This window comes from Salvia hispanica, chromosome 5 (assembly GCF_029641045.1).
Source record: "Salvia hispanica isolate PSC_SH4W2 chromosome 5, Shi_PSC_v1, whole genome shotgun sequence".
Taxonomy (NCBI): domain Eukaryota; kingdom Viridiplantae; phylum Streptophyta; class Magnoliopsida; order Lamiales; family Lamiaceae; genus Salvia; species Salvia hispanica.
The window spans coordinates 6,354,156-6,498,334 of NC_142696.1; the positions used below are offsets into that span (position 1 = coordinate 6,354,156).

Here is a 144,179-nt window from a genome sequence, read left to right on the forward strand (position 1 = left end):
GTAAAAGTGGTTCAAACTAAAGTTGATTTTGACGTTTACTTCTTCACCAAGTATTAACAGAATTCAGATAAACACAAACACCATGACTGAACTTCAGATTCACAAATTCAAACTCAAGATCCATTGATTAAAATGTTTAACTTAAATAAAACGGTAAACTGCAACTTTTACTTCTACTGACTGACATGCAAGGTGGTAATCACGGCGCAGAAAAGAACTCATGCACGAAAACTTGACTAACTTAGCTACAACTTCAAATCAACAACTCCCGATAAGAAAACACTTAGAAATTGAAAGCAATAACTAAATCTAACTTCCCTAGGCAGAATGAAGCAAACTCTAACCAAACTGACATGCGAAATAGAAACTTCATAATGTAAAAGCTGGAAATTAACAAGGTACTTCAAAAGAGCAACAGCGATGAGTGTTTGCAGAATAACTAACGATGAAAACAAGTAAACCTTCACTAAGAAAGCGATTAAGATTGTTTTTGCCACTCCGGGCGATGATACTACTATACTACTACGACGACTGGCTGGAAAGGCGGACTGATGACTTCTCCGGCAGACTCTTGGACGTCAAGTGACCATGGCTGTGGCGAGGAACGAGAGGTAGGATAATGCTGAAGGATTGATTTTCTAGAGGAAATTCTACTAAGTATGACTGTCGAGCTTGGCTTACTCCGCGAACTCCTTTTCTCTCTCCAAATGGCTTCTTTTATAGGGAGGCTTGCCCTTGCTTTTAGGGTAGACTTCTCCCGCATTTTGACCTTTTTACCCTTGTAAAATAATCATCCCAGCTATCCTCCTTCTCCATCTCGAGCCTTTTCTCTGGCATGCATTCTGGTCAGTATCGCACCCTTCTAGTGCCCTTTTCACTTGCGTCACACGAATCGTCACCTACTGACTTGGATCCTTCAATCCTGCACACTTAAGCAACTGTTTTGCAGATAATACATGTATTTCACGACATACTGACCATTAACCAAGGCTTAGAATACGACTTATCAACGACCCCATCTCCTCGTCTTTCTTCTCGTCGCCTAGGGGCGAAGGAATCGAAGTAAGCATCTCTTCGGCCTCTCTTATGATCCTTCGAGGGGCCGAACGCGCATCCTAAGGGTCCTTCTACGGGGAACGTGAGCAACGTGCGGTTCCTCGTCATCGCGATACTTCATCTGACGTGCTGCACCTGGCGAGTACCTTTGCGTTGGCGGATGGAGTGGAGGTCCGTCAACGGCGGCAGACATGGCCGGAAGTAAGACTCCTATTAGGCCGACGAAGTCTCCTCGAGGCGTGTATTTGGGCGGGCTAAACCAAGTGTAGGATACTGAGGCTTGAGCGGTCCACTCGCTCCAAGGGGAAGGTAGTATATGGATAAGTCGCATGATTCCCTCGTGATGGGTAGTTCCGTACGCGTAAGCGTCCAGCCAATGACCATAGAAATCGGTGACGAAGTTCAAGAGGAACTGGTTTTCGTCCCATTCCAGCTCCCTTTAGCGTTCTACCGGAAAGTTCCTATTCTTGGCGTAGCGGTGACGCATAAGAGCGTGATAGGGTTGAACCATCTACAAAAAGGGGAAAAGGAACAAGTCAGCACCGTCACAAAAGGTGGAAAGAATAGAAAGTGTGTGATCTCAAATGGTGCTGCGAAGGTGTATAAAAGTCAAAAGGTGATGGTTCAAAGGTAGCGTCGCGTCCGAGGTTCTCGTCCTTAAGATAACTATTCGTGCGTTTTCCATTTGCGTTTCATCCGATCCCCATATACACTAACGGCCTTATACTAGTCATTCCACGTTTCTATTGTTGGTACAAGCGCTGTGATAGTATATCTAGAGCATGCTAGGTTCAAAAGTCCAAGTCTAGGCATCGCAACATTTCAACATAATCTCATGCAATCACATTCGCATTTCAAAGTTTTCACAAGTTCTCATACAACATTCAACAATTCAAGAAGCATCGCTTCACATTCATAACATTTCCAAGCTCCTAAGAGTCATCATTTAAGAAGCATCGCTTCACAAGCACAGCAATGTTCTCCGCTCATGGCATGATTTCTATGTTCTCAATCAAATGACATTTTCCACAAAAATTTCCAAGAGCATAAAACTTCAATCATAGAAATATTTGGTACCTCTTTCTTCGTGGTTGAACGAGACGAGTCGCGGTGTTGAGCCTTTCGCATTTAGTTCGTTTACAAAAAGATTATAAGGACAACCTAAAGTTTGAAAAGACTCTTGGGTCCAGAGCGGAAAGAAACTGGGGCTCTTATACCAACTGTAACAGCCCGCCCTCCTAGGGTACAATAAATGCGACTCCAAAGAAGTAAACATAGGCTAGGGTTTCATTCAAAGAGTGTTGACCAAAAGACTAGAAAGAAGTATCAGAGTATGTAAAGCAATAACTTAACCTAGGAATATGAAAGAAGAAGGAAGGTGTCACAAAATAACGATTAAAACATCTGAAGATTATTACGAAATATCCAAAACAAAATCACAAGAAAAGGGCTAAGGTCTCAAACCGAAGGCAAGATGTCAATATTCCAAAACAAATTCATAAGTGTATCAAAATTCAGCGGAAGACGACCAAGAGAAAGAATAGCTATGTATGAAGGCACAACTATACTTGAAGTTCATAACCACCATTCTTAATTAATTAACAAGCTCAACACCCGCCACCACTCGCCATCGTTCAACCTGCACATAAGGAAAACACATGCAGGGCTGAGTATTTTGAAATACTCAGTGAGCTCATTGCCAAAACATTTTATAAGTTATGCCACCCTTACCAAGTGAACTCGAGTTTTAAGCAGTTATAAAAGAAATATCACGAGTATCACAAAATATATTTTCATAGACTGGCCAGTCAAAATAATCCCCCATTGTCTCATCAAAATAACAATCACAAACAACCCATGGTGCGACAAAAGTGTGGCCACACTTTTCGCCCACGAGACCGGCCGACTAGCAAGGACGGCTCCCGATCCCATCCTGTACATAGCCTGGTAGGGCTTGCGGCCCATACTCAGACCCGAATTATTTAGCTATCAAATACCCACTACCCTTATAACACCAAACAACATTTTGATATTAAACCACCCTTATAACACCAAACAACATTTTGATAAAATAATAGAGAGTTTTTAGAGTAAAGCCCACCTCGACTGCTTAGTTTTCAAGTAGTTTCGCTTTTCCGATATCCGGCTTCGCAACCAAAGGTTCACCTTTTAATCACATAGGCACATATACAAATTAGGTTCAATACTACTCTTACTCATGCATGTCTCTAAACTCCTTTTTCCTTTTACATTGATTTATCTTATCATTACTAATTAATCAAGATCATGTTTATCTTACACGATTATTTAGCCATCAAATACCCACTACACAAACACACACATACACGACACACACACACATACACGCACACCACGCACGCACTCACGCCACACACATACTCACGCCACACACACACATGAACATATCCCCACATCCCTTTTATCCCACTTTCACTCAACCAAGATGCATGAGGGTTCAAGAAGACCGATAAATCGGTTAGAAAGAAGAAAAAGAAGAAGTAGAAGAAGAATAAGAAGAACTCATAGACAAAATACCTTTTTAGAGAAAAACAATCGGTAGAAACAAAGTAGAGACTTGGTTCTTCAAGAATCTTGCGTTCAAACTCTAAATTCTTCTCAAAGGATGACAAAATATTGGTGTGTGGAAGAAGAAAATTTGAGAGAGTGAGGAATGGTGGGGGCCGAAAATTTGGGGTCTAGGGTTGGGGTTTTCTCTTATTTATAGTACTCAACAAGATCTTTAGGTAATTAGAATAGAATATTTGGTAAGATTTTATTCTACACAATAAATAAAATAATATTGTAAAGAAGGGAAGAAGAATTAACAAAAATAGATCCTAGGGCAAATCTCCCTAGTTTTCGAAAATTAGGCTCTCCAATTAGCCATGGTTTTGTTTTGGTATAATTTACGGAGTAGAATAAAATATCACGGAGTAAAATAAAAATAAGGATTCTCCCAACTTGGGATGGAAATAGGCGTCCCTATGCCTATTTAAATAAGACATGAATTTTTAAATATTGCCTAGAATAAGGTAAGGCAAGATTTCTTGAAGTATGGAAAGATTTGGTAGAATAATTAAATTCTAGGTATGGAAGGAAATCAAATAAGGGATTAACTAAAATAAAATAATTCCTTCCTTCCCACAATAGGTGATTTTCAAAAATCACCAAGAACAAAGGGGCTCGATTTTTCTCTCTTCAAAAGGAAATATTTGGGTCTTGGATTTAATTTGGATAAATATCCCAAGAATTAAATTAAATCCGAAAAAAAATAGAATTTCTTCTTCAAAATTTCAAGGGGGTCGAAAATCTCAAGAATTAGGGTGACAAATATTCATGGAAATTTTCTCTAATATTCTCACTCACCCTTAGACAATTAATTTACCACATAAATTTCATAATTTAATTGATCACATGCCACATCATAAAATCAATAAGTTTGACTTTTCAAACTTTCAACGCAAACCCTAGACTCAAATTGGCCATAGCATCACATGCAATAAATGCATTCACGACTCCACGTCATCAACAATTAATTCTAGGGCTCTCTAATTAGGGTTCTAAATTCCGAGATGTTACAGCATTGCTGTAGAGGTCGCAGTGGAGAACTGAGAGCCGATTCTAGATTCCCGGATTGCGGCACACTGGCCCTGCGGACGTGGGCGCCGAGAGAGTCTGGAGGGGGCTCCTCTTCCGAAGCATCATCGTCCAGGTCGAAGGCGCGTGAGTCACTGCAACTGCTGTAGTTGCCGGCGACGCCCAGTCTAGTCCGCTTCGGCGCAGAGACAGGATCTTTGTCGATGAGGACCCTGAATTTCGGGCAGTCACGCAGAACGAGGTATTCGTCCCAGTAGGTAAACTTTGGCCACGATTCACTATTGAACAACTGATACGACAATGCTCGTACGTCGGCTTCGGTGCGGCCGCTCTCAGCAAGGCGGAGTTGGGTCTCGTATATGCCACTGAACCTCTTCAACGCTTTAGTAATCCTTCCGAACTTCTTCCGGACCTGGCTAGCTGTACGCTCGACGCTCCATCTGGTTTGAATTCGTTGTACACATCGAGAACGCGATTCCAAAAGCAAACGTCGGTCTGATCCGTACCGACTATAGAATCGGTCGTGACCGCATACCAGGCTCTGGCTACAGCAATGGATTCTTCATTGCTATAGTAGGTCGACCGCCGGCTTCGACCGCCACCGCCACCGCCATCGCCATCGCCGCCGCTGCCACCATCACCGCCGCCTCGTCCGCCGCCTCGCCGACCACTTCGGCCGCCACCTCCTCCGGTGCCTTGCTCTCCTCGGCGGCCGGCGCTTCGACCACCGCCGCCGCTTCGCCCCCCACCATTTCTGCCATTTCGCCCACCTCCGCCACCGTTTCGCCCCCCTACGCCTTGATTTCACCCGCGGCCGCCTTGAGTACCGGACACCGGGGTGTCTGGTGGTGTTCCCATCAACTGTTCCCACGTGAATCTATCAGATTCAGATAGAGAGGATTGGGTGTTTTGGATCTGGGAGGATTGGAATTGCTGAGAAGGGTTGTTGATCGCGTCCATATTGGGTCGGTAGTCGCCGAACCCTGATTGGGGACGACCCACGTTCCTCTGCGGCTGAGAGGAGGACTGACCCCGGAGTTGGGGTGTCTGTTGCCACGGCGGCGGCGATTGTGGACTCCACAGGTTCGTTGGAGGGGGGTTCGGACTCGATCTCCACAGTTGGGAAGACGAAAATGCGCCAAATCCCGATTCTCCATAGCCGGGAGAATCATCTCCACCTAGCATTTTGTAGACTTTGAAAATGGTAGATAGTGAAATTTTTAGGGTTTAGATTTGAGGAAGATAAAAAAAATGGAATGAATATAGTATTTATAAATATAAATTTTGAATTTTTTTTAAAAAAAAAAAATGAAAACCGGTGGGCAGGGCCGCAGCTCTCGCCCCTTGCAGTGGCGGGCCGAGCCGCCTGCCCAAGAGCCTCGGCCTGGCCGAGCGCTCGGCTCTCTCTCGTCCACCCCCCCGAGCCGCGGGCTGCCCAAGCCCGGGCCGAGAGCCGCGGCTCCCCCACTGTGGACGCTCTAATATGCTGTGGACCATTATGTGAGCACTCTATAAGCGACTCTAAAGATGATGAGGTGGTAGCGAATGATCATGTTACAACTTCAAATACCATTGACGTATCATTCAAATATTTGGATTCTACATGGAGTATCTTTTTGAAACATTGACTTCTTCTTATAATTTATAGTCGAACAATTCATCATTAAATTTTATATCTTGCAAATTAGGAAATTTTAACACCAATTATTTGTTGCAAATTCGATTAGCCCGAAACCCGAATGTTCAGGGTTAGGTTTGAAAACTTTTAACTCGATAAAATTCCATTCCGATTAGCTTACAACCCAATAGGAGTTGGCCGGAAACCTGCTGAGCTGACTCGATTGGCATTCTAACTCAATATAGTGTTGCTATATTCAGAGACGAAGCCAGAAATTATATACTGGGGGGTCCAAAGTTTGGGTTTTAATGTCGGCATCGTCGAAAAGTTTTGTAGCATGAGCAAAGGGGAATTGCAAAAATATAGCAGTAGATGAATAATGAGAGGAAAAAAATAGAAAATGCATAATAGAAACTAGAAATATATATGTCTATTATCATTAGAAAATAAGATGCAAGTAATTATAATATAAGACTAAAAGTCATATATATAAAAATAAAACAGCAGTGGGAGTAAAACTATTAGACATAAAAACTGTAAGAAAATAAAATAAGGAATTCTTTTTTGATTTATAGGCCGAAGGATTTGAACTTGGAAACTTAGAAATCTAAGAAAATACGTAAAAGTGTAAGAATAAAAAATAATTTGTAGGTTGAATAAATTGAACTGTGGGAACTTAAAATAAACTCTTGGACATAAAAGAGTAAGAAAACAAAGCAAGAAAAAAAAAATGATTTTTAGGCTAAGGGGAGTTGAACTTGGGATTTGGGAGCATAAAAATGTAAGAAAACTAAACAAAGGTTTAAAAAATAATAGACGAAAACTAAACAAAGGATTAAAAAAGAATAGACTGAGGGCTGTAGGATTCGAACTCGGGTAAACAAGGCCACTGGTGACTTTCCTGGGTGTTTGGTTAGCTACCACGCTTGGGTTGAGATTTTACCTAGACAGGAAATAAGGTAGTACCCTACTGACTAGTAGGCGGGAAAATAACAGACATGTGGGAGTGTTCGTGAAAATAGGGGACAAGGTGTATCAGAGACATATGGAAAGTAGACAGTTACTAAAAGAGGAAAGTTAGACAACAAGGTGTATCTGATGGCTGGGGTTTTCTGACAGATCTGGGCAGTACCTCTGAAAAGTAGGGAACAAAAGTAAAAAGTAACTTAAAAGTAAAAGTGGTTCAAACTAAAGTTGATTTTGACGTTTTCTTCTTCACCAAGTATTAACAGAATTCAGATAAACACAAACACCATGACTGAACTTCAGATTCACAAATTCAAACTCAAGATCCATCGATTAAAATGTTTAACTTAAATTAAACGGTAAACTGCAACTTTTACTTCTACTGACTGACATGCAAGGTGGTAATCACGGCGCAGAAAAGAACTCATGCACGAAAACTTGACTAACTTAGCTACAACTTCAAATCAACAACTCCCGATAAGAAAACACTTAGAAATTGAAAGCAATAACTAAATCTAACTTCCCTAGGCAGAATGAAGCAAACTCAAACCAAAGTGACATGCGAAATAGAAACTTCATAATGTAAAAGCTGTAAATTAACAAGGTACTTCAAAAGAGCAACAGCGATGAGTGTTTGCAGGATAACTAACGATGAAAACAAGTAAACTTTAACTAAGAAAGCGATTAAGATTGTTTTTGCCACTCCGGGCGATGATACTACTATACTACTACGACGACTGGCTGGAAAGGCGGACTGATGACTTCTCCGGCAGACTCTTGGACGTCAAGTGACCATGGCTGTGGCGAGTAACGAGAGGTGGGATAATGCTGAAGGATTGATTTTCTAGAGGAAATTCTACTAAGTATGACTGTCGAGCTTGGCTTACTCCGCGAACTCCTTCTCTCTCTCCAAATGGCTTCTTTTATAGGGAGGCTTGCCCTTGCTTTTAGGGTAGACTTCTCCCGCATTTTGACCTTTTTACCCTTGTAAAATAATCATCCCAGCTATCCTCCTTCTCCATCTCGAGCCTTTTCTCTGGCATGCATTCTGGTCAGTATCGCACCCTTCTAGTGCCCTTTTCACTTGCGTCACACGAATCGTCACCTACTGACTTGGATCCTTCAATCCTGCACACTTAAGCAACTGTTTTGCAGATAATACATGTATTTCACGACATACTGACCATTAACCAAGGCTTAGAATACGACTTATCAACGACCCCATCTCCTCGTCTTTCTTCTCGTCGCCTAGGGGCGAAGGAATCGAAGTAAGCATCTCTTCGGCCTCTCTTATGATCCTTCGAGGGGCCGAACGCGCATCCTAAGGGTCCTTCTACGGGGAACGTGAGCAACGTGCGGTTCCTCGTCATCGCGATACTTCATCTGACGTGCTGCACCTGGCGAGTACCTTTGCGTTGGCGGATGGAGTGGAGGTCCGTCAACGGCGGCAGACATGGCCGGAAGTAAGACTCCTATTAGGCCGACGAAGTCTCCTCGAGGCGTGTATTTGGGCGGGCTAAACCAAGTGTAGGATACTGAGGCTTGAGCGGTCCACTCGCTCCAAGGGGAAGGTAGTATATGGATAAGTCGCATGATTCCCTCGTGATGGGTAGTTCCGTACGCGTAAGCGTCCAGCCAATGACCATAGAAATCGGTGACGAAGTTCAAGAGGAACTGGTTTTCGTCCCATTCCAGCTCCCTTTAGCGTTCTACCGGAAAGTTCCTATTCTTGGCGTAGCGGTGACGCATAAGAGCGTGATAGGGTTGAACCATCTACAAAAAGGGGAAAAGGAACAAGTCAGCACCGTCACAAAAGGTGGAAAGAATAGAAAGTGTGTGATCTCAAATGGTGCTGCGAAGGTGTATAAAAGTCAAAAGGTGATGGTTCAAAGGTAGCGTCGCGTCCGAGGTTCTCGTCCTTAAGATAACTATTCGTGCGTTTTCCATTTGCGTTTCATCCGATCCCCATATACACTAACGGCCTTATACTAGTCATTCCACGTTTCTATTGTTGGTACAAGCGCTGTGATAGTATATCTAGAGCATGCTAGGTTCAAAAGTCCAAGTCTAGGCATCGCAACATTTCAACATAATCTCATGCAATCACATTCGCATTTCAAAGTTTTCACAAGTTCTCATACAACATTCAACAATTCAAGAAGCATCGCTTCACATTCATAACATTTCCAAGCTCCTAAGAGTCATCATTTAAGAAGCATCGCTTCACAAGCACAGCAATGTTCTCCGCTCATGGCATGATTTCTATGTTCTCAATCAAATGACATTTTCCACAAAAATTTCCAAGAGCATAAAACTTCAATCATAGAAATATTTGGTACCTCTTTCTTCGTGGTTGAACGAGACGAGTCGCGGTGTTGAGCCTTTCGCATTTAGTTCGTTTACAAAAAGATTATAAGGACAACCTAAAGTTTGAAAAGACTCTTGGGTCCAGAGCGGAAAGAAACTGGGGCTCTTATACCAACTGTAACAGCCCGCCCTCCTAGGGTACAATAAATGCGGCGGCTGCTACCCAAACAGACTCCAAAGAAGTAAACATAGGCTAGGGTTTCATTCAAAGAGTGTTGACCAAAAGACTAGAAAGAAGTATCAGAGTATGTAAAGCAATAACTTAACCTAGGAATATGAAAGAAGAAGGAAGGTGTCACAAAATAACGATTAAAACATCTGAAGATTATTACGAAATATCCAAAACAAAATCACAAGAAAAGGGCTAAGGTCTCAAACCGAAGGCAAGATGTCAATATTCCAAAACAAATTCATAAGTGTATCAAAATTCAGCGGAAGACGACCAAGAGAAAGAATAGCTATGTATGAAGGCACAACTATACTTGAAGTTCATAACCACCATTCTTAATTAATTAACAAGCTCAACACCCGCCACCACTCGCCATCGTTCAACCTGCACATAAGGAAAACACATGCAGGGCTGAGTATTTTGAAATACTCAGTGAGCTCATTGCCAAAACGTTTTATAAGTTATGCCACCCTTACCAAGTGAACTCGAGTTTTAAGCAGTTATAAAAGAAATATCACGAGTATCACAAAATATATTTTCATAGACTGGCCAGTCAAAATAATCCCCCATTGTCTCATCAAAATAACAATCACAAACATTCCATGGTGCGACGAAAGTGTGGCCACACTTTTCGCCCACGAGACCGGCCGACTAGCAAGGACGGCTCCCGATCCCATCGTGTACACAGCCTGGTAGGGCTTGCGGCCCATACTCAGACCCGAATTATTTAGCTATCAAATACCCACTACCCTTATAACACCAAACAACATTTTGATAAAATAATAGAGAGTTTTTAGAGTAAAGCCCACCTCGACTGCTTAGTTTTCAAGTAGTTTCGCTTTTCCGATATCCTGCTTCGCAACCAAAGGTTCACCTTTTAATCACATAGGCACATATACAAATTAGGTTCAATACTACTCTTACTCATGCATGTCTCTAAACTCCTTTTTCCTTTTCCATTGATTTATCTTATCATTACTAATTAATCAAGATCATGTTTATCTTACACGATTATTTAGCCATCAAATACCCACTACACAAACACACACATACACGACACACACACATACACGCACACCACGCACGCACTCACGCCACACACATACTCACGCCACACACATACTCACGCCACACACACACATGAACATATCCCCACATCCCTTTTATCCCACTTTCACTCAACCAAGATGCATGAGGGTTCAAGAAGACCGATAAATCGGTTAGAAAGAAGAAAAAGAAGAAGTAGAAGAAGAATAAGAAGAACTCATAGACAAAATACCTTTTTAGAGAAAAACAATCGGTAGAAACAAAGTAGAGACTTGGTTCTTCAAGAATCTTGGCGTTCAAACTCTAAATTCTTCTCAAAGGATGACAAAATATTGGTGTGTGGAAGAAGAAAATTTGAGAGAGTGAGGAATGGTGGGGGCCGAAAATTTGGGGTCTAGGGTTGGGGTTTTCTCTTATTTATAGTGCTCAACAAGATCTTTAGGTAATTAGAATAGAATATTTGGTAAGATTTTATTCTACACAATAAATAAAATAATATTGTGAAGAAGGGAAGAAGAATTAACAAAAATAGATCCTAGGGCAAATCTCCCTAGTTTTCGAAAATTAGGCTCTCCAATTAGCCATGGTTTTGTTTTGGTATAATTTACGGAGTAGAATAAAATATCACGGAGTAAAATAAAAATAAGGATTCTCCCAACTTGGGATGGAAATAGGCGTCCCTATGCCTATTTAAATAAGGCATGAATTTTTAAATATTGCCTAGAATAAGGTAAGGCAAGATTTCTTGAAGTATGGAAAGATTTGGTAGAATAATTAAATTCTAGGTATGGAAGGAAATCAAATAAGGGATTAACTAAAATAAAATAATTCCTTCCTTCCCACAATAGGTGATTTTCAAAAATCACCAAGAACAAAGGGGCTCGATTTTTCTCTCTTCAAAAGGAAATATTTGGGTCTTGGATTTAATTTGGATAAATATCCCAAGAATTAAATTAAATCCGAAAAAAAAAATAGAATTTCTTCTTCAAAATTTCAAGGGGGTCGAAAATCTCATGAATTAGGGTGACAAATATTCATGGAAATTTTCTCTAATATTCTCACTCACCCTTAGACAATTAATTTACCACATAAATTTCATAATTTAATAGATCACATGCCACATCATAAAATCAATAAGTTTGACTTTTCAAACTTTCAACGCAAACCCTAGACTCAAATTGGCCATAGCATCACATGCAATAAATGCATTCACGACTCCACGTCATCAACAATTAATTCTAGGGCTCTCTAATTAGGGTTCTAAATTCCGAGATGTTACAGCATTGCTATAGAGGTCGCAGTGGAGAACTGAGAGCCGGTTCTAGATTCCCGGATTGCGGCACGCTGGCCCTGCGGACGTGGGCGCCGAGAGAGTCTGGAGGGGGGCTCCTCTTCCGAAGCATCATCGTCCAGGTCGAAGGCGCGTGAGTCACTGCAACAGCTGTAGTTGCCAGCGACGCCCAGTCTAGTCCGCTTCGGCGCAGAGACAGGATCTTTGTCGATGAGGACCCTGAATTTCGGGCAGTCACGCAGAACGAGGTATTCGTCCCAGTAGGTAAACTTCGGCCACGATTCACTATTGAACAACTGATACGACAACACTCGTACGTCGGCTTCGGTGCGGCCGCTCTCAGCAAGGCGGAGTTGGGTCTCGTATATGCCACTGAACCTCTTCAACGCTTTAGTAATCCTTTCGAACTTCTTCCGGACCTGGCTAGCTGTACGCTCGACGCTCCATCTGGTTTGAATTCGTTGTACACATCGAGAACGCGATTCCAAAAGCAAACATCGGTCTGATCCGTACCGACTATAGAATCGGTCGTGACCGCATACCAGGCTCTGGCTACAGCAATGGATTCTTCATTGCTATAGTAGGTCGACCGCCGGCTTCGACCGCCACCGCCACCGCCATCGCCATCGCCGCCGCTGCCACCATCACCGCCGCCTCGTCCGCCGCCTCGCCGACCACTTCGGCCGCCACCTCCTCCGGTGCTTTGCTCTCCTCGGTGGCCGGCGCTTCGACCACCGCCGCCGCTTCGCACCCCACCATTTCCGCCATTTCGCCCACCTCCGCCGCCGTTTCGCCCCCCTACGCCTTGATTTCGCCCGCGGCCGCCTTGAGTACCGGACACCGGGGTGTCTGGTGGTGTTCCCATCAACTGTTCCCACGTGAATCTATCAGATTCAGATAGAGGGGATTGGGTGTTTTGGATCTGGGAGGATTGGAATTGCTGAGAAGGGTTGTTGATCGCGTCCATATTGGGTCGGTAGTCGCCGAACCCTGATTGGGGACGACCCACGTTCGTCTGCTGCTGAGAGGAGGACTGACCCCGGAGTTGGGGTGTCTGTTGCCACGGCGGCGGCGATTGTGGACTCCACAGGTTCGTTGGAGGGGGGGTCGGACTCGATCTCCACAGTTGGGAAGACGAAAATGCGCCAAATCCTGATTCTCCATAGCCGGGAGAATCATCTCCACCTTGCATTTTGTAGACTTTGAAAATGGTAGATAGTGAAATTTTTAGGGTTTAGAATTGAGGAAGATAAAAAAAATGGAATGAATATAGTATTTATAAATATAATTTTTGAATTTTTTAAAAAAAAAAAAAAAATGAAAACCGGTGGGCAGGGCCGCGGCTCTCGGCCCTTGCAGTGGCGGGCCGAGCCGCCTGCCCAAGAGCCTCGGCCTGGCCGAGCGCTCGGCTCTCTCTCGTCCACCCCCCCGAGCCGCGGGCATGCCTCGCCTCAGTAGTGGGGGGCCGCGGGCTGCCCAAGCCCGGGCCGAGAGCCGCGGCTCCCCCACTGTGGACGCTCTAATATGCTGTGGACCATTATGTGAGCACTCTATAGGCGACTCTAAAGATGATGAGGTGGCAGCGAATGATCATGTTACAACTTCAAATACCATTGACGTATCATTCAAATATTTGGATTCTACATGGAGTATGTTTTTGAAACATTGACTTCTTCTTATAATTTATAGTCGAACAATTCATCATTAAATTTTATATCTTGCAAATTAGGAAATTTTAACACCAATTATTTGTTGCAAATTCGATTAGCCCGAAACCCGAATGTTCAGGGTTAGGTTTGAAAACTTTTAACTCGATAAAATTCCATTCCGATTAGCTTACAACCCAATAGGAGTTGGCCCGAAACCTGCTGAGCTGACTCGATTGGCATTCTAACTCAATATAGTGTTGCTATATTCAGAGACGAAGCCAGAAATTATATACTGGGGGGTCCAAAGTTTGGGTTTTGGTGTTGGCATCGTCGAAAAGTTTTGTAGCATGAGCAAAGGGGAATTGCAAAAATATAGCAGTAGATGAATAATGAGAGGAAAAAAATAGAAAATGCATAATAGAAACTAGAAATATATATGTCTATTATCATTAGAAAATAAGATGCAAGTAATTATAATATAAGACTAAAAGTCATATATATAAAAATAAAACAGCAGTGGGAGTAAAACTATTAGACATAAAAACTGTAAGAAAATAAAATAAGGAATTCTTTTTTGATTTATAGGCCGAAGGATTTGAACTTGGAAACTTAGAAATCTAAGAAAATACGTAAAAGTGTAAGAATAAAAAATAATTTGTAGGTTGAATAAATTGAACTGTGGGAACTTAAAATAAACTCTTGGACATAAAAGAGTAAGAAAACAAAGCAAGAAAAAAAATGATTTTTAGGCTAAGGGGAGTTGAACTTGGGATTTGGGAGCATAAAAATGTACGAAAACTAAACAAAGGATTAAAAAAGAATAGACGAAAACTAAACAAAGGATTAAAAAAGAATAGACTGAGGGCTATAGGATTCGAACTCGGGTAAACAAGGCCACTGATCTGTACTGAAAACCAACTTCGCTACTCACAAACTTTGGCTTAATCATAGCATATATATATTAATAACTAGCTGGGGGGGCACCCAGACCCCATAGTGGCTTCGTCACTGGCTATATTAGACCTGTTTTGTTGATTTCGAATGCATGCTATTAATTATTATCAGAAACCAATATTTTAAATTATGATAATATTCTGATATACTACTGAATATAGACATCAAACATTATTTAAAGTTCCATAGTTGGACATTTTGTATTATTTGTACTAAGATATCGCAAAGTTAGTACTGCTATGTATAGTTTATATTGTTGATTATTTGATTACATTGGTTGCGCAATTCCTGATACTCGAATTCCTTGTACAACCAAAAATTAACATCGACGAAAATAAAAGAACGGCGTCGTTTATGAGCACAACATGGTGCTGCTGTGTCTCCTCAGCACGCCGTGGATTTGAATGCATATTGGCTATAGTAACCAATAGCAAAGAATTAAAAATAAAATAGAAATAGGATTTCCACGTGGGATGGTGTATGAAAATGATGAATCTGCAGCAAAAATGAATAAAAAAATGGCAAGGAGGTCAATTGCTGGTCATTAGACAGAGTAACAGGTGAGATTTGTGTGTAAATCACACACACCAAACCGTATGTTACGGTTAATCACATACAAACAAAAACCCGCAAATCCACACAAATTCAAATCTAGTTTTTTAATCGTACTTGAGATTCAAAACGCAGGGAAGAAGCATCCATGCTTCTTCTTCTCTCTCCTCTCTGCAAATTTGTGCTAAACTCTACTGTCATTTTGTATTAACCTTGAGATCTTCACCATTTTATGAGAAGCTGCCTCTCACTTTCTCACTTCCACTATATAATCTCCACCGACTGCATTCAATTTAAACGCCTGCAGCTTTTAATCAATGCGCTCTGATTAATCAATTTCTGCCTGCCAATTTCTCTCGATATCAGCTTTTTTTTGCAATGGATAGACGATTGATCAAGCCGATTAGGGCGCCGTTGCTGCTGAAGGATCATCTGCTCGATGACATGAGCTCCTGCTCATCCAACGGCTTCAAATCATTCCCCCGCCGCCAATGCTGCACCGCCGTCCGATTGCTCGACAACACGCGCAGCCAAAAAGCTTTCGTGAAGCCGCCCGCTCTCTCGGCTCTCCAGAGCGTCATCGCCGCCGTGAAACGCCTCGCGAAGTCGTCGGAGAAGAAGAAGAAGGTGAAATCGAATTTTTTGCCTCGGAGTTTCTCCAAGAGGCTATTTAGAAGAGGCGGTTTCTGGAGGAGGCAGGCCGAGCCGGAGGAGATCCTACAGTGGAAATCGTTCGATCAGCTGATGAAGGAGGACGACGTCCAGCCGCCGTCCGATCGCTCCAACAGCTCGATCACGACGACGAATGATAGCAGCGATTTCACGGCGACGGAAGGCGGTAACTCTTCTTCAGAAGTAGGAGTAATTTTAAATTTACCACCTCAGCACGAAAACGACGTCGTTGTGGGAGCAGAGTCAACTACCTGCAGCGGTGAAAGCTCAGATACCAACTCTTCAACACAATCAAAGGTTAGAGTTTTTCAATAATTTGCTTAAATTCATTAAATTTTCTAATCAATTGGTTTTGGAATACTACTTACCTATCTTAAAAATTTGAATTTAAGAAAAGAATATAAAAATAATTGCATATTTGAAATGGTAGATTAGAACTTTCGGTAACGTGAGATATGAGATGGAATTAATACAGCTGGAGGAACACGTGTGTATACTTGTTTTACCATTCTATATTTTTTATTGATATTTATGATATGTACACAAAAATAAATTAAAAACTTGGCTACTTGGCCTTTTAAATAATTTACTTGTCTGTCCATTTTAAAAATAATGACACTAACAAGAAAATGACAAAACAATAAAATATTTACTCAATCTGGACTTGGGGCTACTTATTTTGTTTTTGTGACTACTAAACTAACAGTCATTATTTAAATTTGCTTTTACTATTTTTTTGTTTGACCGCTTTAGTATTGTTAATTATTTTCATTCGGGCTTCGCAAGAAAATAAAATAAGTCTGCTCAATATACAATTGCGACAACCGTTAAACCTTGTAGGAGTATTATTTTTTAAGAGAAGCAACCTATTGCGAAATCGTTGAATTGAACATGATTTCAACAAGAATAATAAACTATAAGTACTTAATTAATTATTGACTTAATTTTAGCTGGTTACGTAGATCAAACTTGCGCTCAATAACCGGATTTTACTTTCCAAAAAAAATTAAACATGCCTAATTAAGCTCCTAATTAAGAGTACTCATCATTGGTCACTAGTCACTAGTCACTACGATCGTTTAGATCTAATTTTCTTCACATTAGCTTGTCTCTAATGAGAAAGACTAATACAGTTTCATTTTCGTCGAGTATATAACGTCATAGATTAATTTGTTTTTTCTAACTCCAAAACAGTACGAATGAAATTGAATTTTTATCGACACCCTATCATTGAATTAGATTATACTTTCCCTTCTTTATATGGTAGTAAACCATACCTCTAAGGCTCTACTGATGAGTGTTAAAATAAATACAGTAGTAGAAAACTCAATCATTTATCTTGGTTAGGTGGGCTTTGATGCAGTCTTATAGCCATTAAATTTGTTGTTTTTTTTTTAATAATATTCCATCTCTCGGTCCTATAAATATTGACCATTTTTTCTATTACGGTATGTCCCATAAAAATAGTTCACTTCTATTTTTAGCAACTGTTTTCTCTAATGAAGTGAGTTTAATTTTCCACTAACAATACTTCAATAACTTTTTCTTTTGATCTATTTCATACTTTAACAATTGTATATTAAAACTTTTACCATCACAAAATTATCTATTTTTATGGAATATAGAGAGTATACTATATTTATGCCCAACATACTTTTAAAAACATTTTTAAATGGGATGTGAAGATTAATGTTATGAATGATAATCTACAAGTAGTACTTCTCAACTGCCGTCAGGTATTAATAAAATACTTTTGGAGAAATTTCAATTTTACGTTTATTAATACAATTTCAGTAGGCGTATGGAGTATATAATAAAATGAATTTTGGTAGTAAAGAAACAAAACCAGAGTGTAAATTGTTTTTGTTCCAATAGTTTTTAATTCGAGAAGGTTATAGTATCATATTTATAGAACTAGGGGAGGCCCCTAAAAGAGTATAGCGAACTTGAAACGAAATAAGAAAAGTTGGGTGTAAAAGTTTCCCTTTTGAATAATTTGGCTTACTATGCGACATTATTGCTCTGAAATGAAACTTCCCATTCCACAAAATTGCCCTTTGAAGGGGTGGGTCTTTGTTGGATTGGACATACATTTTGTCTCATCAACATCAAACTCCAACATTGCGTTTTATGTAGGGAATCAAGTTTGAGCAATGTCCATCACAATGATGGATTCAATAATTATGCAATCTTGACTTATGTAATTAATGAACTATTGTAATAAATGAATCTTTTAGTAGAGGTTATATAGTTTTTGGTTTATTTTCTTTGGTATTTAGTGTTAACTACGTGTGATGTGTACATGAACTATAGAAACAATGGACAAGTGATCAAGAGAAGGAGCAGTTTAGTCCAGTGTCTGTACTGGACTGTCCATTTGATGAAGATGATGAAGTCTCTTCGCCTTTCCAACATAGACTCGCTCTTATGGAAGGTGATTTATCCTTTTTTTATACGTCGACTTTAAATTTATATATCGTGTTAAGGTTGTGTGATATGTTTGGCACATATGGATTCATCTCATGTGGTATGTCTGAGTTTGATGTCTACTTAATTAATTGCTATTATATGATACTCGATCCGAAACGATGGCTTGTCATGTCAGACTTTGATGTTAGGTGTGAAAATGTCATCTTGAATTCTTGATACATAATTTTGAAATTGAAGATTGAGACAATCCAATTAATATTTATGATATATAGATGGAATATGTGACATGGCCATGTATACATAATACAATGTACTTGCAAATACCACAAGAAGGTGTGATATCATTGTAGGTATTGTTAAGAGATTGATGAAAACCTTGATCTTTCATTGTATAGGAACTAGGAAGAAACTTCTCAAGAAGATTCAGAGATTCGAGTGCCTAGCAAAGCTCGAGCCAGTGAACCTAACTAGACGATTTGCATCACAAACGGAATCAGATAATGAATCCTTGAGTTCCCCTCTCCCACATTCCTCCACCTCCTCGGACGAAGAAGAAGAAGAGGAAGACATAGAAGAAGAGGACAAGGCAATAGAATTGCTTGGTCAAGTGAAGGCCATCATGCCATCTTATGGCCTCAAAACCAAGGCAGATAAGTTGATCCTAGATTTTTTTAGAGAAAAACTAGGATGTGAATCCTTATTTCATGATGCGTTAGTAGAGATAGCTCGGGATTGGATGAATGGACACAACCCCCTCGGGTTGTTCATGGAATGGGAGGTGGAGAAGAACAGACCAGCTTATCTTGAAAATATGGAAAATGTTGGAGAATGGAAAAGATTGGATCAAGAAAATGGGGAGGTGGTTTCGGAGTTGGAAATTGAGGTATATGATGCCCTATTGAACGAGATGTTGTTAGACATCATAAGTTAGAAATCAAATAAACCTTAGCTAGAGATGAAATTATGTGGCTTCTTTCTCGTGTTCCTTTGTAGGAGGAAAATATAGTGGGTTTGAGAATTTTTGTTTGATGTTTGGGTAGAGAACTAGGAGTACTACTTTATCCATTTTTTTTCTCAGGCCCATGACTATAATGACTAGTTTTTCAACCTCTTGTTGACAGGAAATTTAGTGAGTTAATTACATGTTTATTTCTTTAGTATTCAGTATCGATTTAAATTACTTGTATTGCTCTTCATCTTTGGCCTTGGTTTAATTAATGTTTTTCTTGTTGTTAATTTAGTTCAATAAGTGCTTCATTTTAGGAGACAATTACGAAAGGAGTCTCACCCCTCTCTCACACACACACGCGCACACACGTAGAATTAGATGATAGTAGTAGTATAAAAGAATTCTTTTTTCACAACTTATATTCGCTCCATTTCTTCATAATTGAAATTTTTTTTCTTTTTACGTTGAATTTAAGAAATGGATGTTTAATGGATAAGTTAAAAATAGATAAAGTAAAAGAAAGAAAAAATAAGAGAATAACATACAGAGAGAATAAAGTAATAAAGAGACTGATAAAGAAAATAAAAGGTAAGTTAATTATTACTCCCTCCAAAAAAGTACTACGAACTATTGACTATTTTCTGTTTATGAACTATTTTCTTTTTAGTACGTCCCTGAAATATATAAAGTGTCTAATTCTGGAGTATGAACTGTTGAGCTCAAGGGCGAAGATAATGAACACGATCGATGGATGTCAAAGCAATACAAAATACAATTGAAGTAAGACTAGGGGATTCACGTGGTTCGGCCTTAAAAAGCCTTCGTCCACGGAGGAACAAGATTCAAACTTTTTATTTACACATAAAGAACAAGAAAACAAGATACAATTCGCTCACACTCAAGCTCTAGCTCTCGGTTACAATGAACTCTCAAAATTTAATGAAGATAGAACCTCTCAAAGATAGCGTGTGTGTTTTGAAGTGAACTAACGAACTCTATTAGTTGATTCATGTATGTATTTAGATCATCCACAATGGGGCGCCCTATAGCCCGCCCTATAGGGCATCCTATCCTCCATCACATCAGCATTTTATCCTCCTACCCTTCCACCTGCAGTGGGATGTCCTATAGTCCGCCCTATAGCATTTTATTTATTTGAATAAATAAACATTACAAAATTTGAATAAAAAACTTCATTCCATTGAAAGTTCATAGAGTATAGTACGAAATAAAAAAACCTACAAATTCAACGGTCGTGGCAGTTCCAAATTTCTTCAACCATGTCGGACATGAGCCGAGTATGGTCTTGTTGGTTGCGCATGGAGGCCTGTCTAGCAGAACCTCATTGTAGCCCGCCGGTAATCCTCGAACGTGGGATGGAGTCGCCCTGCTGGAGCTAGATCCAGCTTCATCATCACCCCAATCGGTGACTCTTCCACCTTCGTGTTCGACGATCATGTTATGCAAGATGATGCGCACATACATGACATCGGCGATGACGTCCTTGTACCAGAACCGCGCCGGACCCTTCACTATAGCCCACCGCGATTGGAGCACACCAAATGTCCGCTCCACATCCTTCCGCACAACCTCCTGCTTTTGCGCGAATAAAACTCTCCTCTCACCGATTGGGCAGGTAATCGTCTTCAAAAAAACAGGCCACCTCGGGTATATGCCATCGGCCAAGTAGTACCACATATGATGTTGGCGTCCGTTTGCAGTGAACTCGATGGCCGGGCCATTGCCATTTCATTGCTCGGTGAAGAGATATGAGGAGTTCAGGACACTGATGTTGTTGTTCGACCCCGCCACACCGAAGTAAGCATGCCAAATCTAGAGCCGGTTGTCAGCGATGGCTTCAGGATCATCGTCGGGTAACTGCCCTTGTACCCACTAGTAAATTGACCTCTCCACGCCGTCAGGCAATTCATCCACTTCTAGTGCATACAATCTATGCTCTATAACATTCCAGAAAATTCGTACGCCGTCTCGTGCATCTTCATCAGGGCCTGGCAATCGTCAGTAGTCGGCCTTTGCAAATATGTGTCGTTGTAAGTCTCCACAACTCCCCTACAAAATTTCTTCAGGCACTCGTGGCCAGTTGTCTCCCCGACGTGAAGGTAGTCGTCGAGCATGTCCGCCTTGGTGTCGTAGGCCAACTGCCGGAGCGAAACAGTGCACTTTTGCAACGGCATAAGTCTGGGTCTGCCGATGTCATCTTCCCGATACTGGAAGTAAGGATCACGTGCCTCCAACGTGTGGACAATGCTGAGAAAAAGATCGCCTTATCCTAAACTGGCGATGAAAAACCGTCGGGGCCCACCATGGTTCCTCCGCAAAATAGTCTGTGAACAGACGTTGGTGAGCTAGGTCGTGCTCGCGGCGGACAAACGTTCCGACGGCGAATCGGCCTCTTGTTCTGCTCCGCTTGGACCTGCTCTGCCGCTTCACGCTCGCGCTCCATTTCGGCCAAGCATTCCGCCGCAGCCTCATGAACGCAATCGAACAAGGCCCGAGTAATGCCCTCCAAGGTACACCAATCGTCGTCAGATCTCATTTTTTTAGTGAAAAAAATAGAATGAAAAGTGAGGTATATATAGAGAAAAGAAATTAAAAAAATAAAAAAAATAGAAAACGCGTTCTATTGTCGGCGGTATCGTCCGCGTGACCCGCTATGTGGCGGACGATATCGCGGACGATGTGTGTCGAGAGGCCTATCGTCCGCAGACGATGCATCGGGCATCATCCACATGGCTAAAGTGGTGGAGATAGCACGCCTGATGCATCGGACAGACTATCGTCCGCCCCACTATGAATGCTCTTATACCCCTTCAGTCTCGGTGCATGTGTTCACTTGAGCTCACCCGCTCTAACCGTCACCTTCCCTTTGCTATTTAGTCCTTTCAACTCTTGTTAATTGCATCCATCTCCACATGAACTTTAGCCAAACATTATATACCAGATCAATTTATGATATTCTTCCATTACATCTTCAATAGTGTTTCATTATGTAGTTTACATTTAGTCATTATACTTTTTAGATGGGAACTGCTATGATTTTTATTAGTAGTAGTTTATTTACGTAGTGCTAGAGGATAGTGAGATCTACAAAATATCAAATTGTTAATTTTAATGGTATAAGGTGTAAATAAAATAATATGAAAGATAGAAGAATGATATGCTACGTATCTTATATGAGTTCTTTATGTGAGCACCACTCTCGTTTGACGCAATATTTAACGTTGTTCGTTTTGATTTATATATTTATATAAACACACTTACATGAATTTTGTTGACCTATTTAATTGGGAAAACAAAATTTACTGCAACTCCACATTGGATTGCCAGTGAAACGGAGCGGATCGCCTAATCTATTTTTCCTACACCATTCCTAATCCACACCCACAACTTAATAAAAATGTAGACTAAACTCCATAGTCCAAGCTGTGATCTCTATATTATTCGTATTTTTTCTTTCAAAACTTTTACCTCCCAACAAGAAGAAAGACCAAAATTTTTATTATTTCATATATAATTATAATTACTTAATTAAAATTATTTATATAAAAAGTTACATAACTAATTTCATTAATTTGTTAATTCAATAAATTCATTAAAATTGTTAATTCAATAAATTCATTAAAATTTTAAATGCAATAAATTTAATAAATTGTTATCCTCACATCAAATATTTATGCTAATTGAATGCATATGCTGATAGTAAATAAGAAAGTTTTTAAAAAATGGAAAATAAGGCAAAATGATACTATTAATGGGCAGATTGATTTGCCATCTAAGGTCAAGACTCAAGACTGAATTATCCGCCATATGTTGTTTATTGAGGTAGTTGTATGCATTAATTGATACTGTATCCTTCCCATCCGGTCCCCAAATTATCCTTAATATGTCTCACATTTGACATGTCTCGGTTTAAAAATTAATTGATTTTACGAAGGAAAATTTATTAGAATAAATAATTTTATAGATCGTGTCGGTCTAATTAAAAAAGTTTGAAAAAATTAGAATGAAAAGTGAGGTGTATATAGATAAAAGAAATATAAAAAATAAATATAAATAAAAAAATAGAAAATGCGTTCTATCGTCCGCGGTATCGTCCGCGTGACCCGTAATGAGGCAGACGATACCGTGGACGATGCGTGTAGAGAGGCCTATCGTCCGCATGGCTACAGTGGCGGACGATAGTACGCCCGATGCATCGGGCAGACTATCGTCCGCCCCGCTGTGGATGCTCTTATACCCCTTCAACCTCGGCGCATGTGGCGCATGTGTTCACTTGAGCTCACCCGCTCTAACTGCCACCTTCTCTTCGCTATTTAGTCCCTTCAACTCTTGTTAATTGCATCCATCTCCAATATGAACTTTCGCCAAACATTATATACCAGATCAATTTATGATATTCCTCCATTACATCTTTAATACTGTTTCATTATGTAGTTTACATTTAGTCATTATACTTTTTAGATGTGAACTACTATGATTTTTGTTAGTAGTGTTTATTTATGTAGTGCTAGATGATAGTGAGATCTACAAAATATCATATTGTTAATTCTAATGGTATAAGGTGTATATAAAATGATATGAAAGATAGAAGAATGATATGCTACATATCTTATATGAGCTCCTTATGTGAGCACAAATTATTAGTTTTAGTTCAGTCTTTTTGCAATGAAGCAAGGATCGAACTCGGGTCACCTGCATTGACTTTCCGGAATACTTACCACTATACTACAACAACTTCATGTTGACAATGTTTAAATATAATTAGATATAGTAACAATCAAATTCCTTGAGATTTTTTTATTAACAATTAAATTCCTCAAGGGTTCAGAAAACGTATTTTAATACTATTACTACTACTACTACATATTTGGAAAAAGAACAACATTGTTTCAACTTAACATTATTCGTTTTGTAAAAACCCGCATAATGATTGCTAATCTTAGAAGCCAGCAACATGTTTTCTGTGTTTGTCAATCTTTAAAATTTCTGGACTGTTACAATATTACATAGATACATGACCATTATTTAATAAAGGCAAATAATCATGCATTCTAACGTGAGAAAATACAATGATGATAACACTAGGGTGCATCTAAATAAAATAATGATACGATCATAAACAATCTATTTCTTTTTTTTTTTCCATTATAAGAAGTGCTGATTTGGGTTACATGAAATGAGATGTGATCCAGTTCAAATAAAATTGAAATGAGATCCAACAAAATGGGTGCATTGCTGGACATGTATACATCTTGTTTTAATAAATAATAACATAATTAAATCTAGATCATAATTATAAACATTCATCATCAATCGAACATCACGTTAATTTATTAATTTACTCGCGACTCGCGTACTTGTTAATACGTTTCTAAGTTTCAATGCATCTTGTTACGTATTGATTAAAATATTATGTACAATATATGCAAGAAAATATTGCTATGGACGTGCGATTGAGCTACTACTGTGCATTTTAATTTATATGCACTGTTGAAACAAGTAAACATTAAATTAACGAGCTTAATTCTTAGCATGTGCAACAAAGCAAAAATTAAATAAACAAGTGAAATTATTTTATTTGTGATTGCATCTTAAATATTTGGAAGAAAATAAAGGTCCACATGGGAAGATTAAAAGAGTTTATATTATCAATTTATCATTTGCAACAAATTAAAGCAACTTTATATATGTTGAGCAAATGTCAACATGGTGACAAGAAAATGTCGCATATAATGTCATTATTTAAATTAAAGACTTGTTAGAGGCATGTCACGATTTGAATTTGCTGCGGCAAGATCTAAATATAAAATGAAAAGATTTAATTAATACTAGTAAGTAAAAATTAACGCGCTATAACTGAATTTTGATTTTATTAATAAGCAAATCTATCTGTAAATGACTTCATCTTTCATTATCTTTTACTATAATGTCGATAGCAATAACTAAGTTAATTTTTTAAACAGATAACCCCCAATTACAATTTGTTACATCAAATTCTAGAAATGAAAAGATTAATGCCTGAAAGTGATATTAACACTTTCATGAATTGAGCTGAATCAGTCTGTTGAGAAGTCAGGGTTTTACTTGTCTTATAATAAAATTGTGGTTGCAATTCATTTTCAAATACTATAAATATAAATATATGATAAAAGTTGTGGTTATTATCAAGTTTTGATCATCTCAAACATCAAGGAGGTCACTTCCACAAAGTCGCTATATATGTAGTCCATTGTAAGACATTTGTTGGACCCACGGCTCATTTTCATGATAAATTGCAGTTTTTACTCTTAATCTCTGCATCTTGAAAATTAGTAGTAGATCGAAAGTAGTGTAATCTTTAAATTTCTCTATTTTCAAAATATATTTTACTTACTTGAATGCCCGAAAATTTGTTTTCACATATAGAGGGAACTAAATATATATAGTTATTTGACAACGAAATGCAGCTCGGCTGTAGTATTAACATAATTTTCCTTTTGAACGATGTTAAAAGTTAAAACTACTGTACTAAGAATACTGAAAAAGTTACTCCTTCAATCCTTTATAATTTGTCACCATTTGATCCGACACGAGTTTTAAGAAATATAATAGAAAGTGAGTTGAAAAAGTTAATGATATGTTGATCCTACTTTTATGCTTCTTCCGTCCCACTTTAGGAGTCCCGGTTTACTACTTTTGGATGTCCCGGTTGGAATATTCCATAAAAATGGTAATAAGTCCTACATTCCATTAACTTTTTTCCACTCACATTTTATTATAAAATTAAGTATATAAAAGTATGACCCACATTCCATTGTCTTTTTTCACCAACTTTCCTTTATAGTATTTCTTAAAACCCGTGTCGAACTCAAATGAGACTCCTAAAGTGAGATGGAGGGAGTATTTTATAATAAAATGTGAGTGAGAATGAGTTAGTGGAATGTAGGGTTTACTACCAAAAATGATACAAATGAAAGATAGACAAATTTTAAGTACAAATAAAAATTGAAATTAGTGATAAATTTTCAGGGATGGATGGATTACTGTGTAAAAAAAAATCTTTTGAAGAACGATTATTAATTGACAGCTGTAGCAAAATAAACGACCTTACATTGGCGACCAATTGATTAGGCATTTGAGTGAGTTTTAATCTCTTGTTTTATGAGTTCAATCCACATCAAAATTATACTTTAACACGACATAAGATTGAGTACTAGTATACGATATAATATAAAAATATACAGTAGTTTATAATGTAAGTCTTCTTGTTACACTACATATATACGAAATGAAGTAGGCACACATACTTTTAAGTCTTTGAAAAGATCGTTAACATTATCTTAGAAAAAAAAAATACTTCGAAGAAAAAGAAATGGAGGACGCACTATACATGATAAATAAATATTCACGTACACGATCTGTAAAATTATTTATTCTAATAAATTTTTCTTCGTAAAATCAATCAATTTTTAAAACTGTGACATGTCAAATGTAAGACATATTAAGGATAATTTAGGGACCGGATGGGATGGAGCATCAGTTAATGCATACAACAACTACAATAGTCTTGACTTTAGATGGCAAATCAATCTGCCCATTAATATCATTTTGCCTCATTTTCCATTTTTTAAAAACTCTCATTTTCTATCAGCATGTGCATTCAATTAGCATGTGATGTGAGGATAACAATTTCATTAAATTTATTGCATTTAAAATTTTAATGAATTTATTGAATTAACAATTTTAATGAAATTAGTCATGTAACTTTTTATATAAATAACTTTTTATAATTATATATGAAATAATGAAATTTTGGTCTTTCTTGGTGGGAGGTAAAATTTTTGAAAGAAAAAATACGAATAATATAGAGATCAGAGGTTGGACTATGGAGTTTAGTCTACGTTTTTAATTCTTATCCAATATTTGCTACCTCTTCATCTCTGTGAAACGGTGGCAATCCAATGAGGAGTTGCAGTAAATATTCTTTTCCCAATTAAATAGAAGGTCAACAAAATTCATATATTTATATAAATACATGTATGTTTAGTTGGGCACAATCATTCTCATAGTCGGCAGTGAAGCTGAGAAAACGTAGTTTGCTTCTGCTTCAAAGTCAGATTCCGTTTGTGAGTGAGTGTTCGCTGCTGTCTTACTTTCTGAAGATTTGATTTCCTTTAATTTTTGTATATAATGGCATGATATTCCCAGATTGTGCATTTGATGCTGCTCAATGTTCATCACTAATTAATAATTATCATGTATCAATTTCAGGAGAACAAATTGAAGAACGCGTAGTTGCTCTGTGACATTCTCTCAAGTGAGTTCTAATGTTTATTGCTTAGATTATGTGAAATGGATGATGCTTTCATTTCAAAAAAAAGTTACCAACCAGAATTAGCATAAATGTATTGCAAATTCATACCTGAATATTGCGATGTTGCAGAGGGAAATGGTTGAATTTGGGAAGAAGTTGAAGGAAAGACAAATTGAAGAATGGAGAGGGTATGTGTCTGATTCAATTCAGATTCAGTCTTCTCTCAAAAGTTAATAATTATTGGTTTACTGAAGTGGTAGAAACCCTTACAATAACTGATAACTTTACCTTAGATGTACACTATAGCTGTCTAAGTTAGTGAACATAATTATTTCTATCATTACCTTCACATATCTTTACTTGAAAGGATTTACTTTTTGTGGAATTTAGATATTACATCAACTACAAATTAATGAAGAAAAAAGTAAAGCAGTACGCAAATCAAATTGAAGCCGGGGCACTGGAACGGCGCCATGTTCTCAAGGATTTCTCCAGAATGCTGGATAATCAGGTAAGTAGTAAATATTTGACTGTTCGTCAAACTCTTTTCGCTTTTAAATGTATATATATATGTATTCTGTCAACATGGTATGAGCTAGATAATGTAAATTGAAATGATACCAGTTTCTAGACAGAAGTATTGGATCATAATGCAAATACAATATTTCTGATAAGGTTAAAATGAAAATCTACAGTTACATGGAAATGATTATGGTTTATTTTTATATGAATCCCACATACAGTTTATGTGTTTTCTGAAATACTGAATACGAGTAATCTATCTCTCTCAAATTCCATCTTTGTTTTTGCTGTAGGTTTATTGTCATCTCTAATAACTTCAGATCTAATAAAGTAAAGAATTTTAACAAATATGTTGGAGTAGAGGACTTCTGACACTTTGTTTGTAGACATTTGTATTCTTATGAATGGTTATTTTCATGCTCACCACAGTAAGCTTAAGATTTCACAACTTCTTTAGCAATGTAGTTTATATATTGCCTCTCTGTCACTGCAGATAGAAAAAATTGTTCTCTTTATGCTGGAACAACAAGGCCTACTCGCTAGCAGGATTGCCCAGCTGAATGAACAACAAGAGGCTCTTCTAGAACAACCTGACATATCAAAAATATCTGAGCTACGAGAAGCTTACAGGGAAGTTGGAAAGGATCTCCTAAAGCTCCTTCTTTTTGTTGAAATGAATGCCATTGGTCTGAGGAAGATCCTTAAGAAGTTTGATAAGCGATTTGGTTACAAATTCACAGACTACTACGTCAAAACTCGTGCTAATCATCCTTATTCCCAGCTTCAGCAAGTATTCAAGCATGTGGTAAGATTAAATGGAAATGGATCTCATTGCTTCTGTTTTCTTGCCCTTTTTTAATGTACCTAGATAATCTGAAAATATTTGTTTTCTCTGCTTTACTGAAGCTATCACAACATCAATAATGAGGCCTACTAATGATGCCAAAACTAAGAAAAATGTAATTTAAACATAACATGATCAGCATTGCTGTTGACTGTAGGGTTTGGGTGCCGTGGTTGGAGCTATATCTCGCAATCTTGCTGATCTTCAGGACCGCCAGGGAAGCTACTTATCGATTTATGATCAGCCTGCACTCCCACTCCAGGTATACATGTGTTGTTATTCTTAATAGTTTTCTTTGTTTTTGTGATATATTACTGCTTGAAAAATTTTTCTTTATGATTTTTATGGTTCGGCAGGAGCCTGTTGTTGACTCACTACAATCAGCTGTTGACAGATTAACCCATTCAACAAATTTCCTTGAGTTTTTGGGCCAACATGCACTTATCATGCATGACGAGTTGCCTTCTGTTGTAGAAGAGCATATTGACAATCAGAGATACCATTTCATGTCACTAATTCTGAACTTGGCAAACACCTTTCTTTATATGGTCAACACATATATTATTGTTCCCACCGCAGATGACTACTCTACGAGCCTTGGTGCAGCTCCAACAGTCTGTGGTATCGTAATTGGGGCAATGGCAGTTGCACAGATATTTTCTTCTGTGTACTTCAGTGCTTGGTCTAACAAGTCATACTTCAGACCTTTGGTCTTTAGCAGCATAGTTCTCCTTATTGGAAACGCTATGTATGCATTGGCTTATGACTCCAAGTCATTAACGCTACTTTTGCTTGGTCGTGTATTTTGCGGGTAGGTAACTGATTGGTATCCCTGTGTCTCTGTGTCTATTCTTATTTTACTATTTATTGATCGGTCTCCTTGCATACTTGTATGGTTTATGTATATAGAGCATTTGCATGCTAGCATGCCTGTGTGGTTTGTTTAATATCTCTTTCCTTTTATTTTTATAATGAGTTAATTGCTGAATGTTTATTGCCTACATCTTAGGTGCTTTTTCTATATCTTGATAAGTGCTGCTGATTCCTAGTCAAAGTCCAAAATCATATAGATTAAGGAATAGATTTTTTTTCCAGATGAGGGACAATAATGCTGTGTGAAAAACGAAGGAATTTAAAATTGAAGGATTTGAAGGAAATAGATTTCAAGTCTGTCCTTATAGTGGATTCCCCCCCCCCCCCCCCAACACACACACACAATAGGCAAAAGATCATTCAAGTCAAGAGGGTGAATTTCATATTCATATGAAATTATGAATTAAATAGCCTGTTGATTTGTAATGGATCATCAAATCCTTCAACCTAAAACAACCTAAGGACAATTTGTGGGAAACTGATTGATGTGTTCCCTAGCTTAAAATCTAATGTTTGTCCTACTACTTGGTCAGCAGACTTCAGCGTTCTCTTTACTAACTTTCTTAACCGGGCCTAAAAGAAAATCCATATTCAAGTGAAGATCTGATACACATTGAATGATAATATACACATGAGATTTTCTGTCTTAAAGCTGGCACTTACATTTGCATTCTGAATGATGTGTACTTAATCTCGAAGTAATTGACATTGATGGGATTAATGATTTGATGGTTCCCCTTGTTTTCCGCATAATTGCAGTTTGGGTTCTGCAAGAGCAGTTAATCGGCGTTATATTAGTGATTGTGTGCCACTTAAAATCCGGATGCAGGCTTCTGCTGGTTTTGTTAGTGCAAGTGCTTTGGGAATGGCATGCGGCCCTGCATTTGCAGGGCTACTTCAAACTAATTTCAGGATCTTCAATATCACATTTAATCAAGTCACTCTACCTGGCTGGGTAATGACTATCGCGTGGGCGTGCTATTTAGTATTGTTGTGGATCTCATTCGTAGAACCTGCTTGTGAGGTTGAAGTCGACGATGCCCCAGAGAAATCTAGTGCTGGTATGTACATTGCAATTTAGTGCTTTTGATATGGAGAGAAAAGCTTCGATTCACATTTAATGAAATAACAAGGAGACCATGAATGAACATGAACCTTTTTGATAAAATAACTGAAAGAACAATGAAAGAAACAGGTGAAAGCCTTCCTCTTGCGAGGCCTCGGAAAGACTTCCGCCACAAATTAATCCCGTTCATGCCTCTCCTATGCATCCATAGGGGGGTATTTATACAACTTGCAAGACTCCTAATTGAAATAGACTTGGAAAGGTAGACTCCTGTAGAACAAAGCCTTGGCTGATGCTGATCTAAGCAATTCCGTTAAGTTGAAGATCTGCCCTTATTTTTTCATCTAGCATTTATGATTCTTAACTTAGCTGTTTGTCCTGGCTTCATGTGTTGGCCTGCTCACAAGCAGACTGAGTTGCAAATACGGAAAGACACTTAAAATTGATAATCCATTTGTTTGTGACAGCACAAAATGATAAGCTAGAGAAGGGACTTGCACAACCATTACTTATGTCAACAGAACATGAGCAAGATGATGATGGGGATCAAGAATGTGATGCTAGTGAAGAGGCTCCAGAGGAATCACGTGAACCAGCCAACTCGCTAGCAGCAGCCTATAGGCTACTCACACCATCTGTAAAGGTAATAATAACACAAACACTTGTGGACTTATGTTTGTTTGAGCTGTTAGACTTACCTATTTCTGCATAATATTCTCAGAAAAAAGACCTGCAATTTGTTCCCTTTTGGTTTTTAACTAGTGCATCTATGTCATATTAATGATTCTTTTGGACACTTGTCTCATAAAATTTAATGTTTTACATCCTTCCAGAACACATTATATATTAGCAATCTTGTATCACATCATAGAACACCATCAAAGTTGATTAATGGGGGTACAATCAATCTCATAGGCATCATAATAGTTCTTGGCTTTTTTTTCTTGTTGAGGTAATGTATGAAAAAATGCAGCTGGAATACTGCTGCATTGATACATTCAAATTCATTTGATTAGGATGCAGTTATAGGGTAAAATTATGCCTCTTCATCTCCAATGCTGCACTCCATTTCTGGCTCGAACTCCACATTAAACTACTCTATTGAATCTAACTTTGACTGAGATGCTTTTCTCAATTAATTTTGGTGAGTGACCTTGTATGTCCATATTGTTGGATGAGGACTTCTAATAGTTCCCCTTGATTGTTGTACTAGAAATGGAGCAAACTTATGAACGGGGCATATTAAGATTTTTGCAACACTACCAAAGTACTTTTTGTATGTTTCAGATTATTTCAGTGATTCGTGATCATATAACTTGGAACTTTATGCATTTATGCAATAACCAATTTTTGGTCCTTCTGATGTTTCAAAAGCTCTTTTATTTGCTGGTCATGTTGAGTAGTAAAACTCTTGTTTATATACCTGGTAAAAGTTTATATTCTCTATGCTATTTGCAGGTTCAGTTGTTGATATACTTCATGCTCAAATACGCAATGGAGATCCTCCTTTCAGAATCAAGTGTAATCTCATCATACTATTTTGGTTGGACAACTAGCGAAGTGTCTATCTTTCTTGCCAGCCTTGGCCTTACGGTTCTTCCTATAAACATTGTTGTTGGAAGTTACATAAGCAATATGTATGAGGACAGGTATTTTCTTATCTCTAATATCAATGGAACGTCTAAAGCAAGTGTGCACTACATAGTACATACGTGTTTGACAGCACAATCTCATTTTTATGCGAGTACTTGTGATCTTGAGCCAAACGTGCTAATATTTATTCCGATCGATCTCTTGGCAGGCAAATATTACTGGCATCTGAAATTGTGGTCTTTCTGGGTATACTTTTTAGTTTCCAGTTTATTGTCCCATATTCCGTGCCACAATATGTCTGTTCAGGGCTCATCATGTTTGTAGCTGCTGAAGTACTGGAAGGTAATATCTCATTAAACATGACAAATAGCATAACCGAAATATATCCAAGAATGTTGTTGATGATATGTTGTGGGATCATTACAGGCGTCAATCTGTCGCTGCTCTCCAGAGTAATGTCGTCCAGGCTTTCTCGTGGAACATACAATGGTGGACTTCTGTCGACAGAAGCTGGGACGTTTGCTCGTGTGATTGCAGATGCAACAATCACCATAGGTGGTTATTTCGGGGAGAGTAACCTCTTAAATCTCACCCTCATTCCCTCTCTGGTGATTTGCATAGGTTCCATTGTAGCTACATGCTGTACCTACAATTCTCTTTACTAAACTCATTTTGGGTATCGTAACCATGCCTTCGAGTTGAGGTCTAGTTCATTCATTTTTTATTGGTTATGGTGTGTATATCCAAATTTTTGGATCTTTGATTGCTTAAATAAATGTGTATATTATGAGGAAATTCTTCGTTTTCCTTAAAATGTGAGCATTTTATCTTATCTATATGCTACTGTTGTTGATTCAGCTGAAGGCTTTGTTTTTGTTGTTTTTGTCTATGAACATACACAAAAATTTTAAATAAGAAAGAAGTAATATCCAGCTTTTGATTTCTTTATCTACTATCCTCCGTCACAAGGAAGATGACCCCTTCCTTAGGCGGCATGAGAATTTATGCAACTTTATTTTGTGTGTGAGATGGAGAGAGTAAAGTAAGAGAGAGAATAAAGTAAAGAGAAATGTGTTTCTATTTTAGTAATGATTGAGACAACCAAAAAGAAAAGTAGGTCATCTTCAATGGATCAAAGGGAGTAACAGTTAGTTGACATGTGACAAATGTTTATATTAGTTTATTAATAAAAGGTTTAAGTAGTGGTGAAGTTTAAACCTTTTAATTTATTTTTAATTTAAGGAATTAGATTTTCTTAATCATGATAGTTACCGTATTATATGTTACTCTCTCCGTCCCCCATTAGGAGTAGCACTTTGACCGGACACGGGTTTTAAGAAATGTAAAGATAAGTTGGTGAAAAAGTTAGTGGAATGTGGGAACCACTTTTTTATATTGGTTTTATAATAAAATGTGAGTAAAATGAGTTAGTGGAATGTGGGACCTACTTACCATTTATGGTAAAAGTGAAGTGCTACTCTTAATTGAGGACGGACCAAAATGGAAATTAGTAACTCTTTCGGAAACGGAGGGAGTACTCATTTTGTCCCATAAGATTATTCACTTTTTTTTTAATCTGTCTCCCAAAAATATGCATTTTCTAAATTTGGAAACTCTTTTATAGAGGTGTGATCAGTTCTACATTAATAATACTTTAGTTATTTACTTTTTCTTTCTACTTCTCTCTTACCTTATCAATTGTGTATTACAACTCATGCCCAACCAAAAATGCATATTCATGAATGACAGAATGAGTATATAGTATTCTTAATTTAAGGGGTTTCTCAATCTCAGATTTTTTTTTTCATTTCAAAATTGCGATTCAAACCTACATGAGATATTTGCCTCATGCATTACCACTCCCCAGCCAACTACCACACATGTTAGGTCCCTTTTTGTAATGAAGAAATGGAATGTGGATAGAAATGAATGAAAATAAAAGGATTAAATTATAAATTTTTATATTTTTCTATGTATTTTCATTTCATTTTCTGATTCTATCATACTTACTAAATAAATACTAATTAAAATAAAATTATGAATCACAATTCAATCCATCATATAAGTATGAGCTTATAACCAGGGACGGATCTGACATGTATCAAGAAGACATGTATCAAGAAGGGGCAAATGCCCCTCCATTTTTCTCACGTATATATAATTTATGTACTATAAATATTTTTATATTGAATTTCTCACTAATTGCACCATCTAAAACCTTTGAATTTTTCCCACGTATACTTTTGCCCCTCTCGATATAAATTCCTGGCTTCGTCCATGCTTATAACGTAAGTTAAGGAAACTAAGCCCAGCCCCTACTTTGGTTTATGCAATCAATGAGAACTTTAACTTAAAACTAACTGTGTGAAAATTATAGATATCAACCCAGGAAACTGTGTATCATGTGGGGACTTTATTACAAACGATACAAACTAAAAAATAATTGACTTATGTACCATCATTAATTTTCTAGGTCCCCTATCTAAAATTCGGCTAACGTACAAAATTTAAAAGGAAAAGGTCTATTTCTTGGCCACCACACCACAGATAAGCGCCGGCCACATCACAATTTCCATTTGTTTATTTGTTTCTTAGCCCTTTTTCCCATTCAACAAAAGAATTGATGCCAATCAACTTTTTGCTTAACACCATTTGTTAATGGACTATACGAAGTCATCGGTCATATTAATGTTTTAATTTATTTTTGGACAAATAAAAAAAGGCCATGAAGAATTTTTTGGTCAAAGACTACTTTGTAACAAGATTAATAGTAGTAAATGTGTGCCATTTGACACATTAGAAACTAAACATTGTAATTAATGAAAGACTTGGTCAAGCATAGATAGCTCTCATGATCAAGAGACAACCTGGCCATTCATTTTCAGCAAATTGAAATTAGAGTGAAGAGAGATAGGATGAAAACAAGGCAACTCAAAACTCACAAATGCAATCACCAAATTGCATTAAAGAGGCCTCAAAGGCCTGCTTTAGCACCTGCTGCTCCAATCCCCTTCCCTCCGCGGCCTCGGCCACCCCTGGCCGCGACTTCGTGTCCGCAATCCTCTCCACCCTCCATCCACACACAAGTTTCACCAATCACGAGTCACTCCCCTCGTTGCGGGAGCTCCTCTCGAACCTCAGAGACGCCGTCCCCAACTACTTCAACACTGTCCTCGCTGACAGCGTCAGAGCTCAGGAATACAACCACTTCCTTCTCTCCAACCACGTCTGCCTCGACTACCATGGCCACGGCCTATTCTCCTACGTCTACGCCCAAAACCGGTATGCAGACGAGAGGTTCTTTGACTTTTCCCACAGCTCAACCAACTTCACCTCCTACCTCCTCTACGGCGCCGAGGAGGCCGAATTCCACGCCTCCGCGAAGCGGAGAATCTTGAAATACATGAACCTTTCCGAGGAAGACTACTCGCTAGTCTTCACGGCCAATCAGTCGTCCGCATTCAGCCTCCTCGCAAACTCCTACCCCTTCCACTCCCACCAGAGCCTCGTCACAGTCTATGACCATGACAATGAGGCTCTGGAGGTGATGATACAGGCCGCCAGAAAACGCGGCGCACGGCCCCAGTCCGCCGCGTTTTCCTGGCCTGGCCTCAGAGTCAATTCCAGGAAACTGAGGAAAATTTTACTGAACAAAAAACGCGGACTGTTCGTGTTCCCACTCCAATCGAAAATGAGCGGAGCTCGATACTCGTATCAGTGGATGAATATGGCGAGAGAGAAAGGATGGCACGTGCTGCTGGATGCATCCGCTTTAGCACCAAAGGAAATGGAGACATTAGGCCTCTCTCTCTTCCACCCCGATTTCCTCATCTCTTCATTCTTCAACATTTTCGGCCGAAACCCCTCCGGATTCTGTTGCCTCTTCGTCAAGAAATCCAATGTCCCAATTCTCACTCAATCGTCGACCAACATGGGAATCATCAACCTCGTACCACCCACCCAATCGTCTTCTTCCAGCTCAGAAGAGCGCGGGAGGGCGCAATTGTTGTCCGAGATAGTGGAATTGGATCGTGATAACGCGATCGAGTTTCGCGGCCTGGATAATGCGGACGCATTGGGCCTGATTCTGATCAGCAGCAGGCTGAGGTACCTGGTGAACTGGCTAGTGAACGCGCTGATGAGTCTCCGGCATCCGAACGCGGGGAACGGGGTGCAGCTGGTGACGGTGTACGGGCCGAGGATCAGGCTGGACCGAGGGCCGGCGGTCGCGTTCAATGTGTGCGATTGGAAGGGGGAGAGAGTGGAGCCGCTTTTGGTGCAGAAGTTGGCTTGTCGGAGCAACATCTGTGTCAGCATTGGGATGTTGAAAAACGTGTGTTTTGAGGGAAGTTTGGGAGTGGTATCGGCTTCACTAGGGATGTTAACCAATTTCGAAGATGTGTACAGATTGTGGGCATTTGTTGCGAGGTTTTTGGATGCTGATTTTGTGGAGAAGGAGAAATGGCGTTACACTGCGCTTAATCAGACAACTGTTGAGGTTTAGCGGTTATGCTACATCCTTAGTTTCCCACACAAGTTGATAATTCTTACTCCATTTCATTGCAAGAAAAATTGAATCAAATACATTTTTTTGTGTAAGGATGACATTGACAATGATAAAAAGTAGGAATGGTTTTCATAGTGGATTTATTTATAAATGCAAAGTGGCGGATCCAGGATTCATAAACGGAGGGGGCGAAATATATATTAGTAGGTTGGTTTAGGCGAAAATGATAATTTTTGTCGATTTTCGGGGCGACGTCAGGACAAACGGAGGGGACGGACATGGTAATTTTACGTCCGGATAAGAGGAAATTAGTCGCACGAAGGGGGCGACCGCCCCCTCCTGTCCCCATAAACATATTACGTAGATATAGAGTGGACTTTTATATTTATTTTCAGGTGGAAAAAGAAAAGATTTTATTATTATTATGATACGATACTTACGTAGATGTAAAATTTGTTATTCAAACGAAGGCTTAAAATCAACCAATTAGTGGCTGACGAGAGAGCAAGTGTATAGTACCGTTGAAAACACAACTTAAAATCAAGACTCGGCAAAACAATATTATCCAAATAGAAATCCAATCTAATGAAAACTACTATGCATCCCAATAAATCTGAAAAAACCTCGGTCATCCATCTCTTCTTTTTCTAACGAAATGGTGTGGTGCACATGAAGATGGATGTGACGCGAATGGATGCACATCTAGAAGCGTTAGAGAAAGTGATGAAGGAACAAGCCAATCTCCTAGCAGCAATCGAGGCAAAGCTCGATGAACGAGTAACTATCTAGAAATTACCATTAGACCTATTCATGCAAGCCGTGGAAACAACGATTGACTGTTTTTATGCCACACTAGTTGGCACTCCTTTAACCATTGCAATATCGCCCTTGATTTAGTCCAACACTCTTTATTCATTTGAAACATGTTTTTCCAGTTTACCAACTCTAACAATGGCGTTCAACCTTTGGAAGAGTTGAGCAGTGTTTTGGGTTGTTACTTACCTTGAGGACAAGGTTGTTTTGATGATGATGGAATTGATATGCATTAGTCTATTTTTAAATGTTATTTTTATTTTATTAGTTTTGTTCAGTCCTGTAAATAAGTCTTTTTGCATTTAAAAAGAAAGTAAGGGCAATGAGGGAGAAAACAATCACTAAATTAATATCACCAAAATGATGATGCAGAATCACAGTTTTTTTTTTTCTATTGTGAAAATGGGCAAGAATAACAGAGATGTAAACCTTGCTTTGATAACGGGCCAAAAACATAAGTTGTCTTGGCAACAAAATAAAAGATAAGATGTTGAGCAATCTAATCTTGCCTTGATAAGGCCAACCAATAGGGCCATTGTTTTTTCCCGTGACTATGAGTTATGACTATCTTTCATAGCATCCACCATCTGAAATAGAACAAATTTCTTCGACTTTTTTCGGTTATTGTTTGAATGTCACAATTCCACATTTCCTATCGCAAAATTTATTCTTTTCTTTACATTATATATTGGACGATACCTTGGCCTTGAAAATTTCACGCTCCACACTCCATAGTAGTTTAAAAGAAAATTAATCGCTCTTCAGGCTAGGGCATATCAAATTTTCAAGTAATAAACTTTTAAATTTTTATTGCAACTCACAATAAATCTCTATTATCTATACGAATGACTGATGGGCCGTTTTGGGAAATAATCGGCCCAATGTTAGTTTAAATCAGAAATCCCACACCCAAGTTTATTTTGGTACAAAATATGCGCATTATTTAAACCTCAATAACTTTTGGTAAATATGGCTGCGGTAAATTAAAACAATGCATAATTAATGTTGTGTGCCAATTTATATACAAATATTAAGATATAATTATAACTGAGACCTCGTCTTTCAGTGATAATCATCGAAAACTTATCTTACATGCATATTTAGTAAGACGTTTATAGAATTTCGTCCCTAAATGAGTTTTCTATCCTATTAAATATGTGCTAAATATTATATCACATTATTATAATATAATAAGGAAAATTTCAGACTAATACTGCAACCTTTACTTACAAAAATAGCCAAAGCTTATCACCTGTCAAACACACACACGCGCACAATTAAAAACAAATTTTTACTGAGTCATTTCTGGCCACCTTTGCTTAAACTCGTTCAAAGTCGAATATTGTTATTTTGCACGTACCCAAAAAACAAAGAAAAAAACATTATTAATAAAAGGTTGCCCTTTTCAAACTCTTAAGTTGGATGTCGACAGTCGACGTTATTGCGAGGATGGGGAAGTTCAATATTTATTAATTACAAAGTTGAAAATTTTTCTGATCGAAAATTCAGTTTTTTTTAAGAATCCATATTCAAAATATTTAAACAAAAATAGAATTAATAAACTATTACAACCCGCAAATTTAGTTTCACTGCAGCTCGATCCATTTTTATTTTTATTTTATTATTATTATTATTATTACCATCATCATCATTATTATTATCATCATCATCATCATCATCATCATCATCATCATCATCATCATCATCATCATCATCATCATCATCATCATCATCATCATCATCATCATCATCTTAGTACAAGGCTAACACCAAGCTTAAATTACTAAATCCAGATATCGTACATTCATAAAAGAAAAAAGTTGACCCTTCTTTCACAAAAAGAAACTCCAGTGATCAATAGCCTAATCTAACATTTTATGGGCATCAATAATTAGCTACGGCATCAAACTACTACTATTATATAAACAAATTTTCACATAACAATCAATGCTAAATTCATAACTAACAAATTTGGATATTGCGTGCAACTGAGTCAGGGCCACGAGTATGTACTACAAAAAATTAGCTAATAATGGAACCTCACATGCATATTGATATATAATTATTCCCAATCCAAATCTTAATATAATGATGACAAATATATGTGCAGATTAATAAAAACTGAAAATCATTCTGAGAACAGAACAACACATAACAAAGACGCCACCCACCCCAAGTATTCTAGTAGTAGTATAATTTTAATTGAAATAATTTTTTGAAAAATCTTTCAGTTATACAAATATTATAGTTGTCTATAGAGTTGTATAGTTTGGGTAGTGATAAAATGCAAATTTATAGTATATGGTACAAACTCAAAACTCCTTAACACAACTTCAACATTGTTTCAATACAATATCAACACAGTGTAAAATTTCAAGATTTTAATGTCAACATAGTATCAACACAATATCAACACAACATCAATCATTGACTACCGTTGAAAATCTGTTGACATTTTCCTGTTGATGTTTTTTTGTGATCTGTTGACATTTTTCAACGGTCCAGATCATAGTTTTGAGTTTGTGCAATATTTAGAGTTTTCATTTGATCACATTCCTATTGTATATATTGTAATTGCAGAGCTGATCAAGGTTAGGGGTGCTTAAACGATTCTCCGGTTCTCGGTTAACCGGAACTAGAATCGAAACAGACTGGTTAATTGAGAAACCGGAACCAGAAAAATCGGTTCTCGTTCCAATACTGGTTCCAACTTTTTAAATAAAATCGGTTCCGGTTTCAGTTCCTAACCGGGAACCAGATTATAATTTAATTTTATTTTTATAATTTAATATACTAATAAATCTAATTTAATTAAGTTAATTTTGAATTAAAGTAAAATAATTTGAAACATTGAGTGATTTTTAGATTTAAAACGTGTTAGATTTGCGACCTGTTTTCTGAAGTATTTAAAATGTTTAAACCGTGATACTTTGAATCTATAGTTATTTTCCCAATCCATTTTTTATGAACTAACTACAATGAGTAGGACATCATATGTTTGCTTTTAATTTCCAAAAGAATTTATATAAATACAATATCATTTCATATGATAGAAATTTAACTTTACAACAAATTTATGTAACAATTTATTTAGCATAGGGTTTTAACCTGTTTGTCAATAATTTATTAATTGTTCCGTTATAAACCAAAAAGTCACAACAAGATCAATTAGTATTGGAAATCCATTGAATATTTGTTTATCCAAAAAAAGGTAAATGAAATTCAATTTAAAATAAAATTGTTAAAGTTTAGAACTCCTATTTTTTTTATAAAAAAATTGCTAACATAAACTGGTTTGACCTACTACACTTGGCATCACTCTTATCCATATGTGAATATTATTGTATTGTTGGTTTGTATTTTTTTTTGTATTTATTTGAATTTTAAGGTATTATTTGTTATGTTTTCTAGATGTTGGATTATTATTTTTTTAGTATTGCACTATTTAAAATTATAAATAATATCGGATTGAAATTACACATCGGTTCCGGTTCGGAACCAGAATCGGCCAGTTCTTAACCGGCCGGTTCCAAATCGGAACCGATCGGTTCCAGTTCTAGGAATTATGAAAATTTAAGATCAATTAATCGGTCAACCGATCTGGTTAAAATCGAAACCGACCGAATAAGCAGACCTAATCATGGTAATGATTTTATAAGATAAAATAAACATAAACTAAAAGTTTGCTTTAATTGGATTTAAAAATACTATACAACTTAATAGTACCGTACTTTTGCGCAATACAACCTTGGAGTAATGCGCTTTAAAGGAGAAACACATGTTATTACCTTTAATTATATGTTTGTTGTATTCACTAATGAACAAGTGTTTACAATTTGACATTTTATCTAATTAATTATTGCAACTCATTAACTGAACGAAGTCAGCTTTGGATGTCTACATTAATTATTAGGAGAAACAATTAATTCCCAATGTGAAAAACAAACTATTTTTCCCATTTGGAGGAAATTCTTTTGCTACAACTTTAAATTGATTGGAAGTTCGATAGCATTACTAGTTGGAATACCAATTTTTGACCATCATCTTGAACTTGTATCAGAATTACCGATTTTTAACATTAATTCTGTGAATATAATATATATAATCTTACTTATGAATTAAATAAACGACGGAGATTCCAAGGTTATAGGCAAATATGGAGAAGTGGTGACGAATGGTAAGATTCCAATCGATCAAATGGCCTTCATATTCATTTCCTAACTGAAAATCGTCCCCATCGACTAAGACAGATCTGGGTATTTTTCTTAAATTTTCTTTTAAGTTATCAAGATTTAGGCATCTTTTACAATAAATAGTATGATAAATCCAAATATATGAATATATCACGAGCTTAGGTTGTTGGCTTACCTTTGTTTATTTCCTCCGATACGATAAATTACTCGTCCACTTCTTTTTTAATTTTTGCAGATATCCTGTGCTCTTAGTCAGACAAAGGCTGGAATTCAATTAGTTTGCAGCATTTCTGTGAATTAATTCTTTATTAGGGCTTCTTTGGAATAATTCTGATGGGGTGGATTTGTTTTGAAATACTAACAATTTTTCTGAAACATCATTGTAAAATTCAATCTAATTACTTCTCTATTTAAAAGCGATATGTTGGTCATATCACAACCTGTGCGACTTAGGATGAAAAATGTAATTATTATTATCATGAGCAGTTTTAATTAAATCTTAATCTTAATTATTTAATTCTAGTTCGATTTTTAAAAATTTAATACATTTCGATTATGAATAATAAATCTTAAATAAAAACCTAATTATAAATTTAACCAAATTCTAATTAGTGCAAGGAAATATCTTAACCTAGGCTTCGAATTAAGATGCATATTTGATAGGTGTATATTTATTATGAAGCTAAGTACCTTAATTTGTTCCATCTTCTTAAGACTAAATGCGAGAGGAGAGCTAAATCAAAGGCGGGAAACTTCTGTGCGAAGTAAGATTTATATCCAACACGTTGAGTGAGGATATAACTAATTACTTTTAAAGATTATTGATTTCCACTTTTTTTAAAAACTTCCACATAAGTTTGATTCAAGTTATTGTCTTCCCATAAATAATTTGTTTTGAGAAACTTATCTGTTTGGCTATGTCAAAATTTAGAGAATCGCATTCAGGTTGCAGTAGGACAACAAATCCTACGTACTTGATCTAATGTACATCAATATCGTGTGTCATCAAGAAGATTGGTGGTCAATGTGTCCATGGAAGGTGGTCACCTTCCAAGCTCAAGGAGTTTTGATATGGTAGATCCTAGGAAAAACTTATAATTAAAAATATTAAATTACCAATCATGATTTGTATTATATCTACTTTTAAAAGAGATTATTTTTTTTAAATGAAAGTTAAAATAAAGTTGTATTTATAAGGATTTGAATTTGGAATAAAATAAAATTCCGACCCCTAATTCCTTAGCATGCGCGGTGTGCGTTCTAATTGGTGGGCGCGCCACCTGCCATCCCCGGCGAGCATCCCCTTTCCCGGCCTGGCCTGGCCCCTTCCCCCTCCTATACAACATAAGGCGCCGCCCACCGGGAACCATGCCCCAATTGTAGATGCTATTAACTACCTCACTTTGATCCCCGCACCATTTGTTTATCTCCCTTTTTTAATAATTAACACTCCAATATACTATAGTCCAATGGAATGCTACTCATACCCTACTTTAAGTTTACACAATAATAATCCTCTCTAATAAAGAAATATAAATAAGGGGTCAAATGGTAAAAATAATTGGCGTGCTTCTTATTTATTTCGTGTTCGAACTGCCAAGTTAAAATAACTTAGACGTATTCAAAAGAAAATAAAATAATCAATAAATAAAAATAAAACGAATAGCTAACCTAGAAGTTTATTCTAATTAGATTATAAATTTCACATCCAATATGTATTTATTTGGCTATATTATCTACCTTCCTATATCTAAACCAGGCCAGTTACATGACTAGCTAGATCATAGCACTCCCTCGTAAAATAGAGCAAACTTTTTTCTCTTTGTTTTTGAAAAGTTACTTTTCTAAACTTAAATTGAACAATGGGAATTGAGAATTCCCCTAAAAAATTATCATAAGAGGAAAAAATATTCATTGTGAAAAGTGTTGCTTTGAAGAATGCCCTAATTTGTAAATCGTGTCAATTGGCTTAAAAAAGAAAGTAACATGAGAGAGAGAAAAAAAAAAAAAGAAAAATCAATAATATTCATTTCCTTTCAAATTACAAAAAAATCGAAGTATAAAGTTGTAAATTATCATAAAATCTAATGAGTCTCATTTGACATTTATTAATTACGCAATTGAAAATAAAATATATATGCCCTTCACTTGTATTAAGAGCAAAAACAACCTCGAATTTATCGATTTATAGCATACAATATTTACCAAAAAAATAAAAATAAATTATAGCTCACAAAATAAACCCACATAAATATAGACACGCATTCAACAGTAAGTGCTACTCCCAGTACTTATGAAAGTAGATACAATTAGCAATAAAATCATACATTAAGTATAAAACATTTAATTATTCTTTTAGCTACCACCCTAATTTAAGGACATACTTATATAAGAGCAGAAAATAGAGTAAGCAAGAAATTGAACCCCCAAGCGTCGCATTAAATGTGCGCTACAAGCAAGCAATACTCTAGTGTGAATGTTTTAATATCATTATTTTCAGTTACAACTCGAAAGAAAGGACAAACAAATGTTGAACAAAAATTAGTTATAGCCTATCCAATAGCTGTAAAGTATATTACAAATTATTTTAAAATAAATACTCCCTCCGTCCCATAAAAGTTGAGTCGTATTCCTTTTTAGTCCGTCCCAACAAAGTTGAGTCGTTTCATTTTTTAACAAAAAACAAACATCTAATCACTCTTACTTTATTCCATCATTTACTTTACTCCCTCTTATCTTTCATACTTTTTTCATCTCTCTTATTTATTTAATATAAATTCTTAATTTCCGTGCCCAAAAGTTTTGTCTCAACTTTTATGGGACGGAGGGAGTATTAAATTATTATTGTGATCTCAAAGCTAATCAGCCTAATCATCATGTAGGTTTTTACTTAGAGATGCTCTAATAACGGATTAATAAAGGATGTAAATAAATAGATAAAGAATATGCTTCTCTTTTTTATACCTTCTTCAATTTTAATTTTTTTTTACCTATTCTCAACGCAAAAGATAAATATAGTATTCGCAAGACTAAATCTCATGATTAAATATGTATCATGTTTGGTTCATAAAATTAATCTCCTCAACTTAATCTTAGATGGATAGTCTCATGATAATTAGTCATAGCATCCTCCCTTCAACTAAAATAATCCTACAACTTAATCCTAAATGGATAGTATCATGATTATTAGTCATGGCAACCGAACGCCACCCTACTGTACTATTTTTGAATACCTTTTTCTGTTTACCCTCTTTCCTTTAAATTTACTGCAACTAGTTTTTATGAAGGTATATATTTTTTGAACTGATAAATGAGAATTATATCTTCATAATTTACTTCTTTTTCTCTGGGAGATGCTCTTAGAGATGACAACAAAGACAGTGAAATACTAAGTTGAAAGCAAAGTAATTTATTAAATACTCTCTCCGTCCCATTGAAGATGACCCACTTTCCTTTTTAGTTTGTCCCAACTAAGATGACCCATTACTTAAAATAGAAACACATTTATCTCTACTTTATTCTCTCCCTCTTACTTTATTCTCTCATCTCAACACACAAAATAAATTTGCATAAAATCTCGTGCCGCCCAAGAAAGGGATCATCTTCTTTGGGACGGATGGAGTATAATTTATGTATTACTTTTATTTTATTTTTTCTCTACTTTTGTGTTTTCTATCATTTATTTTTGTACTCTATTTTCTTTTACTAATTAATTCAGTAAATTTTATTTTTATAAATTATGTATAAAAAAGATACTACTGCGGGTGTAAGAAATATACGTATAAAAGAAAAGAGAATGTGGGAAAAGAAAGAATATAAAAATGAATAATATGGTTGGTGAGTGGAAATTCACGAAGTCTGCATTTTGGGGCTGTGGAAGCAAAGAAATTCGGAAATACTGAATCCACCATCTCTTCCTCCTCCCTATATATATACACATACGCATCACCACCTTCCAATTCACATACACCCATTCTCTCTCTCTCTAATTGCTGAACCTCTGCAACTCCTGTGTGGCTGTTTAACTGATCCGCTATTTCCTTCGTTTCCTCAACTCAACAAAATCGAGATGGCCAAGAATGTCGGGATCCTCGCCATGGAAATCTACTTCCCTCCCACTTGCATCCAGCAGGTCTGATACCTCTCCGAATTTCTCTTTTTCTTTCACCGAATTTTGATGCCTCAAGAGTGCAGTTTGTTTCGTGTTCATAGTGCTCTCTTCGTGTTTGTTGTTTTGCGTGTGTATCTGTTTCTGGGTTCTTTAGTTATAGAAATTTTGTAGTTGTGCGGAAGTGCGTCACTGTTTGTTTAGATTGATTTCTTTGATTGCTTATAGGGTGGAGTGGAGTGGACCCACCTCTTAATTGCAAACTTTCTCTGCTCCGGCTCTCTTTCTCTATCTCAAATTCTCAATCAATCTCTTTAGGCCTTTTTTTTATTTTCATTTTTTATATAAAAATTTAAACTTGAGGGTTTTAGATAAAGCAAAATCTCAGATTCACTTGGGAGGAAAAACAGATCTTAGTTTAGAGTCTTATCTGCAGAATTTATTTTGTTGACTAGAGCTGTTATATGATGCGTTGCAGGAGGTGTTGGAAGCTCATGATGGAGCAAGCAAAGGAAAGTACACAATTGGGCTTGGTCAAGATTGCATGGCATTTTGTTCCGAGGTCGAAGATGTCATTTCCATGAGGTAATTAATCTATATTAAAAAAATACCAAAAGGGATTGAGCAGAATAACATCTCTGTATCGTTCTTCGTGTCTGGGTTAATTGTATTGTTGTGTATAATAGCGATGATGTAGACATGCATTGAAAGTTTATGGTTATCATATAGTATTACAATAGCCTTTTTTCGGTAGTTAAATGCATTTGTGGCTTAAAACATGATGTATCATCTGATTTCCTGTTGAAAAAGTGAATATTTCACTGTTGATCAATTAGGTAGTACATTCGTTACGATTAAGTTGGGAAGTATTCTGTGTTTTTCCTTTTTTGCTGAATCTTGGTTCACAAAATTTTAAGTGTGCTTCATCACAAACTTTATGTTCTCTGTGAAATTTTTATATATTGCTCAAACTCAAAATGTATCCAGAAGGACTAAAAACTTCACAAATCTATTGCATTAGTTAATAATTATGATTTGGGAAAGATCTGTATGACTGTAACGCTTAGACTGAACATTCTGACTTTTTCACTTGCTTACTAACTCATCAAAGTATAGTAAATAGGAACTTGGTTACCTTGAATTTTCTAACTATTGTTAACTTTCTGAACTTTCAGCATGACGGCAGTAACTTCACTTCTAGAAAAGTACAATGTTGATCCTAAGCAGATTGGACGCCTTGAAGTTGGAAGTGAGACTGTACTCGACAAGAGCAAATCCATTAAGACATTTTTGATGCCGATCTTCGAGGTGTTTGGCTTTATTATCTGCACTTAAGCTACAATAACATTTTCTATGGATCTGCTTTATCACGTATATATGAGACGTTATTTTATGCTGTAGCTGTAGGCCTCCTAGAGTTAACACTTAACAGAAAGGTTACATATCATCAATAAGCTTCCCTTGGCTTTTCTGTTGAAAATACCTTTCACCACAGTATGTTCATGGCATATCTTAAAGAGTCATTAGTAGTTCCATGATTGGACGTGACTATATCGTTTACTCTCTTTTTATTTTTTGATTGATTAATATTCTAATTTCAATTCGATCAAAGCCTTTTTTATTTCCTTGCGGTCCATATCTGACTACTACCCTCAACAATTCTTTTTATTTTTACCATTTTACTCTGCATCTGCTGTTATAAATTTCTCTTACACAATAATGATTCTTATAATTTCTCCATGTGCATGAACAGAAATGTGGCAATACTGATATCGAAGGTGTTGACTCAAGCAATGCTTGCTATGGGGGGACCGCAGCACTATTTAACTGTGTCAATTGGGTGGAAAGTAGTTCTTGGGATGGAAGATATGGGCTTGTTGTCTGCACTGACAGTGCGGTAGGATCATCATCTCTATAGCCATGTATATTTGGATTTAATGTTGCTAAGTGATGAAGTGTTAAGTAAAAGGAGCCAAAAATAAATAGTTACCATTAAGTTTAAGCAGGATCCTTTGTATATTTTGAATTTTGTCTATCTCATCAATTAACATGGGTGCTGCTTTAGATTCTATTAAACACAACATCTTGTTTAGATATTGACCCTTTTGCTTCGTTGACAGGTCTATGCCGAGGGACCAGCTAGACCTACTGGTGGGGCTGCAGCCATTGCCATGCTAATAGGACCAAATGCGCCTATTGCTTTTGAAGGCAAGCTTAGGTCGAGTCACATGGCTCATGTTTATGATTTTTACAAGCCCGACCTTGCCAGTGAATATCCAGTAATTTTCTTCTGAATCCCTTTTTTCTTGCATGCGCTCTTGTTGTCAATCATACCTTCAAAGTTGTGCTTAAGCATGTAGCGTTCTGTCATTTATCTTTGATGATGGTTAAATTATTGTAGCCAGTGTTATGAAAATGATGTCCTGCTACAAATTCTCAATGCATTATTTGTTCGTTTCACTTATGATCGAATCTATGCTTGTAGGTTGTTGATGGCAAGCTTTCACAGACTTGTTACCTCATGGCACTGGATGCTTGTTACAAAGGCTTCTGTCAAAAGTAAGCTCAGAAGAAAATTAATTTTGCACCTATGCTCTTTTTTCACTGGTATTAACTTTTATGTACAATAGGTTTGAGAAGCAGGAGGGCAAGCAGTTCTCGATCTTGGATGCTGACTACTTTGTATTCCATTCTCCATACAACAAGGTACTTGTGTAAACCATGGTCCTGCCTAACAGAGTACAGAGTTTTAATGTACCAGTTTTCTCCTACTTGAGAAAGAAAAAGCATTGTTGACATTTTTCTTGAAACCTGCAGCTTGTACAAAAAAGTTTCTCAAGATTGTTGTTCAATGACTTTTCGAGGAATGCCAGGTGAACATTATCATTATCTGTACAGCATTGACTTACTACCTGTCACAAGTTTCTGCCTACCTGACTCTCTGGATGAATTTTCAGCTCCATCGATGAGGCTGCAAAAGAAAAGCTTGCACCATTTTCATCATTAAGCAACGAGGAAAGCTACCAAAGCCGCGATCTTGAGAAGGTGTGAATCATCTTCCCCTTTTCTCAGTTTATGTTGATGATAGTCTGTTGCTATACCATTTTTTGTGCTAAAGATACAAAAACTCTCTTACAGGCATCTCAACAAGTCGCAAAACCTTTCTTTGATACCAAGGTGCAACCATCTACGCTCATCCCAAAACAAGTTGGGAACATGTATACCGCATCACTATATGCTGCATTTGCTTCCCTCATCCACAACAAAAGTAGCACACTGGTAAACATCTGTTCATCCCATGGGATTGGCTTGTTCAGCTTTATGAATGATGTCAAACACAAAGTATGAGACATTTTCTTGATGGATTTCTTTTTCCTTTATTTTTTTCATCAGGCTGGGCAGAGGGTCATCTTGTTTTCCTACGGGAGTGGTCTTGCAGCCACCATGTTCTCTCTCCGTTTCACTGAGGGAGAAAAACCTTTCAGCCTGTCCAACATTGCATCTGTTATGAACGTTTCAGAGAAGTTGAAGTCAAGGAATGAGGTACGTTGGAAGTGTAGTCTTCTTGGATTCCAGAAGCAGTGCTTGTTTAAATATTTGTTCTTGGTAGAGATAGTTGTTAATTAAAACTCTCCCCGTATGCAGTTCCCGCCAGAAAAATTTGTCGAACTGATGCAGCTAATGGAGCACCGATATGGAGGCAAAGACTTCATCACAAGCAAGGACTGCAGCCTTCTTGCACCAGGTACATACTATCTCACTGAAGTTGACTCCAAATACCGAAGATTCTATGCCAAGAAGGCCGTTACGAATGGAACTGTTGCGAATGGCCACTGAAGATATCATATGCCATAAAATTGGCTCTTCTTCTGTGTAGTTAATTCAGCACATAGACAAATAATCTATTTTCATTGTTTGGTACAAGCATCTAAATTTGTTTGAGAGATGAATTATTAGTAGTCAGAGTTTCATTTTCTCTGTTTTCTTTTCTTGGATTCTGTAAAAGAAGCATCTTCAGATGATGGGTGTATTCAGTATTCTGTTCTACATCTTAATGAATTCAATGTAGCCCTAGCTGGCATAAATCTTTACTTTCTATTCTTAATGCAAATTGTGTTTTACTTTCAATCCAATTCCACTTACTCTGTGGTGAAAATTGTGTTATATCTTCTATCCTAACACCACTTATATAGTCTAAGAATGGAGTGTATTGAAGTAGCAAATGGTGGGACAAGCATGTCTCTCCAAATCCAGGTTGTTGAAGATTTTTAATATTTCAGCCTTTAGATTCATGTCTCTGCAAAAAGACATTAGTGCTGACAGACAGACAGAGTAAACATGTGTTGTGGTTCCAATTTTAGATGCCAATAATTGCAAAAAGCTAGAGATAAAAATGAGCATTTTTAACAAGGATGGAATGGACATTAGATTGAAATGATAATTACGTAGGGAGGTGATCAATTGTTAACTAATTAGCAATTCAAAATTGAGACCAATTTAAATTAGAAGATCTGATTGATATAATGTCAAGTGTAATATATTTTAAATTTAAATAATTATTAATTAAATTAAAAGGGTATTAATATCAAATCCTATATGTAGTAATTATAACTAACTACTTTCTCTCTCCTCAAAATCATCTCAAATCATTAAATTTACGTAACTCTCTCAATTTAAATTATTTTTATTAGCAAAAAATATATCAAATTAAAGATAATTTAATAAGGATTCCAACGAGATCTCAATTGCATATGTTCCGACGATGTTCGGGTGATGAAATTTGATAAATTATATTTCAATTTTCGTACATGTTGATAAGCAGCTTTTATCAACAAATGCAACAAAAAATCTCAATATATTGTAGGCAAAATCTCAATATTATGCATGTCCAATTTCAATAAAAATGTGTTGATATTTTCTTGTCATTGTGTTGATATTCTAATGTCATATTGTTGATATTTGTAATACGATATAAAAAAACACCCACGAAAATTATCATATGATAACATAATGACAATATTACCCTTTTGTTGATATTTTGTCTACTATTTATTGAGATTTGTGAGCTTTAGTCTCATCCACTCATTTTAAAATCAAAGGGTGGAAATTTAGTCTTGATTTTGAATTAGGGTGCTATAAGCATTCTAATAGGACCCTTTATTAGTATATCTTATTCCATTTGTTTATAAATTTTTTGAATAACTTATTAATATTACTAATTTATTACTTTCAATATTATATTCACCTTTTTCGCTAAAGAAAAAATAAAATAACAGAAACAAATTTAACTTTCTCTTTGATAATTTTAAATATAATGCAAACAATGATTAAATTAATTTATATTACAAAATAAAATGTATTTATATGTTCAAATAATCATGGTATAATAAAATTTATAACTTGCTAAATTTTTTCAATGAAAACTATTTAAACACACAAAATATAATTTGTTATAAGATGAAAATATAAATCGTATTTCATCATTATATGAAGTAAGCAATACATGAAATACTATCTCATCCTATCATCATTCAATTCTTTAACAGAAAAGGTGTACGGCCCACATATTTGTATAGTTTAAATTTACATTTAATTCTTCTTAATTAAATCAAATAAAGTTATAAAGTATTTTTATTTGACTTTTAATTTTCTTAGTTAGAGACTGCATTTTTATGACAAAAGAATGAAAGGAAAAATAAAAGTGAACATTGTTCAGGAGAGATAAAAGAAGTGTTGGTGGAAAAGATGAAGACAATTTTCTCTTTCTTCGTAAGTCTTTTATTTCCCTGCCTAGCCAAAACATGAAAGAATCATATACTCATTGATATCATATTGTGATGGACTTTGTTGTCAAAATGAAGCCTATTAGAATATTAGGCATCTCATTGATTTTTTCTTCACTTGGGCTCACACAACAACATACATATGCATATTTATTTTGGCCCACATAATATTTTATTTGGGCACGAACCAAATTTTACTCAAATTAATGATTTTAATTTGTTCTAATAATTTTTGTTTGTAGTACTAAATTTTAAATAGACAAATTTACTTAATTAATACTCCTCCGTCCCCAAAGAATATGTACTTTGGGTTCAACACGGGTTTTAATGCAAAATTGGTAAGGTAAGAGAGGGGTAGAGAGAAAAAGTAAATTAAGTTTTGTTAATGGAGAATGAGTTCCATCTCATTAGAGAGAAAATAGTTTTCAAAATTAAAAAATGCATATTCTTGTGGACGGATTAAAAAGTAAAAAGTACATATTCTTGTGGGACGGAGTGAGTATTAAACAAATTCTTTGAGGTCTTTAATTGTAACAATAAACATTATTTCATTATCTTTTTTCATAAATTTTCCATGCTAAATTATCTCTAATGGTCATTTAATTATGATTATCATTAGTTTTTTTTTTTCCTTAAATTTTCGTTAAAACAATTTTCTTATTTAAACAATAATTCCTTCAAATTCAGTTCATATATTTCCAATTCCATTCCAATGTCATAGTACCAAAAGGAATCTTGGGGTATTATGGTGGAAATTGGCAGCAACGATATGATGCATTGAGCTATTTCATGAGAAGTGAGTAAAACATTAATAGTAGGAAACAATTATAAATGATTAGTGTAGGAAGTTGAAAATTTTGCACAAAACTAAGAAATAGAACCTCTCCTTGTGTTCAAAAGCTATGTATTGAAACTTGGACTAAAGTTGTACTGGCAAATGAGATTTTCTCTAATAATCTCCTCAGGTTTTCTTTGAGTTGTTTCACTTGCCATTAGATCGTGATTAGAAATAATCTCTCCTCTTTGTCATTAATAAACAATTTCCTTTCTTGTTAGTTTCAATAGAACTAATAATGGTTTATTAAGTACTACTAATATTTACACAAATTTCACTAAACAAACTCAAAGAAATTTTTGTTATCACCAAGTTCCAAGTAACTACTAGTGAGTAGCTTAATTTACTTACGTAAAAACTTTCAAGAGAATCAGGCAAACTTACACTTAGACCTATCAATACTACCATTCAAATATTTCATTTTCTTATTTCGACTTTATTAAGCTTAGAGATATTTTAACATCATCTCACATGCAAGTTAAAACAACACGGTGTCGATCTCCAAGTTGTTTAAGCACAAAAATATTAACTGCAAATGATACTTTAATCCCTTTCCCATTTTCTCAACGTCAACAGTATTCACAAACAATGCATATTTGATTAGGATTGTAAAAACTAAAATATGAGTTAAATTTTGTTAGAAACAAAGGAATCCAACCGCTCTTTTAGCACAGCTTAGGCCCAAGAAGATCCTATATTTTGACATATTTGCTAATCATTGCCGCCAAAGATGTTGATGTTCATCAAAGCAACAAATAGTTTAACAAGACAAAGTTATCATCTAATTCTGTCTTTTCTTCCTCTCAAACGAAAATTGTGCAACACAACAATGCTAAGCGGAGAAAGCAATTCTTAAGATACACCATATATAAACACTTGTATCTAAGATACTCTAACCACATTGCATTACCTCAGCACAATGGCAAACGCCGTGACTTTGTACACCTTGCTTCTCGCGTGTGTCGTGCTCACCTGCCACTGTGATGATGAGCCTATGGTACGTTAATTTTCTATTTGTTAGTTGCTCCTCATTCACCTATGCAGCTACCCTGATCTCATTTTTCATGATTAGCTGCACGTCGTGTACATGGGGGATCGGCCTCAAGATAGAGCATCCACACATCACGGCATGCTGCAGAGTGTGCTAGGAAGGTTGCTCATTCTTCTTGACAAACATTGAAATCACTACTAGTTGAAAAATGAGTATAATTTTCCATTTCTTGCAGTGCTTCCGCGGCAAAGGATTCGTTGGTCCATAGTTATGGAAAGAGTTTCGATGGATTCGCAGCCAAGCTTAGTGAGGAAGAAGCAGCAACAATTGCAGGTATATAAGACTAGCTACGCGTTTACTTAAAAAAGGAGTTCGCTTACATATATGTGTATGTCTGGTGGCAGAGATGGAAGGAGTTATCTCTGTATTCCCTAGCCGCAAGCTAAACCTTCACACGACGCGTTCATGGGACTTCATGGGATTCAGCGGAGGCGTGCTTGAACCGGGGCAGGAAGGAAATATCATTGTTGGATTAATAGACACAGGTGAATCATCAAATATACAGAGTAAGTCATGATTAAATCAACGCGTTCTGATGCCTTACTCCATATCTATCCGTGTAGGAGCCTGGCCGGAGCATCCTAGCTTCAACGACACAGGCTATGGCCCTCCACCACCCAAGTGGAAAGGGACATGCCAGACCAAAAATTTCACATGCAACAAGTATGCATAATCTTAATAAGTAGTAATTCTATTCATTAAGAATAGCTGCTCAGTCCTCTCTATATTTGAATCTCGTTTATGTCATGACAGCAAGCTCATTGGCGCACGCTACTACAATAGTGACAATGACTACGATGATGGGGACATCCCATCTCCGAGAGACACTATAGGACATGGCACCCACACGGCATCAACAGTTGCTGGCAATGAGATAGCTGGAACGAGCTTCCTGGGACTAGCAGAGGGAGTTGCAAGGGGTGGAGTTCCAAACGCAAGAATCGCAGTGTACAAAGTATGCTGGTCGGGTGGCTACTGTGAGGATGCAGACATCCTTAAAGCCTTCGATGATGCAATCGCAGATGGAGTTGATGTACTATCAGTTTCGTTGGGGTATACTGGGATTTCTGATTACTTTGAAGACTCCATTGCAATCGGATCTTTCCACGCCATGAGAAACGGGATCCTGACCTCATGTTCAGCTGGAAACGAAGGTCCTGATCCTGTTTCACTCGCCAACTACGCGCCTTGGATCCTCACTGTTGCTGCAAGCACCATTGACAGGAAATTTGTTGCTAACTTAGCACTTGGAGATGGACAAATCTTGACAGTATGCCAACTTTTCTGATCACTACTTGACATTCTTCCTTATCATGCTATACTATACTCCTACTAATGATTTTGTGTGTGAAATGAAGGGAATCGCGGTTAATAGCTTTGACCTGAACGGGACATCATATCCTTTGATGTGGGGAGGAGATGCTGTGAACTACACCTTCGGTTTCAGTGAAGCTTCTGCTAGAATTTGTGATGAAGAAGGGATCAACCTTGCCATGATACCGGGGAAGATAGTGATGTGTGAAGGTTACCGGCAGGATGGGTCGACCATTCTGCTGTCCAAGGGCGTTGGAAGTATTATAGTGGGTGAGGACGAGATAAACCCGGACTACGCCTTCACGTATCCATTACCAGCAACGCTGATAAGCCCAGACGACGCCAAGAAGGTGATGACCTACATAAGATCCACCAAGTAAGAAAAAACTCGACTCGAGCTTCACATACATCCATACTAGTAGTACTAGTCTTGTGTTAAGATTTGATGCGTCTTCAGATACCCCGTGGCGACCATCATGGTTGGGGAGACGTGGAAGGACGCTGTTGCTCCAAAGGTGGTTTCGTTTTCCTCTAGAGGACCTAGCCCTATCACCCCGGATATTCTCAAGGTTTGAAATTAAGCTTGTACATCCATCTTCATGAGCCTAGCTCTAACTATACTAATGTATTTATCAGCCTGATGTTACTGGACCTGGTGTGAACATCCTTGCCGGGTGGTCCCCTCTAGCTTCACCTTCATCGTACGACGGAGACACCAGAAGCGTCTTATTCAAACTGGTCTCCGGGACATCCATGGCGTGCCCCCACGCGAGCGGGACTGCAGCCTATGTTAAAGCAGCACACCCTGATTGGTCCCCTGCTGCCATCAAGTCTGCTATTATGACAACAGGTTTGTTAGTTAGTTAGTTACATTCCTAAACAGTTATTGGATTTATGGTTTGTTAATGATGTCAAACAGCTTACATAATGGATCCAAGACTAGAGAGTAGCCTTGAGTTTGCCTACGGCTCCGGCCACATCAACCCAAACGCCACACTTGATCCGGGGCTAGTCTTCAACGCATCCGAGACAGACTACATCAACTTACTCTGCAAGCAGGGCTACAACACAACCACATTGAGACTAGTGACAGGAGACAACAGCAGCTGCACCACGACCACACCGGGAAGAGCCTGGGATCTCAACTACCCGTCCTTCTCACTCTACGTGGAAGACGGGCAGCAGATCATGGCTACCTTCACCAGAACCGCAACCAACGTGGGGTCACCAAACTCGACCTACACTGCCAGCATGCACATGCCGGCAATGATCAGCGTCAAAGTGGAGCCATCAGTCCTCACATTTTCGTCCAGTGGAGAGACGCAGGGGTTCACGGTCAGTGTGAGCGGACCTGCCATCACGCAGCAGCCAATCATGTCAGGCGCCATTACGTGGAGCGATGGGATACATTCGGTTAGGATGCCTCTGGTGGTCTACAACTACTACCCTGGGGCTCCTTACGTTACAAATTCACAGAATTCTATCACTGTGCCGGGAAAGAGAGACAAGTTGAAAGCCTCTTCTTCCAAGCATCGCATCAATGGAATGCTCTGATAAGCCTCTTTGCTTGGAAAATAAAATACACATTTTAAAATAAGATGTAGGAGATAAAAAATGGATGGGTTCTGCTGCTGGAGATTGTGTGATTTAGAAATCACATACCCAAAATTTTCCATTTTACGCAACTAAAAGTTGAATGGTTGTCAATTGGAGCCAATCACAACTATACCAATATGATGTAAAATAAAGCACTATCAATCCTTTCCAAAGCATTCGAATATATATGAAACCAAATTCACAAGACTACAAGTGCTATTGGATATTTCAATGAATATAACTCACATTATTACCCAAAAAATGAATATTCACAAGCCTAAACACATTCAGCCCAGTTGTTTTTTGGCCTAATTCAGGCACATGACAATCAAATAGTCATTTATTTTTCTACAAAAACTCCATATATCAAAAGTACTCTATTAAACGTTATCAGTTTTCAATTTTTATTAATATCAAGATCACTCTCCGTTGCATCACATCCATTTTTCAGTCTTCGAATATGTGTCAAAGATTTCTTTTGGATAGCAGTGATGAAAAAAAATGCAAATGAAATACTCCCTCCGTCCCCTATTAGGAGTCACTCTTTGACCGGGCACGAGTTTTAAGAAATGTAAAGAAAAGTTGGTTGAAAAAGTTAGTGGAATGTGGGACCCATTTTTTTATATTGGTTTTATAATAAAATGTAAGTGAATTGAGTTAGTGGAATGTGGGACCTACTAACTATTTATGGTAAAAATAAAGTGTGACTCTTAATTGAGGACGGACCGAAATGGAAAAGTCTGACTCTTAATGGGGGACGGAGGGAGTATATGAAAGTTACATTTCATAAGAGTAAAGGTAAGCGAATATATGTCTTTTATGATCTTGGTCCTATACTTTTATCTTTGAATTTTTGCATCCTAAACATTTCAACTCGGATCACAATTGGTCATGCACTAATAATTCCGTCATTTTTTAAACGATTTTAACCAGATTTTGACCGATTTTGATGGCTTTAACAGTCCCATTCGGGTTAAAACCGTTTAAAAATTGACGGAATTGTTAGTCTAGGACCAATTTAAAATGTTCAGAATGCAAAAATTAAAAAAATAAAGTATATGATCAAAATCATAAGCAAATGTTGAGGACCAGTTTTGGCCTTTATTCAATAATTAAAATGTTTGAGAAATTGACAATATACATTTTCCTAAATAAATAAATTCAACTGCCAAACAAAAATTGGAAGGCCGAGATCCAAATTAACGGAATCATTCCTAGTCTCTCACTCCTCTCCTCTCTCATCACCTTTCCAACGCAGCGCATTTGTCAGGTATCATCATCGTCGCCGTCTCTATTCCTTCTTCTCTCTCAATCTTAAAAAGGAAAATCCATTTATGTTAGGTGCTAATTGTTCAATCTCTTATGCAAATGTTTCAGATAGATGCCCTAATTATGTTCCAGCATTTTTTTTCTTCCTCTTATTTTTCTGATCTCTTTGTCTCTACTTAAAAACCTTTAAACTTCAATTCCGCAAATTTCCCGGAGGATATAACAGAAGCTTCGCACATGTTGTAGATTTAGAAGATCTTAATCAATTCATACTTTTTTTTTATTATTTTATTATTTTTTATGTATTGTGTTTTATTTTTTTTCATGTTCGCCTGTAATAATTGAACCTATATACGCTTCTACTTAAAGAAAGCGAAGATGAGAATACCTCGCAGAAGAAAATACGCCAGTGATTTTACCTTATTATGATAAATATGATATGTTGCTGAAAAATATGGTTTTATATTGTAGATGAATTCACAAGTTGCAATAAATTTCGTGCAATTTATGAAAATTACCCTAATAAAATGAACTGCTTTTAAACTACTGTTCTCAAACTGTGTTTCAATAATCTAGTGTATAGATATAGATAATGGCAAAATAAATGCTTCATCTCTAAATCATATTTTGTGAGGCATGATTCGATTTATCACACCATACAGCTACAATGGATCACTCATCTTGTTGTGCTTCTTCTTCTACGTCATAATAGTACTGTATATGTTAGGATGATTGTTGTCTAAATTGCTAAGCCGGTCCCTTGTGATGTTTTAACCAATAATATCAATGGACTATCGTTTCATTGCAGAGTGAATCTAGCCTTAGAAAAACAATGGACCGGCTAACTGAGAATGCGAACCTCATGATTGTCTCTGATCTTGATCATACAATGGTGAGTTATAGAAGTTAATCTTGTCATTCTGTTCAGAGGGGCCGTAGTAATGAGTGACAATATGCTACAGGTAGATCATCATGATCCCGAGAATCTCTCCCTGCTTAGATTCAATGCCTTGTGGGAAGCAAATTACCGAAGTAACTCATTGCTAGTTTTCTCCACTGGGAGGTCACCCACACTATACAAGGAATTGAGGAAAGAGAAGCCCATGCTAACCCCTGATATCACAATAATGTCTGTGGGAACTGAAATAACTTATGGTAACTCTATGGAACCAGATAATGGTTGGGTTGAATATTTAAATCAGAAATGGGATAGGAATATAGTTTTTGAAGAGACAAGCAAGATTCCAGAGCTTACTCTTCAGGTATGGCTATTGGAATATCTTACACCTTGGATATTCCATATTTGATGACACTCGTTTATTCTATGACATGGTGCAGTCTGAGACAGAGCAACGGCCACACAAAGCGAGCTTTTATGTTCAGAAAGACAAGGCTGAAGATATTACAAGATCTCTCTCGACTTGCTTAAAAGAACGAGGGGTATGACAAGTCTTTACCCTTCCAGAATAATCGTGTAAACTTGCGTGGTGTCATGTCTCTATCGTCTTGGTTTTTAGTCTCATAACCTGAAACTTTTCCAGTTTCTGCTTGCTTTCAAACATACATCTCTTTTCCTGGTCTCACTAGTAATAGCTTTTTCATGTTGATTTTTCAGTTGGATGTCAAAATAATATATAGTGGAGGTATGGACTTGGACATTTTGCCTCAAGGTGCGGGCAAAGGGCAAGCACTTGCTTATTTGCATGATAAGTTCATGGCTGCGGGCAAATTACCTAAAAATACACTTGTTTGTGGTGACTCTGGAAATGATGCTGATCTGTTTACTGTCCCAGATGTACATGGTGTCATGGTTAGATTTTCACCTAAAGTTGTGGAGCAATCTTGTGTCATTCTGTAAAGGGATACTTTCCTAACCATCTTTTTTTTGAGTCTGAAGGTCAGTAATGCCCAGGAGGAATTACTGCAGTGGCATGCTATATATGCAAAAAACAATCCTAAAATAATTCATGCAAAGGAGAGATGTGCAGCGGGTATTATACAAGCCATTGGTCACTTTAATCTTGGTCCAAGTATATCTCCTAGAGATGTTACTGACTTATCTGATACTAAGTTGGACAACTTTGACCCTGCGTATGAAGTTGTGAAGTTTTACTTGTTTTATGAGCGGTGGAGACTTGCTGAAGTTGAAAACTCGGAGCTTTATTTGGCAAACCTGAAGGCAGTTTGTGTATGTTTGGCTTTGTTATTCAATTTCAGTTTCTAGTCCAAATGCACTCTCACATATATGGCATCCTTATGAATTGCTGTTTTTCTGTGAAGTGTGAAAAAGACCACCAATTTTATTAACCTTTTATCATGTGCAGTAGTTAAACTGTCTGATTCCTGTCATATACATACGTTGGAGCTCTGTGTCTTTACATGTTCTTCCAACATTATTACTTTAAAAAGAACTTGTATTCTGTTTGTTTCTTCATTAGACCAATCCTGCTATGGTAATTTTATTCTTAACTTATTCAAATTTGCAACTGACTTTAATCTGCAAGATGTTTCCTGCTTATTTAATGCTTTCGCTTTATAGTCCTATACCATAGGCTTCATCTTCAATTTTTTTCTTGCAGAGTAAGTCTGGGAATTTTGTTCACCCATCTGGAATTGAAAAGCAGCTTCATGACTGTGTGGACTCACTAAGAACCTCTTATGGGGACAAAAAAGGCCAGCCCTTTCGTGTTTGGGTAGATCAGGTCTTACCTGTGCAGGTTGGGTCAGACTCATGGCTGGTGAAGTTTAAGAAATATGAGCAATCAGGTGAGCATTTGATTCTGTTGTGTTTGCACCAAATCCTTTCTTGAAAAGTGCTAGCCTTTTCTTCATAGTTGTTCAGTTATCTATGCTAAATATCCACGTTTACCCACACTCCACGTATTTTGACCATCACTTGAGACTTCATCTGGAGCTTCTTGATGCAAGCACCATCTTAGTATAGTGTGTGTGAGGAAGTGAAGGTGGTGGTGTCAAACTCAACTTCCATTTAAATTTAGACCATCTCACATTTTCTGTTGTTTGTTGGTTTTCTTTATAATAATAGTTCTGGTTGACTGTACATAGCAGAGGTCTTATTTGTGCCCAAGTTATAGTAAAGGCCAATAGAAATCGTTATTGTTTGCTTTAATACCTTATAGTATTATTCCCTTACTTCACGAAAACAGATATCAGACTGATGCTTTAAAAATATATGAAGAGATATTCGTAAATCATAAAGCTGCGATATTCGTAGGCATTAGGAACATACCTTTGAGATTTATATATGTCTGAGATAACCAATAGGTGTTGGATGATATTGGCGCATTTTAGGTCTACAAATTCTTGAAAAATGCTCATTGTTTTCATCTTCCCTTCATCTCTTGCAGGTGGAGAGCGGCTATGCTGTTTGACCACTGCTTTATTAAGTTCAAAAGTAAGTCCGCTAATCTAATGCCGATCTTTATCTCTTTTGATACGCCTCATCTTTTACATGATTTGGTTATATTTGGCCTCAGGGGGTGACCGTTGCTGATGGGTTAACCTGGGTGCATGTCCATCAAACATGGCTGAAAGAAGCAGGCCCAAGCAGTGACGCAGAGTGGTTGTTCTAGTCTCTCTCTCTCTCTCTCTCTCTCTCTCTCTACAAATAAGTTCAGAAGATACACAACTATTAGAAGTGTTAATTCCTGCTATTGCTGATGTTGATGTATTCAGTAATCCATTTAACCATGTGAGGATGGATTTACAGAAAATACGTTACTTTTCGATATACAGTCTAAATAATTACTCGGAACATCCACCAATATGAGAAGATGGATAGACAATTGTCTCTACGTTTTCTATGTTTCTGTGTTGGAAGTATTTACAACTAAATCCAAACACAACGCATAACAAAATATTTATTTATTACTACAACTAAACTTTGCAGGAAAAGACAATGCAAAAAATGAAACAAGAAAATGTTAATTTTGATTTCTTAAAAAACACACGTGCAATATTTTGATATGACTGATGCCAAGTGGACACCATATTCAGGTTGGTGCAAAAAAATAGAGAGAATAAGGTAACAATCAAAGAAGTTTTTTTTTTTGAAAAAAGAGAAAATAGAAGACAACCGCTGCAGTGTTTTCTAAGTCACTGAGTGATCAATATGTTCTAAATCATCCATGACCTTAGAAAATTTCTCTAACCTCTAGAAACTGAATGAATATAACCTCTGCTTCATACACAATCGATTAGCCAAGGATCGACTCATGTAAAGACTTTCCAGTTTGGCTAAAACGCCCGCTGCAGTGGTTTCTTTAGCAACCTCTCGAAGAACTTTGTCTCCAAGACATAGGATAACTACACTGTGAGCCTTTGCTTGAATCTCTGTCATCTTCAAGAGCATCTTATCATCAACTTCAGCCTTCGATTTTTCATTAGCCTTTTCGAGCGCAGCGGCTAGCCCTTGTTGGATTAGCATCGCTCGGATTTTCTTCCGCCATAGCCCAAAATCTTTTGCCTGGGTGAATTCATCAGCTTCTAATGTTGAAGCCATAGCTTGTTGATCAATTCCTCTTTTCCAATCTGATCTTGAAAATGAACGCATAAACTCTCATGCTTGAGATGAACTAAAAACTAAGCTTATATGACAGTGAAGTAGTAACCGCTCGACAACAAACTACACAACACACTTGAGCTCCAACGGCTCTATTTGCAGGTAACAGAAATAACAAACTTGTGAGCCAACGGCTACTTCCTGGCCTAGCTGATCGAGCTGCTGCGAGCATTCCTTCGAGCTGAGCTGCTCATTTAACTCTCACATTAAGAGAAAGATTATCATTAATATTTGTTCAACAATAATAAAATATTAATAATAGCCTTACACTATCATAAGAATAAAAAGTGAATAAAGCCAAGAACCTGAGACACATCAAATTCTTACACTAGGCATGAATAAATGCATTTCTGTATCTTACAAATCAATATGTACACAAGCCTGAATTTGACTAAGTATGAGACATGTTGGTTAGGAATAAGAAGAAGAACAACAAAAATTCATTGCTAGCAAACAATGTATGATCAAATTGTGAGATTTTCTTGAATCCCTGCGAATGTTCCGATTATTTTGCCACCCATGTCAGGGAATGTCTCACAGCCGGGGAGAGGAACGACCTTCCCTGTTGCATCTACTTGTACAGGATACTTGAGCAGATGACCTCTCAATGGGGTCATTTCCTCAGACTCAAACTCTTGCCAGTTGAGATGCCCCATCCATCTAATGCGTCTCACACATTCCAAACTCTCTGGATTCTCAAAGCACGGCTCCAAAGTACCCGTGTGCTCCGCCCAAAGTGACATTCTATATCCATATATCTGCACCAAAAGTTACCAACTTTGTATCACTTCCACATGCTATATTAGCCTGATTTTTCTAGTCATGCTGATAGTTTAGAGAAGTTAGCTCAAGTGTTAAGTAAGATTGGATTATTTCTAGCCTACATGAAGAAGGGAGCTTTACCTGTGCTTTCGGGTGAGTTTGTTGGCTAGCCCATTTATGATTCGGCTGATATGCGCCGATTGCGATTTCAGTATCTCTGGTTCCTTCCAAGGATCGTTGATTGATATTGGCAGAACCCAATATTACATATTCGTCATCCACTATCATTCCCTTTGAGTGGACATAGATCATGAAGCGGCGGTTTCTCCGAGCTAGGGCCTGGGCAGTTATACATACATCCAAAAAATAATAACTTGAAGCACAGTAGCTTGAGTCATTACCGTGTGAAGGATAAATAATGTACCTGTGGAGTATTGGCAGAGGAGTTTTTGATATTTGATGACTCCCGCCGACCGTAATCGGGTTCACGATTGCCAAGGCAAAAGAAATTCAAATAGTCCTGAGGCTCTTGCTCTTTATCGAGCCCCACTTCTACCAAAGCATTATAGATTGTTTCATACATCATTTGCATTGTATTATACTGCAAGGATGTGGAATGTATGAGACAAAATGCAAACCGACCAAGTAAAACTTTAGAATTACAGATAATATTAACATTCCATAAACATTTAAATCATCATAAACATTTATATTGGATACAAGAACCCACCTGCCAAAAGAGAATTCTTTGGGTGGCCGTGCTGGAGGGAACTCCTTCGGGCCACATTGGAATGACAATGTACACAGCGAACCTCTCCTTTGCTCGGATCTTCTTAGCAATCTTCAGAGCAATTTCCATAGGAATTAGATTGTTTGCACCTAAAAACAAAAAAAAGGAGAAACTGATTCATTTTGTACTTGCTGATAGACGAAAGATGTAGAGATGAATACACAACCCTTTTAACTGCCACAATGAGTTCCTCACCCAAGTTCTTGTAAGTAGCCCAATTGTATGACGACCCAAGGAAGTACTGGTTCTCAATGTAAATGAAGTGTTGAGCAGCACGAATTGCCTTTACGTAGGCTGTATGTATACTCATGTCTATAAATACATTCTTTCCGCATACTAGGTTCTGTTTAGTGGAATCAACTATTAATTCTTTCATTACAACCATGGTTGGAAAGAAGATAATAAATAAGACTAAGATATTGTTTACCTTTTCCGTGGCCTTTCTTGGATCCTTGGGGAATCCTCTAACAGAGTTGGAGTCAATTGAACGGAAAACCTATATTCGTGGTAAATTTAGCTCCATCATGGGATACAAAAAGACCTCATAATGTAATTTTGTCCTACCTGGATGTTCCAAGCCTCTGGATCGCCTTCTGTAACTTTGGCGGACTCTTCTAATCCTAAGATATCGGGAATTCGTTTAAGCTTGAGTAAGGAATCATCATGTGAAAGCTTCAGTTGGCCATGGCGCTTTGAGGCCTTTAACCATCGTTCTTCAAAGTTTCTCAAGATGTCACATGCTGCTTGACCATCAAACCTGCAATGTAAATCATGCCATGCTTCTCTAGGACACCCCAAAGTAGGCCCCTGTTTAATTATATGAAACATTCATAATGTAATGAAGAATACAGAGGAACATCAACTATATTTCAATTAGAAAAGTTAATTTCTTTCACCTTCCTTAATCTATTGTCACTTAGTACCTTTTGAGATTAAGTACCAGTTACTTATTTTATCAGAAAAATATACGTTCGGTGTGTCAACCTTCCATACATGTGCACTACAGAACTAATATGCATTCGCAAACTAGAGGGGAATGCATAGAAAAAGATAATATGCTGTAAATAAGCAATTACCACAAAATTAGGATTGTGGTAGTCATCTTTGTGAATACTTAGCAATGTGCTAAATATTGGGTGCTGTGGAGTATCATATCTTCCCTTGCATAAGTCAAGTCCCCCAACAAATGCTATTATCTTTCTTCTATTATCACCAGCGACAGCATCTACGATCACACTTTTCTGGTGATGAGTATAAATTGTTTCTGTTTCCTAATGATATAACAAAACATTCAGTCACACTTGATTCGAAATCTGAGCATAGCTTGAACACAAGTGTAGAAGATGTTCATTTTATGAAAACTTATTAAGATCTCAAACACACAACCTCATGCTATCATCAATTGGAAAAATGGTGTATAATAAAATTTCATTTTCAAGCATATGAGACAGTAGTTCGGAAGAACCAAACTTATAGCTTTCTCAGCTGAAATTATTTCTTTTCACTCAGAAAAAGTCTAGGTCCGAACTGTAAGTGTACCAAAGGTCTGTTTGCAAGGAAACTCTTCTTATATGACTCGCAACTTTTTATAGATGAAAGTTTAGGAATCAAGTCATTATCAGCAGAGTAGGATTCAGAAACCTACCTGCTTTTTTGCCCAGCTACCTCTCCCAGCACTTCTTGGACATAATAGTACTTTCACGCATGAATGCTTAAAATAGCGGCGTGTTTCATCATCCCCGGTATTCATTACCCCTTCCTGTGGTAATAAGCAGTAAATTGTCAAAATATTTCACCATTATCCCTAGCTTGTTAATAAGATATGTTGAGTCTGAAAAAGTAATCAATATAGCAAAACTGGGCTAAAAAACACGTGATTGCGTGATACAGTAAGTTTTACGAAATTAATTGATTTTAGTACAAGTAGTGTACCACAGGATCACTGCACTAGCATTTCTTGAAAGTACTTCAGTAAAAATTTATACTACATCTCAGTGCAAACATCACGAATGTAGTATGTCTAAGTGGAAGCATTATGTTTCTATGTTTGTTCTGGCCAATTTTCTCTGTATCATTTACAACATAATGCATGCATAAATAAAGGTAAGATGTTTAAACTAGAAGCTTGAAAATTCATCATGAAAGCTATGCACATTACCAAATACATAAATTTATAGAGCATTGAACTTCTGAATCATGTAATACCTCGATTTAGTTTAAGTTATCGAAACATGGCAAAAAATATGTGCTATGAATAGCATGACAAGAAAACAGTAAGCCATTTCACCCCTGACACCCACTAATATGATCTTGAAATACAAACATAAGTACACAACAGAGATGGTTCCTTACAGTTTTATACCCCAATATGGTCGTAGAAGTAGGATCATCCCATACAAGGAGCAGTATTCTCACCCCTTCTTGAGACTTGGATTTCAGAAGCTCGCCCAAGCTACTGTTTGTTACAAGAGGATCGTCTCTAACTAGTTGAACCATGTGATAAACAGACCATCCTGTGATATAAACTAGCCAGCGAGCTTTAGATATTGCATCATATATATCGCGCCAACAACTACCATTTTTATACGTCGTTCCATCACTCAACACCACATCTGAAAGTGCACCATTATGCACATGAGCATCTTGGTACAGTGTGACAGTTCCACCTATTCTAAGAGGAAAATAGGTACCGGCCACACCTTCATTTTTAAGGTCTGATCCCACTCCATCATGATAAATTGACATATTCTCCATTGGTATATACTGAATCCATAAGCTCAAAGCAGCCCCCTTGTTACACGGCTTCCCATTTGCACCAATGATTGGATAAGTTCCACTCATTCTAGTCCCAGAGGTTAACTGCTCCATAGGGATACCAACAGCCCCTATGATCTCAGATCCCAAGAAGTCATTGTCTTTAACAATAAACTGCACCTCTGTACCATAATGTGCTACTGGGACATTAAAATGTTGGTCCCAAACAGGATTTTCTTCATCTCTAATCACGAAAGTCCTACAAATTACGGCACCAGATATTGCAATTGTGACATAAGGGTCACTTGTTTGTATTTTCCCAGACAAAGTCCCTATCATATCACCTATGCTATTGTTCACTAAATCCATATTAGGAAGATTCTTTGCTCCCTCCACACAAATCTCCAAATTCCCATGCAACAAAAGCATCTTCAACGACGTCGTTGATGTCTTGAATGGGACAATCTGCACTCCCTGGCAATGGTGTGAGCCATCACCCATTGAACCAGAATAAGTTAAGTGAGCCATGTTGGCCATTGCTCTCTACTTCAATAGTCCAACGCCTAAAAAGACTATGACTTCATATCCCCAAGTACACTAAACGAAGAGGGCCTTTTACTAACAGCCATAAAACTCGAATCATGATTCAATCATTTGGGTTCAATAACTTCTCACAAACTATCTGCTGATCACTCCCAACTTAATTCTCAAATCCCCAACATAAATATAAACATATACTTATATACAGGGAGTTAAGAAACCCATAATAATCCTTCAAATGAATACAAAGAAGAAATTGCAGCTCTCCAATTAAACATAATTGGCAACAAATCAAATCCAAATGAATGAAACTCAAGAAAATGTAATGGTGGAAGGTATGGTGCTGAATATTTTCATTTAAAGTCAAGGAAAACTATGCATTCCATGGTGAAGAACAAAAATTCAGAATACGTGTATAGGAATTGACATTTCTAAAAAAATGCCTAAACTCAATCGTGGACAAATGGAAATAAAAATTAGATTCTTGATCGAGAAAAAGGGTATTAGATTATGCAGAAAAGGTTGTTCGAATTTACGTATTTTGACATGGGAAGAGGATGATTGATACATTTTTTGCCCACGAGAGGAACCTCTGCAAGCTTCTGAGGTGATGACGGGAGGACCGTTGTAAGCGGAATTTATTCAGTCGCATTGGTATATATTGATAGTACGATATCATTTGGTCAGTTTATAACTTAAAAATCATGAAATCATTTGCATGTTTTGGGTGAAAAATATCAATAAAGTATTATTTGTACGTGATCATTTTTTTTTTATAAATAATTGTAACTAAATTTAAATATCCATGTTTTCTTAACCAATGATGCGTTATATTGCTGATCTTTTAATTTGTTACCTCTGCTAACTAATCAATTTATCAACACAACGTATTAAAAATATCAACACAATGACGGTAAAATATCAACACATATGTCAACACAGTATATTGAAATGTCAACAATTTTTTGTATTGACATTTAATGTCATCGTGTTGACATTTTTAATACATTGCGTTGATGAATTAGCAGAATTAGCAACTTAAGAAAGTTAGCAATTGATCACACACTTTTTAGCCAAATTATAAAAATTATATGATGAATCAAAATTTAACAAAACTTTATATATTTTTGCAATTCATTTTTTAAGAATCACGTAATTCAATTACTAGTAGTTATTATATAATGAAATACTATTGTAGGGTCGTGATTAATTGAGATTTTTTAGCCTAATTGAGAATTAAGATGCATTATCAGCCACTCATTTTTATTAAATGAGTGGTCTTGAATTTGCCACATGAAAAATATTTTTTGATCAATTAATTATGAAATGGCAGAATGGTAATTTCATGGTACATTTTATTCAATAAATATATTTTTTTTAAATTTTAATTAAAAAAAATATATTATCTTTTTATTAATTTGCTTTAAAAAAATTTTATTAATATTTTTTGTCAACTACATGTACAATTCATGTCAACTACACACATATAATGTCAACTATGTGTACAATCCATGTCAACTACACACATATAATGTCAATTATGTATACAATCCATGTCAATTACATATATAAATCATGTCAACTACACACATATAATGTCAACTACATATACAATTCATGTCAACTGTACATATATAATGTCAACTATAAGTTATTGACATTTGATGTGCAGGCTATTGACGATAATGCCCCCGAGTTGACATAATCTACTTGTAGTTGACATTTCGAAAATGTTGTGGATAAGTGACTGAAAATACATCTCAATTCTCAATTAAGCTAAAAAATATTAACCTAACACGACCCTACTACTGTATATCACTTCCAAAAACAAAAAAAGCCATATATAGAGAAATGTTATATACTACTCCCTCCGTTCTACATTAGTAGAATCATTTTATTTTTTTCATTCGTTTTAGAAAAATACTCCATCTGTCCACGATTAAGAGTCTCATTTCTAAATGGCGCGAGTTTTAAGAAATGTTAAAAAAAGTGGGTGGAAGAAAGTTAGTGGAATAGAGGTCCCACTTTTATATATTAGTTAGTGGAATGTGGGGTCTCTTTACCATTTATGGTAATTATGAATCGGGACTTTTGTTAGTGGACGGAGAGAGTAATAATCAATAGTTAGAGTGGAGACAAAGTAAAGTAAAATAAAATAAGAACAATATAGATAAGAGTTTTCTCTATATTAAATACGTGTATACTTACTCTTTATTCACTTAGCTACTGTATTTATTACTATAGCAACCTCTTTGCAACCTTGCGACTTCTTTAAAAAGATGAAGACAATCCTCAACCACTTTCATCAAAGCAAATTACCTATAATGACTTCACCAACTAGCTCACAAAGCTATAGTAAGTATGCATTTACCGAAGCATCACATGATCACTCATGTAACGACCAAAGTTAAAATTTAGACATACTCTTTCTTTCAAATGAGAGAAAACAATGTTGTTCAAAGTATGTTGAAAAACATTTACAAGCTTACTTTTATACCATGGGCAAGATAAAAGATGAAAAGATGAAAAATGGTTGAAAATCCATGAATCAGGGCATTTTCCACCGGGGCAGGTGGTGTTTTGGCAAATAGCTCACTAATTTCATTAATAAAGTCAAACAGTTTTTTAAAATCCGTATCGATAAAAAATGAAACTTCTATTGAAAACAGGAGGGAGTATAGTTTTACGTTATCATTTTATATTTTAGTGAAGTCTTGGGATTATATGTACGAAATATTTGAGAAAATGGCCAACTGGTAAAACTACTTAATCTAAATAACCTTCTAAAACATAAATTGTATTTTGAAATTAAGTCATCGATAATCCTAATCAACATTGCTTAATCTAAATATAGAGAAATTGTACTTGATCTAAATAACCTTCTAAAACAGAATCTACCTGTCCAACGCCTATGCTGCAACTACAAACCTCTTGCAGATATAATTAAATCATCGATAATCCTAATCAACATTGCCTTACACTTGCAAACAAAACATAAAAACTAAAACAAAAAATGAAGTCTAGGAACTGGATGAGCGATGATGAGGAGGAGGAGGAGGAGGAGGTCGAGAGTCATGGTGGTGGTGGATGGTGGGCATAGTCCTCGTCCCCGAAGCCGTGACCGCCCTCACATGCCCCACCATGGAAACCTGCAGCGCCTCCTCCTCATACGCCCTCCGCTCCATCTCCTCCATCCTCTCCTTCTTCTTCGCCTTCACCACCACCGCCACCCCCAACAAGCTCAGCAGAAACACCCCCACCCCCGCCCCGATCGCCCCTCCCACCGCCATCCTCCACTTCCCCGCCCTCCTCCTCAGCGGCACCAGCGGCGCCTCCACCACCACCCCAAAATGCCCCTGCCCCGTCGCCACGCACACGTTCGCCCTCGGCTGCCTCCACACACTCACCCTCCCATCCTCCTCGAACCTCGCACACATCGGGACCATCCCATTGTTCCCCTCATTCGCCGCCACGCCGCCGCTGAAGTCGATCCGGATCGGCCTCATCCCGGCCTGGAGCCGGATCTCCGCGGCCGCCCCGATGTTGTAGGCCAGCAGGCCTAGCACCGGGGATATGAGCTCGTACCCGGAGAGCTCGTAATTCGAGTAATACAGCGACGACCAGTTCGATCCCAGCTTTTGCCGGATTATTAAAATTCTTTTGGAGCAGGGGCGGGCGTATGTGCCCGCACTGAGCTCGAATTCCTTTATCGTGGCTCCGTAGCGGCGCAGGCTGCCGCAGCGGAGCCGGACTGTGTCCACGTGTATGCCAGAGAGATTTGAAGGAAGGTTGATCTTGTGGAGCTTTCCTGTGCGGAAATTCTTGGTGTATGATTTGAATGTGTAGTCGCGGATCATGAGATCGAGGAGGCGCGCCGATTTTATCTCTTCCGCTTCAATTCTAAACGAATGTAACAGAACAATGATCAGAGCGATTGTGGCGGGAGACGCCATTGATAGAGATTGAGAGGAAACTGAGCTTTCTTGTTTTAATTTTTTGGGGGAATTAACTAATTTATGAGTTAGCATTTGTTCTAGCTAGGAGCTACTTGGTTAAAGGTATAGATCGCAATTATGCATGGAATTATATATAACATCACAACCTAGTCTTTTAAAATTAAAGTTTAGGATGTAAGCAACAAAGCTTTTACCCCCCTAATTAAGTAGGAAATTATTTGATTCTCTTTCTTTTAATTTTTTTAATGGATACTTGCCTTAAAATTCAGGGCATGACTTGGAAGGTCTTGGGGGATGATTAACGGAGCGTGGGTTTGTTATTATAGTTGATTCAAAAGTGGGAAGGAAAAGGGAATGATAGCATGGTGAGAGTGAAGGTCACTTCTTCTATGTTTGGAGATGTAAATAATCAATATATACACACACCACATTTACTAATTAATACTATGATTGTATGGTTTGATTACATGTCTCCCACTCCAACCACTTTGTGGGCTACCATGATCATTACATTGCTTATTCTAAGGGGGACCATTCTTGCTTAATTATTTTCCTTCCAATAGTTAATTAGTAGTAGTAGATACACTGGAGTACTACTTTCTTTGCGACCGCACTAATTTTAATTATTTCTTAGCATCCAACAATTAAGCTTAGGCAATTCATTTCATATATATCCGTTGATGCGCCTTCTATCTGTCACTTATTTTCGCAAATATTATTAGGAAGAGAATCAATGATAAATTAAGAAAGCACAATATAGATCTCTTATTAAGTCTTCAAATGCCGTTGTTCATAATTTTAACGACATTGAAAAATGGCCACTACTTCTTCACACGATGAGTGAGAGAGCCATTCCCATAGAAAACTAACTACTCATCACAGAGAAGGAAAAGGTAAAATCTATATGGCTTACATTAGATGACAAAAAAAAAGGGAATGAAGGATCAATGGAAGTTGACATTGGAACTATAAGTCATTCCAGCACGCCAGTTTGAAGGTGCAACGTTGTAAGCAATGATGGTTTCATGAGAAGTGTATGAGGTTAATTTGAATGAAAGCGACTGGCCTCCAAGAGTTGCGAAAGCCTGGTACGATGCGCCCCAGTTGTGGCTCATGCTTATCCACCCGGTCTTGCTGCCCTTCACCCACATGTTGGCTATGTCCCCGCCTCCTCCCACGTTCATCACGTACACCAGCAGCCAGTACCCATTCCCCTGGAACATCAGGCGCACTCCACCCTTGCGCACGCATGTCACCCTAAAATCACACCATCATATCATGTATAGTTTTATACATAGGAATTACTGTTGTTAGTGGACAGTGAGACCCACTTTATTAATAATATAAATATGTGTAGTGGAAGGGTTTTAAAAATAGAAAGTGAACTAATTTTTTTAGTATGTACTAAAATGAAAAATGAGACTAATTCTGGTTATGTACCTGCGGAAGAGGACAGGTACAATGCCGGCCTTCCACTGAGCGATCTTCATGAAGGCGGGTTTGGCCATGTCAAAGTGGGTGCGAGGAGGGTTGCACCAGCCGCCGTGGTTAGAATCCTGGGACCAGTTGGGAGGGCAGAGATTGGTGGCGGTGATGGTGGTGATGGGAGAATTTTTGTAGCAATACTGTGATTTCGCGCACCGCAGCTGAAAGCACTGCCCGCAGCCGTAGCCGTTGTTGAATAGCACTGAGCTCAGCGCCGCCGTGTCAGTGCCGTATCCAGTGTTGAACAAGTTTCCGTACCCACAAGCTCCTCCTGCCATCGTGCATCCAATATCTTTTATTAATATAAATGTATTTCACCTTTCTTTTTTGTGTTCAAAATATAGATCTTTATAGTATATTTCACATTATATTTACCTTTCAAATGTTAAATTGTTATATACTTGCTCCATTCGTCCTATAGAAATAGGTTTAATTGGTGATGACATGAGTTTTAAGGCGTAATTGGTAAAGTAAGAAAGAAGAAAGAAAAAAGAGTAATTGAAATAATGTGGTGGACGGTAGGGCCCATAAAGATAAAGTAAAAGAGAATGAGAAAAAATTGTCATAAATGGATATAGACTATTTGTATTGGACTAAGGAAAAAAAGAAATTCTGTCTATTTCTTTGAGACGTAGGGAGTATTTATCACTGTTATAACCAGTAGACATTGCATCAGAAAAAAATTGTTGGCCTTAGTATAAAAGTAATTTACATGAAATTTGTTATCAAAATAGACAATGTAAGTCTCTAGATTAAAAATAAATGGACCTTGTAAATGAAACAAGGAGGGGAAGTATTAAAAGGGATACTAGAATGGAAGAATGAAACTATAAATACCTATTCATTTTTCTTGAGGTAATTAAACAAATATATATTCCAACGTTATTAATAAACACATAATTTATGATATAAAATATGAACGCAGCAGTACCCATAGTTTCCGCAGCTGTCTCATCGCCATAGAATGTGGCATAAGCAAGTTTCCAAGGAGTCGGACGAAACACCGGCGTACTGTATCCGGCTGCGACGGCCTTGCCCATGGCTGCCACCGCCAAGAACAAGAAGATGAGCCTCCATGAAACAAGCAAAGAAGCCATTGTTTAACTTAGCTTAGTTTTGCCACCTGTTAATTATCTTCTTCTATACTAGATTTGTGTGGTGATGCCTAAATTAACGTGGAAATGAGATGCTTATATAGTGTTGGCAATGTAAATTGTGTAGTGTACTACGTGACCTTCACAAACATGCAATTCCAAGTCCAACGTTCTAGTTTTATATTCTAGAAGTTGGATGGAGGAATAATTGATTTATCTTCTAACGCATAGTCAAAACCGCAAGAATTTATTTTATAACCTAAATTCTATGTAGACGTGTAGGCATGTCTTGTGTTAGTTGCTATGTATTTTTTGGTTGGTTAGAATATTAGAAGTTCAATGTATGTAATTAGCATTACTAATATAGAAAATTGCGCATGGAATTTAGTCTCCTAATTATTTATGGGACGGCGCAACCGGATAATAGAATTGGACCAAACGATAAGGTAGATAAGGATTAAATATATATAGTTATAGTCTCTAATAAAATGAAGAGTATGTCTGCTAAATTGCTATCCTTTTAGTATGAAATGTTAAGACAGTTTATTAATTTATTCGAAATGAAATTGGATATGCGACTCGATCTATAAATTAAGTTGGGTCTGTTTCTCAACTACTTACTTATTAGTTTTTTTTTCTTATTTAAAAATATTCCGACTTTCACTTATCAACAAAGAATACCCTTCATTTCTATATGTTTTTGTACTCGAACTCATTTTTAAAGTATTTTACTCTTACCCTTCCTAATGTGAGTGTCTTGAACTTTTTCTGCTTTTGCCACGTGTTGATCTTGCCTTAATACTCACAATTGATATTTAATAATTTGTTCGTAAATGGAGAAAATGCAATGCTCCACCTTTAGAGTCAGACAATTTTTTTTTCACCAAATTTAAGAAATTGGTGTTTAAAGATTAAAGTGAAAGAGAATAAAATAGGGATGTCAATTGGGCTTGTTTGTTCGGGTTCTGGCCAATCCATTTGGGTTATCAAACTATTTGAGTGCAGGCTATTCGGGTTATGATTTTTTTGGATCATGAATTTTCAATCCTAACCATAACCCACGGGTTCGGACTAACCCATTGGGTTATTCAGACCTAAAAACTTTCAAAAATAATCTCTTGTATCAAAATTTTCCTCTATAAAATAATTTTAAATTTTAGATATTTTTTATTCTCGGGTTTAAAATCATATAAAATGTTCAAATTTTCATAGTTTTTTTCAATAATAGTTGGAGAGAAGCATTTTATCTCAATCAACTACGACATAAACAAAGATAAATCAAAATTAAATCAATTAATTTATTAAAGCTTGTGTTTGTGTCATTGTTTTGGTATTGTTCATAATTAATTCTTTTAAAAATTATAAATCATATCTTACCTGAATCATTATTAAAATGATGGATATATTGAATTTTTTGATGGATTAGTTCTTCATTTTGTCTTGATTGGCTTTGGTGGTAATAAGACAGTAATGGCAGATGATGGGACGATGGAATAATGAGACGAGGTGGAACTTGAAAGTTGATAAATGTGAGATAGAGTGAAAAAGTGTAGAATGAAGATTGAAGAAGACTAATGTTTGTGCCACATGAAATTCAAAAATACAAAAACCCCTAAAACTTAATGGGCCAACTCATTCGGGCTAACCTGTTTAGCCCGTTTTGTATTCGGATTACAAAATTAAAGCCCAAACCCACAAATTTTACCGGGCTATTCGGGCCGACCCATGGGTTTCGGATTGGATTGACATCCCTAAAATAAAATAAGAGAGAATAATATATATAAGAGTAAAGTCCAAATGTGGTCCTAAACATATGGCCGTTTTATCAATTTGGTCCTGAACATTATCCTTTTGATTATTTGGTCCCTCATAAATGAACTCGGACCGGAATCAGTCCTAAATTGGTAGAACCTTCTAAAACAAACGGTCAATAACATTTAAGCAGGTTTTGACCAAAATTAACCATTCTAATTAATATTTTTAATTATTTATCGGTCATCTCCTTCTTTCCTTTCTTCTTATTCTCTCTCTTGGTCTCCCTCTCTGCCAGCACCGCCGCCGGCTGAAAACCGTCGTTGCGCCATCCGCCGTCGCCGTCGGGAGGTAAGATTATTTCATTTTCAACTTCGTAAAACAAGTTTCTAACTTTGAAGTTTCTGTTCAGCAGCTCAGCGGCGGCGGCAGTGACAGCCCGGCAGCGGTGACGAATTCCGACGAACGACAATACTTCTTGGCTCTTTTTTCAATGTCTTTTCAACCTCTATTAATTTTTGAAAATTCTCCCACAACCACCTTCATGTCAAAATGACCAGGGAAGGAAAAAAGGCACGGTCACAACTCACAAAGCTCGTTCAAACTAAAACAATTCAAATTCTCGAGATAAACGGACATAGTGCACAAACGGTTGAAAACGAACAAAATTCTAATTCCAATTTCAGACATAATAATATTTCTACATGGCTACATCAACTAAATAGCCTCCTCTTATCAATCACATGTATCAAATATTAATAGCTGCCGCCAGCGGCGGTGACAGCCCGGCAGCGGAAACGAATTCCGACGAACGACAACACTTCTAGTCTCTTTTTTCTATGTCTTTTCAACCTCTATTAATTTCTGAAAATTTAGTCAAAGATTCAAAATTAGAAACTTGTTTTACAAAGTGGAAAATGAAATAATCTTACCTCCCGACGGCGACGGTGACGGCGGACGGCGCAGTGGCGACGGTGCTGGCAGAGAGGGAGAATAAGAAGAAAGGAAAGGAGAAGAGGACCGATTAATAATTAAAAATATTAATTAGAATGGTTTATTTTGGTCAAAACTTGCTTAAATACCACTTACTGTTTGTTTTAGATGGTTCTGTCAATTTAGGACCGACTTCGGTCCAAATTCATTTGTGAGGGACTAAATAATAAAAAAGATAATATTCAGGAACAAATTGATAAAACAACCATATGTTTAGGATCATATTTGACATTTAATCTATATAAAAGATATAAAGTTTGTATTAAAAAAAAATAATTGATCAACTATTATAAAAAAACCAAAAAGGAATAACTCGATTAAGTTATGATGGAGTGAGTACTATTTATTCAATTATTTTTTAGGATCACGTCGTCTAAGCACCTAACAAGTCTTTTTCCACTTCCTTCTTGTTGCATATCATAGTTGCTGATTAGTGAGAATGATCATGACAGGCTGTATAAGGGTGGCTCAATCCGATGAAATCAGCATATATTCAATAAAACTATCATCCATGACGAACTGACTGATTTGTTCACCAAAAGCATGCCAAGATTAATGACCATTTTTATTACTCCTCCGGTCCCCATAAAATGGCGCATATTTCTTATATGCACGATACCTAATAAATATCTTATTTCACTTTTATATTTTTAGCAAGTGCAACTCACACCACCAACACATAACTACTATTATAAAATTACTAACACATTTTATTTACAACTATTATTATAAAATTAATATATAAAAGTGAGGTTTATATTTTACTAACATTTTTAACTACTTCTTCACAAACTCAAACAATTTTTTAAAACTCACTGGTCAAATATGAGAAAATTTAGTATGGATCCCTATCCCAAGCTCACGAGCTATATATAAGCATTGTAAGAGATCGATGAATTGGTTCACCAAAATATTCGTGATTGATGTTCGTTTATAGTACAAAAACTTGAAATAATTTTTATCATATTTTTTTGCAAATTTGACAACACAATTGCAAAACACAAGAACGAAGGAATGATTGTTTCAAAAATGTAAAAGAAAATTGCAAAACAAGCAATAATTAACAAACATTCCTATCAAAAGACTTGAGAAACAATCGACCATTAATGAGAATAAAATAAACAGGTTTTCAATAGTTGTGCATTCACCGCAGTATTCCGGCAATAGGACTCCTAACAGAGTGCTTGGAAGATACCCATTTCAAGTAGCCTTGAACTTGCCCAAACACCGTCGAATTCAATCTCACAAATGTCACATTATATTGCAGCTTCTGCTTAACCCCATAGAAATCGAGCTTCGCAGGCTCCACACGCACCTCAATCCCAGCCGGCGCCATGATCTCGGCAACGTAAGACGAGTTCGCCTCGCCCACATTCGTTACCGTCCTCTTATACGTCTGAGAAGCCGAGGATTCGAAACTCCTAAATGTAACCGCGAACGAAGGGTAGTTGAGGTCCCCTTCTCGTATACTTGATTCTGCAGCGCATCTCACTCTGCGCTGCAGAATCACTCCAACTTCCCTGTCTGTGTAGTTGAGGCCGCACAGATAGGGAATGTAGTCCTCTGGTTTGAGGTCGTAAACCAGCCCCGGGTCACTCGCTCTGGAAGGGTTCACATGGCCTGACCCAGTAGCGAATACCGAGGCCGGGAGGAACCTCTCATCCTCAATCGGATTGTTAGCGAGGTTCACCACGTCAGCGGTGGTCATGATGGCAGACTTGACTGCAGCAGGGGACCAGTCAGGGTGCGCGCTCCTCAGCAGCGCCGCCACGCCGCTGAGGTGCGGGCACGACATCGAGGTCCCGGAGATCATGTTGAACGTGGCCGATCTTGTGTTGGTGTTGTTCTCCACCGAGACCGGCCACGCCGCCAAGATGTTCACCCCGGGGCCTAAAATGTCAGGTTTCAGGATCCCGGGGCTCGCGAAATTTGGGCCCCGGGATGAGAACGCGGCCACCACGGGTGCGCGGTCGTCGCCGATGACGGTTCCTTTGAACACGATCGCGGCCGTCGCCGCCGCGGTGGAGTTGATGTAGGCCTTGATCTTCAGCCCGTCGGCGTAGGTCACGTGCGTCGCCGGGAGCACGTGCGCCTCCGCGAGGGTGAGGTTTCCGTACGTATCGGGGTTTACCAAGATCATGGCGGCGCCGCCGCTGTTCTTGACGGCAATCCCTTTGTCGATTCTCGGTATGAGCCCTCCCACTTCGCAGACCACGACCTTCCCTCGCAAGTCTGTTTTGTTGAGCGACGCCTCGCCGCAGAACCGGATTTGGGAGTCGGTCGCATTAAGCATGCCTGCGTAAACGAGCGGCAGCTGCATCGCCGGAAAATCAGCCGGCTGGAAAGCTGACTCGCCGTCGAATGTCATGTTGTTTCCCAGCTCGGCGGTTGCTCGTATCTTCCTGTCAATGGTGCTGGCACCGACGGTGAGAATCCACGGCGCCTCGTTCGATAACGAAAAGTTCGAAGGCCCACTGTTACCGGCAGAGCAACTGACCAAAATGCCCTTCTCCATAGCAGAGTAAGCTCCAAGGGCAATAGGGTCATCATGAAGATTCAAAGAAAGTGCACCTGCGGACGAAGAAATGAACATAAGTAAGAGCAAAATTTTCAACATTTTACTTGGAAACAAATTTTTAGCTAATTTAAATTATTAATAGGAACTTTTATACTCCCTCCGTTCCATAGTAGTAGAGACATTTCTTTTCGGCATGGAGATTAAGAAAAAGTTGTGTTAGGTGAGTTAAGTAATTAAGAATAAAGTAGGAAATGGAAAAGGTAGAGAGATGTAGAGAGAATAAAGTAAGAGAGAGTAAAGTAGATGAGAAGAAATGTGTTGCCTTTTACCCAAAAAGAAAATGACTCTACTACTATGGAACGTACTAAAATGACAAAATGACTCTACTACTATGGAACGGAGGGAGTATGATACGTATAAAATATGAATAAATTAAAAAGTTTATAATTGAAAAAAGAATTGAATTAATTAGGAGCTAAAATCCCTCCCTCCTTAACTATACCTAGTGATAGGGAAAGAATGTCGACACCATCATCTACAGCAGCATCCATTGCAGCAAGTATGTCGCTCTCCAAGCAGGAAATCCCACACACCTTGTAGATAGCTAGGTGCGCCATCGGGGCAATCCCAACAGCCGTGCCGTTAGCATTGCCGAAAATGTTAGCTCCTTTCACGAATCTTCCGGCGGCAGTGCTCGCAGTGTGGGTGCCATGGCCGTCTTCGTCTAAAGGGGTGTCACCAGAAGTTGTGAAGGTTCTTGCTCCGATGATCTTGTTGTTGCACGAGGTGTGGTTGAACTCACACTTCCCCTTCCATTTAGCAGGCGGGGGTGGCATCCCTTCGGCCCTGAATGAAGGGTGCTCCGGGAAGATCCCAGTGTCCAGGACTCCGATGATGACACCCCGGCCATACCTGGAGCTTTGCCAGAACCCACTGTTTTGGTAAAGCCCCAAGAAGTTGGGGGAATGGGTGGTGTGGAGGGATATTTTTCTTTCAAGGCGTGCGGAGATGAACCCGGGCTTCGTCGCCATTGCTTTCACTTCTTCAGGTGATAATCTGGCGGCAAAGCCCCGGAACACATTCCGATATGAGTAAGTCAATCGCCGCCGGTGATCATTTGTTGTCGTTGTTGTTGGCATGAGTGATTTATACAAGGCATCTAGATCTTTTGATGCGACTTCATGGTCAACGCGAATGATGTAGGTATCTAGAGATATTTCATCGGGTGAAGCAAATGTTGGTATTAACATGAAAAGCATGAGGGTTATCAATATCAAGGCTTTGTAACCCATTTTCAGTGAACCACTTCAAAATATCAAACGCTCTCAATGACTAATTGGATTGTGTGTTGTTTGATGTTTGTGATATGGATTTTTGTAATAAGAGTTGACATATGCATGCTTATATATACGTGTATAGTAGACTATTTATCTTTTTATTTTGTTATGATAAAAGACTTGTTCGTGTATAAGTTGACTTATTCCTTTCTTGACCACAACGTGCAGAAGAAGTGTAATCCCAACTAGTAATTAATAAAAAAGATTAAGAATATTGCATGATCTCTCTGTAATTTGGCGCCAGGCCACAATTTGTGGAATTAGTCTAATTATATTTGCAGTTGAAATTGTTATAGAATTGATGCCCAGTGCAAGTTTCATGGAAATTGAATATATTTGACCCTATGATCAAATAGTGACGAGTGATGATTATATGAATGCATGGGCGGCATTTAAATTAAATTCTAAATTATTCTTTATTAAAAATAGTCTAAACTTTCAATAATAGTATCATACTAACAATAAAAATAGCTAAACTATAAGCATTTTATCAAAAATATCATTACAATTGTAACTATAACCATTATTATTATTATTATTATTATTATTATTATTATTATTATTATTATTATTATTATTAATATTATTATTATTATTATTATTATTATTAGAATTGTTATTATTATTTTTTGCAACCAATATCACTAAATACTCCCTCATTCTCATTAAAATAAACTTTGAAGATACTACGTACACGCTTTGGTTAAAATATAAAAGAGAAAAAAAGTACTCCCTTCGTTTCTTCATAGTTTTGGTGGAACTTTTCGGCACGGAGTTTTAGAAATGAACGTTAGGTGTGTTAAATAAATAAATAAAAAAGTAAGAGAGAGAAAAATGTAGAGAGAATAAGGTATAAAGTGAATAAAGTAGAGAGAATAAAGTAAGAGAGAGTAAAGTAAGAGAGAGGAAAAAGTTACCATATAAGAGCACTCCCAATGGTTAGGCGTTAGGGTCGGCGAAAAATCGCCGAATATCGCCGGATTATCGCCGGGCGTTGGGGTGAATTCGGCGATAATTCGGCGTTAAATCTACCGATTCATCGCCAACTCCCGATTCATCGCCGGATTATCGACGAATTATCGCCGACCACTGTGGGCGATAATTCGGCGATAAAAATATTTTTTGTTTTTTTTTTAATTTCCCCCTTATAAATACACACCTTCTCTTCATTCTCTCCCCATCCTCATCCCTTTTCTCTCTTGAATTTTTTTACTTTGAATTTTTTTACTTTGAATTTTTTTTTTCCATTCTTATACTATTTTTTTTTTATTAATTTTCGTCGTTGTAATGTTTACTCGTGTTTAATACAACGAACTTTATTACTATTATTTGTTTAGTCTTATAAATTAAATTACCTAGCTTTATTATATACAAAAATAAAACAATTAAATTACTGTAAAAATGAAATGTTGAGTTAGGGAGAAATAAGGGAGAAACCATTGGAGCAGTTGGCTAAAAGTTGGCTAAAAACTGGGGATAAATTATGGTGCTGATGTGGCGCTGATGTGGCAGGAGTTAGGGAGAAATAAGGGAGTTTTTAGCCGGACCATTGGGAGTGCCCTAAGGATTCGACTCAACTATGAAGAAACTTCCCGAAATGGTAAAATGACTCAACTATGAAGAAACAGAGGGAGTACTATATATTGGTGAATATTGGAACCTATCTATATACATTGAATTAGAATGAGTAAATGCAGTGGAGGACGCAGGATTTTGAAGGTGGGGGGTCCAAACGTATTCCTAGTACTACGGTATTTTTTTTGTTTCGAAAATTAAGAGAATCAATTACAAAAGATAGAGATATATGTAAGGTGATTGTTGATAGATACAACGCCAATGTAAAAAATCAACTTTGTCGAAAAATAAAACATAAATTATTGTAAGAAAAGACTTGAACTAATCATAGCTATATAAAAATGTAGACAAAAAGTGATACTATAAATAAGAACGCATAAAATAAAAAATAGAGAATCAATGTAAAATGTAAGAAAAAAATTTAGTAACCGCTCTTATAGTGAGAATAAGATTCTAAAAGGCATATTATTAAAGTATAATTTTTATAAGATCTATTGTAAATAAGAAACATAATCAGTTAAAAAAAAATGGTTTTGATGGGGGGATTGATCTCTGGGGCAATCACTTGCCAGGGTTGGGAAAAACCCAATTAGGCTATTGAATTATTTAGCATAGCTATTAATATAGATAATATATAGTCATTGGTAAAATGGTTGGGGTTCCATGGGTCCCCCATGACCCTCTTTAGGTCCGCCACTGAGTAAATGGAATGTGAGGTGCACTATGATAAACTGATGTTTTAGTCGGTATAATTGGTCTGTTGAAGTACTTAATGTCAAGTTTGAGGTTTAAATTGTTTATTTCTAGCCAATTATTCTATCTTTTGGAGTTTTATGTGTTTATTGAGTATTTTAGGAAAAATGGATGGAAAAGGAGTAAAATGCGACAGAAGTGGAGAAAACTGCTACACCCGGCCGGGTGAGTTTCATGTGTATAAATTAAACCCGGCTGGGTATAATGAAGACAACGTGAGGAGTCCAGGAAGAGGTCTAAAATGGCCACCCGGCCGGGTGGATTTCCAGCACAAATATCCTACCCGGCCGGGTACTCTGGTTTGACGTGTTTGATCATTTTTTAAGTGGAAAAATCAGAAGAAAAGGCTAGGGTTCCAGAGACGAGATTCATTCGACACTTACCGCCTCCATCACTCACACACACCCCCAAGAACACTTCTAGAGAGAGAATTGAAGATTGAAGACTCTAGATCGAAAGATTGAAGACTTCATTCCTAGATTCGTTCCACAAGAGTTCTTAGTATCCATCTCTTATGTCTTTCATTGAATTCTTTGTTTCAAACATGGTTTTTGTGAAGAACATGAGTAGCTAAACATTTCTTGTAGAATTCTTGGTGATGATGCACTAATTTCATAGTTTTTATCCAATTAATTTTGTTCTTACCTTGCTCTTGTAGTTATTTGATTATTCTTGGGTTTATTCCTTTCAATTGCTTGATCACCATTTGATTGTGTAGGATTAATTAGATTAATCGGGAGATGAAATAATTAATCTGGAAATAAGAATAATTCACACCTTATTGCAATAAAACTCGGGAGAGTTGAGGTTTTGAGTGAGGGCTTTGACCTAATCGAGCTTTTGGGAGTTAGGGGTTTTAGGATTAGAAGGGGACTTCAATCCTAGCACCTAATCTGCAGGTTTCTCACCTCGGAAGGGGGTTTAATCTATAATTGTGGTCGACTTAGTAATTCTAGAGACACCAAAAGGTAAGGCAATTTGATTGGATAAAAGCTTGGAGTTGTGCATTAGATCCTTGAGTTCTACAATTTTCTCCATATCATCTTTTCACTCCGTGTTTATTTGCTTTTACTTGTTTATTTGCTTATTATATGCTTTTATTAGTGTTAGAAAAAAAAAACCTTTCCCGATTCTCTAGATAGTAGTTAACGTTTGTTCGTGGTAGTTAAGTTGATACGAATTTGTCTCTGTGGGATACGATACTCTTGCTTGCTAATTGCTACACTAGCCCCGTACACTTGCGAGTATCACTTGTGTTGAAATAAAATAAAAAATAGTAAAATGACAAATTTTGTGAAATGGACGAAAATAGAAATATGTGACTAATTTTCAAGAAAGGGGGAAGTGTAATAATGTACCATATAGTCATATTACTATTTTCTCGAAATATCTATACATATGTTATACTACTAGTTTATCTTTACTTTTTTTACTTATATTTAATTTAAATGAAACTTAATTAATTACATAAATGTTTTAATAACAAATATATAATTAAAAATTAATATATATACTACTACATATATGCTAAAAATAAATAAAAGTCCACAGAAAGATAGTATTTCATTTATAACATTGAAATGGGGAAACCTGCATCTTCTTGAAAAATAATATGCTTATCCACCACATAAACGAGATTTTATTATGATTGGTTGACAATGATTAAATAAAATAAAGGTACCCAACTAACTACGTGCTCATAGTAATTGACTTTGGATAATTAGAGGCCGTTTATATATATGCTATTTTCCATTCTAATATCTCTATAGTTCTAGATAATAAATGGAGCAAACATTGACATTTTTAGTCAATGGCATGATAATATTTTTTTTTCCCAATTATTTGATGTTGTTCATGGTGGTGGCTAGCTGTTAACTAAGACATTCTTGTTTTTATTTTTATAATTTTTTGATCAACGACGGTTGAACTTTAAAGCCTTGCCTATATTTAAGCTTTTACTTTATCTTTTCACTATAAATAATCCCTTAGCTACCGAAAATGTATTTGTACGCTCTTACCTAAGTGACGGAATCGTAGAAAATAGGAGGAGCCGACCCTATACTTCCTCTATCCAAAAAATATAATTTTATTTACATTTATTTTGGGACGGAGAAAGTGTCCACGACAAAGTGTCTCACGTCTTTTTCTCTGTCTGTCCACATTTAATTGTTTTATCTACATTTTACTACTATTTACAATGAGCCTCAAATTTCATTAACTCATCTCACTCAAACTTTACTATAAAATGAATATATAAAGGTAGGGATTCGCATTTCACTAACATTTCATTACATTTCTTAAATCTGCACGAAATCAAATTAGGACACTTGGTCGACCAAGGGAGTAGTCAATTATATATGTTTTCTAAAATTAAGTAATTTAAAATGTATCCACAAAAGAAAATATAAAAATTGCGAAATAGGTAAACTAATAATAGATGCCAAATGCATAAATAAATGCCCCTTAATACGAAAAATGAGTCTAGTAGTATAACTTATATTATTCTATAAGGCTCTTCAGGTTTGAGACATTTTTTATGGTCGGGTTAGGTCTGTTACATCTTTGGGCTTGTAGGATTTTGGGCCTTAATACCTCGAAAGAGAATAGCACTAACACTATCGTAACAAGGTATTCCCTCCGACCCAAAGAAGATGATACAAGATTTTAGGAGATGTTGTTTTGTGTGTTAAGTAGTGAGAGAAATATAATTTTATAGTTGATGCGAGAAGAAACATTTTCCAAAAATAGAAATGTGACATCTTTTGTGGGATAAACTTAAAAGGAAAGTGTGACATCTACTTTGGGACGGAGGGAGTAAATTATTAAAACAGGGTTAATTGCTGATCAGTTAGGGTTTGTTTGTTTTATTTTTCAAGAGTGAACTACGTATTTAGGTCGTAGGCCATCCGCATCCCTTTCTCTTAACCGTCTCAATACTGTCTCATCCCTTCACTATTCATGAGCCCCAATGTACTTTTCACCCCATGTCTTAACTAAGAGACATCACCTCATCCCTCCATCTTTTAACCATCTCATCCTTTAACTATTCATTCAATTTCATTTTTTATTTTTATTTCCAACAAATTCAATTAATAAAAACACACTTCATTAAATAAAATAAAATTACAATTTAAAATCCTAAAAAATAAAAAAATACATAATTAAAATCTAAAAAAATAAAAAAGACATAATTTAAAATACAATTTAAAATCCTAAAAATAAATAAAAAACTACTCCTCCGGCGAATCATTCCGTGAAGGCGGTGGTGGTGGCGGAATACCAAGTTGTCCCGCCAGATAAACAATGCCATTATGATGGGCTTGAAGTTGGGTAGGCGTCATGCGGGAAGTATCCGCCATCGTGGTGGTGAAGTACATGTACATCAGGGTGTTCGGCGGCCCTTGGGAGCCCCCCTTGGCCCCTTGCGGCCGACGTCGTGTATCGGAGGAGCCTCCTGCATTGGCTGTCGGGCCCCCTGAAGGAACTGGCAGCGGAAGCGCTGGTGGACGCTAATTAATTTGCATGAATTAACATAATTTAGCAATCATTAATCACACCAATAAATCACATAATAATCAGATCTATTTAGAAGATTATTTAGACAAAATCTATTCGCGAAATTCTTACATGTATCATGCTCATAACTTGAATTAATCATGCTTTAGAATATTGAAACCTAAAACATACTTTTCTACGGAGCAGAAAAATACCTAATTAATTCTCCAAAGAATTGAAGATGACTAGCAGCTTCTCCACGTGACGCTTTGAATACTAGACCACAAATCTTCTCTCTGGTTCCCGAACTGTACTCTGATATCAGTGTGGGCTGATCTCACCAGAATACTAGGACTTAAATAAAGAAGACAGAAGAAATCCTTTTGTGAATAGGAGTGGAAATCGAAAAACTCCTCAGCTGGGGGGGGGGGGGGGAGGGAATTTTCGAAAATTTCAGTGCTGAAATTGTGTTCTTTCTGTCTCCTTTATTCTCCTATTTATATTAAGTTCCTTTTGGGCCCAGACAGGGATCTATGGAAGATTTTGGACATGGCTTCATCCAATTTACTTTTTACTAATTAAATTGAACCCACAATTTAATATAAGTTATAATTGGAATATTACGAGCAGCCACCACAGAAGTAATATTGAACTCTCCCCATCCAAATCCGAAATTATAAGTAATCCGGGTTTCCGTTTAACTTTCATTTCCCGCGCTTAAGATAAAAATGTCCGTTAATTAGTTAATGTCTGCTATGGACTTAATTAATTAACTTCTTATTAATTCCAAGAGTGGACTTAGCATGAAACGCTTATTTATTATTCATAGAGTAATCAAACTCCAACTAGCTAGGTTCCGAATAATAAAACCTTGTTTCGCGCTCCTCTTGAGGACATTATCAAACGAGAATCACCTCGCGCACGATTCAATGTAATAGCAATCCTAGCACCGCTAGATATTGATCACCACTACCCAATATATCAGGATCATTGGGTTACGAAAAACCCGCACCATTTGATAAGTCAAAGTAATGCATAATCAATACCGTATGCTCAATGCTAACCTACATTGATTAAGAAACAAATATTATCAAGACCTCGCCTTTTAGTAGATAGCCCAAGGACAAGTCTTGCTGTTAGATCCGTTCAGTGCTATACCACACCAATGTCATCTTATTTCAGTAAGGCTTAGAAATATGCGGACTGACATTGCAACCTTTCTCGATGGATAGTCAAATTCCATCTAGGTTGTAAAATTCATCTTTTTCTTTGTTTAGAACTGACCGTGTTACCTTAAAGTGGACGACGCCCACAACCGGTCTACTAAAACAAAGACTTAGACTTTGTTAAGTTAACTTATACATTTAAACATGCATTAACATCCATTAAATGTAAAACATAACAACATTATGACAAAAATAATCTGTTTTATTCATTGGAAAATAAAATAGGAGTTTTACAGTATTCAATCACTCGAAACGTGATTTCTAGTATACAAACTCTAACAATATCCCACTTATACTCAAAACACTTTCGAGTATACAAAATGTGATAACGTCAAATTCTCCCACTTATACTGAAAGCGGATTGAGGTCTTGAATTAGTCGAACTCCCATTCCTTCAACATGGCTTTCATACGGCTTTACCGTAATGCCTTCGTGAAAGGATCTGCCAGGTTGTTCTCTGACTCAATCTTGACCACTTTTATGTCTTCTCTCTGCAATATCTCGAATAATATGATACTTCCTCTCTATGTGCTTGCTCGCTTTATGAGCCCGTGGTTCTCTCGAATTTGCCACAGCACCAGAATTGTCACAATAAATGGTGATGCTCTTGGGCATATTCGAAACCACACCTAAGTCCAGAAGGAAGTTCTTAAGCCATACAGCCTCTTTTGCAGCCTCCGAAGCGGCCACATACTCGGCTTCCATGGTAGAGTCTGCAATGCATTTCTGCTTTACACTCTTCCAAATTACGGCTCCACCTCCTAAGGTAAACACATATTCGGAAGTTGATTTTCTTGAATCTACATCAGCTTGAAAATCTGAATCTGTATATCCTAAAGGACAGAGCTCGGCTGCATTGTAAACTAGAACATACTCCCTCCGTCCACGAATAAGAGTCCCGTTCACTTTTTCGCACTTGTTTTGTAAAAATGATAATAAATAGTTAAAGTGGTCAAATGATAAAGTAAGAGAGAGAATAATGTAGATAAGAGCCTTGTCTACATTATTCTCTCTCTTACTTTATCATTTGACCACTTTAACTATTTATTATCATTCTTACAAAACAAGTGCGAAAAAGTGAACGGGACTCTTATTCGTGGACGGAGGGAGTAGTCCTTAGTCCGATTAAGGTACTTGAGTATGTTCTTTACGGCAGTCCAATGTCCTTGGCCGGGATTTGATTGATATCTTGCTACCATGCCAACAACAAAGCAGATATCGGGTCTAGTACAAAGCATAGCATACACGAGACTACCAACTGCCGAGACATATGGTATTCTTCTCATCTCTGCTATCTCAGATACTGTCTTAGGACACATCTCTTGAGATAAATGGATGCCATGTCTAAAAGGTAGAAAACCTTTCTTGGCATCTTGCATGCTAAAGCGTCTAAGTACTGTATCGATGTAAGATTCTTGGGATAAGCACAACATTCTCTTAGCTCGGTTCCTAAGAACCATGATACCGAGAATGTGTCCCGCATCACCCATATCTTTCATCTCGAACTGGCAGGACAACCAAGTTCGCACTGATGACAACATCTTTTTATTGTTTCCAATTAGAAGAATGTCATCTACATACAAAACTAAGAACAAAACATTTCCCTTTTCAACCTTCTTATACACACAGCTTTCATTAGGGCATTTTTCGAATCCAAACTTTTGAACAGTTTGATCGAAACACTGGTTCCATGATCTAGATGCTTGCTTGAGGCCATAAATGGCCTTCTTAAGCTTCCAAACCATGTGTTCCTTGCCCTTTATCACATAGCCTTCGGGTTGTTCCATGTAGATGGTCTCCTCAAGACTCCCGTTCAAAAACGCAGTCTTAACGTCCATCTGCCATACTTCCCAATCCATGTAAGCTGCTATAGACAAAAGTATACGGAATGATTTGAGCATGGCCACTGGGGAGAAGGTCTCATCGTAATCGATGTCTTCCTTTTGGGTATACCCCTTAGCCACTAGTCTTGCCTTGAAGACTTTAACTCGTCCATCGGGTCCACGTTTACGTTTGTATATCCACTTGCTCCCAATGGCAGTACAGCCTTTGGGTAGGACAAACAAATCATAGACGTCTTTGTCTACCATTGATTGTAGTTCCGAATCCATTGCTTTCACCCATTCGCAATGATCGACATCTTCCTGCGCCTCTGCAAAATTCCAGGGATCAAGTACATTGCTGTCCGAGGAGTGATCCATGCACTCACCCAAACCAATGTATCTATCGGACTCATGAGAGACCCTCCCACTGCGGCGCGACACTATAACATCTGGTGTATTAGTTGAAGTTTCTAGATTTGTTGTTACACTAGGTAATTGTTCTTGGTTAATGGAAGTTGTGACTTGAGTTAGCTCTTCAAGAGCTATCTCACTGCTGGGCTTATGATTCATTACATAGTCTTCCTCTAAGAATGTGGCATGAGTGCTCACAATCACTTTCTGATCTCTGAGACTATAGAATTCATAAGCTTTCGTTCCTCTAGGATATCCTATAAACACACATACCTCCGTCCTAGATTCCAGCTTAGTTGGATCCTTTTCCAATACATGGGCCGAAAACCCCCACACTCTGAGATGTTCCAGATTGGGCTTCCGCCCATTCCACAACTCATATGTGGTAGTAGGAACTGATTTAGAAGGTAAGTGGTCTAAGAGATAGGTTGTCGAAAGCAAAGCATGCCCCCAAAACGAAATAGGTAACCGTGCATAACTCATCATCGAGCAGACCATATTTAATAAGGTCATATTCCTTCTTTCAGCTACGCCATTCTGCTGGGGTGTGCTCGGCACAGTCGTTTGGGATTGAATTCCCGCTACTGATAAGTAGTCCAAAAACTCGGCACTTAGGTATTCGCCTCTGCGATCAGATCGCTGGCATTTGATAGTCTTACCATGACGCGTCTCTACTTTAGCCTTAAACTCCTTGAACTTGTCAAAAGTTTCAGACTTGTAGCGCATCAAATAGACGTATCCAACTTTCGAGAAGTCATCTATAAAGGTGACGAAGTATCGATAGCCGCCCCTTGCCTCGGTTGACATTGGTCCACACACATCAGTATGAATGAGCTCAAGTACTTCCTTGGCCCTATTCCCCTTTGACCTAAAAGGTCTCTTAGTCATCTTGCCTTCGAGACAGGATTCACACTTCAAAAATGGTTCCTTCTCAAGACCTTTGAGAAGATCTTGATCAACCATCGCATGAATTCTTCTTTCGTTGGCATGACCAAGTCTAAGGTGCCATAAGTACGTATCATTCATTGAACTTAAAGGTTCTTTTCTTTTCTTAGAAATTTTCGATGTAGCATTAAGTTCTGATTTACGTTGATTAAATTGTGTAGAAGTAATTGTGTACAGATTGTTTTCCATGATACCACGACAGATATAAGAACCATCTTTCTTAATAACGCAATTGTCATTAAAAGAAATCCAATATCCATCAAAAGACAATTTAGAAACTGAAATTAAATTTCTTCTAAAAGAAGGTATCAACAAAACATTCTTCAAAATCAAAAATCTATCACTAGAAAAACGCAAATAAACGTCTCCCACTGCAACGGCCGCCACTTTAGTAGCGTCGCCCAGCTGGACTTCGATCTCACGATCATGTAACCGTCTTGTCACCTGCATTAAGTCAGGATCAAAACATATATGATCAGTTGCTCCAGTATCAATAACCCAAGTATGAGTAGATGTCGAAGCCAAACATGACTCGACTACTAGATCATGGTGCATACCTGTAGCCTTGCCCTTCTTAGGACAATCTGGCTTCCAATGACCTTTCTCTCCACACTTGAAGCACTTTCCAGTAGGCTTCTTGTCACCTCGCTTCTTCTTCTTTCCCTTAGCATTCTTAGCTGTCACTGGGTTTGGTGCCTTTTTCTTTCCTGCGCGAGGCTTAGAGCCAGAGGAATTAGGCGCCAAACTCAGCATAGCTACCTTAGCTTGAACCATGAGGTCCTCCGCCGACTGAAGTTCATTCAGCAGCTCTGCCAAAGTGTAATTCCGCTTGTTCATCTCGAAATTGAGCTTGAACTGTTGGAAGCTAGGGGGAAGACTTTGAAGGATTATAGTAACCTGGGACTCGGGATCGATCGTCCCTCCCAAAACCTCAATCTGGTTGAGGTGGCTCATCATCTCGAGGACATGTGTCCTCACTGACGAGCCTTCCTTCATAGTGTTCGTCATGATACTCCGAAAGGCTTGAGACTTAGCCGTTCGATTCTGAGTACCAAAAAGATTTGCGAGATTTGTCATAATCTCGGCGGTAGTCTCCATGGCTGAATGCTGATGCTTCAGTACTGATGACATAGAAGCCAACATGTAGCACTTAGCCATCTCATTTACCTTATGCCACCGTCTATGCGCATCTCGCAGTCCTTGTGCGGCGTTAGCTGCCGGCACTGCTGGGCGTGGAGTAGTGAGCACAAACTTGTACTCTTCGGCTGTGAGAACGATATCCAAGTTTTGTTTCCATTCGATGTAATTTTGGCCCTCGAGTTTGTTTTCTTTGAGAATGGCAGAAAGAGGATTAAAAGACATTTTGACGGATTTTGTTGCACTGCAAACAGAAGAATTTACTATTTGTCATAAACTTATGTAAGGAAATTGCGTAGATTAACCATAAACTTTTCAAAAAACTTACAACTGCAAAATTAATAAATTGTATCCTCCTCTGGAGGTTAATACGCATTAAAATTTTGACAATTTTACTGGTCACAACACCGACGCATCAATTGCTTCCTCCTTTGGAGGTTGATACGCCTAATGCTGCCTAAGCACGACCATCAGATTTAGCATTACAGAATTTTATTTCTACAACACACTCCCATAATAATGTTCATGTGCTGACAACAAAAACCAAGCTATCTCATAAATTCTGATTGAACCCTGAAACTCGCAGTTCCTTAGGATTATTGTCCCCACTCTGCAGGTGGAAATAATATTGGGAACCACTTTCTCGTTCATTCTATTTATTATGTGAGTATTCCGCCCTTATGAACTTGCTGTTTTCGTAGGATTATTGTCCCTACTCTTAGGTGGCGATAATATTAGAAAATCAGCTTCACAAAATTTGGCAGTCCAACCGATGGAGACCATATACAAACTTTTGGTTCATAATTATCGCTTAGATATTTGAGTTATGGTTTTTCACTAATTATCCTTTAGCCTTAAGACAGATTAAGACTAATTAAATTCTGTTGGTATTTAATTGACTGGATAATTAAATATTTTATTTTATTTAGTATCTTAGTTTAGGAATTTATTTATTCTAGAATTTAATTCTTATTCATGTCATACCATAAGATATATCTAAAATAAAGTACATTATTTATAATCTTAATTAGACATGAAAGATTAAATTCATATAAATTTCCAAGTTCAAGATTAGGAAGAAAATAGTTTTATACTCCCTCCGTCCCACTTTAGGAGTCCCGGTTTACTACTTTTGGGTGTCCCACTTTAGGAGTCCCGGTTGGAATATTCCATAATTGGTAATAGGCCCCACATTCAACTCACCTTTTTCCACTCACATTTTATTATAAAACTAACATATAAAAGTAGGATCCACATTCCACTATCTTCTTTCACCAACTTTTCTTTGTATTTCTTAAAACCCGTGCCGAACTCAACCGGGACTCCTAAAGTGGGACGGAGGGAGTATTATTTAATGTAATCTTATATATATCTATCTATTAATAGATTCTAGATATATGTTCTAATTAGGAAACCATTAAATTATTCTTATCTATATCATCCAGGATATAAAATATCCATAGATATAGAAAATAATCAAAATATTCCTAAAATCTAGGGAAATCTTCCCAAAATATTTTATTTCATTAAATAATACTATTTTTAATGATATCTATTAATTTAGGAATTAAATAATCATTAAAATAATCTTTCGTCAATATCTAGTGATTTGAGGTTTGCACGAATCATCAACGACGAAGATTTGAAGACGCCGCCGGAGACACTCGCCGGAGCGGCGCGTTCGGCGCCCGACCGCCGGCGGCAAGCCGCGCCGATTGGCGCGCCGCTTCCTTCTCCCTTTTTCCCCTGCGCAAAAACGCCGAGAATCACACTCTTCCGTCGTCGCACACCAAGCAGCTCCGAAGATGCTGCTCCGGCGACCTCCGCCCGCCGCTGCGTTCTGGCGCGAACCAGCAACAGCCGCTCTCGGCGGCGGTGCTCCGGTCGTGCCTTGCACGGTCTAGGGTTTAGGTGGGTTAGGGTTAGGGTTAGCGCTGCAGAGAGTTGTTGCTGCTCTCGGACGAGCAGCGAGCTCGTTCGCTCTCCACCGCCGTCGATCACCGTTCATGCCGTGAGAAAATCGCCGGCGCGGTCTCGCATAAAATAAATAACAAAATAAATAACAAAATAACAAGAACATGCTTCGAAATCAAATAAGACATGCATACATGAATTTCGAGAAATTTAAATCCAAATAATCAGATCCAAAGACTGGCTCTGATACCAATTGAAGGAACTGGTAGCGGAAGCGCTGGTGGACGCTAATTAATTTGCATGAATTAACATAATTTAGCAATCATTAATCACACCAATAAATCACATAATAATCAGATCTATTTAGAAGATTATTTAGACAAAATCTATTGGTGAAATTCTTACATGTATCATGCTCATAACTTGAATTAATCATGCTTTAGAATATTGAAACCTAAAACATGCTTTTCTACGGAGCAGAAAAATACCTAATTAATTCTCCAAAGAATTGAAGATGACTAGCAGCTTCTCCACGTGGCGCTTTGAATAGTAGACCACAAATCTTCTCTCTAGTTCCCGAACTGTACTCTGATATCAGTGTGGGCTGATCTCACCAGAATACTAGGACTTAAATAAAGAAGACAGAAGAAATCCTTTTGTGAATAGGAGTGGAAATCGAAAAACTCCTTAGCTGGGGGGGGGGGGGAGGGAATTTTTGAAAATTTCAGTGCTGAAATTGTGTTCTTTCTGTCTCCTTTATTCTCCTATTTATATTAAGTTCCTTTTTTGCCCAGACAGGGATCTATGGAAGATTTTGGACATGGGCTCATCCAATTTACTTTTTAGTAATTAAATTGAACCCACAATTTAATATAAATTATAATTGGAATATTACTTAGCATGAAACGCTTATTTATTATTCATAGAGTAATCAAACTCCAACTAGCTAGGTTCTGAATAATAAAACCTTGTTTCGCGCTCCTCTTGAGGACCTTATCAAACGAGACTCACCTCGCGCACGATTCAATATAATAGCAATCCTAGCACCGCTAGATATTGATCACCACTACCCAATATATCAGGATCATTGGGTTACGAAAAACCCGCACCATTTGATAAGTCAAAGTAATGCATAATCAATACCGTATGCTCAATGCTAACCTACATTGATTAAGAAACAAATATTATCAAGACCTCGCCTTTCAGTAGATAGCCCAAGGACAAGTCTTGCTGTTAGATCCGTTCAGTGCTATACCACACCAATGTCATCTTATTTCAGTAAGGCTTAGAAATATGCGGACTGACATTGCAACCTTTCTCGATGGATAGTCAAATTCCATCTAGGTTGTGAAATTCATCTTTTTCTTCGTTTAGAACTGACCGTGTTACCTTAAAGTGGACGACGCCCACAACCGGTCTACTAAAACAAAGACTTAGACTTTATTAAGTTAACTTATACATTTAAATATGCATTAACATCCATTAAATGTACAACATAACAACATTATGACATAAATAATCTGTTTTATTCATTGGAAAATAAAATAAGAGTTTTACAGTATTCAATCACTCGAAACGTGATTTCTAGTATACAAACTCTAACACCCCCAACCTCTGGTGAGGCATTGCCTTCCCCGCCCTCACTAGACAAGTATTGGCCACCCGCCATGTGCTTCGTGCGTTTCGAGTTCGACCTCGTGCAGGACTGGACACCGCCATCCCACCTTTCAACGTCTTTGATCGACTGCCAAACATCGAGATTTTTGAAATCTTTATTGTTGTCGTCTTTAAAGACTCGCAAAGCCTCTCTCAGAATGTCGGCTCTACTGGCTCCGCTTTGGTAATTCGCCGCTTCATTCCTGTAGATCCTGCAAAATTTTTTTACATCTCTATCGCATCGGTCAAAATGACTGCGGAGCATCTTCAAGTTGTGGCGGCGGGCCCCCTTTGGCTTTTTCTCGTTGTAAGCGTCGGTCACCTTTTCCCAAAAACACTTGCGGGTTTGTTGATTCCTGACGATGGGATCGTACGAGATGCTGACCCAAGCATTGAACAGAGTCATCGTCTCCTTGCGGCTGTATGGACGACGACCTAGATCCTCCTCCTCCTCTTCCTCCTCGGCTTCGCGACTGGCGGAGCTTCCACCGCCTCGTCCTCTTCCGTCTCCTCCTCTTCTAGCTCCTACCGGAATGTTTTCCGGAGTAGGTTCATCCGAAATATTCTCCCTAATTTGGGATAGTCCCTGCGTTTGCCCATACCTCGGGGCAGAGGGACGATAGTAAGCATCCACATCAAAATATGGTGTTCGGTACGCCGCCGACGTCGATGAGCCTTGGCTGCCCGGCGACGAACCGGAACCGGAAGCACTCAAAACATTGTACATGCCCCCCCCCCAGTTGCCAAACGCGTTCAAGTCGAAGCCGCCGGAGTTTCCGTCACCGGACAAGATGATTTATGTGTTTGTTGGTAGAATGAAATAGGAGAATGAAAAAGGTAGAATGGAGTATTTATAAAATAGGAAAAGAGAGAAAAAATTATTTTTTTTACCGTTACAACGGTAATATTACCGTTTTTTATTTAATTTTTTTTTTCTGAAAATATAATTTAAAAAAAAAAATTATTTATTGTGTCAGCAGGAAGACGACCACTCGCGGGCCGGCGAGTGGGCGTCACGCCTCGCACTAGCGATCTCCATGTGGCGCTGGCGCGTGGCGAGCTGGCTCGCCAGCTGCATCTCCAGGGCGAGACAAGCGACGAGACCGCGACGAGATGGAGGCTTGCATCGCTGTCTCGATGCGGTCTCGTATCGATCCCGCATCGAGACACGATGCGAATGCTCTTATACTTATCACGACGTATGTTTGGGGTCCCTATACTTGCAAAATATCATTTGCGCTTCTTATACTCGTACCCATGCACGTTTTAAGGTTCTTTTCACTTTTTAGCATTTTTTTTCAGACAAAAACACCTCCAAAGGATAGATGACAAATTTGTACATTATTTCTTCTTCTTCTTCTTCTTCTTCTTCTTCTTCTTCTTCTTCTTCTTCTTCTTTCTTTGACCTCTTTCGTCCTTCTCTAGTAGCACCGCCTTTCCCTTTTTTCACTTTAGCACCTCCGACAATGAATGTTATGTTGAAATAATTGAATAAACAATTACTTAAAAGTTCTCTATGATGATTAACCAAGAACAACGGAGAAGGAGCATAAACTATAAAGCGGAAGCGTACCATAACCCTAATTTTTCACTTTAGCACCTCCGATCCATAACGAATTGAAAGACGAAATTGCTTTGCAGCGGCTATGGATCTTCCAAACGATCAGAGACGTCCTTCACAATAACCCTAATCTTATATTTATATAAATATAAAACCCTTTATTTTTTATTCGTTCCCTCATCAAATAGAAAATCCCAATGGTATCTACATTTATTTCCATAACAAATAAATACGCTTTTGCCCAAACTTTAATCTTTAATACTCCCTCCGTCCCATTAAATATATGCAACATTTGGGAATTGGCACAGGTTTTTATGTAGTATTGTTTTATGAGTTAATGAAGAGAGAGTAAAGTAAGAGAGATGAAAAAGTAGAGATAGAGATGTTTCCATTTTAAGAAACGTTTCATTTTTAATGGGACAAACTAAAAATGTAAACGATTCATTTCTAATGGGACAGAGGGAGTAGATCATTTTAATTGGACAACTGAAAGATAGTCATACACATTAAATTAGTCATGTGGAAGCCCAAATTTCTAACAATCTCCCACTTGGGCAACACATGACACCAAATAAATGTGTAGTAACCGGATAAGCGCTCAAATATGCTATCACATAGTGTAGTCCCGAACAATATTATTATCAACCATATCGGCATAGGACTAAAGAAGCACTCACCATATTTTTTCATGATTAAACCCATCAGTAATCACATATGCAAATATAATCAACAACAGATCAAGTATGGAGTGTAGCATGGAAATTTCATGCAAGGTGATCATACATTCCTATTTCCAACTGGTCCTCCCAAAGTGAGATCAAACCAAAAATAATGGACAAAACATTATACTTTATTTCTGCAGAGAATAACATGAGTTTTATAACTACATGTTCAAAACACAATATAGAGAAATAACCAAAACTACTCCCACTGAACGGAAGTATCCTTAAACAACATAACACCCATATGGGCTACATGCCCATGAGAGACCTTGGGTGATAGTCCCTTAATGACTGGATTTGTAATCATCAAATCCATTCTCTTATGCTCTATATGTATTTGGCCATTTCAAAACCTTTATTTAACAACCAGGAAGCTCCTGTTGTTTTAGAATATGATACTACAGAGTTATTGTCACAACATAACATAAGCGGTCTTTCAATACTTTAACAATATGCAGCCTCGTGACAAAATTTTTGCAGTCATATTCAATTTCTAGATGCCCCAAAACAATTTACGAATTTTGTTGTCATGACAGAAGTAGCTACAAGTGTTTGCTCAGCACTTCTCCACGAAATGGCTCTATAGGAAACAAACACACGTAACCTAAAATGGATCCTTTGCTGTATTGACATCTAACAAAATTAGAATCAAAATGCTTAAAGATCTCTCCAAATGGTCTGATTTTCTGCATGCGACCATGTAATGCTTAGTTCTCTATTAATATCTCATAACCCGTTTTGCTGCTTCCTAATGATCCATATCGGGTCATTGAGATATCTGCCCAGCATATAAACAATTAAAATCAAATTGGGTCTAATACACACTTGAGCACACATTAGGCTCTTAATCACCGAAGCATATGGAACCTTCAGCATTTTATAAATCTCAAGATTTATCTTAGGGCACTAAATGAGACTAGGTTTGTCTCCCTTAGTCAGTGTATTTCTTTATTTGCAATTATGCATCTCAAATACTTTAGGCACCTTTTCACCATATCCCTTCTATGACAATCGAAAATTATTTCTTTCGGTTCCAAATCAAAAGAGGGTTCCCCAAGACCTTTCATCTCAAATTTCTTTGAGAGAAAATTCTTGGTGTTAGATGCATTTGCTCCCACTGAACTTGTGATACACACAACCAATAATAACATTCTTTCTGAATCCAAATGAAAGAAATACTTTATAAAATTTGCGGTACCATTGATGAGAGTCTTAATTGAGGTTGTTGAGATTGACTTTAAATGATATCATCCACATGAGATTGAACGTTTACAATAATATCATCTTGAGGTTCTTAATCTGCTTCTTTTTCAATGATAGTAATTGATACCTGAACATTGTCAGAAGTAGTAGTAGGTGGTGTCTATATAGACTCCTCCTCAAGAGTAATGTTCCTTAGCGCATTCTCCCCCCCAAACTCAACATCCTCAATGAATACTATATATCTCGTCCCAAAAATTAGTTCCTTTTGTGGGATCATAAAATTTAAAAACCCCTAAATTTTTGTGGATGACCAAAGTGAGAATATATGCTACAGTCTTTAATGTCTCTCCCAAAGTGAATGCGACAAGGAAGAATGATAAATCACACTCCTTCACATATCTTTAAGAGTTTTTTTGTCTTTCAGCTACACCACTCATGCTAGGTGATCCAAGCATGGTGTACTAAAGGACGATCCTACACTCTTCCAAATAGAGGGCAAAAGGTCTTTAACATTATTCACCTAAGGAATCATTTCTGTCGTAATATTCGCCACTACAGTCAGATTTGACTTTCTTAATGCCTTTGTTGGGTTGGAACTCAACATTAGCCCTGAATATTTTGAACTTGTCATAGAACCTCATACTTTTGACTGATTAAATATAGGTGCCCAAAACAAGAATATTCCTCTATGAATGATATAAAATATTGTTGATCATTCTAAGAAACTGAAGGGAATGAACCACAAATGTTTGTATATATAAAAACGTGTAGCTCTATTGGCACCTAATTTCTTTTGCTTAGTTTGCTTTCCTTTGATACATTGAATACACACATCAAGATCCGAATAATAAGTGGCTCTGATAGAGTGGCTCTGATACCACTTGTTTGGTGTGCCTTCCCAATTCTTAGAGAATCAACAATAGAGTGGCTCTGATACCACTTGTTGGAATAATTGAATGAACAATTACTTAAAAGCTCTATATGATGATTAACTAAGAACAACAGAGAAGAAGCATAAACTATAAAGCGGAAGCGTACCTTGATCTATAACGAATTGAAAGACGAAATTGCTTTGCAGCGGCTATAGATCTTCCAAACGATTAGAGACGTCCTTCACAATAGTCTGCCGAGAGAATACAGAGATATTGAACGTTCTTCTGACGTCTGGTGACCATAACCCTAATCTTATATTTATATAAATATAAGACTCTTTATTTTCTATTCGGTCCCTCATCAAATAGAAAATCCCATATGGTATCTACACTTATTTCCATAACAATTAAATACACTTGATCCCAAACTTTAATCTTTAATAAATCACTTTAATTGGGCAACTGAAAGATAGTCATACACATTAAATTAATTATGTGGAAGTCCAAATTTTAAACATATTAATTATGCTAACAATGAATAAAACCAACCATTCCACAATATACGAAAAATGGAGTTGTACTCTTTTATTTCTTTTTGAGGGAAAAAACAAGTTTAGAAGCCATCGACAAATACGCTAGAACTGAGGGACCATTACAGTATGTAAATGAATTTGTAATAAGTTAAAACAAAAATGTAAAGGAGAGAGAGAGCTTTTAGTTGATGAACAATCCACCGAGACACAAACCAAGGTAGAAGATATAGAATAAGAGGATGGAAAAGATTAGTTTGGATTTCTAATCAAAGGGCTACGATTGATTTGAAGGCGTTGAATAACTATAAGAATGGTATTTTTGTTGGGACGTTGATATCTAATGCTGATTTGTAGTGGAGTATTGTTTTGCAACCACGTACTGCACAATGACAATCAAATTTAAATGGATTATTTCAAGCAGTATTATACAACATGTCCACAACTCAAATGTTCTACAATGTTTTCCGGAAAGAGGAAAAAGGAAGAATGAAGGGGGGAAAGAGAAAAAATAGTGTATAAATTTGCCATTTATCCTTTGGGGTGTTTTTGTCCAAAAAAAAATACTAAAACGTGAAAAGAACTTTAAAATGTGCATAAGTACAATTATAGAGACTGCAAATGATATTTTATACGTATAGGGAGCGCAAACTTGCGTCGTGATAAGTATAAGGCCTAAATATGTACTCCCTCCGTCCCAAAGAAGATGATCCCTTTCTTGGGCGTCACGGGATTTTATGCACTTTTATTTTGTGTGTTAGGTGGAAAGAGTAAAGTAAGAGAGAGGGAATAAAGTAGGGATAAATGGATTTCTACTTTTAGTAATGAGTCATCTTGGGTGGGACAAACTAAAAAGGAAAGTGGATCATCTTCAATGGAACGGATGGAGTAGTTCACTCTTTTTTCAATATGACTGATAAATTATTGCAATGAGTATCAATATTTTTCCTTTTGCAGTGAAATATAGAAATAATCATTTTCAATGATAATACTCTCGCTTCTCTACATTAATTGTTCCATCTTTTATCGGTGCAAGTTTTAATAAATTGTTTGACTTTGTTAAGAAAATTGGGAGGGAAAAGTTAGTGAAATGTGAGTTATACTTTTCATATAAATTTCATAATAATTGTGAGTGGAATGAATTAGTGAAATATATGATTAACTTACCAAATATAATACTCCCTGCGTCCCACAAGAATATGCACTCTTTCATTTTTAGTCTGTCCCAAAAGAATATACACTTTCCAGTTTTGGAAACTTTTTTCTCTCTAATGAGATGAGACTCATTCCTCACTAACAATATTTTAATTACTTTTTCTCTCCACTCCTCTTTTATTTTGCCAATTTTGCATTAAAGCTCGTGCCAAATCCAAAGTGTACATTCTTTGAGGACAGAGGGAATACAAGGTTACTAAATAAGATAATCAATAAGGATCAGAATAAAAAAACGACAAAATGAGACAATTAATATGGAATTGATCGATGGAGTATGATTTTTGTACACTAACAGTGTTTATTTCGCAACAAATAATAATTGTCATATACACTAATTACAACAAATTATAAAGTTATTCAATAATCAAAATATGAATAAATTTAATGAATATTTTAGCATTATCCTATAAAACAAAAGGTGGATATAAAGTTAACTAGCATTATCCCGTGCTATGCACGGACTAATATATTTTAAAACATTGATTTATTAATTTACGGATTAATATATTTTAAAACATTGATTTATTAATATAAATTAATTAATTAAATAAAATTAAAAACAATACCATTATATGAAAATTATAAATAAAAAATCTACGTGAATAAACCTTTTTGAATTTCCTTAGTTATGACCTGATTTTATAGCAATTATAGTACCATTTATGCTATTTCTTTTACCCGCATGATGCACGAGTCATTATATTTCTTCCAAAAAATGTATATAATATTAAATTTCTATCCATTAAAAAAGCGTAATATAGAAAAATCACTTATAAAAAGTAGCACACAAACGTTGATTAAATTTTTTTGGATATTTACAAAAATGCAAACACACGTCAATTAAAAACAAAAAAATAAGGCAAGAAGATATCCAAGTAGCTAATACGAACACTCCAACATAATAATATTCCTTCAATTATTTGCATGAAATTAATCTAGGTATTACAAAACAAACACCAGTCTAGCATATGAAATTCTGAACTAAGATATGACCGCCATCAGTTTCTCGCGGAAATGAGAATGAATTGAATATATGAAAATAATACACTTGGGAATTGTAGAATACTTTAGAATTTACATTTTCTTTAGGTTAATAAGTAGACCGAAGCTGAACTACTTTGTAGGGAGCCAAAAACTTACACAATTGGGACCAAAGACTTCCACGTGATTTAGACACGGGAAATTTTTTTTTCCCATAATTTAATCAATTTTTTCCCTTGCTTAACAAAATAATTAAGTATAGTAATTCTTACTCCATAGAGGTGAAGCATTACAAACCTCTCAAACTTTCTATGGATCCAATTAACTTATCAGACCTTTATATGATATGAAATCTTTTTGGAGGGATTGATTACACGAAGAATATCATTTAAAATCTGCTCAACCTGATTATAGCCATTCATTTTGATTGTGCCTATAACTATAAGCACTTTAAATTGTAAGGAGTAAATTTCTGATCTTTCCTTACGTAATAATAAAATAACAATTGAATCACAATGATTATACATTAAGAAGACTCCATTAGGAAATGAAAAAGTAGCCATATTTGTTAGCATAACTATTTCTCCTTTCAATTTACACAACCTAAAATCAAAACGATAATGGAAAATGTAAATACCAAAACCAAAAAAGAAAAAAAGAAAAGAAAAAGAACCTCAAAGTGCTCGTCCAATTTTAGGAAGCATGGGGGATGTGGACCGTGGAGTAGGGTTTTATAGGAAGAAAGAAGTTGAAAACTTAATGGCATGAAAATGTGGGTAGAAAGAAAGGATTTATCGTGGACGTTCATCAAATAAAAACCTCCCACTCAATCACGTAGGCTTTTCATAGTTCATACGTTTTCAGCTTTTAATCAAACATTTATACATTTTTAATTTAATATAATTTTTAAAATTAAATGGCAATCTTGTAAATTTTATCGTGGACGTTCATCAAATAAAAACCTCCCACTCAATAACGTAGGCTTTTCATAGTTCACACGTTTTCAGCTTTTAATTAAACATTTATACATTTTTAATTTAATATAATTTTAAAATTAAATAGCATAAATTTTTTCAAAACTATCCTTTTATATATTGTATAGATAGATTAGGTACTTTAATTCCACGTTTTTCTTTTTGGACAACTTTTTGACCTCTGGGAGTGTCAAATCTGTCGTTAATATTTCGGGCAAATTAAATTGGAGTAAGTAGTAAAATTAATTATGTACTCAAATTCCACGTTTGTCTTCGACAACTTTGCAACCTCTAGGTTCATCTATATGCAACGAAAATCACACGCTCAAAGCTCTCTTTTTTTTTTTTTTTTTTTTTAAATATAGTAAATAGATTGGAAAGGAATGATGAAGAAGGAATAGATTTTCTCATGCCACCTGATTCTTCTTCCATCTAATTTTAAATCCTAGGAAATCTGTAATAATTCAAAAAATGGAAACTAATAACTAAGAAAAGAAATTATAAATTCTAAGAATAAAAAACCTTGACAAAAATATTCAAGAACGAAGTTTAAATAATCAAAAGCGGATAAACGAGCATTGTATGATAAAATTTTATATGTTAAGCACCCGGACAATGGTCCAACACGATGAAGATTCCCACCGAATTCAAAACTTTATTATTTTTAATTAATTACTGTCTCATTCCATTAAAGCATGAAAAATAATTATGCAACAATTTTGATAAATTTAATTTTATTGTCTGTATAATGTGCAGTGAAAAAGGTTACTCCCACTCTTTGATACTCTATCTCTCTATACATGATAGTGTATCACTTCGGTTGTGTGTCTCTCTATCCTTGATAATATCGTTCTACCTTTGGTTCTCTCTCTCTACAATTGTCTTATCAATACACAATCTCTCTCTCGATGGCGTTTGTGGCATGAAAGAATTATAATAATTGGTTGATAGTTCAATAGTACTTTCAAATACAAGTTTCTTGACAGAGATACACTTATCGAGTGATAAGCGTCCGAAGATCGGCGATCGAAGATAGATTTTCCGTCGCAGAACGTTAGGTCCGCCGAAGAGAATGATAAACACGATTAGGTTTCTCGCTGAAAGAAGAAGGATATATAAATAGTAAAATGAATTTTGTATTTTTTTTTATTGAAAAACATAACAATGTCTCATATTTGTAATGAATACGAAAATAAATATATTAAGCATAAATGGAAAAGATACAATGTGTGAGTATTTACCTGTTAGTAAAAGAACTATAGAAATAATAATAAAGTGATGCCTTCAAAGAGAAGTGTTTGATTGAGCAACAATTTTATTGCATACACGTAGATCGCATACAAATTTATGGCACTGTAAGGGAAAACTCGTCGCTCATATTTATTATAGGCATTTTTATCTAAAAATTTGTAATGACTAAATTATATCGAAATGAAATTAATGACCAAGGGAGTATTTGCTTTAAGGATGGCAAAAACAAAAGTTGATCATAATTCTGGAGACATAAATTTTTATACTAACAATCACTTAAACGTGGAAAGGGTTGACTCCAAAAGATAGGTCGTTCAAATATGGCATACGTTTTTAAGAAATAAACGTCTATAAATTGGATGATGATGAATACCAAATAAGCACACAACAGAATCAATTTCCCATTCCTCAGTCCTCACTTATGTTAAACATGGCATACCTTTCTTTTACCATCACAATTCTCTGCATATTAAGTATTATTACACTCCCAAAATATGCATCACAAATACCAAACACAAACACTTTACAAACCTACATTGTTCATGTGGAGGCACCTGAGACACACCTTATGTCTCAATCTCATTCTCAGTCCGAAGATCTAGAGAGCTGGTACCGCTCTTTTCTCCCGGCTACCACAGCTAGCACGAGTGAGGACGAGGCGCATCTAGTCTACTCATACCGCCACGTGTTTAAGGGATTTGCTGCTAGGCTTTCGCCCAACCACGTCAAAGATATGGAGAAGAAGAAAGGATTCATCTCAGCACGGCCTCAGAAACCGATGTCTCTGCACACAACACACTCTCCCAGCTTCTTGGGGTTGAACCAGAACACAGGTTTCTGGAAACACTCAAATTATGGAAAAGGTGTGATTGTTGGAGTGTTGGACACCGGAGTACATCCTGAACATCCGTCCTTCAGCGACAAAGGGATGTCTCCGCCGCCAGCTAGGTGGAAGGGAAAGTGCCAATTCAACCACACAACGTGCAACAAAAAAATTATAGGAGCAAGATACTTCAGTGCTAAGGACCAAAGCCCAATAGATGATGACGGCCATGGCACGCACACTGCCAGCACTGCTGCTGGGAATTTTGTTGAAGGGGCGAATGTTTTTGGCAGTGCCAATGGGACAGCTGCGGGCGTTGCACCACATGCTCATCTATCCATCTACAAAGTATGCTGTGCTGAAGGTGATATCCTTGCTGGGTTGGATGCAGCTGTTGAAGATGGAGTCGATGTGCTATCACTTTCTCTATCCTTGGACTCAGGAGGCTTGTATGAAGATGCTATTGCAATCGGTGCATTTAGCGCGATGGAGAAGGGCATCTTTGTTAGCTGCTCAGCTGGAAACGGCGGTCCAGGGCTCACATCCGTATTAAACGGGGCGCCTTGGATTCTCACAGTCGGAGCAAGCACCATAGACAGAAAAGTAGGAGCAAGAGCAATGTTGGGAAATAACCAACAATTTGATGGCCAGTCAGCTTTTCAACCAAGGAATGTTCCTAAAAAGCACTTCCCGCTTGTTTATGCAGGGATGCTCAACGCTTCCGACGAATATGCGCTTAACTGCTTCAACGACTCACTCAGCCAAAGCGACATCCGAGGGAAAATAGTGGTGTGTGAGTGTGAATATGGCATATTAACACCAGTCGAAATGGGGGAAGCAGTGAAGAGTGGTGGTGGTGCCGGCATGATTGTCTTAAACTCTAAGGCATACGCAAACACCACCTTCTCGGAAGCCCACGTCCTTCCGGCCACACACCTCAACTATGCAAACGGGTTGAAGATCAAAGCTTACATAAATTCAACAAGAAATCCCACCGCAATAATTTCTTTCCACGGCACATTGATAGGCAATGATCATCACGCGCCTGCCGTTGCTGGATTTTCTTCCAGAGGACCTAACTATCCAAGCCCTGGAATCCTGAAACCCGACATTTTAGGCCCTGGAGTCAATATTTTAGCAGCATGGCTGTAACACCTAACCTTTTTGCGTTAAGATTTTATTTTGAGAACGAGCGAATGATAGATCTCGAGTAAAATACCGTCTTTGTTTGATTGGTTGCGATTAGAAATAGTGAATGCTTGAATTGTTGTTGGTTAATCGTGTAGGGAAAGTAGTTGACGAAATTGACGTGAGATTCGTCGATGAGAAAATTGAACGTTCGTTTACGAGTATTTGAAATAACACCAAAGTACTAAAATAAACCACCACAATTTAATCAATGTTCTAAATCAAATATTTGGGCCTATCACCTTTATCTATCTTGTTCTAGCCTATTTATTTTTTTAGTTGGGACCAATTTTGAGAAGCCCAATTCTTCATTAATTCAAATTTCAGCCAAAATAACTACCACTCCTCCAACTATCCGGCGGTTTCCGCAATTCTCTCCACTCTCTATTCATTCTCCAACAAATGCAAATCTTGACAGATACTCTTCCTCACTTCAGTTCCCAACTTTTCACACAAAACAGTGAGTTCAAGTTTCATCGCCCATTATCTTTTTTCCAGCAAAGTCAAATTCTTCTTTACCAAAAGGTATACCCCTTCAATTCCATATGAATGCAAATCTCTACATTTTAATCCCATGGCACAATTTCTTGATATCACAGATTGACAGAAATAGGTGGAAAGACAGTAAAATTTTCCAAACAAATCCATCCTGCAGTTGCAAGTTCTTTTCGAAGGTATATTTCTCTAATTTCGGAAATCTTCCACAGCATATCATTAACGATAGTTGGCGGACCAGAACCAAAACTGATTTTGTTGATTTCCTTGAAACGGTTGAGTGATACGTTTTTGATAAAGCTTTGATCTTTAATGCTTTTCTAGCTTTTGCTTACCTTCAACTTTAATTTTGGAATATACTTATGCCTACCCATAAATAGTTGAAATCGGACAATTAGAAATTTAATAAAAGGTTTAGATGTGGGGAAAAGGCGGAGAGGTTGTGAGTAGCGGCGCTGCCCGATGGAGGAGCTGACTGCCTGGAATGACGGGCGGATAATGGGGGCCAGAGGAAGTGGCGCCACGGTGGAGTCAGCTTTGTGCTTCTAATCTTGGAATTCTTAGTTCTTAAATTGAGACACCAAATTTGAGAGATGATTTGTGAATTGTAGAAGAATGATAGAGAGTGAGAGAGCGTGAGTTTTACTAGAGGCAGAGAGTGAAGATTTAACACAGAGAGAGAGAGAGAGAGTTGTTGCGTTTGAAATGAAAATGGAGAGAGATACGTTGGTGATGGCTGGGAGTATATTTTAGTTCATTTGTTAAATGGCTTGGGCCATTTAATTTATCTACAAATTTTGGGCATGTACTTATATAAAAATGTGTTGGGACGGGACTATATATAGTTTTTGATTACTTATTCTTCATCCTTAGTTTTAGTTTGTGCCCCTAATTAATTTTTATTCTTTTTAGTATACTTGGCATCTATTAAGAAATAGGCCAACTTATTTGTCCAAAGAATTGAAGATGGCTAGCTGCTTCTCCACGTGACGCTTTGAATACTAGACCACAAATCTTCTCTCTGGTTCCCGAACTGTACTCCGATATCAGTGTGGGCTGATCTCACCAGAATACTAGGACTTAAATAAAGAAGACAGAAGAAATCCTTTTAGGAATAGGAGTGAATTTTGAAATCTCCTTCAACTGGGGGGGACGAAAATTTTGAATTTTTCAGTATAAAAATTGTGTTGTTTTTCTGTCTCCTTTATTCTCCTATTTATATTAAGTTTCTTTTGGGCCCAGACAGGGATCTATGGAAGGTTTTGGATATGGGCTCATCCAATTTACTTTTTTACTAATTAAATTGAACCCACAATTTAATATAAGTTATAATTGGAATATTACGAGCAGCCACTACAGAAGTAATATTGAACTCTCCCCATCCAAATCCAAAATTACAAGTAATCCGGGTTTCCGTTTAACTTTCATTTCCCGCGCTTAAGATAAAAATATCCATTAATTAATTAATGTCTGCTATGGACTTAATTAATTAACTTCTTATTAATTCCAAGAGTGGACTTAGCATGAAACGCTTATTTATTATTCATAGAGTAATCAAACTCCAACTAGCTATGTTCCGAATAATAAAACCTTGTTTCGCGCTTCTCTTGAGGACATTATCAAACGAGACTCAGCTCGCGCACGATTCAATATAATAGCAATCCTAACACCACTAGATATTGATCACCACTACCGAATATATCAGGATCATTGGGTTACGAAAAACCCGCACCATTTGATAAATCAAAGTAATGCATAATCAATACTGTATGCTCAATGCTAACCTACATTGATTAAGAAAAAAATATTTATCAAGACCTCGCCTTTCAGTAGATAGCATAAGGACAAGTCTTACTGTTAGATCCGTTCAGTGCTATACCACATCAATGTCATCTTATTTCAGTAAGGCTTAGAAATATGCGGACTGACAATGCAACCTTTCTCGATGGATAGTCAAATTCCAACTAGGTTGTGAAATTCATCTTTTTCTTTGTTTAGAACTGACCGTGTTACCTTAAAGTGGACGACGCCCACAACCGGTCTACTAAAACAAAGACTTAGACTTTGTTAAGTTAATTTATACATTTAAACATGCATTAACATCCATTAAATGTAAAGCATAACAACATTATGACTAAAATAATATTATTTTATTTTCCAATAATTGATGGGGTTTGGTGCCCCTTGCACAGCGGAAGATTTGTACAAAACAAATAAATCAGATAGGATCTATTTGACCGATTATGCGATTAATCAATTGACATGTTAAACAGATAATTGCATGCTAGAACGCAAATAATTCATGCTCAAAGAAAGTAAATCCTAAAACATGAATTCTACGGTTTAGGGTTACGATTTGATTCTCCAAAGAATCGTCGATTGCTCGCGCCTTCTCCACGTGATGATCTTCAATACTAGACCACGGATCTTCTGACTGGTTCCCGAACTGTATCTCGATATCAGGGTGGGCTGATCTTATCAAAATACTAGGAATCGAATAAAGAAGACAGAAGAAATCATTCTCCAATTAGGAGAGAAATTCGAACTCCTCTAGGTAGAAGGGGACGAAAATTATGAGTAATAATAATGAATGATTTCTATCTCCTTTATTCTCCTATTTATATTAAGTTCCTTTTGGCCCCAGACAGGGATCTATGGAAGGTTTTGGATATGGGCTCCCCCAATTAGCTTTTTACTAATTAAATTGAACCTACAATTTAATACAAGCTTATATTGGAATATTACGAGTAGCCACTACAGAAGTAATATTGAACTCTCCCCATCCAAATCTGAAATTACAAGTAATCCGGGTTTCCACTTTGTTTATTATTTATTTTCCGCGCTTAAGATATAAATGTCCATTAATTAATTAATGTCTACTATGGACTTAATTAATCAACATCTTATTAATTCCAAGAGTGGCCTTAGCAAGAAACATTTATTTATTATTCATAGAGTAATAAAACTCCAACTGGCCAGTTTTCCGAATAATAAAACCTTGTTCGAGCTCCTCTTGAGGACATTATCAAACTAGACTCACCCCGCACACGTTTCAACATAATAGCAATCCTAGCACCGCTAGATATTAATCACCACTACCCAATATATCAGGATCATTGGGTTGCGAAAAACCCGCACCATTTGATAAGTCAAAGTAGTGCATAATCAATACCGTATGCTCAATGCTAACATATGTAGATAAAGAAATAGTATTTTACCAAGACCTAGTCTTTCAGTAGATAGCATAAAGACATGTCTTGCTGTTAGATCCGTTCAGTGCTATACCACACCAATGTCATCTTATTTCAGTAAGGCTTAGAAATATGCGGCCTGACATTGCAACCTTTCACGATAGGTATTCTAAGCCTATCTAGGTTGTGAAATTCTTCTTTTTCTTTTGCAAAGCATTGCATAGATCTGACCGTGTTACCTTAAAGTGGACGCCGCCCACAACCGGTCTACTAAGCTAAAGACTTAGACTTTGTCTGCTTCTTATACATTTAAATGTTTATAGAACATCTTATAAATGCACAAGCAAACGCAATGTAATAATAATAGTGGTTCTATTCATGCGTAACTGCTCGAATAATACTGAATCGGGTTAAAAGTGGATTGTAGAGTTTTACGTATACAAGCAATGTTCTATTCGCGCGGAACTTGCTCGAAACATGCTTTTCAGTATACCAAACCTAACAATCTCCCACTTATACTCAAAACATGCTTTCGAGTATACCCACTGCCAAAAAATCTCCCACTTATACTCAAAGTAGGTCTTTGTACTAGATATATCGAACTACCATTCATTTCACCAAGTGAAAGAGAAATCTGCTTGGTTGTTCTCTGATTATATCTTTTTCACCATAATGTCTTTGCTGCATTCTTGATCTTTAATTAATTTCATCCCCATATGTGATTGCTTAGCTTAATAAACTCGTGTGTCCCTTGAGTTAGCCTTCACTAGAGTAATCAAAAATAACACTCATAGGCATACTCAAACTTACGATTAAAGCTATTAGGAAGATATTCCTAAGGTAAACACATATTCAGAGGATGACTTACTCGATCACTGATTAGTCATAAAACTAAGACAGTGTAACCCCAAGGACATTACATGTATGACTGGTAAACTAGAATATAGTTACTAGTCTTTCTCAAGCACCAGGGTACATTCATTACCTCAAATCGGTAACTCTAAACCGTAGAATTCATGTTTTAGGATTTACTATCTTTGAGCATGAAGTATTTGCGTTCTAGCATGCAATTATCTGTTTAACATGTGAATTGATTAATCGCATAATCGGTCAAATAGATCCTACGTCTGATTTATTTATTTTGTACAAGTCTTCCGCTGTGCAAGGGGCACCTAACCCCATCATCTTCTTCGCCGGAAACCCTAACCCTAACCCTAGAAACCCTAACTCTAGTCACCCAGCCCTAGCGGCGCATGACCGAGAGCAGCCATGCCGAGAACGGCGGCTGCTGGTTCGCGCGAGGCCGCCGGGCAGTTGGAGTTCGCCGGAAAGGCGCGGCTCCGGCCGCGTTTCTGTTTTTACGTCGACGGAGGGAGTGTCTCGGCGGTAATACGCCGGGAGAAAGAGAAGAGGAAGCAGCGCGCCTCCGGGCGCGGGCTGCCGGCGAAGGCTGGACGGCGAACTCGCCGATCCGGCGAGCTTATCTCCGGTGATATTCGTCGTCGTTGATTCGTGCAAACCTCGAACAACGAGATAACGATGATAGATTATTTAATGATTAATTAATTCATAAATTAAAAGATATCATTAAAAATAATATTATTAAATAAATAATATTTTTTGGGAAGATTTCCCTAGATTTTAGGAATATTTTGATTATTTTCTATATCTATGAATATTTCTATAGATAAGAATAATTTAATAGTTTCCTAATTATAATATATATCTAGAATCTATAAGTAAGATAGATATATATATATAAGATTACATTAAATAATATAAAATTATTTTCTTCCTAATCTTGAACTTGGAAATTATTATATGAATTTAATTTTTCATGTCTAATTAAGATTATAAATAATGTACTTTATTTTAGATATATCTTATAGTATGACATGAATAAGAATTAAATTCTAGATTAATAATTCCTAAACTAAGATACTAAAGATAATAAAAGATTTAATTATTCAGTCAATTAAATACCAACAGAATTTAGTTAGTCTTAATCTGGCTTAAGGCTAAAGGATAGTTAATGAAAAACCATAACCCAAATATCTAAGCGATAATTATGAACTAAAAGTTTATATATGGTCTCCATCGGTTGGACTGCCAAATTTGTGAAGTTGATTTTCTAATATTATCGCCACCTACAGAGTAGGGACAATAATCCTACGAAAACAACAAGTTCATAAGGGCGGACTTCTCACATAATAAATAGAATGAACTAGAAAGTGGTTCCCAATATTATTGCCACCTGCAGAGTGGGGACAATAATCCTAAGGAACTGCGAGTTTCAGGGTTCAATCAGAATTTATGAGATAGCTTGGTTTTGTTGTCAGCACATGAACATTGTTATGGGAGTGTGTTGTAGAAATAAAATTCTGTAATGCTAAATCTGATGGTCGTGCTTAGGCAACATTCGGCGTATTAACCTCCAGATGAGGATGCAATTGATGTGTCGGTGTTGTGACCAGTAAAATTGTCAAAATTTTATTGCGTATTAACCTCCAGAGGAGGATACAATTTATTAATTTTGCTGTTGTAAGATTTTGAAAAGTTTTATGGTTAATCTACTCAATTTCCTTACATAAGTTTATGACAAATAGTAAATTCTTCTGTTTGCAGTGCAATAAAATCCGTCAAGATGTCTTTTAATCCTATTTCTGCCATTTTCAAAGAAAACAAACTCGAGGGCCATAATTACATGGAATGGAAACAAAACTTGGATATCGTTCTCACAGTCGAAGAGTACAAGTTTGTGCTCACTACTCCACGCCCAGCTGTGCCAGCAGCTAATGCCGCGCAAGCACTGCGGGATGCGCATAGACGGTGGCATAAGGCGAATGAGATGGCTAAGTGCTACATGTTGGCTTCTATGTCATCAGTACTCAAGCATCAGCATTCTGCAATGAAAACTGCCGCCGAGATTATGACAAATCTCACAAATCTTTTTGGTTCTCAGAATCGAACGGCTAAGTCTCAAGCCTTTCAAAGTATCATGACGAAGACAATGAAGGAAGCCTCGTCAGTGAGGCAACACGTCCTCGAGATGATGAGTCACCTCAACCAGATTGAGGTTTTGGGAGGGACGAACGATCCCGAGTCCTAGGTTACTATAATCCTTCAAAGTCTCCCCCCTAGCTTCCAATAGTTCAAGCTCAATTTCGAGATAAACAAGCGGAATTACACTTTGGCAGAGCTGCTGACTAGAGCTGCTAACTGAACTTCAGTCGGCGGAGGACCTTATGGTTCAAGCTAAGGTAGCTATGCTGAGTTTACCTTAGGAATATCTTCCTAATAACATTAATTGTAAGTTTGAGTATGCCTATGAGTATTATTTTTTGATTACTCTAGTGAAGGCTAACTCAAGGGACACACGAGTTTATTAAGTTAAGCAATCACATATGGAGATGAAATTAATTAAAGATCAAGTACGCAACAAAGACATTATGATGAAAAAGATATAATTAGAGAACAACCAAGCAGATTTTTCTTTCACCTTATGAAATGAATGGTAGTTCGATATATCTAGTACAAAGACCTACTTTGAGTATAAGTGGGAGAATTTTTGGCAGTGGGTATACTCGAAAGCATGTTTTGAGTATAAGTGGGAGATTGTTAGGTTTGGTATACTGAAAATCATGTTTCGAGCAGTTTCGCGTGAATAGAATCTTGCTTGTATACGTAAAACTCTACAATCCACTTTTAACCCGATTCAGTATTAGTCGAGCAGTTCCGCACGATAGAATCACTATTATTATTACATTGTGTTTGCTTATGCATTTATAAGATGTTTTACAAACATTTAAATGCATAAGAAGTAAACAAAGTCTAAGTCTTTTGCTTAGTAGACCGGTTGTGGGCGTCGTCCACTTTAAGGTAACACGGTCAGATCTATGCAATGCTTTGCAAAAGAAAAAGAAGAATTTCACAACCTAGATAGGCTTAGAATACCTATCGTGAAAGGTTGCAATGTCAGGACGCATATTTCTAAGCCTTACTGAAATAAGATGACATTGGTGTGGTATAGCACTGAACGGATCTAACAGCAAGACATGTCTTTTAATATCTTGAATAAGTTTGTCACCAGACCTTTTAATATCTTGAATAAGTTTTTGAAAAACATCAATGTTATCCTCAATGTCCTTGAAAGATCAAGTTTAAATTTAAACAGCTTTTTTAGCAAATACATTCTTGATGACATTGAGGTTTCAGTATACAGAGTATCTAGTTTTTCTCATAGCTCAGAGGCAGACTCAATGGTGCCAACCTTCCTAATCACAGAATCAAAAAGGTTGAGTATAATAGCGGACCTAGCTAATTCATTCATTTCTGCAGCTTTATTTGCAGACTCAGTATTAGGGACTTTATCCTCAACAGATTTGAAAACTTTTTGCTGAATTAAATCAGTTAATTCATTCATTTCTGTTTCCAAATCACAAAATCATTTTTTCCATTAAAGGGGACAATGCCAACTGGTTGGGACACATTGAGAAAGATTTTAACACACACAAAAGTACAAGAAACCCAGAGAGCACAACAAGCAACCCTGCTTTCACAGAGAGTGGTCTTAAACACACAACAGTCAAAGAGACCACTTAGAACAGAGGGGTTTCTCATGCAAGAAACACAGATGCACACTTACAGCAAAGGCACACACGCACAGGAGACACCTCAAAGTGATCCCAGACTCAAGAATCAAGTCCAGAAGGAGTTCCTCCCTATCTGTCACGTGTACCCCGGCAAGAGGATTTCCCAGTTCAGAATCACCCAATGTATGGGGGCACAAGGGGTCACTCAAGGCGGTTAAGACATATGGTGGATAGGTAATTCACTCAAGAACACAGAGTCAAGCTCTGAGATACACACTTTGAGATTAAAGAAAACACTCTGAAAGCGGCAACGAAAGCAAAAAAAGTTGTAAAGAGGAGCACCAAGAAACATGCACAGTAAACAAGAGCAGAGAAGCCTAAGCCACGACCAATGGCAACTACCAGCAACAACTGCCCAAGCCTAAAACTAGAAAGCTGTAAAAGTTTTAGGGATCAAGCCAATTTACCAGAGCGGAAACCCTTCGTTAAGGACAATCCGACTATACCTGAGAGCCTATACCGGAGGCTTGAGCTTTACTCTGAAGAGCCCACCTCCTTTTAATTTGCGACCCGGTGTGCCCAAGTGATCCCCCCATGGCTCTGATACCACTATAGGGATCAGATCACTCGGGATTCACTAATTACCGGGACATCTTTTATTGATTGAGCTCTGAGATGGTTAATCTCAGAAGTTACAAGTCAAGTACAAGAGAAGTATCAAGATTACAAGTAATTCTGAGATGTCTAACTATTACTGATAGTAACCCTAATTGGAACCCTAACTATTTCCAGATTCTTGACCAATCTGGAATCCAAGTTCTGGCCCAATTAGAACCTGCACACTAAGATAAATAGATCAGTAAACCAACACAAGACCCTTTCGGATCTAAGTAACAACAAGTAACAACAACTAAGACTGAATAGTAAGGATATGGCTCAGGTCCCAACAGTGACTACACTAGGCCAAGGACCTCCCCACACGCTTCTACCACAAGTCACACGATGAGAAACCTTTGAATGCTAGGTCAGAAAACCCTAGCCACACCAGCTGCCACCCAAACTGTCAGAACAACCCGCAATCACTAGGAAACTCACAAGATCCTCACAAGTTCTCACTTCTTGAACGCCAGACTTCACCAGATTCAAACCTTAGGTAAGAATCCTCCAAGCACTCTGATGGAAACCGAGAAAGTCTCTAAACTCAAGATCTAAACCGCTAGAACCCACTAAAACAAGGATTAATCGGTGTAAACGAAAGATCAGAGGAGTTCACCGGCGAAGTCGCCTGAAAACAAGAGCGAGAAAGAAGAGAGAAGGCAGAGAGAGTTCTGGAGTGAGAGAGAGTAGAGAGTAGAATATAATAGGGTAAGTGAGAGGTCGGCCTCTCACTTAACAAACACAACTCAAGATCAACGGCCTCAAAGCAGGATCCGGGTGAGAGCTCCACGTGGCAAGCATCGGTGTGGCCTGGTAAGTAATGGGTCAAGCCGGTTTGGGCCTCCCTTACACAAACATTGGGCTCCAGTATTTAATCAGCTGGGATCAGCCCAATCAATTAAATTCAAAGACCCAACACATATGTAGACCACTATTATTCAACATTTTCGACATGAGATTTAAGAAAGTTGTGTTTAGTGAGATAAATAAAGTAAAATAAAGTAGAGGAGAAAATAAAATAAGAGAGAGAAGAGAGAGTAAATTAAAAGAAAGAATAAAGTAGTGTGATTAGATATTTTGTTTTTAGCCAAAAAGATAAATGACTCCAGTAATTTGGAACAAACCAAAATGGAATATGACTCCAGAACTTGGACAGAGGGAGCATGTTATTTCCTCCCAGCAACTGGGACAGAAGGAGTATGTTATTTCCTTTGTGCTGATCTTGTTGGTATCTTTATGTTTAGTTAAATGGGCACATATCCTTTCATTGGCTTAACAAAAACATTACTCTAATTACGATCAAACACAAGTCATCATCGATCACCTATTTTTGCTTTCGTTGTGGTTTCCACTTCTATTTTAATTGTTCTAACTTTTGTTGATAGGATATGTTAGTTTAAAACAAGACATGTCGATTATCTGATCAAGATAAGTAATGGAGATGTCAAAGAAACATAAAGATGAATATTTCTTCAACCACTCATGCCAAAAAGTTAAAAATTTCATTTGTAAAGGATAATTCTCTCACATTTCCCAATCCTTCACCCACAATAAAAAAAATGTTAGATTTTTTTATTCCGGAGTATCCAAAAAAAAATAGTTTCATTCCAAAATGAAAATATTTTCTCTCATACTTAGCCTAAATTGTTTTTATATATTTTACCCACTTTTTCTCATTTTCACTTATTTTACCATTTTCAGTAAAACTCATCTTATCTATTTATGAACCTATTTATTGTGGAATGAGGGAGTATAAAAAAAATATAAATTTCATATTTAATTATTAATTTTATAACCCTAAATAATACTCCAAATTATAGAAATTTAGTAGTAACACGTTCTTAAAGCATCAACAACGCCTAACCACTAGTTCTTTAGCCCTATATTATTCAATTGTTTTTCCGCACTATCCCGATCTTGAGCACTACTTGTTCACTGAGGACTAGACTATTAACAAACTTTTCCCATTTTTATTTGATTTGTGAAATGTAAGGCATGAAAACCGCTTCTTCAACTTGGAGATTTCCAAAGAAACGATGAATCCTACGAATCCTACTTCTCTGTAAAGATTAAATTAGAAAAAAAATGAACATTTGGGAAAAGTGAAGTAAAATGAATATGAGATTGTTACTCCATATCATAAAAATACGAAGGTTCAAGTGTTGTTTAAGTTATGAGGTTTTGTTGTTTGAATAAAATGGATAAGAATATAAAGATAGTCCATAAAACAAGTTTGAAATGCTTTCTCTCCCTCTACTATAATTCGTGTTGCTAATTTCAGTAATAATGTTTCATTATAAGTAAGATCAATAAAAGAGGGGACAGTTTTAGATTTGAGAAAAAAAATTCTTAATTTATCTTGTTTGACTTTGCTAATTCGTTTACCTAAGAAAATAGACAAAGTTATGACATTGCTAAATCATATACTTCCCAATCCACAAAAAACATGGATAAAATTTTGAATAACACAAATTTCGTTTACCTAAGAAAGAGAGAGGTAGGGTAAAAGTTTTGAAAGAAGTGTTAGTGGATTGTGGGGTCATATATGGGGTTATTATTTGTTTAAAACTTTTCATATTTAGAATTGGTCTAATTTTGGTGAACGGCTGAAAATTGTAAAATTAGTCTATTTTGTGGACGAAGGTAGTTTTAATTAGGAATCTGAACATGAAAATTAAAAATGGAAGTTTACCCAACAGTGAATGCTCAACTGATATTGCTGGAAACAACATAATTTATAGTAATCAAATAGTACAACTTAGAACTGACTAGAAGATGGCAAGGAGATAGCTATAGGGCTCCGCACAGAGTGCTTTGAAGAAGTCCATTTCAAGAACCCTTGAACAAACGTGACATTTGGAGCAGACGCGAGTAGTTTGAACGTAACCTCGTACTTCATTTTCTGGTTTCGCTTTGTGAACTCGAGTGTGGCCGGCTCAACTTTGACATCAACGCCACGTGGCGCGGATATCACGACGCGGTAAGATGAGTCTGGCTCCCCGACGTTAGTCACAATCCTCGTGTAAACCTGTGAAGTCAATTGGCCATGGAAAATAACGGAGAAGGAAGGATAGTTCAGCTGGCCTTCCGGTATCCTCGATTCCACTGAGCAATTCACCCTCCTCTGTAGAAAAATTCCAACCTGGCGGTTCGTGTAGTTCAAACCGCAAAGGTATGGAATGTAATCTTTGGGCAGGATGTCGTAGACGAGCCCCGGATCATTAGCTCTTGATGGATTCACTTGGCCTGCCCCCGTGGCAAAGATGTCGGCTGGAAGGGACTTCTCGTCCTCAATCGGATTATGAGCGAGGTTCACGACGTCTGCAGTTGTCATGATGGCGGACTTGATCGCAGCAGGGGACCAATCAGGATGCGCGCTTTTCAGCAGAGCCGCCACGCCGCTCAGGTGTGGGGCCGACATTGAGGTGCCTGAAACTATGTTGAAATTGGATTCTGTGTTGTGTTTGTTTTCAACAGAGGTGGGCCATGCTGCAAGGATATTGACTCCAGGGCCTAAAATGTCTGGTTTCAGGATTCCAGGGCTGGGATAGTTAGGTCCCCTGGAGGAAAATGCAGCAACTGCAGGTGCGTGATGATCATCGCCTATTAATGTGCCCTGGAAGGAAATAGTGGCGGTTGGCTTTCTTGTCGAATTAATGTATGCTTTGATCTTCAACCCGTCTGCATAGCTGAGGTGTGTGGTCGGAAGGACGTGGGCTTCCGAGAAGGTGATGTTTGCGTATGCCTCAGAATTTAAGACGATCATGCCGGCACCACCACCGTTCTTTACTGCTTCCCCCATTTCGATTGGTGATATTATCCCATATTCACACTCACACACCAGTATTTTCCCTCGGATGTTGCTATGGCTAAGTGAATCGTTGACGCAGTAAGGCGCGTATTCGTCGGAAGCGTTGAACATCCCTGCATAAACAAGAGGGAAGAGCTTTTTTGGAACATTCTTTGGTTGAAAAGCTGACTGGCCTTCCAATTGTTGGTTATTTCCCAACATTGCTCTTGCTCCCACTTTTCTGTCTATAGTGCTTGCTCCAACTGTGAGGATCCAAGGTGCCCCATTTATTAGATTCCAGTGCCTTGGACCCGCATTTCCAGCCGAGCAGCTAACAAAGATGCCCTTCTCCATCGCGCTAAACGCACCGATTGCAATAGCATTGTCATACAAGTATTCTGAGTCCGCAGATAGAGAAAGTGATAGCACATCCACTCCGTCTTCAACAGCAGCGTCCATCCCGGCAAGGATATCACTATCACTACAGCATACTTTGTAGATGGCTAGATGAGCATGTGGTGCAATTCCTGAAGCTGTGCCGTTGGCGCTGCCAAAAACATTCGCCCCTTCAACGAAATTCCCAGCAGCAGTGCTCGCAGTGTGAGTGCCATGGCCAATATCATCGAGTGGGCTTTGGTCGTTGGCACTGAAGTATCTTGCTCCAATGATTTTGTTGTTGCATGTTGTGTGGTTGAATTGGCACTTCCCCTTCCACCTAGCTGGTGGCGGAGACATCCCCTTGTCACTGAAGGACGGATGTTCAGGAAGTACTCCGGTGTCCAACACTCCAATAATCACACCTTTACCATAATTGGAGTGTTTCCAAAAGCCTGTGTTCTGGTTCAACCCCAAGAAGTTGGGAGAGTGTGTTGTATGCAGAGACAGGGGTTTCTGAGGCCGTGCCGAGATGAAACCTTTCTTCTTCTCCATGTCCTTGATGTGGTTGGGTGAAAGCCTAGCAGCAAATCCCTTAAACACGTGGCGGTATGAGTAGACTAGATGCGCCTTGTCCTCACTCGTGCTAGCTGTGGTAGCCGGGAGAAAAGAGCGGTACCAGCTCTCTAGATCTTCGGACTGAGAATGAGATTGAGACATAAGGTGTGTCTCAGGTGGCTCGACATGAATAATGTAGGTTTGTAAAGTGTTTTTGTTTGGTATCTGTGATGCATATATTGGCAGTGCAGTAATACTGTATATGTAGAGAGTTGTGATGGTAAAAGAAAGGTATGCCATGTTTAACAAATGTGAGGAATTTGGAATAGGAAATTGATTTCGTTGTGTGTGCTTATTTGGTATTCATCATCATCTAATTTATAGACGTTTATTTCTTAACAACGTACGCCATATTTGAACAACCTATCTTTAGGAGTCAACACCTTTCCACGTCTGAGTGATAGTTTAAAAAAAATATGTCTCTAGAACTATGATCAACTTTTGTTTTTGCTATCCCTAAAGCAAATACTCCCTTAGTCATTAATTTCATTTCGATATAATTTAGTCATTATAAATTTTTAGATAAAAATGCCTCTAATAAATATGAGCGGCGAGTTTTCCATTACAGTGCCACAAATTTATAGCCATCTATGTGTATGCAATCAAATTGTCGATCAATCAAACGCTTCTCTTTGTAGGCATCTTTTTATCACTATTTCAGGTAAATACTCACAGAACTTTTTATTCGTTAAGTCAGGGTACTCTAGCATTACAAATATGAGACATTGTTATGTTTTTCAATCAATCAAAAAAATACAAAATCCATTTTACTGTATTATTTATATGTTGTTCTTCTTTCAGCGAGAAACCTCATCGCGTTTATCATTCTCTTCGACGGACCCAACGTCTGCGATAGAAAATCTTTCTTTCGATTGCTGATCCTCGGAAGCTTATCATTCGATAAGAGTACCTTTGTCAAGAAACTTGTATTCGAAAAGTAATACTAGTCCCTCCGTCTCGTAGAAATAGACTATATTTCTTTTTTCATATTTCTATTTTTTAGCAACATTTTTCTCCTTTTTTTACTTTATCATTTTTGAACCCCACCATCCACCACACAATTATTTTACCAATTATACAAAAAACCCGTGTCAATTCCAAATGGTCTATTTGAACTATTTCTACGGGACAAAGGGAGTATTGAACTATCAATTAACCCATTATTATAATTCTTTCATGCCACAGACGCCATCGAGAGAGAGTTTGTGTTTGGAAAAGACAATTGAAGAGGGGAGAAAACCAGGTATAGAACGAGATTATCAACGATAGAGAGAGACACATAGAGAGACAGAGTATCGAAGAGTGGGAGTAACCTTTTTCGCTACACATCACACAGACAACAACAAAGTTTATCATAACTGTTGCATAATTATTTTGCATGCTTTAATGGAATGAGACAATAATTAATTAAAAATTATAAAGTTTTAAATTCGGTGGGAATCTTCATCGTGTGGGACCATTGTCAGGGTGCTTAACATTTAAAAATTTATCATGCACTACTCGTTTCCACTTTTGATTATTTAAACATAGTTCTTAAATATTTTTTGCTAAGGTTTTTTATTCTTAGAATTTATAATTTCTTTTATTAGTTATTAGTTTCCATTTTTTAATTATTACAGATTTCCTAGGATTTAGTATTCAGATGGAAGAAGAATCAGGTGGCATGAGAAAATATTTGTATTCCTTCCTCATTGTTCCATTTCAATCTATTTACTACTACTAGATTTTAGAAAAGGGATATTGATCAGGTGGCATGAGAAAATATTTGTATTCCTTCCTCATTGTTCCATTTCAATCTATTTACTACTACTAGATTTTAGAAAAGGGATATTGACTCTTTTAAGAAAATGGATTTTTCCTATGAAGTTTGAAATTGGCAAAGAATTTTACCCTGAATTTGTTATTTCAATGAAAAAATTTCGACAAATAATATCATGATAAGGATTTTTTTTTTTTTTTTGTAATTTCTCGACAACAACTTCGAGAGCTTCAAGCTTTTCAATCTTTAAGGATAGTTTTTCTTGAAGCACACCTTTCAAAATTGTTATTTAATCTATTAATATAGTTGGAATTTTTTATTGGTAAAAAAATAAAAAACTCGATATAATTCGTGATATTATTTATCAATTTCAAAATTAATGGGAAAAGATTAAACTTTTTGAAAGTTTCTAAAAGGTTTATAATATTAGATTCTAATATCGCCTTAAAAAAAGAAGAGAGCTTGTGCGTATGATTTTCGTTCCAAATATATGAACCCAGAGGTTGAAAAGTTGTCAAAAGAAAACGTGGAATTAATTAATTTTACTACTCCCTCCGTCCCGCTTAAGATGACACGTTTTCCTTTTTAGTTTGTCCCAACTAAGATGACACATTTCCTTTTTTGGTAACCTTCTCTCTCCAATTAATACACTCAACCACTTTTTCTCACTCCTATTAAAATATTCATCTATCTCCATCTCTCTACTTTAATACCTACACCCACCTTCTCTCTCTCCAATTAAACACTTTAACCAATAACTCCTAAAATTCTGTGCCGGCTAAGCAATGTGTCATCTTAGCCGGGACGGAGGGAGTACTACTTAGTGGAGTATTTAATATTAACTCTGATTTGATACTCCCAGAGGTCAAAAAGTCGTCCAAAGAGAAAAACGTGGAATTAAGTATATCCATCTTTTCTTTTATAGGATAATGCTAAAATATTCACTAATTAAATTTAGTCTTATTTTGATTATTGAATCTTTTTATAATTTGTAGTAATTATATGACAATTATAATTTGTTGCGACATAAACACATTTTATAGTTAGATTAGAAACTGTTAGTGTACAAAAATCAAATTCTCTCTTTGTTCACATTAATTATCTCATTTTGTCATGTTTGTCCAACTATTATTTGTCCCATTACCTTATGGAATAGTACTATTTGGTAAAAGCAACTTCAAGGGGAGAGATAAATGGAGAGTTAAGTCATATAATTATCATATTTGTCTTATTTTCATGATAAAATATTTTACAATGAAAAATGTAATTGAAAAGATATTATACATTTTTTTCTTTTAAAGATGTATCCTTACATCTCCATTAATGGAAAGGTAAAATCTTATAACTACAATATTTACTTTCTTTTCATAAAATATCATTCTTCAGGGGTAATGTGTTTGAGAATGTATTATATCTTTATATTATGGAATACATCTTGTATTATTTTTTTATTTTAGAAAATAATTACTCCCTCCGTCCCGGAGTATTAGACTCACTTCTTTTGGGCACATGATTTAAGGAATTGATATTTAAATAGTTAAAGTGGAGAGAGTAAAGTATGAGAGAGGGAAAAAATAGAGGAGAGAAGAGAGAAAAAAGTAGGTGGAGAATAAAATAAGATAGATGTTTTTTGCTAAAAAAGGAAATGAGTCTAATATGTTGGGACATCCCAAAAGGGAAAGTTGGTCTAATACCTTGGGACGGAGGGAGTACCTTTTTGTATACCTTTTTCCTTTGAAACGTCTTACTTTTAAGAGGGGTATATTTCTCTTTTTGAGAAGGTAAATAGAAGATATACATTTTCAACATACCTTACTTCCTTGGAGATGCTATAAGTGGACCATATATTTCACTAACTCGTTCTACTCATGATTATTATAATATGAATACTATATAAAAGTATGAGTCACATACATTTTTTAAAACCTACACTGTTAAAAAATAGGAAACTTAATGGGACCGGAGAGAGCATTATCGTTTTTGATAAAAATAAATAAATATTTCTATTTCACTGCAAATGGAAAAATATTTATACTTATTTCAATAATTTATCGGTCATATTTAATAAAAACCCTAATTGATCAGCAATTAACCGTGTTCTATTATTTTATTCCCACTAAACCAATCCACGTCCGTGCATGTGCACGAGAAATGCGTGAACTGACCATGCAAACTCCCTAGACCTAACTACATGTCGTTGGACTTGCAATACGAGGCTGCTTTCAAAATCTTAATCCACAAATAATGTTAATTAGTTTAGGGAAGTAATGATTGAATCCACAAGGATGAAAGTGTCGAGCATGTGTGAAGGACATTTTGGGAGGGTTTGGCTGCTGCCACGCAACTAAAGTGGGTTAAATATTGTCTACTTGACTTGGAAGTTCATACAGGACTCTACCTAAACTGATCAACTAGACTAGAACGTACAAAAACATGCATGAACGACTAAACATGAAGCAAACATTTGAATCTAAATTAAAACAACTAAAATCACCTGCAACAAACAACTCATACTAGAAATTTCCTGAAATAGGCAGACTAAGTAAGATAAGTATATAGGGACCATATTTCCTAAATTGGCTAGGTGGCAGATAAAAGCTGGAAAAGCAGGAAGCATAAAGCACCTTCAGATCTGGATCTCTAACTATCTCCTACTTCATCTTCTTCATGTAACTAAGCAAAAATAGAGCATTTGATGATATAACACTAAGAAAACAGAGCATGCTTCAAACTAGACGTGAATGAGAGATTTGAGCTAGAAACTACTAGATCTACGCTAACTGACCAACTAGAGAGACAAATAGACAGAAAAGAACTATAATAATTCAAATCTAAAACAGAATAGATCAGATCTACGAAATCAAACTCTAACTAACATGGATCTATGAAATCAGACGTTAACGAGCTAGATCTAAGAGATTCTATCAACTACCAATTGCGAAAAGCATCCAACAAAACGCAAACAAAGCTCAATAAAACATAAGATCCAAGAAAAACTTTCATAATCACGAAAACTGATGAGTCTCGTTCTAAGTCTTGGTTACTGGTCAGTATAATGTGCTTTACTAGATAATATGTGCAAAATAGTTGCTAAAGTGTGCAGGTTAAGGTACTAAATCAGGAGGAAAGGATCAGAAGGAATTGGCGTGAAAAAGTAGCAAAAAGTGTGCAACTGGCCAGTATGAGCAGAAAAAGTGCAAACTGACAATTATGGGCAGAAAAGGTGCAAACTGGTCAGGATGGATGCTACGGAACTGGACACAAGAAGGAAGGACTTGCTTGGAACAATCAACTACTAAAGAGGGGCAAAATTGTCATTTCGCATGAAGAGGCAGCCCTAGAAATTAGGGCAAGCCACCCTATAAATAGGAGCTGAACATAAGGAGGAATGACGGGGATCATCACTTTTGACTTATCACTTTGAAATCACTTTTGAGAGAATAGCTCTATTAGCTCTAAGTTCCACTCTCTAAATCCAGCAGCCTGCCATGAAGATTCCGACCACCAGCCGACGGGTAGAGTCTCATTTTAATTTTACGCCTAGGTAGAACTCAACCCCAAAAGCGTGGTAGCTAACCAACCCTTCCAAAATGTCTTTGCAATTGCACTTCGCTTACATCCATCTCTGTGGGATCGACCCTTACTCCACTATACTAGCCAGTAGAAGTGGGTTGAGGTATTTTTGTTGACAAGAGGTTTTAGGCACAGACCCAACGACACAACTAGGTCTAGGCACCCTCCTGGCCAGTTGACGCACACACATAGAGTCGTCGCCCCTAATATAAAACCTCGTCCTGTCAAATGGCGCCGTTGCCGGGGATGGATGGCGTATCATATGCTTTTGTTAAGAATTTTGGTGTAAATATTGTAAATAAACTTTTTTTTTTTATTTTTTGTGTTCCGCAGTTTAAAGACACTGAGTCCAACTGGCTAAGGAGAGAAGGGGTAAATCCAGTTACCGCTCATTCAGAATTAACCACTGCCTTGCCCGTTGACTTGGATGCGAGTAGTGAGGAAGATTGCGGCACAACCATCAAGAGTGAACCGGATTCATTATCCACATCTGGAGAGGAGAAAGCCAACATGGCTGACGACCAGGAAGAAGATCCTGAGATAGGCTCACTATACGCCCATTTAATTGGCGAACCACTGCACGCTATTGTCACGACCCTAGGACAAGAAGCAGTCTACGTGAAGCCCCACATTATGGCCGTCCTGCCTGTGTTCTTGGGGAGGGTGTTGTGACAGCCCTTATGAGTTTTTACATGAATTTTGCAAGATCTGCATGGCACAGAAGCGGCCAGCGGGATCAAGCGAGGATGACTATAGGCTGAAGGCCCTTCCCCTTGCTCTTAAAGGGGAGGCGAATACTTGGTTCATGAGGCTTCCACCAAATTCTATCAGAACCTGGTCCGACTTCAAGATGATGTTTTTGGATCAGTTATTCCCAGCGGCCAAGACAAGGGCACTCAGGGAGGAAATCCGAGGAACTACACAAGGTTATGGTGAGACCCTGAATCAGTACTGGTCAAGATACATGGGTCTGTTGGAGGCATGCCCAAACCATCACATGTTGGAAGTAGAAATTTACTCGATTTTCTATGAGGGGATGAATAAGGAGAGCAAGGACTTAGTGAACTCATCGAGTCGAGGAAGTTTTTCCAAACTACGAGTTAGTAAGGCCAAAAGAATTATGGAAAGACTTCTCTACGCGAAAAGGGCCTATGACGATCCACGAGCTTCCCTGCCCAGGAGAGGTATGGCGAATGCTGCAGCAGTGGGAAATGATGATCAGTTGGAGAGTCGGATTGTCAAGCTCGAGAGGGTACTTTTTTCGGCAATTGAGAATAATAAACCGCAAGCTCCTCCAATCAGGGCCACCACAGTAACTGCCCAAGAGGATCACTATCGAAATACGACTGGGCTTTGGAATTCAAATAGGAGCTTGAATCCTGGAAGGCATGAGGATGCACCTTGGAAAGAACACCCGAACTTTAAATGGGAAGAGGGAAACGCTAACCAGCCTAACCCACCTCAGAATTCCTACGGTGGACCCCCAACTCAAGATACACAGCCAAACTGGTTAGGAAGAAACCAACATCACCACCCCAACCAGTTCAGCCAGTACCCTTCACACCAAAATCAGCCAAACCACCCATACAATCAAAACCATCCAAACTACCAGCCGCTTCCCACCAACTAGTATAACTCCCATCACAAAAAAAATCCCTACCAAAACCACCCAAATCCCAATCATAGTCAACGCCACAACTCTAACCAACTTGACCAGTACCCTCTCATCAAAATCAGCCAAACTATACCTACCACCCACACCCTAACACCCAGTATAATCCTCACCATCAGCAGAACCCCAACCATTTCCCACACCAAAACACGCCAGGAAGATCTATGGAAGAGATGATGGGAGAGATGTTAGAGTTTGTATACTAGAAATCACGTTTCGAGTGATTGAATACTGTAAAACTCTTATTTTATTTTCCAATAAATAAAACAGATTATTTTTGTCATAATGTTGTTATGTTTTACATTTAATGGATGTTAATGCATGTTTAAATGTATAAGTTAACTTAACAAAGTCTAAGTCTTTTGTTTTAGTAGACCGGTTGTGGGCGTCGTCCACTTTAAGGTAATACGGTCAGTTCTAAACAAAGAAAAAGATGAATTTCACAACCTAGATGGAATTTGACTACCCATCGAGAAAGGTTGCAATGTCAGTCCGCATATTTCTAAGCCTTACTGAAATAAGATGACATTAGTGTGGTATAGCACTGAACGAATCTAACAGCAAGACTTGCCTTAGGCTATCTACTGAAAGGCGAGGTCTTGATAAATATTTATTTCTTAATCAATGTAGGTTAGCATTGAGCATACGGTATTGATTATGCACTACTTTGACTTATCAAATGGTGCGGGTTTTTCGTAACCCAATGATCCTGATATATTGGGTAGTGGTGATCGATATCTAGCGGTGCTAGGATTGCTATTATATTGAATCGTGCACGAGCTGAGTCTCGTTTGATAATGTCCTCAAGAGGAGCGCGAAACGAGTTTTTATTATTCGGAACCTAGCTAGTTGGAGTGTGATTACTCTATGAATAATAAATAAGTGTTTCATGCTAAGTCCACTCTTGGAATTAATAAGAAGTTAATTAATTAAGTCAATAGCAGACATTAATTAATTAATGGACATTTTAATCTTAAGCACGAGAAATGAAAGTTAAACGGAAACCCGGATTACTTGTAATTTCAGATTTGGATGGGGAGAGTTCAATATTACTTCTGTAGTGGCTGCTCGTAATATTCCAATTATAACTTATATTAAATTGTGGGTTCAATTTAATTAGTAAAAAGTAAATTGGATGAGCCTATATCCAAAACCTTCCATAGATCCCTGTCTGGGCCCAAAAGGAACTTAATATAAATAGGAGAATAAAGGAGACAGAAAGAACACAATTCAGATTAGTGTAATTTTCGAAAATTATAGCTCCAAGCTGTAGAGATTTTCGAATTCCTCTCCTTTTCCAAAAAGGATTTCTTCTGTCTTCTTTATTTAAGTCCTAGTATTCTAGTAAGATCAGCCCACACTGATATTGGGATACAGTTCGGGAACCAGAGAGAAGATTTGTGGTTTAGTACTCAAAGCATCACGTGGAGAAGTAGCTAGCCATCTTCAATTCTTTGGAGAATTAATTAGGTATTTTTCCTGATCCGTAGAAAAGCATGTTTTAGGTTTTCAATATTCTTAAAGCATGATTAATTCAAGTTATGAGCATGATACATGTGATAATTACGTGAATAGCTTTTGTCTAAATAATCTGCTAAATAGATCTGATTATTATGTGATTGTTATTTATGCACCCGCTTCCGCTGCCGGTTCCATCAATTGGTATCAGAGCCAGTCTTTGGCTCTGATTATTTGGATTTAAATTTCGCGAAATTCATGTATGCATGTCTTATTTGATTACGAAGCATGTTCTTGTTTTATTGTTTATGTTTATGCATGTTGAACTCAAGAACATTCGAATCATAGAACTTGAATTATTCGAACGTGCGAGATGTGTGATTCGTCGGCGCTTGCGCCGGGACGAATCACGCTACGTGTGATCGGAGATAGGGTTGTCGAATTGAGTGGGAGTCGAGGGTGCCGGGCATCGGGCGACGCGCCGGCGAGCAAGGGCTCGCGCGCGCCGCCGGTGAAACCGATCAAACCCTAGCCGGCTCACATCAAGCTCACCGACGCGCATCGAGTGCCGAGGGGTTGCGATCACGTGGCGACGCGCATGCGAGCGAGGGCTCGCGCGCGCCGCCGGTCGAGACCGCGAGCCCTAGCCGGCAACCTGCTGCGACGGGAGGTGATGACAGGGGCGGCGGCTCGTCTGAGAGCTGCCGAGACGCCAAGAACCCTAACCCTAACCCAAAACCCTAGTCGCCCTCGATCGGTGGCGCTGGACCGAGAGCAGCCGCGCATCCAGCGATGGCTGCTGGTTCGTACGAGCCTCGCCGGAGAAGTGGGAGAATGCTGGAGTCGCGCGGGCTAAGCTGCGCGGCTGGTTGACGACGGAGGGTGTCGCGGCGACACCGCGATACGGGAAGGAAGCTGCGCGCCTAGTGCGCGTGCCTGCCGGCGGCGGTCGGGCGGCGAATTCGCCACTCCGGCGAGCGTCTCCGGTAGGATATCTTCAAATCTTCGTCGTGTAGATTCGTGCCAACCTCGAATCACAAGATATTGACGAAAGATTATTTCAATGATTATTTAATTCCTAAATTAATAGAAATCATTAAAAATAATATTATTTAATGAAATAAAATATTTTGGGAAGATTTCCCTAGATTTTAGGAATATTTGGATTATTTTCTATATCTATGAATATTTTATATCCTAGATGATATAGATGAGAATAATTTAATAGTTTTCTAAATATAATATATCTAGAATCTATAATAAGATAGATATATAAGATTACATTAAATAATATATTTTAATTTTCTTCCTAATCTTGAACTTGGAAATTATATGAATTTAATTTTTCATGTCTAATTAAGATTATAAATAATGTACTTTATTTTAGATATATCTTATAGTATGACATGAATAAGAATTAAATTCTAGAACAATAATTCCTAAACTAAGATATTAAAGATAATAAAAGATTTAATTATCCAGTAAATTAAATACCAACAGAATTTAATTAGTCTTAATCTGCCTTAAGGCTAAAGGATAATTAATTAAAACCATAACCCAAATGTCTAAGCGATAATTATGAACTTATAGTTTATATATGGTCTCCATCGGTTGGACTGCCAAATTTTGTGAAGCTGATTTTCTAATATTATCACCACCTACAGAGTAGGGACAATAATCCTACGAAAACAGTAAGTTCATAAGGGCGGACTTCTCAAGTAATAAATAGAATGAACTAGAAAGTGGTTCCTAATATTATCGCCACCTACAGAGTAGGGACAATAATCCTAAGGAACTACGAGTTTCAGGGTTCAATCAGAATTTATGAGATAGCTTGGTTTTGTTATCAACACATGAACATTGTTATGGGAGTGTGTTGTAGAAATAAAATTCTGTAATGCTAAACCTGATGGTCGTGCTTAGGCAGCATTAGATATGTCGACCTCCAGAGGAGGAAGCTATTGATATGTCGGTGTTGTGACTAGTAAATTGTCAAAATTTTAATGCGTATTAACCTCCAGAGGAGGATACAATTTATTAATTTGGCTGTTGTAAGATTTTGAAAAGTTTTATGGTTAATCTACTCAATTTCCTTACATAAGTTTATGACAAATAGTAAAATCTTCTGTTTGCAGTGCAATAAAATCCGTCAAGATGTCTTTTAATCCTCTTTCTGCCATTCTCAAAGAAAACAAACTCGAAGGCCAAAATTACATCGAATGGAAACAAAACTTGGATATCGTTCTCACAGCCGAAGTGTACAAGTTCGTGCTCACTACTCCACGCCCAGCTGTGCCGGCAGCTAATGCCGCGCAAGCATTGCGAGATGCGCATAGACGGTGGCATAAGGCGAATGAGATGGCTAAGTGCTATATGTTGGCTTCTATGTCATGGAAACTGCCGCCGAGATCATGACAAATCTCGCAAATCTTTTTGGTACTCAGAATCGAACGGCTAAGTCTCAAGCTTTTCGGAGTATCATGACGAAGTCTATGAAGGAAGGCTCGTCTGTGAGGCAACACGTCCTCGAGATGATGAGTCACCTCAACCAAATTGAGGTATTGGGAGGGACGATCGATCCCGAGTCCCAGGTTACTATTATCCTTCAGAGTCTTCCCCCTAGCTTCCAACAGTTCAAGCTCAACTTTGAGATGAACAAGCGGAATTACACTTTGGCAGAGCTGCTGACTGAACTTCAGTCGGCGGAGGACCTCATGGTTCAAGCTAAGGTGGCCATGTTGAGTTTGGCGCCTAATTCCTCTGGCTCTAAGCCTAGAAGAGGAAAGAAAAAGGCACCGAACCCAGTGGCAGCTAAGAATGCTAAGGGAAAGAAGAAACAGCGGGGTGACAAGAAGCAAACTGGAAAGTGTTTCAAATGTGGAGAGAAAGGTCATTGGAAGCCAGACTGTCCTAAAAAGGGCAAGGCTACAGGTATGCACCATGCTCTAGTAGTCGAGTCATGTTTGGCTTCGACATCTACTCATACTTGGGTTATTGATACTGGAGCAACTGATCATATATGTTTTGATCCTGACTTAATGCAGGTGACAAGACGGCTACATGATCGTGAGATCGAAGTCCAGCTGGGCGACGCTACGAAAGTGGCGGCCGTTGCAGTGGGAGACGTTTATTTACGTTTTTCTAGTGATAGATTTTTGATTTTGAAGAATGTTTTGTTGATACCTTCTTTTAGAAGAAATTTAATTTCAGTTTCTAAATTGTCTTTTGATGGATATTCGATTTCTTTTAATGACAATTGCGTTATTAAGAAAGATGGTTCTTATATCTGTCGTGGTATCATGGAAAATAATCTGTACACAATCACTTCTACACAATTTAATCAACGTAAATCAGAACTCAATAATGCATCGAAAATTTCTAAGAAAAGAAAAGAACCTTCAACTTCAATGAATGAAACGTACTTATGGCACCTTAGACTTGGCCATGCCAACGAAAGAAGAATTCATGCGATGGTTGATCAAGATCTTATCAAAGATCTTGAGAAGGAACCATTTTCAAAGTGTGAATCCTGTCTCGAAGGCAAGATGACTAAGAGACCTTTTAGGTCAAAGGGAAATAGGGCCAAGGAAGTACTTGAGCTCATTCATACTGATGTGTGTGGACCAATGTCAACCGAGGCAAGGGGCGGTTTTCGATATTTCGTCACCTTTACAGATGACTACTCGAAAATCGGATACGTCTATTTGATGCGCTACAAGTCTGAAACTTTTGACAAGTTCAAGGAGTTTAAGTCTAAAGTAGAGACGCATCATGGAAAGAGTATCAAATGCCTGCGATCTGATCGCGGAGGCGAGTACCTAAGTGCCGAGTTTTTGGACTATTTATCAGTAGCTGGGATTGAATCCCAAACGACTGCGCCAGGCACAACCCAGCAGAATGGCGTGGCTGAAAGAAGGAATAGGACCTTATTGAATATGGTCCGATCGATGATGAGTTATGCACGGTTACCTGTTTCGTTTTGGGGTCACGCTTTGCTTTCAGCAAACTATCTTTTAGACAACTTACCTTCTAAATCAGTTCCTACTACCCCATATGAGTTGTGGAATGGGCGTAAGCCCAATCTGAAACATCTCAGAGTATGGGGGTGTCCGGCTCATGTATTGGAAAAGGATCCAACTAAGCTGGAATCTAGGACTGAGGTTTGTGTGTTTATAGGATACCCTAGAGGAACGAAAGCTTATGAATTCTATAGTCTTAGAGATCAGAAAGTGATTGTGAGCACTCATGCCACATTCTTAGAGGAAGACTATGTAATGAATCATAAGTCCAGCAGTGAGATAGCTCTTGAAGAGCTAACTCAAGTCACAACTTCCATTAACCAAGAACAATCACCTAGTGTGACAACAATTCCATAAATTTCAACTGATACTCCAAATATTGTAGTGCCGCGCCGCAGTGGGAGGGTCTCTCATGAGCCCGATAGATACATTGGTTTGGGTGAGTGCAAGGATCACTCCTCGGACAGCAATGTACTTGACCCCTGGAATTTTGCAGAGGCGCAGACAGATGTCGATCATTGCGAATGGGTGAAAGCAATGGATTCGGAGCTACAATCAATGGTAGACAAAGACGTCTACGTTTTGTCTGTCCTACCCGAAGGCTGTACTGCCATTGGGAGCAAGTGGATATACAAACGTAAACGTGGACCCGATGGAAGAGTTAAAGTCTTCAAGGCAAGACTAGTGGCTAAGGGGTATACCCAAAAGGAAGGCATCGATTACGATGAGACCTTCTCCCCAGTGGCCATGCTCAAATCGATCCGTATACTTTTGTCTATAGCAGCTTACATGGATTGGGAAGTATGGCAGATGGACGTTAAGACTGCGTTTTTAAACGGGAGTCTTGAGGAGACCATCTACATGGAACAACCCGAAGGCTATGTGGTAAAGGGCAAGGAACACATGGTTTGGAAGCTTAAGAAGGCCATTTATAGCCTCAAGCAAGCATCTAGATCATGGAACCAGTGTTTCGATCAAACAGTTCAAAAGTTTGGATTCGAAAAATGCCCTAATGAAAGCTGTGTGTATAACAAGGTTGAAAAAGGAAATGTTGTGTTCTTAGTTTTGTATGTAGATGACATTCTTCTAATTGGAAACAATAAAAAGATGTTGTCATCAGTGCGAACTTGGTTGTCCAGCCAGTTCGAGATGAAAGATATGGGTGAAGCGGGACACATTCTCGGTATCAAGGTTCTTAGGAACCGAGCTAAGAGAATGTTGTGCTTATCCCAAGAATCTTACATCGAAACAGTACTTAGACGATTTAGCATGCAAGATGCCAAGAAAGGTTTTCTACCTTTTAGACATGGCATCCATTTATCTCAAGAGATGTGTCCTAAGACAGCATCTGAGATAGCAGAGATGAGAAGAATACCATATGCCTCGGCAGTTGGTAGTCTCATGTATGCTATGCTTTGTACTAGACCCGATATCTGCTTTGCTGTTGGCATGGTAGCAAGATATCAATCTAATCCCGGCCAAGGACATTGGACTGCCGTAAAGAACATACTCAAGTACCTTAATCGGACTAAGGACTATGTTCTAGTTTACAATGCAGCCGAGCTCTGTCCTTTAGGATATACAGATTCAGATTTTCAATCTGATGTAGATTCGAGGAAATCAACTTCCGGATATGTGTTTACCTTAGGAGGTGGAGCCGTAATTTGGAAGAGTGTAAAGCAGAAATGCATTGCAGACTCTACCATGGAAGCCGAATATGTGGCCGCTTCGGAGGCTGCAAAAGAGGCTGTATGGCTTAAGAACTTCCTTCTGGACTTAGGAGTGGTCGCGAATATGCCCAAGAGCATCACCATTTATTGCGATAATTCTGGTGCTGTGGCAAATTCGAGGGAACCGCGGGCTCATAAGGCGAGCAAGCACATAGAGAGGAAGTATCATATCATTCGAGATATAGTGCAGAGAGGAGACATACAAGTGGTCAAGATTGAGTCAGAGAACAACCTGACAGATCCTTTCACGAAGGCATTAGCGGTAAAGCCGTATGAAAGCCATGTTGAAGGAATGGGAGTTCGACTAATTCAAGACCTCAATCCGCTTTCAGTATAAGTGGGAGAATATTAGACGTTAGCACTTTTTTTTGTATACTCGAAAGTGTTTTGAGTATAAGTGGGAGATTGTTAGAGTTTGTATACTAGAAATCACGTTTCGAGTGATTGAATACTGTAAAACTCTTATTTTATTTTCCAATAAATAAAACAGATTATTTTTGTCATAATGTTGTTATGTTTTACATTTAATGGATGTTAATGCATGTTTAAATGTATAAGTTAACTTAACAAAGTCTAAGTCTTTTGTTTTAGTAGACCGGTTGTGGGCGTCGTCCACTTTAAGGTAATACGGTCAGTTCTAAACAAAGAAAAAGATGAATTTCACAACCTAGATGGAATTTGACTACCCATCGAGAAAGGTTGCAATGCCAGTCCGCATATTTCTAAGCCTTACTGAAATAAGATGACATTGGTGTGGTATAGCACTGAACGGATCTAACAGCAAGACTTGCCTTAGGCTATCTACTGAAAGGCGAGGTCTTGATAAATATTTATTTCTTAATCAATGTAGGTTAGCATTGAGCATACGGTATTGATTATGCACTACTTTGACTTATCAAATGGTGCAGGTTTTTCGTAACCCAATGATCCTGATATATTGGGTAGTGGTGATCGATATCTAGCGGTGCTAGGATTGCTATTATATTGAATCGTGCACGAGCTGAGTCTCGTTTGATAATCGTACAGTTCGGGAACCAGAGAGAAGATTTGTGGTTTAGTACTCAAAGCATCACGTGGAGAAGTAGCTAGCCATCTTCAATTCTTTGGAGAATTAATTAGGTATTTTTCCTGATCCGTAGAAAAGCATGTTTTAGGTTTTCAATATTCTTAAAGCATGATTAATTCAAGTTATGAGCATGATACATGTGATAATTACGCGAATAGCTTTTGTCTAAATAATCTGCTAAATAGATCTGATTATTATGTGATTGTTATTTATGCACCCGCTTCCGCTGCCGGTTCCATCAAGAGATGCTTGCTTCACATAAAAACATGAGGAATGATCTGCAGTCAAACAATGAGGTGGTGCAAGGCATGCAAAACGCCCAAAAAGAGCATAAGGCATATATGGACATGCTGAATAAACAATTGTCCCACCTGGCCAGTTCAATGAATGAGATTTGTGGGAATACGGGAAGGCTCCCAGCCACTGTGCACATATGATACGCCCGGATTTTGCACTGTTTTAAGGCCATTATTTGGTCCGTTTTTGTTATCAAAATCACTCTACATGTCCATTATTTGCATATTCTATACATTTTGGTATTTTGACGTGTTTTGTGAGAAATGTGCATATTTGAGCCGAAAAGGGGAGTAAAAACGCATAGTCTGGAAATCTGGAGTCAGACGGCGACCAGCGACCGCCGCGAAGTTGTACGGCGACCGCCGGCGCCCGGCGGTCAGAGCTATGTGGCGGCCCGCCTCGGAGTAATCTTCCCCTATAAATAGGACCTCAAGTTTCATCAAAAAGAGTTTCACACAACAAGAACACATTCATAGAGAAAGAGAGTGGCTACTTGCAACATTCATAGAGATCAAAAGCTAGAGTACTTCAATTGTGCAAGGAGTTGGAGAAGGATTTCAAGAACATCAAGAACGACAAGGATTCAACCTACGGGTTTTATTTGCTTTAGTTTTATGTTCAAATTGTTTTCCCTTCAATCTATGTTTTTAGTTTATTCAGTCATGTGTAACTAAACTCATAGGATTCTAGGGATGTGTTAGTAGCAACTTTGGTTATACAATTCCGTTTTCTATTTAATATCCGTTTTGTTTTTACTTTGTTTCTTCCCTAAGTTAATCATGATGCTTCATAATTGAGTGACACAATTATTTATGATTCAATACAACTTGCTTCATAACTGTGACAGAGTTCTAGCGAGTTAGATCCACTTAGTAGACACTACAGTTAGCTTCCTTTAAAACGGCACTGTTAATTGAGAGTGAGGACTTTTCAAGGGTCTTAGGAGCTTTTTGGAGTTACGTGTTAGGATTGACAACCCTAATGTTGGTAATCAACGTTTGTATCGCATGAGCATAAGCTAGGTGACTCGTCCTTTCAAAGTATTAACTGTGCTAGGGTATTGTATTTTGGAATTTGTATAACCATAAAAGTGAAAGCACATCCCTGGAATTCCCCTTATCTCTATACTTTTCTCTCCGTGATTTGCTTGCATTTAGTTGTTTACTGTTTTTAATATTTACTGTTTTCAAAAGTTTCCAAAAATTCTTGTTTCTCCAGATAGTAATTGAGTTCTAGTAAAAGATAGACACTTTGTGTACATCTTCCCCGTGTTCGATACCCGGTACTAACCTTTTGCTATACTATACCTACTCTGTATACTTGCAGGTATTTATAGTGCAAATAAAAAGTGCATCAACATACCTGACAAGGGTAATGAGAGCAAGGCGACATTATGGTTGGGAACATCCTACAAGGAGCCTGAATGGAATGAGCCATTGGGGGAGTCAAGCAAGATGAAGGATAAGGGGGACATACTGACCAAGAGGAGTGGTCCTGATGAAACTGAACCAATTGTTGAACCTCAAATTAACGAAGCCCCAAAGGAGAGTTCAAGGGAAACCACTAAAGAACCTGATGAACGGGTGAGGAAGGTGGAGGAAGATGCTGCCAAGATGGCTGAGGGTCCGGATCTCGCATCTGAGGCAGTAGGAGATAAGAGCCCAGCAGAACCGATAAGAGAACCAGAGGAGAAACCTGCCAAGCTAGTAGAGAAGGCGGAAATCGAGAAAGTGATGGAAACGGAACCACAAGTCCTTACTACCCAGTCTGTGGCAGAAAAGTCAACCTTGACGAAACCCGAACCGGTAAAGTGGAAGTTGGTATTGAGGGATGAGCTGAAGGAGAAGCAGAGGCCGACGCGTGTATCGAAAAGATACCTCGGGCATGGAATGGCAAAGAAGACAGGGGCAACCACTGCATCTAAGGCAATGGAGATTTCGAGCGATGAAGATTAGGAGGATCCTACAAAACCTGGGGAGAATCCCGACTTGACTACTGCCCAGAAGGAAAGCTACCCAATTACAGAATCAGAATCGTCTACCGCTACTAGCCAGGAAGAAGGGACTCCTACAAGACCTGGGGAGAACCTATCTGAAGGGCCAAAAGAGGAGGTGGTCACTGAAGCCCGAGAGCACCAGTCTATTGCCCAGGAAGAGATACCAACACCAGAAACCAACGTACATGAAAAGCAAGACAAAGAGGAAAGATACGACCAAGAAAAAAGAAAGAAGAAAGGAAAGGGGGCAGCAAAAAAGAAGGAGACCAAGAATTCCAGGGAGGTCTTAACGGCCATTATCATCAGGAAGCTGGAACGATGGCCCAAACTAATCAGGAGCAAGGACCCCTCTAACCATCGTCTACGACCCATGGAAAAGAGGAAAATCATGGGGACTTTCAAGAATCATAAGAAAAAGAGAATGACACCTCCGGCGATGTACCACCTGAAATACCCAGCACAGCAGCTACACAATGCACCACCCCGAGGAGGAGCCGAAGGAAGCAATGACACACCCCCACACTGACCAGTTAGTTTTTTTTAGATTTTCGTAATTTTTAGTTTCTTTTCTATGTGTGTCAGTTTTATGTTTATGTGTTAATATGTTTGTGATAGCATGCGTATACCCCTTTTCATAACACCTAGCCTATTTCATAATCTAAGTGTGAGAAGGCTGGGGTTTACACCAGATATGTGTTTAGGTTGTTTAGAAATTTTCATTCTGTTATGTGATTTTTGTTTGTTAAGTATTATATCTTCTCCCACTTAGCCTATTTCTAAGTGTGAGAAGTTTTGTGGACATAGTATGTTTTGCATATCTAGTGTTTTGTTCTACTTTGTCTATAGGCTCTCTATGTTAGTTACTCTTCCTCCACTTAGCCTATTGCATAGTCTAAGTGTGAGAAGTTTTCATATGTAGTATGTTTTCCATGTGTTATGTGTTTTTCTATGTTTTCTGTGTTTCTATGTGTTTGATACTAGCCGTCCTGTTTTCCACTTCAATGTGTTTTCGTTTATGTGTAATTTTTCTTTTAGTGTTTTTTTCTATTTGCGTCAAGGTTTTTAGAGTGTTGCGTCTTTTGTACTTTTTAGTTTAGGTCGGTCAGGGGAGGTAACCAGGCTTGTGAACTCAACTCATGAATTTTATTTGGCTTGTTTCTTCATACTTGAGGACAAGTATGTGTTAAGTGTGAGCAGTTGATGAGTCTCGTTCTAGGCCTTGGTTACTGGTCAGTATAACGTGCTTTATTTGATAATATGTGCAAAATAGTTGCTAAAGTGTGCAGGTTGAGGTACTAAATCAGGAGGAAAGGATCAGAAGGAATTGACGTGAAAAAGCAGCAAAAAGTGTGCAACTGGCCAGTATGAGCAAAAAAAGTGCAAACTGGCAATTATGGGCAGAACAGGTGCAAACTGGCCAGGATGGATGCTACAGAACTGGACACTAGAAGGAAGGACTTGCTTGGAACAATCAACTACTAAAGAGGGGCAAAATTGTCATTTCGCATGAAGAGGCAGCCCTAGAAATTAGGGCAAGCCACCCTATAAATAGGAGCTGAACATAAGGAGGAATGACTTGATCATAACTTTTGACTTATCACTAATCACTTTGAGAACACTTTGTGGGAGAATAGCTCCATTAGCTCTCTAAATGCAGCAACCTGCCATGAAGATTCCGGCCATCAGCCGGCGGGGAGTCATCATGCCTGAATCATTCCAGCCGCCGTAGTCCAGTTCCAGTTTCAGAAGAAGCCATCATGCCATTTAAATGCTTTCTTTAAATGCTTTCTTAGTTTAAGAACTTGTTTTACTTGCATTTGTCTCGGATTGCAGTAGTTAATCTGTTTAAAGCATCTTTTGGTTTGAAAGTTTGAATGAAGTTAAATTTTTATGGTTTTATTTGAGTTTCAGCTTTGTTATTGCTTTAAATCTCTCTAGTTAGCTAGATCTGATAGTTTTATGGTATTTAAGTGCTTGAATCTGCCTAGCTTAGTTAGATCTAGTATTTCCAAAAGTGTTTACAAGTTTTAATATGGTTAAGTTTCTCAAAAATGCATGGAATTCGTTTCTGCTTGTTTCTGTCACCCTGTCCTGTTGACCATTATGCGTAAATCTCAGTTTTTCTTGCATTCGTTCTTGATTTCAAGTTAAATATTGCATTTATGAATTTTTGAGCTTGATCATTCATCAATGGAGTTTGTTAGATGTGGTTAGTTTAGCTTGGTGAAGAAGAAAATGTCACAATCAAAGATATGTTGCTTTAGTTACTTTTTCCTTTTGAACTTGCACTTTTTTTCAGCTTTTCTGCAAACCCAACAGCCAATCTGCCAGCATGTCCTTTGATTCCTTTTACCTTTTGTCTAGCCATTTTTAGTTAGTTTCGTCTAGTAGCTTCTCATATGCATAACTAGGTGTCCAACTTTCACATTCACGTACACATCCAGTAGCATTAAGCATTTAGTTACCTACTGGTCAGTATATGTAGAGTCTCATTTTAATTTTACGCCTAGGTAGAACTCAACCCCAAAAGCGTGGTAGCTAACCAACCCTTCCAAAATGTCTTTGCAATTGCACTTCGCCTACATCCATCTCTATGGGATCGACCCTTACTCCACTATACTAGCCAGTAGAAGTGGGTTGAGGTATTTTTGTTGACAAGAGGTTTTAGGCACAGACCCAATGACACAACTAGGTCTAGGCACCCTCCTGGCCAGTTGACGCACACACATAGAGTCGCCGCCCCTAATATAAAACCCCGTCCTATCAAAAACAAAGCAAGATAACTAGATCTACGAAATCAAACACTAACAACTAGATCTAAGAGAGTCTAACGACTAACAATTGCGAAAAGCATCCAAAAAATATGAATAAAACTCAACATTACAAGATCCAACAAAAACTTCCATAACTTCAGAATAAAACCAGATGCAAGACTGAAATCACAATATCCAAATCCCACAACATAATAACTAAGATATTCTTGAGCTAAGATGTTCAAAACACTTAAACACTTGCAAAATGAAACTAAAACGATGCTAATGAAAATAAAAGATTGTATCTTCGCTCCGTAGAGCAGTGGAATTACAACAGAATGATTGAAACGGCTGGAACTAAGGCGATCCCCCCTCCGAGCTAGGAGGCAGAGGGCATTCTGGAATGGAGTGGACTTGCAGCTAAGAACTCTTCCTAAGGATGTGTATTTCTCTCTGTGTGTAAGAATGGTGACCTCCCAAAAGCAACCTCTTCCTTCAATGTTGGTCCCCTTTTATAGGACGACTCATCAAGGCTTAAATCCCTAGTGTATGCCCTTTATGATTTGACTTTTGTACCCTTGCAGAAAAGGGTGTCTTCAAATTCTTTATCCTCTGTCCTATTTCCTGCTCTACCTGCTCCTTTGGATAATTCGTGTTGATCAGTTAGGCGGCTTTTCGGCATTTACACTCCACTTTTGCTCAATCTGCATCGGCTCGGCCAGTTTGCACAATCTACTTGATCCAGCAGAAACCTACACACTTAAACTCATGGTTTGCGCATTATCTCCCCAAGAAACATGTGAAATCACTACAAAACCAATGCATGAAATGAGTCTCATAAATGTCCATATTCTTTAGTGGCAAGAGATTTTAAAAAGAATGAGATAGTTGAATATTTTAATGAGGAGAAGGGGGAAATGAATTTATTTTCAGATATAGAAAGTAAATATCTTGAGTGGGACAAACCAAAAAGGAAAGGTGAACATCTTAAATGAGCATTTATTCGTGCATTTGGCATTTAATTATTAGTTTACCTACTTTGCAATTTTAATATTTTCTTTTGTGGGATACATTTTAAATTACTTAATTTTTATGAAATGTTATACTCCATCCGTCCGCAAAATATTGTACAAGTTTGACTCGGCGCGGCTTTTAAGAAATGTGTAGAAAAGTTAGTTGAAAAAGTTAGTGGAATGAGGGTCTACATTTATATATTAGTTTTATAATAGAATGTGAGTAAAAAGAGTTAGTGGAAAGTGAGGTCATTTACCAAAAATAGAAAGAAAAAAAAAAGCAAAGTAGACAACTTTTCACGGACGAAGGGAGTATCCATTCTACCCATCATACACGAGTCACTTTCCTTTTGGGATGTCTTATCATAAGTGAGTTATCTCCATTTTAAGCAAAAATCATCTCTCTTACTTTATATTTCCACCTACTTTATTTTTTTCACTCCTCTACTTATTCCCCCTCTTATACTTTACTCTCTCCACTTTAACTCTTTAAATATCAATTTCTTATATCTTGTGCCAAAAGAAGTGGCTTGATTATAGCGGCACGGAAGGAGTATTAGTTAATATTTACTTACTCCCTCTGTCTGCGAATAAGAGTCATGTTTATCATTTTAGCCCGTCCGCAGATAGGAGTCCTAGTTCACTTTTACCATAAATGGTAATAGGGTCCCACCTTCCACTAACTCATTCCACTCACATTTCATTTAAAATTAATATATACAAGTGGGACCCCTATTCCACAAACTTTTTTACACCCATTTTTCTTAATGTTTCTTAAAACTCATGACGCTCATAAATGAGACTTCTAATGGCGGACGGATGGAGTATTATAGAAATATAAGAAAATTCTACTCCCTCCACACATGAATAAGTGTCCAAGTTAACTCGGTGCACATTTTTAAAAATGTAATGAAAGTGTGTTGAAAAAGTTCGTGGAGTATGTATCCTACTTTTATATATTAGTAATTTTATAATAAAATATAAGTAATACTCCCTCCATCCATAAAAGAAATAGTCCCATTTGTGGACAACACATGTTTTAATGAGAAAATGGTAAAGTGAGAGAGATGAGGAGAAAAAGTTGGTAAAGTAAGAGAGATAGGAAGAAAAAGTGGGTAAAGTATGAGAGAAAGGAAAAAGAGTGGGAATAGTATGAGAGAGAAAATTTCAATTTTAAGAAATATGACTATTTTTTGCGGACATCCCTAAATGGTAAAATGTGATTATTTTTCGTGAACAGAGGGAGTATGAGTTAGTGAAATGTGGGGTTCATTTCCAAAAGTAATAAAAATAAATAAGAAACTTAATTATAGATGGAACAGAAAGGAAACTTGAGACACTTAATCATGGACAGATTGAGTAATATTACTCCCACAATCCCAAGGTAAATCTCTCACTTGAGTAATTGATGCATTTTTTTATTAGCACTAAATAAACTTGCAAGTATACAAAGTATATATAGTATAGCTAAAGGTCAGTACCAAATACCAAACACGGGGAATAAAATCACAGACTGGCTACCTTCTACTAAGCTTCGTTCACTATTTGGAAAATCAAAAGATTTGGAAATTTTGAAAACTAAAAACAGTTTGAAAGCAATAAAACAACTAATTGCAAATAATTAAAGAGATAAAAGTATGAGAGATAAGAGAATTCCAGGGATGTGCGTTCACAATTATGGTTATACAAATTCAAACTACAATACCCTAGCACAGTTTATACTTCGATAGAACGAGTCACATAAGTTTTGCCCATGCGGTACAAGCGTAGATTACTAACACTAGGGTTGTCAATCCTAGATCCGTAACTGCTAAAAGCTCCAAAGACCCTTATAAAGTCTTCGCTCTCAATTAACAGTGTTGTTTTAAGGGAAGCTAATTGTAGTGTCTACTAAGTGGACCTAACTCGCCAACCTACTCTCACGATTATGTAGCAAGTTATATTAAATCATCACCGAATGTGTCACTCAAACGTGAAGTATTATAAAAAAACTTAGGGAAAAAACGAAGTAAAAACAAAACGGATGTTAAATAGAAAACGAAATTGTATAACCAAAGTCGTTACTAACATATCCCTAGAATCCTATGAATTTAGTTACATATAATTGAATATTCTAAAAACATAGAATGAAGGGAAAACAAAATGAAAATAAGTGCTAAAGCAAATAAAACCCTTGTAGCTCTTTGATGATCTCTTGATTCCTTCTTCAACCCCTTGCATAATGAAAACTCTCAAATTTATGCACTAGAAATTAATGGCAAAAAGAAGATCTTAATGAAGAGGTTTGA

At 37.5% G+C, this 144,179-nt stretch overlaps 11 protein-coding genes and 2 pseudogenes across 14 annotated transcripts; 7 read left to right on the forward strand and 6 right to left on the reverse strand.

Moving 5' to 3' along the window:
- The first annotated feature begins 15,289 nt into the window (after positions 1-15,289).
- On the forward strand, positions 15,290-19,553 carry LOC125187617 (uncharacterized). The gene is made up of 3 exons (XM_048084240.2): positions 15,290-16,256; positions 18,273-18,393; positions 18,785-19,553. The coding sequence occupies exons 1-3, from the start codon at positions 15,666-15,668 to the stop codon at positions 19,318-19,320; spliced, it is 1,248 nt and encodes a 415-aa protein (XP_047940197.1). The 5' UTR covers positions 15,290-15,665; the 3' UTR covers positions 19,321-19,553.
- A 1,743-nt stretch (positions 19,554-21,296) lies between these two features.
- LOC148924269 (uncharacterized) lies at positions 21,297-21,831 on the reverse strand. The gene is made up of 2 exons (XM_089059035.1): positions 21,662-21,831; positions 21,297-21,606 (listed from the first exon to the last, which is right to left on the reverse strand). The coding sequence occupies exons 1-2, from the start codon at positions 21,829-21,831 to the stop codon at positions 21,297-21,299; spliced, it is 480 nt and encodes a 159-aa protein (XP_088915161.1).
- Positions 21,832-27,185: 5,354 nt separating this feature from the next.
- Positions 27,186-33,345, forward strand: LOC125188849 (SPX domain-containing membrane protein At4g22990-like). Of its 2 annotated transcripts, none has more exons than XM_048085912.2 (12): positions 27,186-27,464; positions 27,610-27,655; positions 27,782-27,840; positions 28,043-28,163; positions 28,668-28,979; positions 29,176-29,280; positions 29,375-29,829; positions 30,651-30,952; positions 31,425-31,600; positions 32,416-32,606; positions 32,759-32,892; positions 32,977-33,345. In XM_048085912.2, exons 3-12 carry the CDS (start codon positions 27,788-27,790, stop codon positions 33,213-33,215), a joined length of 2,088 nt encoding a protein of 695 aa, XP_047941869.1. In that variant the 5' UTR covers positions 27,186-27,464; positions 27,610-27,655; positions 27,782-27,787; the 3' UTR covers positions 33,216-33,345. The 2 variants fall into 2 exon arrangements, with proteins under 2 accessions (XP_047941869.1, XP_047941868.1); XM_048085911.2 differs by having other exon boundaries at positions 27,187-27,468.
- A 2,062-nt stretch (positions 33,346-35,407) lies between these two features.
- LOC125187689 (uncharacterized) lies at positions 35,408-37,191 on the forward strand. Its single transcript, XM_048084317.2, has one exon. The coding sequence runs from the start codon at positions 35,495-35,497 to the stop codon at positions 37,052-37,054; it is 1,560 nt and encodes a 519-aa protein (XP_047940274.1). The 5' UTR covers positions 35,408-35,494; the 3' UTR covers positions 37,055-37,191.
- Positions 37,192-45,883: 8,692 nt separating this feature from the next.
- LOC125191342 (hydroxymethylglutaryl-CoA synthase-like) lies at positions 45,884-50,299 on the forward strand. Its single transcript, XM_048088883.2, has 12 exons — positions 45,884-46,195; positions 46,650-46,756; positions 47,347-47,479; positions 47,925-48,068; positions 48,292-48,450; positions 48,657-48,730; positions 48,802-48,877; positions 48,989-49,044; positions 49,129-49,216; positions 49,310-49,450; positions 49,565-49,714; positions 49,817-50,299. Exons 1-12 carry the CDS (start codon positions 46,133-46,135, stop codon positions 50,006-50,008), a joined length of 1,383 nt encoding a protein of 460 aa, XP_047944840.1. The 5' UTR covers positions 45,884-46,132; the 3' UTR covers positions 50,009-50,299.
- A 3,409-nt stretch (positions 50,300-53,708) lies between these two features.
- LOC125189940 (cucumisin-like) lies at positions 53,709-56,708 on the forward strand. The gene is made up of 10 exons (XM_048087156.2): positions 53,709-53,786; positions 53,862-53,941; positions 54,016-54,113; positions 54,185-54,325; positions 54,404-54,503; positions 54,594-55,110; positions 55,199-55,530; positions 55,612-55,723; positions 55,791-56,004; positions 56,074-56,708. The coding sequence occupies exons 1-10, from the start codon at positions 53,709-53,711 to the stop codon at positions 56,706-56,708; spliced, it is 2,307 nt and encodes a 768-aa protein (XP_047943113.2).
- A 1,217-nt stretch (positions 56,709-57,925) lies between these two features.
- LOC125190354 (sucrose-phosphatase 1-like) lies at positions 57,926-61,834 on the forward strand. 3 transcript variants are annotated; one of them, XM_048087634.2, is made up of 9 exons: positions 57,926-58,020; positions 58,828-58,911; positions 58,982-59,281; positions 59,358-59,459; positions 59,635-59,829; positions 59,917-60,207; positions 60,599-60,785; positions 61,388-61,434; positions 61,517-61,834. In XM_048087634.2, the coding sequence occupies exons 2-9, from the start codon at positions 58,852-58,854 to the stop codon at positions 61,610-61,612; spliced, it is 1,278 nt and encodes a 425-aa protein (XP_047943591.1). In that variant the 5' UTR covers positions 57,926-58,020; positions 58,828-58,851; the 3' UTR covers positions 61,613-61,834. The 3 variants fall into 3 exon arrangements, with proteins under 3 accessions (XP_047943591.1, XP_047943592.1, XP_088915851.1); XM_048087635.2 differs by lacking the exon at positions 57,926-58,020 and adding an exon at positions 58,032-58,091; XM_089059725.1 differs by lacking the exon at positions 57,926-58,020 and adding an exon at positions 58,203-58,258.
- Positions 61,835-62,876: 1,042 nt separating this feature from the next.
- Positions 62,877-68,084, reverse strand: LOC125190260 (phospholipase D beta 1-like). The gene is made up of 10 exons (XM_048087516.2): positions 66,506-68,084; positions 65,799-65,912; positions 65,230-65,424; positions 64,718-64,960; positions 64,581-64,649; positions 64,349-64,496; positions 64,094-64,242; positions 63,788-63,964; positions 63,505-63,702; positions 62,877-63,359 (listed from the first exon to the last, which is right to left on the reverse strand). The coding sequence occupies exons 1-10, from the start codon at positions 67,442-67,444 to the stop codon at positions 63,066-63,068; spliced, it is 2,526 nt and encodes an 841-aa protein (XP_047943473.1). The 5' UTR covers positions 67,445-68,084; the 3' UTR covers positions 62,877-63,065.
- A 2,144-nt stretch (positions 68,085-70,228) lies between these two features.
- On the reverse strand, positions 70,229-71,561 carry LOC125189938 (uncharacterized). The gene has a single exon (XM_048087155.2). The coding sequence runs from the start codon at positions 71,473-71,475 to the stop codon at positions 70,468-70,470; it is 1,008 nt and encodes a 335-aa protein (XP_047943112.1). The 5' UTR covers positions 71,476-71,561; the 3' UTR covers positions 70,229-70,467.
- Positions 71,562-72,168: 607 nt separating this feature from the next.
- On the reverse strand, positions 72,169-74,038 carry LOC125191013 (expansin-A7-like). The gene is made up of 3 exons (XM_048088468.2): positions 73,820-74,038; positions 72,844-73,159; positions 72,169-72,660 (listed from the first exon to the last, which is right to left on the reverse strand). Exons 1-3 carry the CDS (start codon positions 73,983-73,985, stop codon positions 72,348-72,350), a joined length of 795 nt encoding a protein of 264 aa, XP_047944425.1. The 5' UTR covers positions 73,986-74,038; the 3' UTR covers positions 72,169-72,347.
- A 3,658-nt stretch (positions 74,039-77,696) lies between these two features.
- On the reverse strand, positions 77,697-80,603 carry LOC125187799 (subtilisin-like protease). Its single transcript, XM_048084438.2, has 2 exons — positions 79,748-80,603; positions 77,697-79,298 (listed from the first exon to the last, which is right to left on the reverse strand). The coding sequence occupies exons 1-2, from the start codon at positions 80,535-80,537 to the stop codon at positions 77,872-77,874; spliced, it is 2,217 nt and encodes a 738-aa protein (XP_047940395.2). The 5' UTR covers positions 80,538-80,603; the 3' UTR covers positions 77,697-77,871.
- Positions 80,604-105,256: 24,653 nt separating this feature from the next.
- LOC125189937 (subtilisin-like protease 4 pseudogene) lies at positions 105,257-106,801 on the forward strand (annotated as a pseudogene).
- Positions 106,802-118,529: 11,728 nt separating this feature from the next.
- On the reverse strand, positions 118,530-120,813 carry LOC125187876 (subtilisin-like protease pseudogene; annotated as a pseudogene).
- Between the last annotated feature and the right edge of the window lie 23,366 nt (positions 120,814-144,179).

Bases quoted from the DNA above. Each gene is read 5' to 3' on its own strand.
- LOC125187617 (XM_048084240.2), top strand. From the start codon at position 15,666: ATGGATAGACGATTGATCAAGCCGATTAGGGCGCCGTTGCTGCTGAAG. The intron at 16,257-18,272 runs GTTAGAGTTTTT...CATGAACTATAG, and splicing joins ACTCTTCAACACAATCAAAG to AAACAATGGACAAGTGATCA. The intron at 18,394-18,784 runs GTGATTTATCCT...TTCATTGTATAG, and splicing joins TAGACTCGCTCTTATGGAAG to GAACTAGGAAGAAACTTCTC.
- LOC148924269 (XM_089059035.1), bottom strand. From the start codon at position 21,831: ATGAGGCTGCGGCGGAATGCTTGGCCGAAATGGAGCGCGAGCGTGAAG. The intron at 21,607-21,661 runs GTGGGCCCCGAC...TCTTTTTCTCAG, and splicing joins TATTTTGCGGAGGAACCATG to CATTGTCCACACGTTGGAGG.
- LOC125188849 (XM_048085912.2), top strand. From the start codon at position 27,788: ATGGTTGAATTTGGGAAGAAGTTGAAGGAAAGACAAATTGAAGAATGG. The intron at 27,841-28,042 runs GTATGTGTCTGA...TGTGGAATTTAG, and splicing joins CAAATTGAAGAATGGAGAGG to ATATTACATCAACTACAAAT. The intron at 32,893-32,976 runs GTAATATCTCAT...GGATCATTACAG, and splicing joins AGCTGCTGAAGTACTGGAAG to GCGTCAATCTGTCGCTGCTC.
- LOC125187689 (XM_048084317.2), top strand. From the start codon at position 35,495: ATGCAATCACCAAATTGCATTAAAGAGGCCTCAAAGGCCTGCTTTAGC.
- LOC125191342 (XM_048088883.2), top strand. From the start codon at position 46,133: ATGGCCAAGAATGTCGGGATCCTCGCCATGGAAATCTACTTCCCTCCC. The intron at 46,757-47,346 runs GTAATTAATCTA...CTGAACTTTCAG, and splicing joins GAAGATGTCATTTCCATGAG to CATGACGGCAGTAACTTCAC. The intron at 48,451-48,656 runs GTAATTTTCTTC...CTATGCTTGTAG, and splicing joins ACCTTGCCAGTGAATATCCA to GTTGTTGATGGCAAGCTTTC.
- LOC125189940 (XM_048087156.2), top strand. From the start codon at position 53,709: ATGGCAAACGCCGTGACTTTGTACACCTTGCTTCTCGCGTGTGTCGTG. The intron at 55,111-55,198 runs GTATGCCAACTT...TGTGAAATGAAG, and splicing joins GAGATGGACAAATCTTGACA to GGAATCGCGGTTAATAGCTT. The intron at 55,724-55,790 runs GTTTGAAATTAA...TGTATTTATCAG, and splicing joins TCACCCCGGATATTCTCAAG to CCTGATGTTACTGGACCTGG.
- LOC125190354 (XM_048087634.2), top strand. From the start codon at position 58,852: ATGGACCGGCTAACTGAGAATGCGAACCTCATGATTGTCTCTGATCTT. The intron at 59,282-59,357 runs GTATGGCTATTG...GACATGGTGCAG, and splicing joins TTCCAGAGCTTACTCTTCAG to TCTGAGACAGAGCAACGGCC. The intron at 60,786-61,387 runs GTGAGCATTTGA...CATCTCTTGCAG, and splicing joins TAAGAAATATGAGCAATCAG to GTGGAGAGCGGCTATGCTGT.
- LOC125190260 (XM_048087516.2), bottom strand. From the start codon at position 67,444: ATGGCCAACATGGCTCACTTAACTTATTCTGGTTCAATGGGTGATGGC. The intron at 63,965-64,093 runs GTGGGTTCTTGT...ACATCCTTGCAG, and splicing joins AAAGAATTCTCTTTTGGCAG to TATAATACAATGCAAATGAT. The intron at 63,703-63,787 runs GTACATTATTTA...ATAACTGCCCAG, and splicing joins CCTCTGCCAATACTCCACAG to GCCCTAGCTCGGAGAAACCG.
- LOC125189938 (XM_048087155.2), bottom strand. From the start codon at position 71,475: ATGCTAACTCATAAATTAGTTAATTCCCCCAAAAAATTAAAACAAGAA.
- LOC125191013 (XM_048088468.2), bottom strand. From the start codon at position 73,985: ATGGCTTCTTTGCTTGTTTCATGGAGGCTCATCTTCTTGTTCTTGGCG. The intron at 73,160-73,819 runs GTACTGCTGCGT...GCACGATGGCAG, and splicing joins GACAGCTGCGGAAACTATGG to GAGGAGCTTGTGGGTACGGA. The intron at 72,661-72,843 runs GTACATAACCAG...GTGTGATTTTAG, and splicing joins GTACCTGTCCTCTTCCGCAG to GGTGACATGCGTGCGCAAGG.
- LOC125187799 (XM_048084438.2), bottom strand. From the start codon at position 80,537: ATGGGTTACAAAGCCTTGATATTGATAACCCTCATGCTTTTCATGTTA. The intron at 79,299-79,747 runs GTATAGTTAAGG...CTTCGTCCGCAG, and splicing joins CATTCTTTCCCTATCACTAG to GTGCACTTTCTTTGAATCTT.